Here is a 144,179-nt window from a genome sequence, read left to right as displayed (position 1 = left end):
GTTTCTGTATACTGAACATCCACCTTCAATTCTCTAGCACCCTCGTATTGAACATCCCATGTTCTGAGAACGCCAAACATCCCTCTTTTTCTGTCAATTTGCGCCACTGTTTCATCCATAAACAAGGCGCAACACCTTTTTCCTCCATAACTATGTAAGCTGGAGTACCCTCAGGCGGTGTAGGCTCCCCTTCACTCGCCATAATGTATCCGTCTCCTTTCAGAGCACTCTTAAAAGCTTTGACAAAATTCATCTTTGCGTCTTTTCTTCTTGTTTGTATTTAATCAGAAAGTGACTTGAGTTCCCAGGACACTCTTCACCCACCTTTCTCAACCTATTGCCTCTCACGGATGGCAGCCAATCCATGCGCAACCCCTCTCGACAACTGACCTATCTCAGCGCGGCACCACTGACTTCACACTCACACACTGCAGCTGACAAAGTCTTTCGACTCATCTACCCCTCACTGGATTCACACCAAACTAATGGTTTAACAACACAAATTTGCCGGTTTACTACAGGAAGGGTACACTTTCGCTTCAGAACTTTACAGAGATTTCACTTGAAGCCTTGGCCGCTAATCTCTCCTTCTCAGTTCCCGCACCCGCAAGCAGAATTCGACCCGCAAATCCTACTCTCGACTTGTCAATGGTTAGTTCTAGTGCACTTTAGAACTTGCCAAATCTCCATCGAAGGTTTCACACATACATTTTAACTCAAACTCGACTTGTGAACCATGCCCGATTGACCTAATTAAACCGCACAAATTACAACATAAACCCAAGTGTCTCCTACACTTGTCAATATACTCCAGAGTCTTAGACCACGACGGGTCCGTACATGAACAACCAACCACGTGGATAATTTTGAGCACAAAGTGCCACACTCATATGAAGTGCGCCGACTTCCCTACTCTCATACTGCGGAGTACGCCCACTCCTACTAAAACAACATTTACCTGGCCTAAATGCACACAGACCTCACAAATCACCTGCAAAATGCATAAGCTAAGCAAGCGCAAATCCTACACCACACATGCTAAAATGCCGAGAACATCCCCAACTCACTTAGGCAGGCTCCGAGATCCCGGGAAAGTCATGGTGAATTTAGAAACACATCATACCCCCAATTTGCATTATCTCAGAAAAACAGTTTATTTAATGATTCTCCGTCCTAGGGCCCCAAAGGGCCAAACCGTTGCTCTGCTACCAGAACTGTTAACGCGTCCCTTTATGATAGTTTACTACACATCAGGACTCGTTTTAGGTCAATGAATCTTTTGACCCAGTTGAGAGACACCTTAGGATGAGATAACTAATCAATATGTAAATCAATACATCGATAATGTCATAAATATTTAACACGACAATACACTTCACTTTAGTCAAAGTCATTAATCAATTCAAGACGCTACAATGACCTTCCAGCCATGAATAACCACACCTGTTTAGTAGAAGTTCATAAGTTTTATTCCCTATTAGTTACAATCTAGAAGCATCTGCGTTAATCTCAACACCAAGAAACATAATAACATAGTCACGATATGACAACTGTGATAAGATTTCATTAAGGCGAGAAACACAAACATCAGAACATAACACGGCGTGAACATAGATCAATTTTTAGCAGAGTGTCAATAACGTGTCAGTTCAGCAAAGCATGATCTCGGTCATTTGTCTATTTGCGTCAGTTTGGTGAACACCTATCCTAACCACTGATTTGCATTAGCATGTTGGGCTTCATGCAAAAGGATTTCGAACACCAATTTGGAAAACATCTAACTATGGTCTCAGTCAAAAGTAAGCAGTTGGTACCTAGAAAGGAAAAGCAAGCAGACAAATTACAATTGCATTGTCATAATTACCCTCCAAGGATTAGGTCAGCACACGGGTTCAGTCTTCGTCTTCAGGATATCAGTCAAATCACCATCTGTTAGAACTCAGCTCTCGGGCAAAAGGGCACTTCCCTCATAAGGAGGTAAAGTGTAAAAAATGGACAGTCTAAGGGCGAGGATGGTTTTAAGTAAAGCAATAAGTCACCACACAGAGTGACAGAGTTTCTGGATAAAATCAATAGCATTCCCTACCTAATTCTAAATGACTCCCCGTGACATGGGTTTTTATCCCCTATTCGTTGTACATTCCCCCAAAATTCTATTGGACATTTGTTATACCCCACTATCTTTAACCTATCAGAATACACATTAGGTAACCCAACTCTTCACCCCATATTAATTTACAAGTTTTTGATTGGTCTTCATAATTGACGTCTTCAGAGGTGGCACGTCCGGTATGATTTCATCCTTCTGTAATTCTTTGCACATCTTTTGGTCAGCAGTTCCATTGTCGTCACCGGTTTGAATGAATTGTACATTGCATTAATCTACACTGTTTCAATTTACTTTTAATATTTATTCTGCAAACGAGAAAAAGCGATGGGAACGGATCTAACATGTTAACATTCATCTTCCAATTTGAAGAAAAAGAACATGCAGGGTCATGTCCCCTTGTGAGTCAGCACACTGAAAAATAGAAAAATGCATTTAATATGAGAGCCAAGCAGCTAAGCTTCGGCTCATGCTAACTTAAGGCCTATGAGGTTTTCAGCGCATTTTTAATAACGCAAACGTTAGTGTAAACCTATTTAAACGTAATATAAACATTTTGATTATCATTTTTAGTTCACGTTTACATTGGTGGCCACTCCCCCGTGGTCACAATTCAAGTGCACGTCTAAGCCAAATTACTATTATTATAGTTTCTATACGGCAGTATCACACCTTAATTCCTAAACATTTCATGTTAATATAGATTATGTAAGCTACGCTCTCTCAGTAGCACGGGTATGCCCATGTACCACCCGTGTAACGTCCCCTTGGTGCAAAGGAATGCAAAGCAGCGTTTCATGCTTCTTTGCGTAACTTTGATACAAAAACCATCGCAAATATCAATTTGCGCTGTTTTGTGAATCCCCCAAAAAGTTTCGCGTCAGTTTATCGTTACAAAAGTAACACTACCCCAACTCTCTTCCTTTGAGAATCTGGGCCCTTGACTAATAGCCAGGCCATGTGCCCAGTTATTAGTTTTCTTTATTAATCAAAACATAGAACTTTGAGAATTTCCATGAAAAAACAATCATGGTGCATGACGGCAGTTCTCAATGTAGTCCTACTTTTGTTGTGAAATCTGTGGTTAGAGGGGATGCTCCGAACGTCACTGTTCACGAATGAAGCATTGGTGAGTGTTTTATTGCATATCTCTTTCTCTTCCACCTGTGCCCATTTCCGCTATCGTGGTGCAAACACGTTAGTCTTTTGTTTAGGCCTTGGTCATGTTTGGCGATCATCCATGTCACTTAAAGGCATGTGAGACATTTTGGTATATTACATTTATTTATTATGTATTTATTGATTTAATGAGCTATATAAATGTTGATTGATTTTTTATTCATATATGCATCTAATTGATTGGCTGATTCTGCTAATTCTGAAATGCACTTATATCCAAAGGTGCCCTAGGGCTGGTAAAAGATCGAATGGAGGCAGAATTCTAGTTTGGAAACAGATGATTGTTTGTTTTAGGACACTGAGCTGGTTATCCATGACGTGAACCACAGAGCTGCATAACGTTTTAAGGGTTAATGGAGTGATGTCTAATGGCCATCATGGTAGCATATTGCTTAGTGGCCATCATATCAGAGTGCAAAACATGTTGATCAATCGTATTTTTACTTGCCTGGAGGTATTATGGAAAAGCAGCACTATTGTTGCTTGGGTGCATATTGAATCTGAGCACCTGGCGCTTGTTGCAATCCTCAGACGCAACTTAGTGTACCCAGACTTATTAATAATATGTATCTCAGTGTCAAGGACTAAATGGTGATGGCAGATCCCATTTCCTTAGGAAATGATAGACTTATATATAATATATTAGTAATTAAAATCATAGGTGAGCGGGGTGCTTTTCAGATCTCTCAAGTCTCTTTGATTTAGTTCATTCCTGTTCCAAAGTCAGGGTTGGTCTGGGACAAAAATTAAGCACTGGCACCAAAATAAAAGTGGCTTTTACCGAACCAGATGGCCAAAAAACGAGTCCATATTTGAAAATCAGAACAGTTTTGAACATGTTAAGGCATGCTGCAAAGAATGAGATACTGCGTGCATTTGTGTTTGCTGCATTCGATACTTGTGGTAATATCAGGGAAATAAACAGTAAAGCCATTTGTCCATAAAACAGGCCCACAATCTGCCCAAAATCTGCCCGTACACTTGATTTGTAAGACCAGTCCTCTGGGCACTGCATGATTGCCCAATAAGCCAGTCCAACCGTGTCCTAAGGAAAGAGCTCCATCCACTGACAACGGTCTATCCTTGGATATATTTCTGCACCATGATACTTGTAATGTATATTCTGCTCAAATTCCTTCACAAACTAATGCATTCTTGGTATTTCTACACTCATTTGTATGGAAAAGGCATGGCAGTATGCCACCTCTAGTGCTAGATCATTTTATACTCAATAAAGATAAGTCATGTCCCTGTAGGAAAGTGATGAAACATCTCCCCCAGTACACACTACTCTACGGTCCTCCAGACCAACAGGTGAGTACACAGGGAGCAAGTTGTATGGGCCATGCCAGGGTGGAGAGGGCGGGTTGTAAGAAGGAAGGGGGCACAGTTCTGCATGCATGAAGGACTGTGAATGCATGTGTCACATGGCAAGGGTAGGGATGTGGGCCACTCACTTCGACGGTGCAGTTGGTAATGACTTCTCTTCTTCCCCTGTACATTTCATGTAGGTCAGCGCCCACCAGAAGAAGGACATTTGGCGTGCCATCGCCAAGGACGTCCGGACCCTGGGGGTCCACCAGAGACGGCGCACCCACTGCCGGAAAAGATGGGAGGACATTCGCTGCTGGAGCAAGAAGACGGCAGAGGTTGAGCTGGGGATGGCCTCCAAACGTGGGAGGGGTGCCCGTCCAACCATGACCCCCCTGATGTTCCGGATCCTGGCGGTGGCCTACCCTGAGTTGGATGGGCGCTTGAGGGCATCACAGCAGACACAAGGGGGTGAGTACACTCTCATGCAGCAGACTTTACGCGCAGTGAAGGTGTCTGGATGGGGGAGGAGGGCTGTGGGTTTCCCTGGGGCAGGGCGAGTTCCGTAGGCTAGGCCCCTCCGTAATGCAGGCCAGGTGGCACTCCACCCCACCTCTGTAGAATGCCAAGTACAGGTATACATGCCCCTGTGTCATCTATGTGTGCTGATGTCCACCATAGCCATGTAGGCCATATTCCAGGAACTGCATCAGTAGAGCCCAACAGCGCGGCGTAGTGCAGGGGGCTGCTGTGTCTGTATTGTCCGCCAATGGTAGCGTTAAGCCATGCACTCAACCTGTCTTTCTTCTGTCGCCCCCCTCCCCTCTTTGTGCTCTTCCTGTTCTTTTGTGCATCAGCATCATCAGGCGGAGGTACAGTGGCACCGGAGCATGAGGGAGCTGCATCCCACGTGGCCATGGAGGGCCACACCACGGACTCTGAATACACCAGTGGGACGGAGGGCGAGGGGAGCTTCACGGCGGTCACAGGATCAGCAACCAGTGACACGGACCCGTCTTCTGATGGGAGCTCCCTTGTGGTGTCAGCAAAATCTGTGCCCCCCACTTCTACAGGTACAGCCGCCACCCCCCCTACCAGCACCGCCCTCCCAGCTGCCCCTCAGCCTTCGCACCGTGCCCGCTCACCCAGGAGGGTGGGCATCACCTTCGCCCCAGGCACCTCAGCCCCTGCCCCTGTCACCTCTGCTGCCCTCAGTGAGGAGGCCATTGACCTCCTCAGGTCACTCACTGTTGGGCAGTCTACCATTGTGAATGCCATCCAGGGTGTAGAAAGGGAGTTGCAACACACTAATGCATTCCTGGAGGGCATTCATTCTGGTCAGGCTGCCCATCATCGAACCCTGCAATCTCTGGCCTCAGCACTGATGGCAGCCATTGTCCCTGTCTCTAGCCTCCCGCCTCCAACTTCCTCCACCCAGACCCAATCCCCTGTACCCCAGCCTATCCCAAGCACACCATCAGACCTGCATGCACACACGTCAACACCCAAGGGAAGCTCAGGCAAACATAAGCACCACACATCCCACAGGCACTCACGCAAACATCACCCACATACAGACACAGCAACATCCACTGCCTCCACTGTGTCCGCTCCTCCTCGTCTCCCTCCTCCCTCCCAGTATCGTCTACACTCTCACCTGCATGCACTACCACTACAGCCACTACGTCCCGCACCAGCACACCCACCACCACACCCAGCTCACCTGCACTCACCAACCCCACTACCATTTACACGTCCCATGTGTCCTCTCCCAGTGTGTCTGTGATGCCCCCTCCCAAAGTGCACAAACGCAGGCACACACCCACCCAACATCCATCCACCTCACAACAGCCTCCAGCGCATGCACCTGCACCCAAATCACCAAATGTTACACCTCCTACAACCACCTCCTCTTCCTCCACTCCCAGACCCCCTCAAGCTAGCCGTCCCAGTGTTCATCAGAAACGTTTCCTGAGCAACATTGACCTCTTTCCCACCACCTCCCCCCTCCAATTCATAGGTCCCGTACTAGCACCTCAGCCAAAAAGTCTCCGGTACCAGTGGTGCCTGTTAGAGGTATGTGGAGTGGCCCGGGCACCAGGGCAGCCAGTATGACAAGGAGGCACAGCACAGCCAGCCCCCCCCCCTGTGAAGCACCAGAAGTTGGACAGTGCCCAACGGGATAGGGGGAAGACTCCAGCCAGCAAAGCCGCTCACAAGGGTCCCGGGGGGACTGTCCACTCAGCTGTGACTCCTCCCAAGGGTGAAGGGGCAGAAGACGGCACCAAAGTCTGGGAAGAGAAGCACTCCGGAGAAGCCCGCGCTCATCCCCGCTGCCCAGGAGGCCACCGCCAGCCCCATCGTCAGGGTCCAGGAGGCCACCGCCAGAGTCAGTGCCCAGTAGGGCAGTCCCATCGTCAGTGGCCAGGAGGCCATCGCCAGAGTCAGTGCCCAGTAGGGCCCCGGCAGCCACAGCCCCGCTGGGCAATGAGGGACCGCCATGGCAAACACCGCTGCACAGGTCAGAGACAGCAAAGTCAAGCACCACTGAACAGGGCAAGCACCGCTGAACAGGGCAAAGACCGCCATGGCAAGCACCGCTGAACATGGCAAAGACCGCTGAACAGGGCAAAGACCGCCATGGCAAGCACCGCTGAACACGGCAAGCACTGCTGAACAGGGCAAGTACCGCCAACTCAAGCACTGCTAGCCCATGTGCGGCAGGGGCAGTGACGGAACTGGGACCGTCACGGGGAGAGTGATGCACTCTAGGCACCAGTCCCCCTCCAGAACCAGTGGAGAACAGCATCCACTACCTCAGTCCTTAACAGGATGAAGCACTCTGGGCACCAGTCCCCCTCCTGAACCAGTGGAGAACAGCATCCACTACCTCAGTCCTTGGCAGGATGAAGCACTCTGGGCACCAGTCCCCCTCCAGAACCAGTGGAGAACAGCATCCACTACCTCAGTCCTTAACAGGATGAAGCACTCTGGGCACCAGTCCCCCTCCAGAACCAGTGGAGAACAGCATCCACTACCTCAGTCCTTAACAGGATGAAGCACTCTGGGCACCATTCCCCCTCCAGAACCAGTGGAGAACAGCATCCACTACCTCAATCCTTAACAGGATGAAGCACTCTGGGCACCAGTCCCCCTCCAGAACCAGTGGAGAACAGCATCCACTCTGTCTGCCCTGCACAGGATGAAGCACTCTGGGCACCAGTCCCCCTCCAGAACCAGTGGAGACTGTTATCCACTTGAGAGACTGTGGCTTTGCACTCCCCAGGATATGGCAGTGGGCAACCCACCCACTGTAGAGACTTGAGAGACTGTGGCTTTGCACTCCCCAGGATGGTCCAGTGGGCAACCCACCCACTGTAGAGACTTGAGAGACTGTGGCTTTGCAATCCCCAGGATACATCAATGGGCATCGAGCCCCCTCGTGGATCTGGCGTGGTGCTGTCATCCGGCTGAGGTGCCCCCCCCTTCCCTTCCCCCTGAGGTGCCTGTTGTATTTCTATCTGATGCCCCTGCAGTGTTCTTTCCGTTTTGCTCAGGTATCTGATGTGGGCCTCGCCCATGCATTTTGGGCCCAGTGGTCCACGGACATTGATTGGTGCATACCTGCACTACTAATTGTGATGTATATTTTGTTGGATGTATATATATATATATATATATATATATATATATATATATACATATATATATATATATATATAGTTGCTTACTGTATTTTGATATATTACAATGGTCCCACTCATTTCCTTTTGTCTTTGCATTCTTCCGGGGGGTATTGGGGTTGTTACTGTTATGTTTGGATATGTATTGGTGTGTGTGTTGTAGTGGGTGAGGGTCGGGGTGGGGGTGGGGGTGTTGCGTGTGTGTGTCCCTGACTTTTTCCTCCCCCCTCCCCCATGTCGTAGGTGCAGTACTCACCGTTGTCTTCGGCGCCGGCGTTGCTGATGATCGTACAGGAGCAGGAAGACTATGCAGGGAGTATTTGGAGTTCCGGCTCCATGGTGGCCTCCTTCCTCGTGGAGTGTGTAAAGGTGAGCGGTTTCCCATTGAAATGGCTGTTTCCGCTGTGTTTTTATCCACGGTGAATCCGCCCTGGAAAAGGTGGCGGATTGGTAGGTTGTGATACTGTGGTCGGTACTTTGTCTCCCGCCTGTCTGTTGGCGGTGACCGCCACGCTGTTTGTCTGTACCGCCGTGGCAGTCCGAGTGTTAAAGTGGCTGTCTTTGTTGGCGGTTTCCACCACGGTCATAATTCCCTTTTTTTTCCGCCTGCCTGTTTGCGGTCTTACCGCCGCTTTAGCACCGTCCGCGAGGGTTGTAATGACCCCCTTTGTCTTTTCTTGGCCTATAATTTAGTTAACTCTGCCGCAGAATTTGATTCTACCCGCATCAAGATTCCATAGTTAATACATTATATATTATTCCACCCAGCCGTCCTATCAGCTATGGTAGTCTAACTTTCTTTACACAGCTATCAAAATGTGCATCACTTTATTCTGAATGAGTTTTGTAGGGCAACATGGACTCAAATGCTGTGGTATTTGCTTGAAAAAATAAATGAAACATAGTTCTAAACAAAACGAAACTGTGAATCGTAGCTAATAATACCAATATTATTAATACTACTACTGCTAACAGTCATAGTAATAATAATAATTGTAATAGTAGTTGTGGTAATAAAAATAATAACAATAATAGTATTAATAATAATAGTCAACAATAACAGGGCTATCGTTATGATTTCAATAGTGGAGAATGAATGTTGTACAATTCATATTTGGACACTTAGGGGCAGATGTAAGAGTCCCTTGAGCCACTTTAGCGCAGCCTTAGCATCATTTTTTTTACGCTAAGGTGGCCTTTTCCCCGTGCCATATTTACAAAGTGGTGCAATGCATGCATTGTGCCACTTTGTAACCCTTTGCTCCACATTATGCATGCGCCGTGCATAATGTGTGCAAAGGGGGCATTCCAGAGTAAGGAGGCCCTGCAAAAATGGCACAATAAAATCTACAAGATTTCATTGCTTCATTTTTGGTGTCATTTTTAACGCCTAACGGACTCACCCATTGTAATCAGTGGGCCTCCTTTCACTTTGCTCCAATAGTGTAAACATTTTTGATGCTGGTGGAGCAAAGGGCCACAATAGCACCAACATTTTTTACACTATTGTTCTTATATAGCGCCATGGTATATTGTATTATAAATACGGCGCACACACGGTGGCGTTAGAGGGGGCAAAGGGGAGAGCATGAAAAGTGGCACTGCATTGGATGCCATGCCACTTTTTAAAAATTCAGCCCTTAGTATAGCTGCATAATAGGCGTTCGTAGATTCATAGGCAAATTAAGTCTTATGGCTGATTAGTACTATAGGTGGTATTTATCGCACATGATAAATAACAATACCACGGGATACGTTATGAATCAAAAGCAATAAATACCACCTTTTGTGAGTTATTGAGGAACAACATGCAGATTTTGGTGTTTAACGCACCAAAATCTGCATGATATGGTAAATACTGTATGGTTTTCCCCTGTTAAATTTAACAAACGTTAATTGCTTAATGCATCTGATATGGATGTGTTAAATATCTAACAACTCGTAATTCCAATCCATGCACAAACAGGTGTTCACGCAGGGGACGGAAGCTAACCAGTAACTAGTAATACATCCCATAGTTGGAAAAAAACACTATCATTGCTTTCTCTCCTTTTAGAAAAAGGATAACTGGATTTGTACCTGAGTCTGAATAAGATATACACCCGCACCAAGTGATGGAAGAAAATAAAACTTGTTTGCTGCACACGCCATTTTAGGCTCCTGAAGAGAAAAAAAGCGCAGCAAAACGTTTTGAATTATAAATGCCGTCAATTACCGGATGTCTCTGGTTTTTAGTGAACATTTCCACTTAATCATAGAAACAGCAAGGCATACATACTGTCGACATTAGCCATAAATGTGAAGAAAAAAAAATCTCTATCTATTAAAAGGCATTCACAGTATATTTTTTTCCTCCTGAGAAGCAGACCTCTCTGGCATGAGCCAAAAGTTATGCGTTTTGACCAAAATGTAAATGAAAAACAATTTTTTTAAAAAACTATTTGGCAAAGCCACATTATACCACGTTTACTTACGTTCACAAGTGGAAGCATTACCGCTTAAGTCTGTCCTTTAAATATCTCCTATCTGCTATTTTAAAAAGCATTTTATCTTTCCATGAACTGGAGAAGGGTGCTTGATTTTCAGAAATTAATTTTACAAGATATATTTCTTCCTTGCTGTACCAATTGCTTTCATGAATACTGTATATAGATTTTTAATGACTAGCCTACCTCACTAACATGTGCCCACTTATAGGGGTAATAAAACTAAGTGGACCTACTGGGCCTAATTTACAAAGCCATTTACGCTTATCTTGTAGTCACAAACGGATACCTAGAACATGTAAATGCATTTACTACTACGTAACTGTACGCCACAACTGCGTGCAACTACAAAGGAATAAAGTCAAAGCAAGGGGTGGGGAGCAGGTGTATCTGGGCATGGTTTGCCTAAAGAGTTTGTGAAGGCCTACAAATTCAGGAGTTTGTGGACATTCCCGAGCTCTTCTCGGACTCTGTAGGCAAATCATGCATTGATAAGCCCACTTCCCACCCTTGTGTAGGGTTTAATACTGTGTTACTGTATGCCACTGTGTAAAGCAATTATGTAATGTGTTGCAACTGCTAGGTATCATTTCGTCGCCTCCTGGCAGGCATAAAGCAGCTGTTTTCGACCAAACATCCGATATTCCTCATGTGGGTTCCAGCATATAAATGTTTTGAGAAATCGACCCGGGGCATATTTACAAACAGCTTGTGCCACCAGTGCATCACTTTCTATGATTCACCGGAAGTGCAGACTATAGACCCATATCTAAATGGCCTTGTAGATATAGAATAAGGCAACGCACATCAAGTCACTGTGTTGCCTTACTCTGCATCAAAGAAGTGTTCCATGAGTGTTGCGGTGGGTGTTCCCATGCAAAAACCATGGATTTGGACGCATTCACAGATTTACAAGGATTTGTAAACCTGGGAATGCATCAAAAGCCTATGCCTCCAGAGGGGAGGCGTAACAAGGAGAAATAACTTTATTTCTCCTCGGTTTTTCCTCTTTCTGTGAGTGCTGCCTGTTGAAGCAAACATAAAAGGAGTAAAATGCCTCCATTGATTTTTTTGTGCAGGAATGTGTGCCTTCCTGCACAAAAACAACAATTCCTACAATGCAGGAAGTTCAAGGGTTCCTGCGTTTGGGGCATGGCAGCCAACTGTGCACCAGAGCAGTGGAAAGGGACAGACATTCGCCATATCTCACAGATAAAGTGCATTCCTGCCCCTTTATTTTGATGCTGGGTAGCGCAGCAAGAAGCCCCAACTGTCTTCTAAGATTTACCAGAATGTACACATGTGTCTGGTAACTTGTGGATTTGTGGGGTGCACACCAAGATAATTAATAAAAAATGTGTGCAGTTCTGGTAAAATCTGAATCAATTACCACATGTAAACAGTGAATTGATCACTGTGTGTAATTTTACATTTGAAGTTCATCAAACCTAAGTAGTGTGGGTGAATGGTCTGTTTGGTGTCTGCCTTAAGAATTTATGTAATAGAATGAAATGCACATGTTCAAAAAATATTCCAGAAGTAACCCCTCCAACTGCTGATATGCAGAAATGAATTTGATTTATCAATAATGATGTAATCGTATAGGCTTGAGAATATCTCTGACATGTGATCTTGCCATGACACATGTTCAGTAAGTGAATACGTGACATCTGGCAGTGCAATGTATTAGCAAGCACATTGGCGAAATGAGGTACGAGGTGTCTCCACATCCTGTAAAGAAAGAGGCCACTGTAAGAGAAATGTGCACATTGTATTTGCTTGCTCAAGTAATAAGAAATATAAAAAAAATAAAAAAAACTGAAAAACCCTGAGCTGTGATTGGCCAAATAAAATAAATATATTCCACGCTCTTACTCTGTGTTTAGTAGCCCATTTCAAGTTAGAACATAAAAATAACTTCCTGACCTCAACCAATGTCCAGCCCTCAGTCTGCTGTCATTTCGCAGGAGAGAAATATTTCTATGAAAATAATATAAAAAACGTACTTGAGTTTATTCATAACATCATGTTATACACGTTTTATTGTTTTTCATTTTATATCGTGCACATTATTAAAACTGTTTTTTAATGGAACCGTTTTACCTCGTGTTATAATGTACAATAATTTTGCTTTATTTTTTGTTAAATGTATAGGGGAGTGTGTGTGTGTGTGGACATGTAATGTTACAATATTGTATTACTGACATTTTTTTTTACTTTATACATGCTTTAGCCAAAGAATTCTAAAATAATAAACATTTTTCTAATCTTTAGTATTTCTACGCTTGATTTAGAAATATTTGTACATTAATCACTGAAAGTGAAAAGGCTATGATGCTACCACATGGCCATCACTTAAAATTCTTCAGTAATTACCATATTTCCAACTGTGGGTCAGATTTAAATTGACAACACGTTTTGCCTTGAGATTTAAATGTGTCATACCATATGCTCTTTAACTCTTAGTAGTTTGTCTTCCCACATATATTTATGTTAGTTCTGCTGATTATGCTTTGATTCATAGTTGCAATGAAAATAGGCATTGATTGTGCCTGGCCTCTTCAGCATTCTCTTGCTTCCACTTCTATAATATGGCTACCAACACTGTAGTTTCATTTAGTAGCGAATGGGGAATTAAAAAAAACATCCAATGAGTATCACACAAAAGTAATTAAAATAACTAATTTTCCTATGAAAAATACCGAAATTCAGTTGGATTGAGTTCTGGTTGGTATGTCATAGATGCAAAAAAGTAAACTCCGGGTGACTTAGACCACAGTATTTTCAGATAGGAGGGAGAGTAAAAATGCTGTTTTCCCAATCTCTGCTTGCCTTAATTAGAGAAATAAGATCTTCTCTACGTGGGTGTCTCAAAACTTGGAATAAACCATTTACCTCTTGAAAAAGTGCTCTACCAAATCATGGTTGCTGTATTATAGAGAAAGAATATATTTGATGAACTTTGGACACACAGGGCAGTATTTTAGGTCCTGATACTAACTTGATTGCTGCATCCTGTGCTGGCAACGCTTAGGGCTTCTTACCGAGTATCCCTTCAAGCATCTTAAGTGCACCTATTATGGTCTAGCTTGACCGCACAGCTGTCGCTTTGTTGTGTCAAAGATATTGTTTACAAAAATATTGCTTCCCTATCCTTATAATGATAAGTACACAAATATCAATAACTAAATATTTTTTCACACTAAAATTGTTAAAAACATACAAAAATATAACTTCTTAATATATATAGTTTTAAATAGTAAATCTTAAAGATTTTACCAAACGCCATTAATATAATGTTAATTAAATAAATCTCACTGATAATTAGTACTATATATAAATATATAACTGTATAAATATATATATATATATAAAATGTAACACAATTATTATATATATATATTTATATATATATATATATGTATGTATATATGAAACTCCATATATACTCCAACTATATATGTATACATGAAAAATAAGAATATTAAAATATTAACAGTTACATTCCAAAACATTAAATAAATTACCAAACAAATAAAAAATAAAAAAAACAAGTAATTTACAAAAAAATATTCGAAACCTTTAAAAACAAAAATATACACAATTAATTTAGCATTAAAATTATAAACGAATGTTAATAATACCTATATGTAATCAATATATTAGGAAATGTATTGTAGTCTGGGAAAAATAGATATACAATTCCCACTCCAGTGTATGCAACAGTGGAGAAAGTGTAGGACCTCGGATGGGTCAAATATATTACTCTTACTCCTAACAGCGCAACAGTAGGGAAAGCATTGGATTTCGAAAGAGTTAAATTTACTATTCTTAGTCAGGATGTTCAACAGTAGGGAAAACGTTGGACTTCGGATGGATTCAATTTACTATTACCACTCCAGTCTGTGTGACAATAGGAAAGCTTTTGGACTTTGGAGGGATAATATTCACTATTCCCACTCCTGTCTAAGCAACAGTAAGTAAACTACTTCACTTCAAACACATTAGATATTTCAATAACCTTATAAATTTAGAAAAAATATAAATGTATTAATATAAACATCATTATCTAACGTAAACTATATGTTAAACGTTTAAAAAAAAAAATCGTCAATTTACAAAATTCCCCAAAATTAATAATCGTTTTATGAAAAATAATTGTTATTTCATTACTAATTAATTAACTTGCAGCCCTATACCCCTACAAACCTTGCGAATCACACCAACAATATAACTAAAATAAATAAGAACAACTCAACTTTCAGAATATATAATCAGTCACATAATGAATTAAGAAATAATAATTAATTGTTAATTATCAATTCATTAGCTTCTCACCCTACAACCCAACAAACCCAGAAGCCCATGCCTAAAATATAGTTATATAATTATTGCACAATTTACATAATTATTAATCAATTAAATATTTCCTTTTACATTAATAATGATTATTTTATCATTACTACTTAACTTCCCACCTTATATATCTACAAATCTAATAACCCACAACTAAATTATAACTAAAATAAATCAGTATTACATAACATACATAATTAATAATCAATTCAAAAATTAATACAACATTAATAGTTAATTGCTTTGTTAGTTGTTACTTAATTAACTTCTCATCCTATAAACATACAACCCCAGCAGCCTGCAACTACATATATGATTATTACACAATTTACTTAATTGATATAAAAATAAATATTTATATTTAATGTTATCGTTAAATTAAAAATCAATTGTTAATTAGTTATTACCTAAGTAACTTACCAACATGCCCCTACAAATCTAGCAATTGGTACCTAAAATATATGTAAAATAAATCAGTATTACATAATATACATAATGTCCATCACATACTTACTTAAAAAGTAGTAAACAATTGATAATTTATTATTACATAATTTAACTTCCCACCTTATTTCCCTAGAAACTCAACAACCCACTACATCACTTTTAATTACTATTAATAATTACATTTAAAAAGTTATTACAATAAAAATTCCAAATCACCTAAAAGATCAAACTGTATTAAAACAATATTACCAATCATACACACAATAGCAATACTTAATATGTAGATATATATTATTGAAAGTGATATTATTAACAACAATTATATTCTTAACAGCGATATTACTTACCTGAAAAAAAGTATTCTTGATAATGATATTTCTGCATCACAATAGTTTTGTAACACTCTATATTTTCCAGAAATGTCTGCCTCCCAATATTCACAACTCAATAGTTTGTCCAAATAATCACTAGAGAGGGACTTTGGCTCTGCCCACATGTTAGAAGCCAGTAGTACATATTTTGGCTGGGCCGAAGTTGTGTGCTTTCACAAAAAAAGTGCTTGACCTCCACTCCAGCTGTGACAATTTTATTTATCCAGTTGGCTGAGGACGAACTTTTGGGGGCACACATATGACATTATAATGCTGTAAGATTATCTTAGATAACAAGATAATGTATTGTGTTTGTCCTTCTCTGGTGGCAGTACAAATGGGAGGGCAGTCATTAACCTACATGGGTGTTTTAGGTCTTGCTTGACAGTGAAACAGTCACCTAACTTGTTATACCTAAATCAATATTATTCTACAGTTCTTTACCTCTACACATATTAATTCCCATAATATTTACTCATCATGCTTCACATTACCATTAGGGGTGGGAGAAGAATTCTTCTCCACTGGAGAAGTTCATGGAGTTTTCCAAAAACTCTGTGAAGCGTTGTGGAGCAGTTTTTCTCTAGGTCGGTCGCAGCGGGTCGCTTTGAGAAAGCTAGCACTCGCATTGAGGAAGCTGCCACTGGAGTAGAAAATCTACTCGAGTGGCAGAAAGAAGGTAGTGCCCTCTGACGTTCCAAATGATGCCATTTAGGCTGATTTTACAGCTCAGTAGAAACTCCTGGTGCTGAAAATCTGTGCGTACAGCACGACCTATCCAAACTGCCCGGCGTGGAACTCCGTTTAGCACAGCAGAGTTTGTTCTGCACTTCACTGAGTTTTGCAAGCAGAACTCTGCCCAGGCCTAATTTCAATACAATCTTCCTTAAAAGCCAGAGCTATTAGCATTGTCAGTGCTTCTAGAGTTGAACACATAGACCATATCCAGTCTTAACTGTTTGACTTAGCTGGTTTGGACATCAGCTCACAGCTCAGTCCACCATACTTAAATTATGCTTTAAAGTGAGTGACCCCCTTGCACCGTTAAATTCATCTCATATTTTAATTCTATACTGATATTTGTAATCCTATATGTGTCTAAATCATATGGAACAGATTATCGTGAAGGCTATTCACATTATTATAATCTGTTGATTTATGAAATAGAAATAGTGAAATCTCAACGTAGAATGAAAAGAACCTTTGTATAACTCCTATACTTATCAAGTATGCTTTAAAGTGAGTGACCCCCTTGCATTGCTAAATTCATCTAATATTTTAATTCTTTACTGGTATTCATAATCATACAGGTGTCTACATTACATGGAACAGATTATCGTGAAGGCCATTCACATCAGTGTATTATTTTGATGTATGAAAAGAACCTTTGTGTAACTCTTACATTAACAAAACTTGATACAATGTCCCACTCCCCATACAATGAGTTTCATGCATACAGTGTCAAAACACATGGCTTCTTGTCACCATTCTCTCCCTTCAGAACACATTAAAATACACCCATTTTCTTTCGCCCCTGTTAGTACAATGATTTCATATATACGTTCAATGATTTCCATGTAAGAATTCAGAGTAAGTGACCAAGCATATTCCAATTACATTCAGTACAGTCCCATTTTTTTAATAGAACTAGATCATAGGTGTCAAAATGAACATATCTGCTAGTCTGTGCATCCTTAATAGTTTAATTACAAATGTCTTACCACATTAGAGTTCTGACAAACCTGGGAGTCAGTGTGTGTGTAAAAGTTGGCAAAAACCCTTATAACTCCATGTCACATGGGTCATGTCCCTGACAATCTCTCCAGGTGTCTTTTTTTGCATTTGTATTGAAAAACTATCTTTATTTTAAGATTTTGCCCAACACAAATTCACAACGTTGTAGCCAATCATTTATTTTATACATTTTGTTCTGCGGTCTTATTGTGCATAACCACCAATCAAAGTTTTTTCAACGGTAATACAGCCATTTCCCAGTGTCATAATATTCACATTTTTGCTACTATCAGTGCTGCAGACCACCACCTTTTAGTGTGGAAGTGCAGTGAGGACAGTACTCATTCATCATGTTGAGAAGTGGGTCTGTTAAACGCATGCTCACATCAGTCTCCGTTTTAAGCTCATCCTATATGACTCCCCCATAAAGGGGGGATAATGTCATACATTCCCATGTGCACAATGTCACTACCTTGTGAATCACATTATCAGCATTTAGAGTCTTGTGCCATGTGTGTCTGTGTAGCTTACTCAATGAACAGTGCCACTGGTGTTGTAATATATTTATGTTAACCTGGTCTATATCATAGTTTTATCATGTTCTTTTTATACAGTGGCCACATCATCATCTGGGATCTCTGTGCCCAACCACATTTCTAGCTAAAGTTTTAGGGCTATTGCATTATTTTGTGAAAATATTTTACCAATTAATGTCAGGTAAAGTCTAGACACTGTCCCTCTATATACCGTCCACTTTGTAATTTTTTGTAAGACCAGAGATTTAACAAATGTGTATGAATGAGTCACTAATGCACCTCCAGCATTGTGGGAGTTGCCGGACATATGTTTGCATTAAAGCATGGAACGGTATGCTTTCGCCACACTGAGCAATGGCATCTATTTATTGTATTTCCTTACATCAACATCAAGAACATCATCAATTCATATTGCTCTATTTCTACATAACAGGGTGTTGAAATGAATAGTGGCAGGAATCAATATTAGCTTGTACGCCCTTTGTGCTCTTTTTCATGAATAGTATGAGGCATGGATTATAGGATTGTACTCGAATTCTGTTTGTTTGTGAGTGGTATAAAATATTGTAATTTCACCTTTTCTTCCAACTAAATGCTTTTCTGTATGTAGCCACAGCAGTATTTCCCTTTGTGTGTTTAGAATATATATTGTATGTGTTAGCTAAGATGCTAACCAGTATGCCTTGGCATGTGGGAGGTGCAGTCTTCCTCTGGTCATTGTAGTGTGCTATTTGAGTGTCTATAGCCTCAGCCTGAGCCCTCCCCACACACACATCTTGATGATGCTGTCCATGACCCTCGTTATAGGTAGTGGTATCAAACCAGAAATACAACTAGATCTAGGCATCACCTTCATTTTTATTAGATGCATAGATGTAAATTAGACCAATTAACATATTCTGCTACTGCCTTGTCTAATATTGGAGTAATATTATCTTTCACTATATTGTTAATGTCTGTAATTAAATAGATGCAAAAAGAATTGTTGTTGGACAGAATGCCGAACAATGCAAACATTCACCCCAGTCACAAAGATCTGGGTTTAATCCTTTGTTTTTGTGCCCACCACGCCACCCCAGTTTGGACACAGCCATGCACAAATCAGTCTTGACAGTGCCCTCAAATAATTAGTTAATGAGCATCCTTGTACAGATCCAATTAGGATGGATGGAATATTAATTATATGAAACGTTTGAGCCTATTTTCTAAAATGTTTGCCAATATCTCCATTACAGAGTTAATGGAAGGTGTTGGCCTGCATTAAAGAGATTCCGTCCTTGGTAAACTCCTCTAGGAAGCCTTTATGTGACACTATGAATTCTTGAGTGTTAATACTGCCTACATTGCTTCAGCTTTGGACCATGGAGAAATAATGGGAAAAAAGCATACTTCAAACATCGAGATCTCCATTATTTAGAGATTGCTCAACAAAAAATCTTCCATTTTCACTGTCTGTTCATGGAGGTCAAGTTAAGTGTGACAAATATTTGCTCTATCATCAGTGTAATAAATTAATGTGCTTGTCTGTCATGCACCCATGTAACAGTTTTTTGTACTTTCTGCTTTTATTTTCTTACCCACAGTCACACTCACCACCAAGTATTCGAATGGGACTCGGCACCTAAGCATCCTCTTTTATTACTCATTGATTTTGTGCTTGTCTTGGACCATGTACAGCACTCTGCTGCTTTTTGAATAGGTTTGCACTATGCAAATACCACATACATACATACATACATACATGCATGCATACACACATACATACATACATACATATATACATACATAGGAATAATGATCCAAGGTCCATTCCAATTCTGGCAGTTTCCTCAAGAGTACCCTGCAAGCAACAGTGTCAAAAAGTGAATAAACCTCCACAAATGTTCACTCTCCGGACTCTGCAAACTTCAAGGCTATAATATTTGGGGTGAAGGAGTGAATAATAGCTGATAATCCCCATATCCAATCTGAAAATGAATAAAAATAATATCTTTCTTGATATCCCACTTAGTAATGAAATTATGTAGGTGATGGGCAGACATTTTCCCAGCTGTCTAAAAACTACTGTTTGGCATGGTAGGCACTGTATTAAAAAAACAAACATAAATTAAATAATTGAGGTGACTGAGAGAAGATTTTGTTTTATTTATTTCTACTTCTTTTCTTTTGCTCTGTTTCCACAAACATCAAATTCATGATGTTGGCTTGTCATTGGTGCACAAGTACAAAACAAAAATGGCTGGGAGTCCAATGGATCTGGAGCTCTAACCTGTTTTACTGCATTAATATAATGAATAAGAATGATGACCCTAACTTCAGAAACTACAGAATTATTAGCTATTGTAATGCCATTCAGTTTTAGTTAAAAGAATCCCCTCATACTTCAGGTATTTCCTCCATATGTTATATCTCATGGGCATCAAACATTGGTACATTAGCCACACCCAAGCAAGGTTATCTGGATTTCTACATAGGAAAATATTTGGATGGAATGTGATTATTCTTAAAATCACACAAGGATCAGGCCCTCAAGAACCATTGTTGATACTGTGTTCTTACTAGTGGTTCCAGAGATATAAACTTACGGTTATCTTGTGACATGCACAGTTATTGAAGAAGAAGTAAAGTAGGTTTATTAGTCAATTAAAACCATAAACATTATGAAACTTATAGCTAAGCGATCCAATAATTATCAATAAATAATGCAAGAAATAGTCAATCCTCAAACCTATACAGCGTGTTAATTGTGCTAAAGTGCACGTCTTCATATTTTTTTTATAACTCTATTTTTAGTGAGTTCAGAGAACATAATCAACAAAAAGAAAACAGTACAGTGCTGATCAATGCAAGATATGGCAGTATCATTATATCACATTACTAGAGAACTTCATTAACATAAATCCAACACAAAGGTCAATATCAATCACTGCAGCAGAATTTCCCTCAAACACACCCTCCCCCGGCGAGGATCCTCATGAAACCAGTCATTACACCTATTGTGAAGAACATAGACATAACCTCACCATAGTTGGTCGTCACCTGTTGAATTGATTCAAGGTGTACTCCTACTTCCCTCATCATCCGTGCTTCCTGCAGAACTTAAACCCTCCACTCCAGTGAACCATTCCAATAGCACACCCCAAACAACCACATCTGTCAGTGCCCCCTCATACCTACGTGTCAGCCGCATATGTTGTTCCTCAGCCACACCCCGTTCCATTAAATCTCAAATCCAGCAGGGGATTGAAGGATTAAGGGCACTCATCCAGCCAATAGCCACTCTGCACTTGGAGAACAGCAGAGCCAGCTGTGTGAGCTTATATGGTATACTCTCGACCCGTGGTCTCCGCACTACACCCAAAAGGCATGTCAATGGCGTTGCTTCCAGCCCCACTCCTGTAACCTCCTCATCTCTCTAGTCCACTTCCTGCCAAAAGTTGTGCCCCACCCTGCAGGACCAAGATAAGTACAGGAAGGAAGCACCAAAAGCGCCACACCTGGGACACCCCGTCCCTTGTCCAGGATCATTCTTATTGAGTTGGCTAGGAGTGAGGTATGTCCTATTAACAAAATTGAAGTGTAACAGTTTAAACCTATTGTTGCATGACACCGTGTGCATAGACGACAAACCCATTTCCCAGTCAACTTCCTCTACCTGGTCTCCCAGTTCATGCTCCCATGCCCTACGCTCCACACCTATCGCGCCTGGCTGATCATCCCGGAGGGCTTTTTAGAACCAGGTGATCAAGTGAGTCCCCTCGCCCCAATTAATCAGTCCATTCAGTACCGCCGAGGCCTGCAGGGCCACCGGAAAACAACACCAGATCTCAGAACTGCCCGGGACCCAAACTGAACGAATCCCAAGAATCAGTGAAAGAAATGAACTCACCATTGGGGTATAAGTCTCTTACCATTTCCCATCCTCCCAGCCTCCAACCCTCCATGGAAATCAGACTGTCCATGTCACTGAAAGGTGCTAAGTCCCATATCCTCAGTTCCCTGTCAAATGGGGCCCGTCGTAGCGCAGTCTTAATGACCTGCTCCCATATCCAGGCAATGGTCTTGACCAAACAGAGGACAATTGATTCAGACCGACCACCCAACATCAATAGATGCACCAACATCCGTCTGCCCAGCATTCCTACAAACAATCTCTTTTCCAATTATCTGACTCTGTCATCCACTTTGCAGCGTGTTGTAGATGTGCTGCACAATATTAATGCCTAATACTGGGAATCGCCAGCCCTCCCCCCTCGAGATCCCTTTGCAAAACAATGAATGCCACCCTACTACGTCGCCCCGCCCACACCAATGAAATCAGCAAGCTATCTAGATGGCGGAAGAGCCGAGGGGACAGCAGAAACAGGGAGTTCTGAACCAAGTGAAGACATCACGGCAGGAACACCATCTTTGCTACAGCCGCCCTCCCCATTACGGAAAGAGGTAATCTGTTCCAGAACGAGACCGAATGCTCCAGGCAGGGAACCACTCATTCTACGCTATGTTTTTCGTGCGCCGCCTCAGTGTGAGTGACCCAAATGCCCAGATACCGGAAGTTCTCAATCTCCCACCTGAGTCCCACCTGCTGCAAGCCATCCTGAGGCACACCAAAGGAAACAGGAGTGACTTTTTCCTATTCACCTGAAGACCCGACACAACTCCAAAGGCTCCCAACAGTTGGAGCAACAAAGGCACTGAGTCACTGGGCTCCCGAAGATACACCAACGCATCATCTGCATGTAGGGAGACAATGGCCCTCATTGCAACCCTGGCAGTTGGTGATAAAGTAATCCCACCAACAGGCCAGCGGTAAAAAAAATAGAATTATGACCACGGCGGAAACTACCAACACAGACAGCCACTCTAACCTGTTCTGTGCCTTGGACGAGATGATCTCGTCCAAGGCTACAGTTCCCCTGTGCCTTGGACGAGATCATCTCGTCCATGGCACAGGGGAACTTGGGGGCGCGCTAGCGCGCCCCCCGTGCACCCCCCTTCCCCCCCCAGGCGGGGATGGAAGGGGAAGACCTTCCCCTTCCACCCCCGCCCCCCCCCACGGCAATCCGATGACGTCAGCGCGCGCTCAGCGCGCTGACGTCATCGAGTGTTGCCGGCGCGCTGGAAGCCATTTGCTTCCAGCGCGTCTTCGGAGCAGGAGCTCTAAGGTGAGTCCTCTCCGTTTTTGGGGGGCGGGGGGTTTGAGAAAACAGACATGGGGGGAAAGGAAAGGGTTTTTCCTTTCCCCCTGTGTCTGTTTTCTCAAGATTCCTGCTCCACGATCGCGGGCAGCGCCCGCGATCGTGGAGCAGGAATCTCCACTAGCCACCAGGGATTTTCTGTTTGACTAAATTTGGGGGCGACCCCTTGGGCAAGGGTCGCCCCCCCCGGGGGCAATTTTTATTTGGATTTCGCCCCCCCCCTGGGGGCAGATCGGCCGTTTTTTCGGCGGATCTGCTCCCGGGGGGGGGGCGAAAACCACTAGACACCAGGGATGTATTGTTTTATGTTTGTTTTTGGGGGCGACCCCTTGGGCAAGGGTCGCCCCCCCCGGGGGCAATTTTTATTTGTATTTCGCCCCCCCCTGGGGGCAGATCGGCCGTTTTTTCGGCGGATCTGCCCCCAGGGGGGGGCGAAAACCACTAGACACCAGGGATATCGTTTTTTGTGTGTGTTTTGGGGGGCGACCCCTTGGGCAAGGGTCGCCCCCCCCCCGGGGGCAATTTTTATTTGTATTTCGCCCCCCCCCTGGGGGCAGATTCGCCGATTTTTCGGCGGATCTGCCCCCAGGGGGGGGCGAAAACCACTAGACACCAGGGATATATTTTTTTATGTTTGTTTTTGGGGGCGACCCCTTGGGCAAGGGTCGCCCCCCCCCCCCGGGGCAATTTTTATTTGTATTTCGCCCCCCCCTGGGGGCAGATCGGCCGTTTTTTCGGCGGATCTGCCCCCAGGGGGGGGCGAAAACCACTAGACACCAGGGATATCGTTTTTTGTGTGTGTTTTTGGGGGCGACCCCTTGGGGAAGGGTCGCCCCCTGAAAGGGGGCACAGAGGTGTTGCCCATTTCTGCCCCCCTTGGGGTCCGATTGGCCAATTCTTTTACGCCCATCTACCCCGAGGGGGGCAGGATCCACTTAGGTACCAGGGACAACTTCTAAGTTCTTGGTGGTGGGGTGTTTGTCAACTGGCAAAGTATTTGTATTTGTGATTATAACAATTTATTTCTTCTTTTTCTTCTAGTTCAACGCTTTTGCTTCCTTTGCTGTGGATCTTTGAGGTTTTGGCAGTAGTTGTCCAGTGGTTTGCATAGTTGCATGTTTTAGGTAAGTGAACGCAATTTACTCCAAAGGAGTATTGTTGACATGTTTGTAGGTGGTGTACTAAATGCAGTATTGTGTGTTTGACATTGTCCTTAGATTTGAGCACAGTGGTGTTTGTGTTGTCATATGTCTAAATTGCTTTTTTCTTTTTTCTTTTTAGTGGGATATCATTGGTGATTGCAGAGTAGTTGCTTGGTGAGTAGCTATTTCAGGCAACTGTGTGGTATAGTTTTTTGTAGTACATAACTCTTTGTGATAAAGCTACACTTTGTTCATTACTTATTTTAGTGCTAGTTGTTGTTGGCAATCCATTTGTTGTTAGGATCATGGCTAGCCGCAAAGTGACCGCTCAGCAGGTTGTTCGCATGCTCTTTGAGTCGTCTTCAGACCATGATTACGACACTGACTCTGCATCTGAGGCAGAGGAGGAAGCAGGAGATTCTGGAAGTGAGTTTTCTGTCCAAGAGCATTCTTCTGATGAGGAAGCTACTCTCAGTGCAGATGAAGGGCCTGTGTTAGAGGAGGACATTGATATGCCAAGAGTGCAGCAGCCTGGGGCTGCAGGGTTTCCCATTGGAAGACCTGACACCTGGATTGCCCCAAACATGGAGCAGCCACAGTTACCTGCATTTACTGGTCTCCCAGGGTGTAGAGTTAATACGGAAAACTTTCTGCCTGTCCAATTCTTTCACTTGTTTATGGACGATGTATTTTTGGAAGAGATTGTGGAGCAGACAAATGTGTATGCAGAGCAATATTTGCGGGACAACGCTGCCAGACTTAAGCCTCAGTCTAGAGCTACTCATTGGGTTCCCACATATCTGGAAGAGATGAAAAGGTTTTTAGGTTTGACTTTTTTGATGGGGTTGATCAGGAAGCCGTCACTGGCTTCTTATTGGTCTACTAGTCCCTTGATGGCAACTGCTATATTTCCTGCAACTATGACACGTAATCGGTATTTGCTTCTTCTTCGTATGCTGCATTTTGTAGACAATGCTTTAGCCTTGCCACGAGATCACCCTGATTGTGACCGCCTTTTTAAGATTAGGCCTGTCCTTGATCATTTTGTGGATCGGTTTTCAGAGGTCTATGTTCCAGGCAAAGAGATAAGTGTGGACGAGTCTTTGGTCCTTTTCAAGGGGCGTTTAGTTTTTAAGCAGTACATCCCTAGTAAGAGGGCACGGTATGGGATTAAATTGTATCTGCTGTCAGAAAGCAGTACAGGATATGTTTATAATTTCCGGGTCTACACTGGTAGGGATTCCAGTATTGACCCTCCTGGTTGTCCGGCCACTTTTGGAGTTAGCGGAAAAATTGTGTGGGAACTTGCTAGACGGCTGTTTAACAAAGGTCACCATTTGTACGTAGATAATTTCTACACTGGAGTGCAGTTGTTCAAGGAGTTGTTTAGGGTGGACACTGTTGCTTGTGGCACAATCCGTTCTAACCGCAAAGGCTATCCAAGGGAGCTTGTCTGTAAAAAACTTGAGAGGGGACAGTGCAGTGCCTTGCGGAATAATGAGCTGTTAGCTATGAAATTTTCAGACAGGAGGGATGTGTACATGCTATCGACCATCCACGATGAGAGTACTTCCCCTGTGGCTGTTTGGGGTCAGGTTGCGGAAGTGCGCAAACCTGCGTGCATTTTGGACTACAATAGGCACATGGGTGGTGTTGATAGAGTAGATCAGAGGTTGGAACCTTACACTGCTCTTCGTAAGTCGTATGTGTGGTATAAAAAGTTGGCCCTACATTTATTTCATTTGGCAACTTTTAATGCCTTTATTGTATACAAGGATTGTTCACCTGAGTCAAGGATGACTTTTGTTAAATTTCAGGAGTCGGTGATAGAAAGCCTTATTGTGGTGGAACCGGCAAGAGTTCCTAGAGTAGAAGTGGTGGAGGATGTGGCTAGATTGAAAGATCGGCACTTTCCAGATCACATTCCTCCCACTCCCAAAAAAGACATGCCCACAAAGAAATGTAGAGTATGTGCCCGGAGATCAATCCGGAGGGAGAGCCGGATGTACTGCCCCGAATGCCCTTCAAAGCCTGGGCTGTGTGTGCCCAGCTGTTTTAGAAGTTACCACACAAGGAAAAACTTTTGGGAAATACCGTGAGCGTAAGCTGTCTGTTTTATATTTTCATATGTTTCACGGTTGGCATCTGTCGTGTATTTAGTTTGAGGTTTTGTGTTTGTAGTTTAGTGCCTATTTTATAATTAGTAGTTTATTTGTTGTTTATAAATTAAAAAAAGTGATTGCGGTGTGCGTGGGGTGGCGCTTGGCTGGCGGTGTGCGTGGGGTGGCGCTTGGCTGGCGGTGTGCGTGGGGTGGCGCTTGGCTGGCGGTGCCAGCCAAACGGCAGTCCACACTCCCATCAGCTGGTGTGATTCTTGTATCAGGCATGTGGGCGTATGTAAGTGATGGGCCCTTGAGTGGCGCGGTCTGTCGATGTGAGTGTTGTAATGTGCTGGGCCCGTGGCTGGCGGTGTGAATGGTCTTGTGCGTGTCATGTATGAAAGGTGTGTGAATGGACTGTAAAGCGGTTGGTGCCTTGTCGCGGCTTTACAGCTCACGAGCTGTGAGTCATTGGTTCACTTTTTTGCCTTTCAGTTATTAGCAGTGCATTTCATTTTTGTGAAATCTCTTGTTAATAAAATTTGATCCACTGAACCATCACTCACCCTCGTGCCAAATCCAACCAGTATGTGTTGTAAAAAATGACAAAACCTGCTCCGCTGTAATCAGGCGTCGCAGCACACCTGTGACACGCTAGGTGCCTCGGGTGGGACCCCGATGATGAAGCATGCCACCAACTTGGTTGGTGGGTGAGGGGTCTTCTTCACATAACCTAAGTGTGTTTCTTTTCACTATTTTAGTGTTTGGCACATCACGGACGTATGTGCACACATCAAAATGATATATTGCAAAAATACCTCTCCCTTCTATCTCTTCAGGTTTTGGGCCTTATTCTGTTGCAGGCACCTGGCCCACCCACACAAGTGAGGTATCATTTTTATCGGGAGACTTGGGGGAATGGTGGGTGGAAGGAAATTTGTGGCTCCTCTCAGATTCCAGAACTTTCTGCCACAGAAATGAGAGGAAAAGTGTTTTTTTGGCCAAATTTTGAGGTTTGCAAAGGATTCTGGGTAACAAAACCTGGTCCGAGCCCCGCAAGTCACCCCTCCTTGGATTCCCCTAGGTCTCTAGTTTTCAGAAATGCACAGGTTTGGTAGGTTTCCCTAGGTGCCGGCTGAGCTACAGGCCAAAATCCACAGGTAGGCACTGTTTTCTTCAAAAATTTTGGTTGTGTCCACGTTGCGCTTTGGGGCGTTTCCTGTCGCGGGCGCTAGGCCTACCCACGCAAGTGAGGTATCATTTTTATCGGGAGACGTGGGGGAACGCTGGGTGGAAGGAAATTTGTGGCTCCTCTCAGATTCCAGAACTTTCTGCCACAGAAATGTGAGGAACATGTGTTTTTTTAGCCAATTTTTGAGGTTTGCAAAGGATTCTGGGTAACAGAACCAGGTCCGAGCCCTGCCAGTCACCCCTCCTTGGATTCCCCTAGGTCTCTAGTTTTCAGAAATGTACAGGTTTGGTAGGTTTCCCTAGGTGGCGGCTGAGCTAGAGGCCAAAATCTACAGGTAGTCACTTTGCTAAAAACAGCTCTGTTTTCTGTGATATGTCCACGTTGTGTTTTGGGGCATATCCTGTCGCGGGCGCTAGGCCTACCCACGCAAGTGAGGTATCATTTTTATCGGGAGACGTGGGGGAACGCTGGGTGGAAGGAAATTTGTGGCTCCTCTCAGATTCCAGAACTTTCTGCCACAGAAATGTGAGGAACATGTGTTTTTTTAGCCAATTTTTTAGGTTTGCAAAGGATTCTGGGTAACAGAACCAGGTCCGAGCCCCGCCAGTCACCCCTCCTTGGATTCCCCTAGGTCTCTAGTTTTCAGAAATGTACAGGTTTGGTAGGTTTCCCTAGGTGGCGGCTGAGCTAGAGGCCAAAATCTACAGGTAGTCACTTTGCTAAAAACAGCTCTGTTTTCTGTGATATGTCCACGTTGTGTTTTGGGGCATATCTTGTCGCGGGCGCTAGGCCTACCCACGCAAGTGAGGTATCATTTTTATCGGGAGACGTGGGGGAACGCTGGGTGGAAGGAAATTTGTGGCTCCTCTCAGATTCCAGAACTTTCTGCAACAGAAATGTGAGGAACATGTGTTTTTTTAGCCAATTTTTTAGGTTTGCAAAGGATTCTGGGTAACAGAACCAGGTCCGAGCCCCGCCAGTCACCCCACCTTGGATTCCCCATGGTCTCTAGTTTTCAGAAATGTACAGGTTTGGTAGGTTTCCCTAGGTGGCGGCTGAGCTAGAGGCCAAAATCTACAGGTAGTCACTTTGCTAAAAACAGCTCTGTTTTCTGTGATATGTCCACGTTGTGTTTTGGGGCATATCCTGTCGCGGGCGCTAGGCCTACCCACGCAAGTGAGGTATCATTTTTATCGGGAGACGTGGGGGAACGCTGGGTGGAAGGAAATTTGTGGCTCCTCTCAGATTCCAGAACTTTCTGCCACAGAAATGTGAGGAACATGTGTTTTTTTAGCCAATTTTTTAGGTTTGCAAAGGATTCTGGGTAACAGAACCAGGTCCGAGCCCCGCCAGTCACCCCTCCTTGGATTCCCCTAGGTCTCTAGTTTTCAGAAATGTACAGGTTTGGTAGGTTTCCCTAGGTGGCGGCTGAGCTAGAGGCCAAAATCTACAGGTAGTCACTTTGCTAAAAACAGCTCTGTTTTCTGTGATATGTCCACGTTGTGTTTTGGGGCATATCCTGTCGCGGGCGCTAGGCCTACCCACGCAAGTGAGGTATCATTTTTATCGGGAGACGTGGGGGAACGCTGGGTGGAAGGAAATTTGTGGCTCCTCTCAGATTCCAGAACTTTCTGCCACAGAAATGTGAGGAACATGTGTTTTTTTAGCCAATTTTTTAGGTTTGCAAAGGATTCTGGGTAACAGAACCAGGTCCGAGCCCCGCCAGTCACCCCTCCTTGGATTCCCCTAGGTCTCTAGTTTTCAGAAATGTACAGGTTTGGTAGGTTTCCCTAGGTGGCGGCTGAGCTAGAGGCCAAAATCTACAGGTAGTCACTTTGCTAAAAACAGCTCTGTTTTCTGTGATATGTCCACGTTGTGTTTTGGGGCATATCTTGTCGCGGGCGCTAGGCCTACCCACGCAAGTGAGGTATCATTTTTATCGGGAGACGTGGGGGAATGCTGGGTGGAAGGAAATTTGTGGCTCCTCTCAGATTCCAGAACTTTCTGCAACAGAAATGTGAGGAACATGTGTTTTTTTAGCCAATTTTTTAGGTTTGCAAAGGATTCTGGGTAACAGAACCAGGTCCGAGCCCCGCCAGTCACCCCACCTTGGATTCCCCTAGGTCTCTAGTTTTCAGAAATGTACAGGTTTGGTAGGTTTCCCTAGGTGGCGGCTGAGCTAGAGGCCAAAATCTACAGGTAGTCACTTTGCTAAAAACAGCTCTGTTTTCTGTGATATGTCCACGTTGTGTTTTGGGGCATATCCTGTCGCGGGCGCTAGGCCTACCCACGCAAGTGAGGTATCATTTTTATCGGGAGACGTGGGGGAACGCTGGGTGGAAGGAAATTTGTGGCTCCTCTCAGATTCCAGAACTTTCTGCCACAGAAATGTGAGGAACATGTGTTTTTTTAGCCAATTTTTTAGGTTTGCAAAGGATTCTGGGTAACAGAACCAGGTCCGAGCCCCGCCAGTCACCCCTCCTTGGATTTCCCTAGGTCTCTAGTTTTCAGAAATGTACAGGTTTGGTAGGTTTCCCTAGGTGGCGGCTGAGCTAGAGGCCAAAATCTACAGGTAGTCACTTTGCTAAAAACAGCTCTGTTTTCTGTGATATGTCCACGTTGTGTTTTGGGGCATATCCTGTCGCGGGCGCTAGGCCTACCCACACAAGTGAGGTATTGTTTTTATCGGGAGACGTGGGGGAACGCTGGGTGGAAGGAAATTTGTGGCTCCTCTCAGATTCCAGAACTTTCTGCCACAGAAATGTGTGGAACATGTGTTTTTTTAGCTAAATTTTGAGGTTTGCAAAGGATTCTGGGTAACAGAACCTGGTCCGAGCCACACAAGTCACCCCTCCTTGGATTCCCCTAGGTCTCTAGTTTTCAGAAATGCACAGGTTTGGTAGGTTTCCCTAGGTGGCGGCTGAGCTAGAGGCCAAAATCTACAGGTAGTCACTTTGCTAAAAACAGCTCTGTTTTCTGTGATGTGTCCACGTTGTGTTTTGGGGTATATCCTGTCGCGGGCGCTAGGCCTACCCACACAAGTGAGGTACCATTTTTATCGGGAGACTTGGGGGAACATAGATTAGCAAAACAAGTACTATTGCCCCTTGTCTTTCTCTACATTTTTTCCTTCCAAATATAGGAGTGTGTGTAAAAAAGACATCTATTTGAGAAATTCCCTGTAATTCACGTGCTACTATGGTCACCCCGGAATTCAGAGATGTGCAAATAACCACTGCTCCTCAACACCTTATCTTGTGCCCTTTTTGGAAATGCAAAGGTTTTCTTGATAGCAATTTTTTACTCCTTATATTTCAGCAAATGAATTGCTGTATACCCGGTATAGAATGAAAACGCACTGCAGGGTGCAGCTCATTTATTGGCTCTGGGTTCCTCGGGTTCTTGATGAACCTACAAACCCTATATATCCCCGCAACCAGAGGAGTCCAGCAGACGTAACGGTATATTGCTTTCGATAATCTGACATTGCAGGGAAAAGTTACAGAGTAAAACGTAGAGAAAAATTTATGTTTTTTTCACCTCAATTTCAATATTTTTCTTTTTCAGCTGTTATTTTCTGTAGGAAACCCTTGTAGGATCTACACAATTGACCCCTTGCTGAATTCAGAATTTTGTCTACTTTTCAGAAATGTTTAGGTTTCTGGGATCCAGCATTGGTTTCATGACCATTCCTGTCACTGACTGGAAGGAGGCTGAAAGCACAAAAAATTGCACAAATGGGGTATGCCCCAGTAAAATGCCACAATTGTGTTGAAAAATTGGGTTTTCTGATTCAAGTCTGCCTGTTCCTGAAAGCTGGGAAGCTGCTGAGTTTAGCACCACAAACCCTTTGTTGATGCCATTTTCAGGGGAAAAACCACAAGCCTCCTTCTGCAGCCACTTTTTCCAATTTTTTTGAAAAAAACGAAAATTTCACTGTATTTTGGCCAATTTCTTGGCCTCCTTCAGGGGAACCCACAAAGTCTGGGTACCTTTAGAATCCCTAGGATGTTGGAAAAAAAGGACGCAAATTTGGCTTGGTTAGCTTATGTGGACAAAAAGTTATGAGGGCCTAAGCGCGAACTGCCCCGAATAGGCAAAAAAAGGCCTGGCACAGGAGGGGGAAAAGGCCTGGCAGCGAAGGGGTTAACACACCGACCACCACAGCGGTAGCAACAAGCACCGTGGCGGTGACCGCCAACAGTTAGGCGGAAGACAATGTGCTGCCCACAATATTACCACTGGCCTTTCCGCCACCTTTTCCAGGGTGGTACCAACAACATCAAAAGCACAGTGGAAATAGTACACAGAAGGCAAAGGACTCACCTCTGAAGACTCAAGGAAGAACCACGCCGCCATAGAGCCTGAACTACAGATCTTCCCCGTGCTGGTCTACCTCCTCCTACACCAGGAATACCAATGCCGGCGACGACGACCACAGTGAGTACTGCTGCCTAGCACACAGAGGAGGGGGGAGGAAAAAGAGAGTGACACACACACGCAACATGCAACACCCCCCCCCCCAACACCATACACAGAAACAGATGCAACAACATTACATATCAAGAAGTTACCCTCAGGAATAATGCAAGGACAAAAGAAAGTGGTTAAAGTGAGTGTAATAGGATAAAATACTAGAAATACATCCACAAAAATCAAAACGGTATTTACAGATATACAAATGGAGGGACACTGCCCAGTCCATAATGTCCATGGGCCACAAGGCCGTATCACATAGGCCAAGGCCCCACTTGACTCCTGCCTCAACACGGAAAGAACACTGCTGGGACATCAGGTCAAAAATACACAGGCACCTCAAGGGGAAGGGGAATGGGGGGGCACCTCAGCCGGAAAATGGTACAACGCCACTGGTCCTGGAGGGGGCTACATGCCCTCTGCTTGGTTCTGGGCCGTACAAAGCCACAGTGTCTCAAGTTGGTGATTTGCCCACTGCTTGGTCTTGGGGAGTGCAAAGCCACAGTCTCTCAAGTGGGTGGTTTGCCCACTGCTTGCTCCTGGGGAGTGCAAAGCCAGAGTCTCTCAAGTTGGTGGTTTGCCCACTGCTTGGTCCTGGGGAGTGCAAAGCCACAGTCTCTCAAGTAGATGCCTTCTTCCACTGGTTCTGGAGGGGGCCTTGTGCCCAATGTGCTTCATTCTGGCAAGGAGGGGGTGAGTGGATGCCTTCTTCCACTGGTTCTGGAGCGGGCTTTGTGCCCTTGTGCTTAATCCTGGCAAGGAGGGGGTGAGTGGATGGCTTCTTCCACTGGTTCTGGAGGGAGTATTGTGCCCTGTGATGCAGATCTTTAGGAGTGCAAGGTCACAGTCTCTCACCTGGGTGTCATACCCACAAGGATTACAGTGGTCAGAATGCATAACATCCATGGAGGCAGGACTACAGTCCATCCACCGGCGGTGATGGCTGCACAGTGGTGGCAGTGTCGGTGCTGGTGGCAGTGCTGGTGTCGTGCTGCCATGGTGGGGGGAGGCTTCAGCCCTTCCCCTGCAGCCTCGGATGGCTGCCCACTGGGGCTGCTGCCAGTGGTGCTGGTGGCGGTGCATGTGGCTGGTGGCGGTGCTGCCAGTGGTGGGGGGAGGCTCCAGCCCTTCCCCTGCAGCTTTGGATGGTTGAAGCGCCATGGTTGGTGGTGGGGGCTCAGATCCGGTCACTGCACGAGGTCTCCTGTCCCTCTTGCCTGCAGGGGCAGGTCCTTTGCCCTTGCCGTGTGGTGGTGTCTCCTTGCCCTTGCCGTGTGGTGGGGCCTCCTTGCCCTTCCCCTTTCTGCGTGGTGGTGCCTCCTTGCCCTTCCCCATGGCAGCTGGTGTAGGCACACTGCCAGTGCTGATGGGTGTCACCTTGGAGTCTACAGTGGCCGTGGACTGGGTGGCTGAGGTGTTGGCCTGGGATCTGCCCACTCTGGCCCGAATTGAAGGATGGGGAGGGATAGTGAAGAAGTCAAGGGTGGAGAGGAAAAGCTTCTTAGGGACACTGGGCCGGGAAGAGGGTGAAGGTTTGGGAGTGGAGGAAGAGGGAGTGGTTGTAGGAGGTTTCTGTCTGCTGTGTTTCGGTGCAGGAGCATGGACTGGATGCTTTTGTGAGGTGGATGACTGTTGGGTGTCTGAGTGCTTGCATTTGTGTACTTCGGAGGAGGGGGCACAGACACAGTGGGAGAGGACACAGGGGACGTGTGCATGGAAGTGGGGGTGGGAGTGGTGACTGCCAGTGAGAGGCGTGTAGTGATAGGCATGATGGTGGTAGTGGATGAGGATGTGGTGCATGCATGTGTGACTGTAGATGCTACTGGGAGGGAGGTGGATGACGTGTGGTGCTTGTGTTTGCCTGAGCCACTCCTGTGTGTTGTCGTGGGTGCATGCTGGTCTGAATGTGTGCTTGGGATAGTTTGGGGTTCAGGAGAATGGGACTGGTAGAGGAAGTTGGAGGGGGAGGCTAGAGACAGGGACAATGGCTGCCATCAGGGAGGAGGCCAGAGCCTGGAATGATCTATGTTTGGCCGCCACGCCCGAGTGAATGCCCTCCAGGAATGCATTTGTATGTTGAAAATGCCCTGCCAGTCCCTGGATGGCTTTCACAGTTGTTGACTGCCCAACAGAGATGGATCGCAGGAGGTCAATAGCCTTCTCACTCAGGGCAGCAGGGTTAAGTGGAGCAGGGCCTGAGGCGCATGGGGCGAAGGAGATGCCCACCCTCCTGGGTGAGAGGGCATGGGAAACTCGCTGAGGAGCTGCTGGGAGGGCGGTGCTGGTACAGGTGGTGGTGGCTGTACCTGTAGTTGGGGTGGCCAAAGAGGTGTCCGCCACCACCAGGAAGGTTCCATCGGAGTAGGTATCACTTTCAGAACTGTCCCCTCTTGTCTCCGCCCTGGTGCTCCCCTGGCCCTCTGTCCCACTGGTGCCCTCACCGTCGGTGGATTCGGCCTCCTGGGCCCTGTGGGATGCAGCTCCCTCCATCGCTGGTGCCTCTGCTCCTCCGCCAGATGATGCTAATGCACAGAAGGACAGGACGACAAAACAAAAAAGGGGGGAAGAGACAGAGGACACACTTGGCCAATGCCCGCAACCACGCCACCGTTGGCGTACACAACACACAGGGAACAGCCCCAGGCACTAGGCAATACACTACCAGTCACAATGCTAGTCACCAGGCCATGGACAGTAATGCCTAATGCCATTTGCAGCATACCTGAGACCCACAGATCCCTGCCCAGTAGTGGATGCCCACTAGCTTGTTTGGGGGTGGAGTGCATCAGCCCCGGGCCAACATGGAACTTACCCTGCAATCTCCTGCCTGGCCTAGGGGCACCAACAGGCGCACATCCCCCACCCAGAGACCACCCCTCCACACGCAAGTAGTATATTGGGAACTGTACTCACCCCCTTGTGGCTGCTGTGATGGCCTCAAGCACCCATCCAGCTCCGGATAGGCCACCGCCAGTATGCGGAACATCAGAGGGGTCAGGATCTGACGGGCACCCCTTCCTTGTTGGGAGGCCATCCCCAGCTGGGCCTCCGCCGTCTTCCTTGCCCAGCATCTCATGTCCTCGCACCATTTGCGACTGTGGGTGCTCCGCCTGCCGTAGACCCCCAGGGTCCACACATTCTTGCCGATGGCACACTATATACCCTTTTTCTGATAGGCGCTGACCTGAAGTAAATTAAAAATAGAAAATGGTATCAGTCATACCGTCCGGCCTGTTACACTCATGGCCCAACATATCTCTCCCATCCCCTTACACACATACATTGCCCACCATATATGCAGCACGCTGCCCAGGACCCCTTAGCCACCCCCTCTTACATGAGGCCCTCACACACAGCACTCAATGCATTCATGACCCATGCATCATGCACAAAGTGTACTCACCTGTTGTTCTGGAGGCCATACAGCATTCAGTACTGGGGTAGGACACCATCCACTAGTCTCTCCAACTCTGCAGCGGTGAAGGCAGGGGCCCTTCCCCCGTGACTCAAGCCATGGTAGCTTCCAGACACAGGTCACAGCAGAACTTGCAGTGTAGGTCCTCTCCTGTTGAAGGTCAGGTTGCAAGTGAGTGAACAGTTAGAAAATGGCGGTCACGTCTACGGCAGTGCGTACCGTCACCACCGGTGTACATCACCATTGGCTACAGTAACCCATATGGCCCAATGATAACCAATGAGGAGTTGCACGGCGGTACTCGACCGCCTCCTGCAATGGAGCAAAAATTCAGCGGCATTACCTCATTTCCACCTGTCCCTCCACACAGGACAGGCGTCTGCCATTTTTTAGGGGAGCAGGCCATGACGTCTAACTGTGTCACAGCAGGCATAAGCACATTTTGGGACTAAACATCAACATACTGTTTCTTTCACAACATGCAATGCATTGTACATTGAGGAAATGTTGGAAACTGACCAGTTGCTCATCGTTTTGCCCACTAGATTACAACCACTGAGGATGAATAGGAGATGGAGACATACCCCTGTGTACAGGCCCCTGGTGGACTTGGCAACAATGGAGGGCAGGCACATCATCCTCACCTACAGACTTGATAGGGCCACAATCCAAGAGCTGTGTGCCCAATTGGAGCCACAACTGATCTCAACTATCCGTCAGCCCACTGGGATCCCCCCTCTTGTGCAAGTCCTATCTGTGCTCCATTTCTTGGCAAGTGACAGTGGCCTTGACAGCAGGAATGTCACAGCCAATGTTCTCAAATGTGCTGACCAGAGTGTTGTCTGCCCTGATGAAACACATGCGCAGCTACATCGTATTCCCCCAGGTGGAGGATTTGGCCACAGTGAAAGCTGACTTCTATGCAATGGGATATATCCCCAACATTGTTGGGGCAATTGATGGTACACATATTGCCTTTATCCCCCCCGGAGAAATGAACAGGTCTTCAGAAATCGAAAGAGCTTTTACTCTATGAATGTTCAGATAGTGTGCCTGGCGGACCAGTACATCTCCAGTGTGAATGCAAAGTATCCTGAGTCTGTGCATGATGCCTTTATCCTGAGGAATAGCAGCATCCTATATGTGAACTCGAGAGGCACCGGGTGTGGCTAATAGGTGAGCCCATCGTCACCATCCAGTGTATGTTGGTATATGGGCGTGGGGTTGGCCCTAAGGGTGAGTGTGTGGCTAACAGGTATCTCTCGATATTTGCAGGTGACACAGGTTAGCCAAGGGCAGAGGAATGTTACAATGAGGCACATGGGCAAACAAAAAGAATTATAGAGCAAACATTTGGCCTCCTGAAGGCCAGGTTTCAGTGCCTCCATCTAACAGGTGGTTCCCTGTCTACTCACCCAACAGGGTGTGCCAGATCATCGTGGCATGTAGCATGTTGCACAACCTTGCCTTGAGACGCCAGGTGCCTTTTCTGCAGGAGGATGAGGCTGGAGATGGGTGTGTGGCAGCAGTGGAGCCTGTGGACAGTGACGAAGAGGAGGCAGAGAATGAGGATGTGGAAAACAGAACATCTATCATTCGACAGTACTTCCAGTGACAAACGGGTAAGACACTGTAACTTCACCTTTAATTGCAGTTTTGTTTTGTAACTTTCCACTGGCAAGCTGCTGTTCCCACTACTATGGTCACTTACTGTCCCCTTTGACATTTCTATTCACAGATATCTGTGCCCTACTCTTGCTCCTGGTGTATTGACTGCAGCACAGTACAGGTCATTCCTATGTATACATTACTGTACAGTCTAATTGCAATGTCTACAGATTGTTTAAAGGAATACATACCTAAATAATTTGGACTTGGGTGATGGTGGAGGAGAGTCCAGGATAGAGCCCATTCTCTTTGCATCACTGGTGCATTGTCCAAGGGGGCGTAGGAAGTGAACCAATTGCAGTTCAAGGTGGACAGGGTGACAGAGTGGGACACAAGGGTGACAATCAGTAGTCTTATTTCCTGGCGGAGGTCTTGGCAATGTTCTCTGGTTTCTGCCTGGATCGCAGGGACTGTTTGTGGGGTGGTTCTCCTTCTGCAGGGGGAGGGGAGGTGGTGGCCTGTTTTTCCTGCGGCGGGGCCTCCTGTCGACTAGCATCAGTGGAGGTGGAGGGCTGTTTATCTGTGTGGCTAGTGTCAGGGGCCCATTGGTGTGCCACTGCCTCCCTCATGGTGTTGGCCATGTCTGCCAGCACCACTGCAATGGTGACCAGGGTGGTGTGGATGTCCCTCAGGTCCTCCCTGATCCCCAGGTACTGTCCCTCCTGCAGCCGCTGGGTCTCCTACAACTTGTCCAGTTTCTGGCCCATCGACTCCTGGGAATGGTGGTATGCTCCCAGAATTTTGGTGAGTGCCTCCTGGAGCATCGGTTCCCTCGGCCTGTCCTCCACCTGTTGCACAGCAGTCCTCCCAGCTTCCCTGTTGTCCTGTGCCTCTGTCCCCTGAACCGTGTGCCCACTGCCACTGGTCCCAGGTCCCTGATCGTCCTGTGTTTGTGGGGTTGGCTGGGGTCCGTGTAGTGGTGAACACACTGCTGATTGACGTGTCCTGGGGACAGAGGTATGGGCCCGCTGGCTGGGGGTTGTGGTGGTGTTTCCTGAGGGGGAGGCTCTGTGGTGGTAATGGACTGTGGCTGGGTAACCGACTGTCCGGAAGACCCTGATGGGCCAGATTGGTCATCCTGATCCAGGCGAGCAGAGCTGCTGTCATCACTGTGGACCTCTTCTGGGTGGGACTGTTTGTTGCTGACACCTCCTCTCCGGTGATGTTGGGTGTGGGACCTGTGGGGTTGTAAATGCAGTGTTTATGTTTCCGTGTGTGACATCTTGTGCATCGGTGTGTTGCCCTGTATGGTTGTGAGTGCCCTGTCAGCTTTGCCTTGTGTGAGTAGTTATTTTGGGGGCTAGGTGACTCTCTCTGGTGTGCATGCTGTGGTGATGGGTATTCATGCAGGGCTGTGAGTGATGTCCTTGCATTGGTGGTGCATGCAGTGCTGGGTACTGGGATGGGTGGGTTGTGATGGTGGGGTGTGAATGTGAGGTGGTGGGGTGATGGGGTGATGGGGTGAGGGTGGGAGTGGGGTTATGTGATGGCATGCAGGTAGGGGTGTGATAGTAGTAAAGATTTGACTTACCAGAGTCCAGTCCTCCTGCTACTCCTGCCAGGCCCTCAGGATGCAGTATTGCCAAGTCTTGCTCCTCCTATGTTGTTAGTTGTGGGGGAGGAGGCGGGGGTCCACCGCCAGTCCTCTGTACGCTATCTGGTGTCTTGCAACCACGTAACGCACCTTCCCCCATAGGTCGTTCCACCTCCTCCTGATGTCATTCCTTGTTCTGGGATGCAGTCCCACGGCGTTGACCCTGTCCACGACTCTCCGCAATAGCTCCATCTTCCTTGCAATGGATGTCTGCTGCATCAGTGGTCCAAATTGCTGTGGCTCTACACGGATGATTTCCTCAACCATGACCCTTAGCTCCTCCTCTGACAACCTGGGGTGTCTTTGTGGTGCCGTGGGTGTAGTGTGAGTGGTGTGTGTGAGGGTGTGTGGGGTGATGTGTTAGGGTGTGTGCTGTGAGGTGCGTGGATGGTGTATGGGTGATGGTGTTCTGTAGCTCTGGTTCTGTCTTTGGTCTTGGTGTGTCTCTCTCTCAGTTGTCAATTTCTTTGAGTCGTAAAGGGTTGTGGGTAATGTGTGTGTGTGTGTGTGTCTGTGTTTTATAGTGGTGTGGGTGTATGGGTGTGTGGTGTGGTGTGTGTATGAGTGTCAGGTGTGTGTTGTTTGAATTGTCCAATGTGGTGTTGTTTTTTATGTGTGTGTGTATTTTGAGCAGGGCGGTATGTTCTGCCAATGGTTTACAGCGGTTGAATGTTTGCTGCGGTGATTTGTGGGTCATAATGCTGCAGGCATAGTTCTGTTGCCGTAACGGTGTGGGTTTTGCTACCGCCATTTTATCACTGACGGACTTGTGTTTGTGTCTGTATAGTGAGGGATTGCTATGTGTGTCATAAAATGGGTAGCGGCATACCGCCACGGTTGCAGTATGTTGGCAGCAGTCAATGTGCGTAGTCTGCCCCACCCGGATACCCCACGATCCCAGTTCCTCCCAGAGCCAGATACCCCATGATCCCAGTTCCTACCAGAGCCAGATCGCAAGCGGCTCAACAGCCAAGGCGAGGAGGAGCGGTGAGAGTGGGCATCCCTGCCAAGTTCCCCTGACGATCTCCCAGGAGTCTGATAGCTCTCCCCCACCTGGACTCATGCGGAGGGAGTGGTATACAACACTCTCATCCATGCGCAAAAGCCTGGGCTAAACCCCATGCCCTGGAGCATCTCCAGAAGATAGCCCCACTCCACTGTATCAAAGGCCTTCTCCAGGTCCAATGACACTAAAGCCAATTTGTGCTCCTCACCCTCAGTTTCATGCAGGACATGCGCCAAGTGGTGCAGGTTATAGGTCGTGCTGCGACAAGGGATAAAGCTGCATTGATCTTCGTGCACCAAGCTCCGGATCACCCCACGAAGCTGAGTAGCCAAAATCTTACACAATATCTTTACATCACTGTTCAGCATAGTAAGCGGGCAATAGGAAGAATGATCACTAGGATCCCCTCCAGGCTTAAGCATCAAGCACACAATGCCCTGGCACATGGTTTCTGGCAATATGCCTCGCATTCGGCCCTCCTTAAAACCATCAGCAGCTTCTCCCACAGGATGAGGGAGAACGTTTGGTAAATCTCAACTGGAAAGCCGTCACCCCCGAGACATAGACTTGGTTATTGCACCCACTGCCTCACTCACTTCCTCCACAGTAATAGCAGCCTCCAGAGCATCCCTACTTTCCGGTTCCAACTGCAGGAGCAGCATCTGCAGCAGAAACTCCCCTAAGCCATCCTCTGGGATTGGCGCACCATCTCTTGATACCCTCTGCAAATGTTCCAACAACACCTGAAGGATCTCCTTATGATTAATAGTCATTTCACCACTAGTTTTCCTTATGTGCAAAATGGGGGGGCGCCTCCACCTCCCGTTTTAGCATCCATGCCAATAGTTTGCCAGATTTATCCCCCTCCCTGTGCAGGCGCTGCCTGTATGCTCTGAGTGTTACCCTGCTCAGCGTATCCCAACAACTGTTAACCACCTTGCAGAACCTGAGTTCTTCCCTGTCAGCCACTCTTGTGATTGGTACCCGGTGCTGCAGAACCGCCAACCTCTCCTCCGAGTTTGTGAGTTCTTACTCCATTTGTCTGCATACCCCAAAAGCGGTGCCTATGCAGACCCCCACACTACAGCCTTCAAAGCCTCCCATTCCATACCCCTAGACGTCGTTGTGTTCCAATTCAAGTCCATATAACCTTTAATGGCCTCCCCTACCTTGTCCCGACACCCCCTATCGGTCAGAAAGTCCGCAGGCATACGCCAGCCACGTACTGAGCCCAGTTGTTGCGGCTCCCCACTGCAACTGCATCAACACTGGTGCATGATCAGATAAAAACCTACCCAGCTGCATGACATCCAGGACCTGTGAGCTGTTCAATCCACCCAGGAGAAACCGATCTAGCTGACTATACGTGTTATGTGTCTTTGACTGACAGGAGTACTCCCTGCCCTCCGGGTGCAGTACCCTCCATCCATCCCATAACCCTAAATTACTCATAACTTCCGTGAGAGATTTCACCATCAATGGTTTAGTCCCCAACTTGGGTGAGAGATGATCCTTTTCCCCAGTCAGTGTACAGTTATAATCGCCGGTCCACACAAGAGGCCCATCCACACCATCCGCCAAGATCTCAGGTGTTTTGCAATAGAAGGAGGGATCATCTGTGTTGGGTGCATAGGTGTTAAGGATAGTGATGGGCGACCCATCCAATGTGCCCTCTACAATTACGTATCTGCCCTCAACATCCACTTCACTGTACACGTGGGTAAATGGGACCCCAGGGGCCACCTATATGGTCACATCCCTTGCATAAGAGGTGAAGGAGGAGGAGAACATCTGATCCTGACATTATTTGGATAGTTTTTGTGTTTCCCCCTCAGTCATGTGCGTTTCCTGAAGACAGGCGATTTGAACCTTATGTCTCCTCAGAAAACAGTGCACCCTGTAATGCGTGGTGTACCTCTTCAACCCCCTGACATTCCACGTCAACACATTAATCTGTCGACCCGTACCAAAGTCTAGCCTCCATCCCTCCCTCTGTACCCCTACCCTTCACCTCCCCCCCACCGTGAGAAGACAAGAAGAATACACATTGCCCCCCTTGCATATGCCTACACTTCTAATATGAACTTCAAATATTAATAAACCTCACCAGCCAAACCAATGGTCCCCAACCCCCACCCTGGATGAACAATAGAACAAGCTCAACAAACCATACTGTAGATCCATGCTATTGATCCTGCAAGGACAACAGCCTAGTCCCCAACTACCCAGTTATGAAGTCCTACCACAACCGTGGAGTAACCACCCACCACCCCAGCTTCAACATAATAGTACCTGAATACCAACCCAACCTGACTCAATGTTATCATAGACCCCCCCAGATGTCCAAAACATTCCTGAGTCCAAATAGGACCCCTTCAGGACCTTGATCGCCGCCAAGAAGCACCCCTCCGCACTGTCCAAGTGCTCTCACCCAGACACCCCCCCCCCAATAGAGGGCGCAACATCAGTTTCCAAATATTGGCCACATAGTCAGACCTGCTTGGAGACCCTCTCCGCTCCCTGTTCCAGCTCCCCATTCGATCCATCCGCCGACCCAGAGGTTACCACCGCCTTTGTCCTATCCTGTTGTATCTCGATTCTAGGGGCAGACTGGGTAGCTGTCACTTGAGCCACAGTACCCTCCAGTTGACTGACCGCAGAGGTCCTCCAGTCCAGACTGTCCGCTCCAGAATCCCTATGAGCCACCTCCCCAGTCCTTTCCGATCTGCCCAGAGTGACTTTGTCCCACATCTCCAGCCATCTCCACACCGCCTCCCGATGCTCGAAGAAGTGGGACCTGCCACCGGAGAGCACCTTTAGGCGTGCCGGATACTGCAGCATATATCTGATGTTCATGGCATGGAGCTTTGCTTTGACCTCCAGAAACCCTTTTCGGGAGCTCTGAACCTTGTTCGTGTAATCAGGATAGATGGAAATTTTGCAGTTCTCAAATACCGCCCTGTCAGATTCGCGGGCCACCCGCAGAACACAATCTCTGTCTTTATAGTTCAAGAGACGGGCAATGATAGCCCTCGGTGGTGAGCCGGGCCGGGGAGGTGCGACGAGGGCCCTGTGAAAACGTTCCACCACGAACACCCTGGAGAGCCCGACCGGCTGCAGAACGTCCTTGATCCAATTCTCCATGAAGGTTTCAACCGCGGGAACCCCAGCAGTCGGACATTATTCCGCTGGACCTGCCCTCTGCATCCTCCAGCCTTGCCTCCAGCCTTCCAACCGTGGAATTGGCCTAGACTATCTGTTTACGCAGGGCCCCCACTTCCGTTTGCAGCTCCACAATGGAGCCCTCTTCCACCTTGACCTTGTCAGAAACCTTCCTGAGGTCCCTCCGAAGGAGGTTGACCTCAACTGCCACTGTTTCTATCTTCCCTTCAAGGGCCACCCTAGAACTCTGTATAGTTACAAGGCCATTTCCAATGCCCCCTAATCAGGTCTGCGCTGCAGTAGGGGTGCTGGCGTGGTGTATTGTGATGTTTCCACCCACTGGTGTCACCCCATTCTGCAGGGGACGAGGAACCAAGCAGAATCTCAGTCTCAATTGGCCTGGTGAGGTGGCAAAAGTGCCTGGAGTTCGCAGCACCAGAAGACCAGGCACCGGGGCTCCGCTGCTATCCCAGCCTCAGGACACCTCTGTGTGCCACCTCCCAACAGGCAGCCCCAGACTCGGGGGATCCGAGCACCCCCAGAAGCTCCTCTCAGTGAGCTCAGAGCCCTCCGTCTCAGAGGGCCCACGACCAGGCCCAGGGCTGATCACCAAGACAACATCTCTTCCATGCGTTGACCTGTGGCCGTCCTTGTCACAGTTCGTTCAACCGCTCTCCGACCGCTCCCTCCAGGACCCTCTTGGCCTGTCTGCCGCCTGTCCCCTGTACCCTGGGCTCCTTGATCCTCCGTGCCCCCGGGACGAGCACCAGCCCAACAGGGCCTGCCCGACAGTGCAGGCCCCCGCTTCTCAAATCTTCGCTCGGGCACCCTGCAGGATGCCTCGAGCCCACCACTTCGAGCTGCGCATCAAAGCCAGACACCTCCAGGTGCCGGCTGACCTGAGGTCCTGTGGGGGGAGGACACAACCCCCAGCGGAAAGCGCAAAGCAGGCTATGGGCTGCCGCTGCCCACTGGCGCCTCTTTCCAATGCAGATCAGGCACGTCACATGCGGCCCAGAGGAAGCCCGCCGATGCGGTCCCGAGCTCTGAGGTTGGAGCCTCAAAAACTGTGCTGCGTCTTGCTGACATACTCGGGGCACTGTCCTGTGATGGTGGGGAGCGCAAATCTTCACAGGCACCCCAGGATCGGTGAAAGATTCAGCCGGGATGGCGGGAGCTGACTAGGAGCACATCCCGCCGGCCATCTTGCTTGGCCACGCCCCCTACAGGTCTTCATATTTAAAATAAAAGAGTGGCACCAACCCATGTAATGTGCAAATATACAATGCATGGAACATCCTATAAAATGCTAAAAAAACAGCGGTCCTAATGTCCAAACTAACTAAATATCATAAAAGTAATACATAACGTGCTACAATGTGGATCTTTACTCTCATCTGGTCATCAGCAAACACTTTACATCTAATAGGCCAGGGTTCCATCTAACCCTTTTATATTCACCTGCTGTTGTACTTAACTGAACTCGGTTTGTGCAAGGAGCAAGAATTACACACAAAGTGCAAGTGTGCTCGCAGATCATATACTGGGAGAAACCTATATAATGTGCTAGAAAATGGAAAGAATTCAGCTGATACAGGTATTACCTCATACAAATAGTTAAATAAAACAGGCATTCACACACACACACCCATTCACAACACTTACTCACAAATACACATTCACTCATACATCCACACATGCATGCGTGCCCCACACATTACAAAATATAACTGGCTGCAGCGCTTCTGGGTGAAAGAATCAGTGATTCCTGGCTGGAAGGTTGGGACTGCCACTTTCTTTGTCTGGCCAAGGATCTGACAAAGAGAGGACTCAACATTCCATACCTTGTAACAGAGTGTGATGGGTTCAGTGAGGGTTGCTGACTCCATCCAACTCTGTGATGAAGTGTCAGTGATACACATTCAGTCCTGTGCACTTCAGGGCTTAATGCTGAAGTGCCCAGATCCAAGGCTATCAATGACCCTCCTCCTCGTCATGAGGGAGAAGTCCTCCAAGTGCTTTGCTTAGCTGAATAGGTCACACCCACAGTAGCTGTGACATCTTCAGCCCAGAAAAGTTAAGCACAGGCAACAAAACACCTCTGTATTTAGTGCATGTCTAGTGCCTGGTTGCCTGATCGGCACGTCAAGACGATCTATCAAGTTGGACATTGCCCAGGCTGACAGACACTCTTCATGACCGGAAAAAAAGGTGGTGGGATGAGGCCTTCTGCTTGTAAGGATGAGCCACAGCTGACCATCAGTACACTTGCTGGTTCATTCACCTTTTTCCATGGCATTCCAATTCTTTGGGTGTTAGTCAACATAGCTTAAAGACACATTTACAAGGGTAATCAAAGCTGACCTAATGCACTATTGTAGTGAGTCCCTTCAGTAGTCTTAGCAAACTTATTCACCTACCCAAAGCTGCTTTTTCCTTGTTATGCTAATACCAAGGGCAAGCAACAACAGCTTCCCACTTCAATAACAGAGCTGTTGCAAATGGCTGGTACATATTTCTGTATCAAATCAAAAGTAGATTGCAATGACATTATTTGGCATGACTGTTACCCAATTAACCACTTACAAGGACACTTTATGCATGTCAAACATGAGTGCTACTTAAACCTGAGAAGACATTTGGTGGCATTCAAACAAGCCCCTAGTCCATGCTGCTCCCTGCTGATGATGATGATGGGCTAAACCCAGAAACATGTGTACAGGGATATACAACACTTGCTGCACCTACAGAGGTGAAAGACTCTTTTTACTTTTTGAAAGGACTACGAATCGACTGCATTTAACCTGATGCTTTGTGGTTATACTTTGTTGCTGGAGTGCAGGCAGTGTGGTCCCTCTCTTTGAAACTGTCTTTTGATGACTCCCTTGAGCCACGTCTGACGAGCCTTGGGAGGCACCTGTGCGCCATGAGTGGTACTTAAACCTGAGAAGACATTTGGCAGCATTCCACGCTAGCCACTAGTCCACGCTGCTCCCTGCTTATGACAGGCTAAATCCAGAAACACGTTTACAGGGATATACAGCACTACGGAGGTGAAAGACTCTTTTTACTTTTTGAACGGACTACGAATCAACTGCATTTACCATGATGCTTTGGAGTTATACTTTCTTGCTGGAGTGAAGGCAGTGCATGAGCAGTACTTAAACCGGAGAAGACATTTGGTGGCATTCCAAGCAAGCCAAAGCACTTGCTGCACCTACGGAGGTGGAAGACTCTTTTTACTTTTTGAATGGACTACGAATCAAATGCATTTATCATGATGCTTTTAGGTGATAATTTGTTGCTGGAGTGCAGGCAGTGTGCTCCATCTTCTTGAAAACTGTCTTTTGATGGCTGTTATGCCATTAATTGTGTTTGACCAATGACTTTGTGTTTCACCACTGCGCATATTAGTTGTTCAATGTTCATCAGTAGCACATTACATGTTGTATTCAGTTTAGCTGCCTATTGGCTTTAACATGGCATTAGACATTACATTCTGTATTCAGTTTAAGCTGCATATTGGCTTTAACATGGAGTTCGACATTGCATTTGAGACATTGCAGATGAGCTGTGTTTTTCAACATGGTAGACCAAGCTGTGTTTTTCGTATTGTGTTCACGTCGAACCCTAGCTAGATAAGAGAGCGTATATTTTGTGTTTTCCTCTCTATCCAGCCTGGGGACGAGTGAGGTTTGGAGACTTGGCCACTCTCCAACTCTTGTTCTGTTCCCACTCTGAGCAAGCATGTTTTGACTAAGTGGCCTGTTAGCAGGCTTTTTGCGGTGTCCCTGGGCAGCAGCAAGGGGGAATTTTCCAAGGCTTCAGTCAGGAGCATACGTCAGCTGCCTGACCTCCTGTTTGGGTGGAAAATCTCTTTCTCGCAGTTGTACAGGAGTCATCAACTTGCAGGCATGAGAAAGATGATGAGCAGTGATAGGCCCTACGGTAATGAATTTTTACTTTTATTCTTTGCTTTAAAGTTATGCTATAATATAATCACATGTATTTGCTGTGTACATTACAATCGAGAAGTACTTTTGTGTATTTTGATTTCATTGCTGCGACTACTTTTAAACGTGTGCTTCCAACCTACTAATCTCGTCTCTCAGGAACCTTGTGGTGAAGTAATAATAATAAATGTCTTCTTTAAACTAAGAAGTGCATTCCAGAGAAGTTTTGTCAGCTCGGTCATAAGATAAGGAAAGCAAAACAACGACTCCCTTGAGCCACGGCTAACGAGCCTTGGGAGGCACCTATGTGCCATGAGCGGTACTAAAACCTGGGAAGACATTTGGGGGCATTCCAAGCAAGCCCCTAGTCCACGCTGCTCCCTACTGATGACGGACTAAACCCAGAAACACGTGTACACGGATTAACAGCACTTGCAGCATCTACGGAAGTGAAAGACTCCTTTTACTTTTTGAACAGACTACGATTCGACTGCATTTACCATGATGCTTTGAAGTTATACTTTGTTGCTGGAGTGCAGGCAGTGTGCTCCCTCTCTTTGAAACTGTCTTATGACGGCTCCCTTGAACCACAGCTGACACGCCATTGGAGGCACTGGTGCACCATGAGCGGTACTTCAAGCTGAGAAGACATTTGGCGGCATTCCAAGCAATCCCCTAGTCCACGCTACTTCCTGCTTATGATGGGCTAAACCTAGAAACACATGTACAGGGATATGCAGCATTTGCTTCACCTACAGAGGTGAAAGACTATTTTTACTGTTTGAATGACTAAGAATCGACTGCATTTACCGTGATGCTTTGTGGTTATATGCTGAAGTGCAGGCTGTGTGCTCCATCCTTTTCAAACTGTCTTTTTACGGCTTCCTTGAGCCACGGCTGACGAGCCTTTTGGAGGCACCTGTGCACCATGAGCGGTACTTAAAAGTGAGAAGACATTTGGCGGCATTCCATGCAAACCCCTAGTCTACGCTGCTCCCTGCTGATAGCGGGCTAAAACCCAGAAAAACGTTTACAGGGATGTACAGCACTAGCTGCACCTACAAAGGGTAAAGACTCTTTTTACTTTTTGAATGGACTACGAATCGACTGCATTTACCATGATGCTTTAGGGTTATACTTTGTTGATAGAGTGCAGGCAGTGTGCTCTCTCTCTTTGAAACTGTCTTTTGACGGCTCCCTTGAGCCACGGCGACAAGCCTTTGGAGGCACCTGTCTGCCATGAGCGGTACCTAAACCTGAGAAGACATTTGGCGGCAATCCAAGCAAGCCACCAGTCCACGCTGGCTGCTCCCTGCTGATAACGGGCTAAAACCACAAACACATGTACAGGGATAGACAGCACTTGCGGCACCTCCGGAGGTGAAATACTCTTTTTACTTTCTGAACGGACTACGAATTGACTGCACTTACCATGATGCTTTGGGGTTATACTTTGTTGCTGGAGTGCAGGCTGTTTGCTCCCTCTCTTTGAAACTGTCTCCTGACGGCTCCCTTGAGCCACAGCTAATGAGCCTTGGGAGGCACCTGTGCGCCATGAGCGGTACTTAAACCTGAGAAGACATTTGAGGGCATTCCAAGCAAGTCCCTAGTCCATGCTACTCCCTGCTGATGACGGCATAAACCCAGAAACACATGTACAGGGATATACAGCACTTGCTGCACCTACGGAGGTGAATGACTGTTTTTACTTTCTGAACGGACTACGAATCGACTGCATTTACCATGATGCTTTGGAGTTATACTTTTTTGCTGGAGTGCAGGCAGTGTGCTCCCTGTCCTTGAAACTGTCTTTTAATGGCTCACTTGAGCCACGGCTGACAAGCCTTTGGAGGCACCAGTGCACCATGAGCGGTAGTTAAACCTGAGAAGACATCTGGCGGCATTCCAAGCAAGCCCCTAGGAGATGCTGCTCCCTGCTGATGATGGTCTAAACACAGAAACACGTGTACAGGGATATACTACACTTGCTGCACCTACGGATGTGAAAGACTCTTTTTACTTTCTGAACGGACTACGAATCGACTGCATTTACCATGATGCTTTGGAGTTATACTTTTTTGCTGGAGTGCAGGTAGTGTGCTCCCTGTCCTTGAAACTGTCTTTTGATGGCTCACTTGAGCCACGGCTGACGAGCCTTTGGAGGCACCTGTGCACCATGAGCGGTAGTTAAACCTGAGAAGACATCTGGCGGCATTCCAAGCAAGCCCCTAGTCCACACTGCTTCTTGCTGATAACGGGCCAAACCCAGAAACATGTGTAAAGGGACATACAGCATTTGCTGCACCTAGAGAGGTGAAAGACTCTTTTTACTTTTTGAATGACAAAGAATCAACTGTGTTTACCATGCTGCTTTGGGGTTATACTTTGTTGCTTGAGTGCAGGCAGTGTGCTCCCTCTCCTTGAAACTGTCTTTTGATGGCTCACTTGAGCCACGGCTGACGAGCCTTTGGAGCCACCTGTGCGCCATGAGCGGTACTTAAACTTGAGAAGACATTTGGCGCCATTCCAAGCAAGCCACTAGTCCACGCTGGCTGATCCCTGCTGATGATGGGCTAAACCCAGAAACACGTGTACAGGGATAGACAGCACTTGCTGCACCTACGGAGGTGAAATACTCTTTTTACTTTTTGAACAGACTACGAATCAACTGCATTTATTATGATGCTTTGGGGTTATACTTTCTTGCTTGAGTGCAGGCAGTTTGCGCCCTCTCTTTGAAACTGACTTTTGAAGGCTCCCTTGAGCCACAGCTAATGAGCCGTGGGAGGCACCTGCGTGCCATTAGCAGAACTTAAACCTGAGAAGACCTTTGGGGACATTCCAAGCAAGTCCATAGTCCATGCTACTCCCTGCTGGTGACGGGATCAACCCAGAAACACGTGTACAGGTATATACAGCACTTGCTGCACCTACGTAGGTGAAAGACTCTTTCACTTTTTGAACGGACTACGAATCAACTGCATTTACCATGATGCTTTGGAGTTATACTTTGTTGCTGGAGTGCAGACAGTGTGCTCCCTCGCTTTGAAACTGTCTTTTGACAGCTCCCTTGAGCCACGGCTGACGAGCCCTTGGGGGCACCTGTGCGCCATGAGCAGTACCTAAGCCTGAGAAGACATTTGGCAGCATTCCAACCAAGCCCCTACTCCAGGCTGCTCCTTGCTAATGATGGCATAAACTCAGAAACAGGTTTACAGGGATATACAGCATTTGCTTCACCTACAGAGGTGAAATTCTCTTTTTACTTTTTAAATGACTACGAATTGACTGTATTTACCATGATGCTTTGGAGTTATACTTTGTTGCTGGAGTGCAGGCAGTTTGCTCCCTCTCTTTGAAACTGTCTTTTGACGGCTCCCTTGAGCCACAGCTAATGAGCCGTGGGAGGCACCTGCGTGCCATGAGCGGTATTTAAACCTGAGAAGATATTTGGGCGCATTCCAAGCAAGTCCCTAGTCCATGCTACTCTCTGCTGATGACGGGATAAACCCAGAAACACGTGCACAGGGATATACAGCACTTGCTGCACCTATGGAGGTGAAAGACTCTTTTAATTTTTGAATGAACTACAAATCGACTGCATTTACCATGATGCTTTGGAGTTATACTTTGTTGCTGGAGTGCAGACAGTGTGCTCCCTCGCTTTGAAACTGTCTTTTGACGGCTCCCTTGAGCCACGGCTGATGAGCCTTTCCAGGCACCTGTGCACCATGAGCGGTACTTAAACCTGAGAAGATATTTGGGGGCATTCCAAGCAAGTCCCTAGTCCATGCTACTCCCTGCTGGTGACAGGATAAACCCAGAAACATGTGTACAGGGATATGCAGCACTTGCTGCACCTACAGAGGTGAAAGACTTTTTTTACTTTTTGAACGGACTACGAATCGACTGCATTTACCATGATGCTTTGGGGTTATACTTTGTTGCTAGAGTGCAGATAATGTGCTCCCTCTCTTTGAAACTCTCTTTTGATGACTTCCTTGAGCCACAGCGATGGGCCTTGGTAGGCGCCTGTACGCCATGAGCGGTACTTAAACCTGAGAAGACATTTGGTGGCATTCCAAGCAAGCCACTAGTCCACGCTGCTCCCTGCTGATGACGGACTAAATCTAGAAACACGTTTACAGGGATATACAGCACTTGCTGCACTTACAGAGGTGAACGACTTGTTTTACTTTTTGAACAGACTGCGAATCGACTGCATTTTCCATGATGCTTTGGAGTTATACTTTGTTGCTGGATTGAAGGCAGTGTGCTCCCTCTCTTTGAAACTGTCTTATGACGGCTCCCTTGAGCCACGGCTGACAAGCCTTTGGAGGCACCGGTGCACCATGAGTGGTACTTCAACCTGAGAAGACATTTGGCGGCATTCCAAGCAAGCCCCTAGTCCACGCGACTTCCGGCTGATGATGATGGGCTAAATCCGCAAACACATGTACAGGGATATACAGCACTTGCTGCACCTACAGAGGTGAAAGACCTTTTTTACTTCTTGAACGGACTACGAGTCGACTGCATTTACCATGATGCTTTGGGGGTATACTTTGTTGCTAGAGTGCAGGCAATGTGCTCCTTCTCTTTGAAACTGTCTTTTGATGACTCTCTTGAGCCACGGCTACGAGCCTTGGTAGGCACCTGTACGCCATGAGCGGTACTTAAACCTGAGAAGACATTTGGTGGGATTCCAAGTAAGCCACTAGTCCTCGCTGCTCCCTGCTGAGGTCGGACTAAACCTAGAAACACGTTTACAGGGATATACAGGACTTGCTGCACCTAAAAAGGTGAAAGACTTTTTTTTACTTTTTGAACGGACTACGAATCGACTGCATTTACCATGATGCTTTGGGGTTATACGTTGTTGCTGTACTGCAGGCAGTGTGCACCCTCTCTTTAAAACTGTCTTGTGATGGCTCCCTTGAGCCATAGCTAATGAGCGTTAGGAGGCACCTATGTGCCATGAGCGGTACTTAAACTTGAGATGACATTTGGGGGCATTCCAAGCAAGCCCCTAGTCCACGCTGCTCCCTAATGATGACGGGCTAAACCCAGAAACACGTGTACAGGGATAAATAGCTCTTGCTGCATCTACGGAGGTGAAAGACTCTTTTTACTTTTTGAACGAACTACAAATAGACTGCATTTACCATGATGCTTTGGAGGTATACTTTGTTGCTGGAATGCAGGCAGTGTGCTCCCTCTCTTTGAAACTGTCTTATGACGGCTCCCTTGAGCCACGGGTGACAAGCCTTTGAAGGCACTGGTGCGTCATGAGCGGTACTTTAACCTGAGAAGACTTTTGGTGGCATTCCAAGCAAGCCCCTAGTCCACGCTGCTCCCTGCTGATGACGGGCTAAACCCAGAAACAGATTACAGGGATATACAGCACTTGCTGCACCTAAGAAGGTTAAAGACTCTTTTTCCTTTTTGAATGGACTACGAATCGACTGCATTTACCATGATGATTTGGGGTTTTACTTTGCTGCTAGAGTGCAGGCAGTGTGCTCCCTCTCTTTAAAACTGTCTTTTGACGGCTCCCTTGAGCCGCGGCGACTAGCCTTGGGAGGTACCTGTGCACCATGAGTGGTACCTAAACCTGAGAAGACATTTGGCGGCATTCCAAGCAAGCCACTAGTCCACTCTGGGTGCTCTGTGCTGATGACGTCCTAAACCCACAAACACGTGTACAGGGGTATACAGCCCCTGCTGCACCTATGGAGGTGAAAGACTTTTTACTTTCTCAACGGACAACGAATCGACTGCATCTACCATGGTGCTTTTGGGTTATACTTTGTTGCTAGAGTCCAGGCTGTGTGCTCCCTCTCTTTGAAACTGTCTTTTGACGTCTCCCTTGAGCCACAGCTAATGAGCCTTGGGAGGCACATGTGCGCCATGAGTGGTACTTAAACCTGAGAAGACATTTGGGGGCATTCCAAGCAAGTCCCTAGTCCATGCTACTCCAGCTGATGACAAGATAAACCCAGAAACACGTGTACAGGGATATACAACACTTGCTGCAGCTGCGGAGGTGAGAGACTCTTTTTACTTTCTGAACGGACTACGAATCGACTGCATTCATGATGCTTTGAGGTTATACTTTGTTGCTGCAGTGTAGACACTGTGCTCCCTCTCTTTGAAACTGTCTTTTGACAGCTGCCTTGAGCCACGTCTGACGAGCCTTGGGAGTCACCTGTGCGCCATGAGCGGTACTTAAACCTGAGAAGACATTTGACGGCATCCCAAGCTATCCACTAGTCCACGCTCCTCCCTGCTCATGCCGGACTAAACTCAGAAACACTTTTACAGGGATATACAGCACTTGCTGCACCTACAGAGGTGAAATACTTTTTTTACGTTTTTAATGGACTACGCATCAACTGTATTTACCATGATGTTTGGGGTTATACTTTGTTGCTGGAGTGCAGGCAGTGTGCTCCCGCTCTTTGAAACTGTTTTTGCCGGCTTCCTTGAGCCACGGCTAATAAGCCTTGCGAGGCACCTATGTTCCATGAGCGGTACTGAAACCTGAGAAGACATTTGGGGGCATTCCAAGCAAGCCCCTAGACCACATTACCCTCTGCTGATGACGGGATAAACCCAGAAACAAGTGCACAGGGATATACATTTGCTGCACCTACGGAGGTGAAAAACTCTTTTTACCTTTTGAAAGGAGTACGAATTGACTGCATTTACCATGATTTGTCGTGGTTATTCTTTGATGCTGGATTGCAGACAGTGTGCTCCCTCTCTTTGAAACTGTCTTTTCACGGCTCCCTTGAGCCATGGCTGATGAGCCTTGGGAGGCACCTGTGCGCCATGAGTGGTACATAAATCTGACAAGACATTAGGTGGCATTCCAAGCAAGCCAATAGCCCACGCTACTCCCTGCTGATGACCGGCTAAACCCAGAAACAAACGTACAGGAATATACAGCACTTGCTGCTCGTACCTAGGTGAAAGACTCTTTTTACTTTTTGAATGGACTACGATTCAACTGCATTTACCATGATGCTTTGGGGTTATACTTTGTTGCTAGAGTGCAGGCAGGGTGCTCCCTCTCTTTGAAACTGTCTTTTGACCGCTCCCTTGAGCCACGGCGACGTGCCTTGGGAGATACCTGTGCGCCATGAGCGGTACTTAAAAAGAGAAGACATTTGGCGGCATTCTAAGCAAGCCACTAGTCTACGCTGCTTCCTGCTGATGACGGACTAAACCCAGAAACATGTTTGCAGGAATATACAGCACTTGCTGTACCTACAGAGGCGAAATACTTTTTTTACTTTTTGAACGGACTACAAATCAACAGCATTTACCATGATGCTTTGGGGTTATACATTGTTGTTGGAGTCCAGGCAGTGTGCTCCCTCTCTTTGAAACTGTCTTTTGACGGCTCCCTTGAGGCAGGGCTAACAAGCCTTGGGAGGCACCTATGTGCCCTAAGCGGTACTTAAACCTGAGAAGACATTCGGAGGCATTCCAATCAAGCCCCTAGTCCACTCTGCTCCCTGCTGTTGACGAGCTAAACCCAGAAAACATGTACCGGGTTAAACAGCACTTGCTGCACCTACGGACGTGAAAGACTCTTTTTACTTCTTGAACGGACTACGAATCGACTGCATTTACCATGATGCTTTGGAGTTATACTTTGTTGCTGGAGTGCAGGCAGTGTTGTCCCTCTCTTTGAAACTGTCTTTTGACGGCTACCTTGAGGCACGACTGACGAGCCTTGAGAGGCACCTGTGCACCATCAGCGGTACTTAAACCTGAGAAGGCATTTGGTGGCATTCCAAGCAAGCCCCTAGACCACGTTGCTCCCTGCTGATGATGGGCTAAACCCAGAAACACTTGGACAGGAAAATACAGCACTAGATGCACCTACGGAGGTGAAAGACTGTTTTTGCTTTTTGAACGGACTACGAATCGATTGCATTTACCATGATGCTTTGGGGTTGTACTTTGTTGGTAGAGTGCAGGCAGTCTGCTCCCTCTCTTTGAAACTGTCTTTTGACGTCTCGTTTGAGCCACGACGACAAGCCTTTGGAGGCACCTGTGCACGATGAGGGGTAATTAAACCTGAGAAGACATTTGGCGGCACTTCAAGCAGGCCACTAGTCCACGCTGGCTGCTCCCTGCTGATGACTTGATAAACCCAGAAACACGTGTACAGGGATATACAGTATGTGCTGCACCTACAGAGGTGAAAGACTCTTTTTACTTTGTGAACGGACTACGAATCAACCACATTTAACATGATGCTTTGGGTTTATACTTTGTTGCTGCAGTGCAGACAGTTTGCTCCCTCTCTTTGAAACTGTCTTTTGACAGCTCCCTTGAGCCATGGCTGACGAGCCTGGGGAGGCACCTGTGCGCCATGAGCGGTACTTAAGCCTGAGAAGACATTTGGCGGCATTCCAAACAAGCCACTAGTCCACGCTCCTCCCTGCTGATGACGGACTAAATCCAGAAACACATTTACAGGGATGTATATAGCACTTATTGCACCTACAGAGGTGAAAGATTTGTTTTTACTTTTTGAATGGACTACGCATCAACTGTATTTACCATGATGGTTGGGGTCATACTTTGTTGCTGGAGTGCAGGCAGTGTGCTCCCTCTCTTTGAAACTGTCTTTTGACTTCTCCCTTGAGCAACGGCTAACGAGCCTTGGGAGGCACATATGTGCTATGAGCGGTACTTTAACCTGAGAAGACATTTGGGGACATTCCAAGCAAGCCCCTAGTCCACGCTACTCTGTGCTGATGACGGGATAAACACAGAAACACGTGCACAGGGATATACAACACTTGCAGCTCCCACAGAGGTGAAAGAATCCTTTTACTTTTTTAAAGGACTACGAATCGACTGCATTTACCATGATGTGTTGTGGTTATACATTGTTGCTGGAGTGCAGGCAGTGTCGTCCCTCTCTATGAAACTGTCTTTTGACAACTCCCTTAAGCCACGGCTTATGAGCCTTGGGAGACACCTCTGCAACGTAAGCGGTACTTAAACCTGAGAAGACATTTGGCGGCATTCCAAGCGAGCCACTAGTCCACGCTGGCTGTTCCCTGCTGATGACGACTAAACCCAGAAACCCGTTTACAGGGATAAACAGAACTTGCTGCACCTACGGAGGTAAAAGATTCTTTTTATTTTCTAAACGTAATACGAATCGACTGCATTTACCATGATGCTTTGTGGTTATACCTTTACTGCTGGAGTGCTGGCACTGTGCTCTCTCTCTTTGAAACTGTCTTTTGACGGCTCCCTTGAGCCACGGCTAACGAGCCTTGGGAGGCTCCTATGGGCCATGAGCGGTACCTAAACCTGAGAATACATTTGGGGGCATTCCAAGCAAGCCACTAGTCCACGCTACTCCCTGCTGAAGACGGGATAAACCCAGAAACACGTGCACAGGGATATACAACACTTGCTGCACCTACAGAGGTGAAAGACTCTTTTTACTTTTTGAACGGACTACGAATCGCCTGCTTTTACCATGGTGCTCTGGGGTTATACTTTGTTGCTGGAGTGCAGGCAGTGTGCTCCCTCTCTTTGAAACTGTCTTTTGATGGCTCCCTTGTGCAACAGCTGACGAGCCTTGGGAGGCACCTATGTGCCATAAGTGGTACTAAAACCTGAGAAGATATATGGTGGCATTCAAAGCAAGCCCCTAGTCCACGCTGCTCCCTCCTGATGATGGGCTAAACCCAGAAATACGTGTAAAGGGAGATACATCACTTGCTGCACCTACGGAGGTGAAAGACTCTTTTTACTTTATGAACGGACTACGAATTGACTGCATTTACCATGATGCTTTGAAGTTATACGTTTTTGCTGGAGTGCAGGCAGTGTGCTCCCTCTCCTTGAAACTGTCTTTTGATGGCTCACTTGAGCCACGGCTGACGAGCCTTTGGAGGCACCTGTGTGCCATAAGCAGTACTTAAGCCTAAGAAGACATTTGGCGGCATTCCAAGGATATACAGCACTTGCTGCACCTACAGAGGTGAAGGACTTTTTTTACTTTTTGAACAGACTACGAATTGACAGCATTTACCATGATTTTTGGGGTTATACTTTTTTGCTGGAGTGCAGGCAGTGTAGTCCCTCTCTTTGAAACTGTCTTTTAACGGCTTAATTGAGCCACGGCTGACGCGCCTTTGGAGGCACCTGTGCGCCATGAGCGGTACTTAAACCTAAGAAGACATTTGGCGGCATTCCAAGCAAGCCCCTAGTAGATTGTGCTCCCTGCTGATGACGGGCTAAACCCAGAAACAAGTGTACAGGGATCAACAGCACTTGCTACACCTATGGAGGTGAAAGACTCTTTTTACTTTTTGATCGGACTACGAATCAACTGCATTTCATGATGCTTTGGAGTTATACTTTGTTGCTGGAGTGCAGGCAGTGTGCTCCCTCTCTTTGAAACTGTCTTTTGACGGCTTCCTTGAGCCACGGCTGACAAGCCTTTGGAGGCACCGGTGCGCCATGAGCGGTACTTCAACCTGAGAAGAGTTTTGGAGGCATTCCAAGCAAGCCCCTAGTCCACACTGCTTCTTACTACTGACAGGCTAAACCCAGAAACACGTGTGCAGGGATATACAGCACTTGCTGTGCCTAGAGAGGTGAAAGACTCTTTTTACTTTTCGAATGACTAAGAATCAACTGCATTTACCATGATGCTTTGGGGTTATACTTTGTTGATAGAGTGCAGGCAGTGTGTTCCCTCACTTTGAAACTGTCTTTTGATAGCTCCCTTGAGCCACAGCGACAAGCCTTTGGAGGCACCTGTGCACCATGAGGAGTACATAAACCTGAGAAGACATTTGGCAGCATTCCAAGCAAGCCACTAGTCCACGTTGGCTGCTCCCTCCTGATAATGGTCTTAACCCAGAAACACGTGAACAGGGAGATACAGCACTTGCTGCACCTACGGAGGTGAAGGACTCTTTTTACTTTTTGAATGGACTACGCATTAACTGTATTTACCATGATGCTTTGGGGTTATACATTGTTGCTGGAGTGCAGGTAGTGTGCTCCCTCTCTATGAAACTGTCTTTTGATGGCTCCCTTAAGCCACGGCTAACAAGCCTTGGGAGGCACCTGTGTGCCACGAGTGGTACTTAAACTGAGTAGACATTTGGCAGCATTCCAAGCAAGCCACTTGTCCACGCTGGCTGCTCCCTGCTGATGACGGGCTAAACCCAGAAACACGTGTACAGGGATATATAGCACTTGCTGCACCTACAGAGGTGGAAGACTCTTTTTACGTTTTGAATGACTAAGAATCAACTGCATTTACCATGATGCTTAGGGGTTATACTTTGTTGCTGGAGTGCAGGCAGTGTGCTCCCTCTCTTTAAAAACAATCTTTTCACGGCTCCCTGAGCCACGGCTGACGAGCCTTGGGAAGTACCTGTGCGCCATGAGCGGTACTTAAACCTGAGAAGACATTAGGCGGCATTCCAAGCAAGCCAATAGTCCACGCTACTCCCTGCTGATGACCAGCTAAAGCCTGAAACACGTGTACAGGGATATACAGCACTTACTGCACCTACGGAGGTGAAAGACTCTTTTTACTTTTTGAATGGACTACGAATCAACGGCATTTCATGATGCTTTCGAGTTATACTTTGTTGCTGAAGTGCAGGCAGTGTGTTCCCTCTCTTTGAAACTGTCTTTTGACGGCTTCCTTGAGCCACGGCTGACAAGCCTTTGGAGGCACCGGTGCGCCATGAGCGGTACTTCAACCTGAGAAGAGTTTTGGAGGCATTCCAAGCAAGCCCCTAGTCCACACTGCTTCTTACTAATGACAGGCTAAACCCAGAAACACGTGTGCAGGGATATACAGCACTTGCTGCGCCTAGAGAGGTGAAAGACTCTTTTTACTTTTCGAATGACTAAGAATCAACTGCATTTACCATGATGCTTTGGGGTTATACTTTGTTGATAGTGTGCAGGCAGTGTGTTCCCTCACTTTGAAACTGTCTTTTGATAGCTCCCTTGAGCCACGGCGACGAGCCTTTGGAGGCACCTGTGCACCATGAGGAGTACATAAACCTGAGAAGACATTTGGCAGCATTCCAAGCAAGCCACTAGTCCACGTTGGCTGCTCCCTCCTGATAATGGTCTAAACCCAGAAACACGTGAACAGGGAGATACAGCACTTGCTGCACCTACGGAGGTGAAAGACTCTTTTTACTTTCTGAATGGACTACGCATTAACTGTATTTACCATGATGCTTTGGGGTTATACATTGTTGCTGGAGTGCAGGCAGTGTGCTCCCTCTCTATGAAACTGTTTTTTGACGGCTCCCTTAAGCCACGGCTAACAAGCCTTGGGAGGCACCTGTGTGCCATGAGTGGTACTTAAACTGAGTAGACATTTGGCAGCATTCCAAGCAAGCCACTTGTCCACGCTGGCTGCTCCCTGCTGATGACGGGCTAAACCCAGAAACACGTGTACAGGGATATATAGCACTTGCTGCACCTACAGAGGTGGAAGATTCTTTTTACTTTTTGAATGAATAGAATCAACTGCATTTACCATGATGCTTAGGAGTTATACTTTGTTGCTGGAGTGCAGGCAGTGTGCTCCCTCTCTTTAAAAACAATCTTTTCACGGCTCCCTGAGCCACGGCTGACGAGCCTTGGGAAGTACCTGTGCGCCATGAGCGGTACTTAAACCTGAGAAGACATTAGGCGGCATTCCAAGCAAGCCAATAGTCCACGCTACTCCCTGCTGATGACCAGCTAAAGCCTGAAACACTTGTACAGGGATATACAGCACTTACTGCACCTACGGAGGTGAAAGACTCTTTTTACTTTTTGAATGGACTACGAATCAACGGCATTTCATGATGCTTTCGAGTTATACTTTGTTGCTGAAGTGCAGGCAGTGTGTTCCCTCTCTTTGAAACTGTCTTTTGACGGCTTCCTTGAGCCACGGCTGACAAGCCTTTGGAGGCACCGGTGCGTCATGAGCGGTACTTCAACCTGAGAAGAGTTTTGGAGGCATTCCAAGCAAGCCCCTAGTCCACACTGCTTCTTATTGATGACAGGCTAAACCCAGAAACACGTGTGCAGGGATATACAGCACTTGCTTCGCCTAGAGAGGTGAAAGACTCTTTTTACTTTTCGAATGACTAAGAATCAACTGCATTTACCATGATGCTTTGGGGTTATACTTTGTTGATAGAGTGCAGGCAGTGTGTTCCCTCACTTTGAAATTGTCTTTTGATAGCTCTCTTGAGCTACGGCGACGAGCCTTTGGAGGCACCTGTGCACCATGAGGAGTACATAAACCTGAGAAGACATTTGGCAGCATTCCAAGCAAGCCACTAGTCCACGTTGGCTGCTCCCTCCTGATAATGGTCTAAACCCAGAAACACGTGAACAGGGAGATACAGCACTTGCTGCACCTACGGAGGTGAAAGACTCTTTTTACTTTCTGAATGGACTACGCATTAACTGTATTTACCATGATGCTTTGGGGTTATACATTGTTGCTGGAGTGCAGGCAGTGTGCTCCCTCTCTATGAAACTGTTTTTTGACGGCTCCCTTAAGCCACGCCTAACAAGCCTTGGGAGGCACCTGTGTGCCATGAGTGGTACTTAAACTGAGTAGACATTTGGCAGCATTCCAAGCAAGCCACTTGTCCACGCTGGCTGCTCCCTGCTGATGACTGGTTAAACCCAGAAACACGTGTACAGGGATATATAGCACTTGCTGCACCTACAGAGGTGGAAGATTCTTTTTACTTTTTGAATGAATAGAATCAACTGCATTTACCATGATGCTTAGGGGTTATACTTTGTTGCTGGAGTGCAGGCAGTGTGCTCCCTCTCTTTAAAAACAATCTTTTCACGGCTCCCTGAGCCACGGCTGACGAGCCTTGGGAAGTACCTGTGCGCCATGAGCGGTACTTAAACCTGAGAAGACATTAGGCGGCATTCCAAGCAAGCCAATAGTCCACGCTACTCCCTGCTGATGACCAGCTAAAGCCTGAAACACGTGTACAGGGATATACAGCACTTACTGCACCTACGGAGGTGAAAGACTCTTTTTACTTTTTGAATGGACTACGAATCAACGGCATTTCATGATGCTTTCGAGTTATACTTTGTTGCTGAAGTGCAGGCGGTGTGTTCCCTCTCTTTGAAACTGTCTTTTGACGGCTTCCTTGAGCCACGGCTGACAAGCCTTTGGAGGCACCGGTGCGCCATGAGCGGTACTTCAACCTGAGAAGAGTTTTGGAGGCATTCCAAGCAAGCCCCTAGTCCACACTGCTTCTTACTAATGACAGGCTAAACCCAGAAACACGTGTGCAGGGATATACAGCACTTGCTGCGCCTAGAGAGGTGAAAGACTCTTTTTACTTTTCGAATGACTAAGAATCAACTGCATTTACCATGATGCTTTGGGGTTATACTTTGTTGATAGAGTGCAGGCAGTGTGTTCCCTCACTTTGAAACTGTCTTTTGATAGCTCCCTTGAGCCACGGCGACGAGCCTTTGGAGGCACCTGTACACCATGAGGAGTACATAAACCTGAGAAGACATTTGGCAGCATTCCAAGCAAGCCACTAGTCCACGTTGGCTGCTCCCTCCTGATAATGGGCTAAACCCAGAAACACGTGAACAGGGAGATACAGCACTTGCTGCACCTACGGAGGTGAAAGACTCTTTTTACTTTTTGAATGGACTACGCATTAACTGTATTTACCATGATGCTTTGGGGTTATACATTGTTGCTGGAGTGCAGGCAGTGTGCTCCCTCTCTTTGAAACTGTCTTTTGACGGCTCCCTTAAGCCACGGCTAAACAGCCTTGGGAGGCACCTGTGTGCCATGAGTGGTACTTAAACTGAGTAGACATTTGGCAGCATTCCAAGCAGGCACTTGTCCACGCTGGCTGCTCCCTGCTGATGACGGGCTCAACCCAGAAACATGTGTACAGGGATATGTAGCACTTGCTGCACCTACAGAGGCGGAAGACTCTTTTTACTTTTTGAATGACTAAGAATCAACTGCATTTACCATGATGCTTAGGGGTTATACTTTGTTGCTGGAGTGCAGGCAGTGTGCTCCCTCTCTTTAAAAACAATCTTTTCACGGCTCCCTGAGCCACGGCTGACGAGCCTTGGGAAGTACCTGTGCGCCATGAGCGGTACTTAAACCTGAGAAGACATTAGGCGGCATTCCAAGCAAGCCAATAGTCCACGCTACTCCCTGCTGATGACCAGCTAAAGCCTGAAACACGTGTACAGGGATATACAGCACTTACTGCACCTACGGAGGTGAAAGACTCTTTTTACTTATTGAATGGACTACGAATCAACGGCGTTTCATGATGCTTTCGAGTTATACTTTGTTGCTGAAGTGCAGGCAGTGTGTTCCCTCTCTTTGAAACTGTCTTTTGACGGCTTCCTTGAGCCACGGCTGACAAGCCTTTGGAGGCACCGGTGCGTCATGAGCGGTACTTCAACCTGAGAAGAGTTTTGGAGGCATTCCAAGCAAGCCCTAGTCCACACTGCTTCTTACTGATGACAGGCTAAACCCAGAAACACGTGTGCAGGGATATACAGCACTTGCTGCGCCTAGAGAGGTGAAAGACTCTTTTTACTTTTCGAATGACTAAGAATCAACTGCATTTACCATGATGCTTTGGGGTTATACTTTGTTGATAGAGTGCAGGCAGTGTGTTCCCTCACTTTGAAACTGTCTTTTGATAGCTCCCTTGAGCCACGGCGACGAGCCTTTGGAGGCACCTGTACACCATGAGGAGCACATAAACCTGAGAAGACATTTGGCAGCATTCCAAGCAAGCCACTAGTCCACGTTGGCTGCTCCCTCCTGATAATGGGCTAAACCCAGAAACACGTGAACAGGGAGATACAGCACTTGCTGCACCTACGGAGGTGAAAGACTCTTTTTACTTTCTGAATGGACTACGCATTAACTGTATTTACCATGATGCTTTGGGGTTATACATTGTTGCTGGAGTGCAGGCAGTGTGCTCCCTCTCTTTGAAACTGTCTTTTGACGGCTCCCTTAAGCCACGGCTAAACAGCCTTGGGAGGCACCTGTGTGCCATGAGTGGTACTTAAACTGAGTAGACATTTGGCAGCATTCCAAGCAGGCACTTGTCCACGCTGGCTGCTCCCTGCTGATGACGGGCTCAACCCAGAAACATGTGTACAGGGATATGTAGCACTTGCTGCACCTACAGAGGTGGAAGACTCTTTTTACTTTTTGAATGACTAAGAATCAACTGCATTTACCATGATGCTTAGGGGTTATACTTTGTTGCTGGAGTGCAGGCAGTGTGCTCCCTCTCTTTAAAAACAATCTTTTCACGGCTCCCTGAGCCACGGCTGACGAGCCTTGGGAAGTACCTGTGCGCCATGAGCGGTACTTAAACCTGAGAAGACATTAGGCGGCATTCCAAGCAAGCCAATAGTCCACGCTACTCCCTGCTGATGACCAGCTAAAGCCTGAAACACGTGTACAGGGATATACAGCACTTACTGCACCTACGGAGGTGAAAGACTCTTTTTACTTTTTGAATGGACTACGAATCAACGGCGTTTCATGATGCTTTCGAGTTATACTTTGTTGCTGAAGTGCAGGCAGTGTGTTCCCTCTCTTTGAAACTGTCTTTTGACGATTCCTTTGTGCGACGGGGATGAGCCTTCGGAGGCGCCTGCGCTCCATGAGCGATACTTAAACCTGAGAAGACATTTGGCGGCATTCAAAGCAAGCCCCTAGTCCAGGCTGCTCCCTGCTGATGACGGACTAAACCCAGAAAAACGTTTACAGGGATACACAGCACTTGCTGCACCTACAGAGGTGAAATACTTTTTTTACTTTTTGAACGGACTATGAATCAACAGCATTTACCATGATTTTTGGGGTTATACTTTGTTGATGGAGTGCAGGCAGTGTGTTCCCTCTCTTTGAAACCGTCTTTTGACGGCGACCTGAGCCACGGCTGACGAGCCTTTGGAGGCACCTATGTGCCATGAGCGGTACTTAAACCAGAGAAGACATTTGCGGGCATTCCAAGCAAGCCCCTACTCCACGTTACTCCCTCCTGATGACGGGATAAACCCAGAAACACATGCACAGGGATATACAACACTTGGTGCATCTACGGAGTTGAAAGACTCTTTTTACTTTTTGAATGGACTACGAATCGACTGCATTTACCATGATGCTTTGGGGTTATACTTTGTTGCTGGACTGCAAGCAGTGTGCTCCCTCTCTTTGAAACCGTCTTTTGACAACTCCTTTGTGCCATGGCGACGAGCCTTCGGAGGTGCCTGTGCGCCATGAGCGGTACTTAAACGTGAGAAGACATATGGGGGCATTCAAAGTAAGCCCCTAGTCCACGCTGCTCACAGCTGATGACAGACTAAACCCAGAAAAACGTTTATAGGGATATACAGCACTTGCTGCACCTACAGAGGTGAAAGAATGTTTTTACTTTTTGAACAGACCACAAATTGACTGCATTTACCATGATGCTTTGGAGTTCTACTTTTTTGCTAAAGTGCAGGCAGTGTGCTCACTCTCCTTGAAACTGTCTTTTGACGGCTCACTTCAGCCACGGCTGACGAGCCTTTGGAGACACCTGTGCGCCATGAGCGGTACTTAAACCTAAGAAGATATTTGGCAGCATTCCAAGCAAGCCCCTAGTAGATTGTGCTCCCTGCTGATGACGGGCTAAACCCAGAAACACGTGTACAGGGATCTACAGCACTTGCTACACCTATGGAGGTGAAAGACTCTTTTTACTTTTTGATCGGACTACGAATCAACTGCATTTCATGATGCTTTGTAGTTATACTTTGTTGCTGGAGTGCAGGCAGTGTGCTCCGTCTCTTTGAAACTGTCTTTTGACGGTTTCCTTGAGCCACGGCTGACAAGCCTTTGGAGACACCGGTGCGCCATGAGCGGTACTTCAACCTGAGTAAAGTTTTGAAAGCATTCCAAGCAAGCCCCTAGTCCCCACTTCTTCTTGCTGATGACGGGCTAAACCCCGAAACACGTGTACAGGGATATACAGCATTTGCTGCACCTAGAGAGGTGAAAGACTCTTTTTACTTTTTGAATGACTATGAATCAACTGCATTTACCATGATGCTTTGGGGTTATACTTTGTTACTGGAGTGCAGGCAGTGTGCTCCCTCTCTTTGAAACTGTCTTAGGACGACTCCCTTGAGCCACGACTGACGCGCCTTGGGAGGCACCTCTGCGCCATGAGCGGAAGTTAAACCTGAGTAGACATTTGGTGGCATTCAAACAAGCCCCTAGTCCACACTGCTCCCTGCTGATGAAGGGCTAAACAAAGAAACACATGTACAGGGAAATACAGCACTAGATGCACCTACGGAGGTGAAAAACTCTTTTTACTTTTTGAACGGACTACGAATCAATTGCATTTACCATGGTGCTTTGGGGTTATACTTTGTTGATAGAGTGCAGGCAGTATGTTTCCTCTCTTTGAAACTGTCTTTTGATGGCTCCCTTGAGCCATGGCGACGAGCCTTTTGAGGCACCTGTGCGCCATGAGGAGTACTTAAACCTGAGAAGGCATTTGGTGGCATTCCAAGCAAGCCACTAGTCCATGCTGGCTGACTGGCTAAACCCAGAAACACACGTACAGGGATATACAGCACTTGCTGCACCTACGGAGGTGAAAGACTCTTTTTACTTTCTGAATGAACTACGCATCGACTGTATTTACCATGATGCTTTGGGATTATACATTGTTGCTGGAGTGCAGGCAGTGTGCTCCTTCTCTTTGAAACTGTCTTTTGACGGATCCCTTAAGCCACAGCTAATGAGCCTTGGGAGGCACCTATGTGCCATGAGCGGTACTTAAACCTGAGAAGACATTTGGTGGCATTCCAAGCAAGCCACTTGTCCACGCTGGCTGCTCCCTGCTGATGACGGGCTAATCCCAGAAACACGTGTACAGGGATATACAGCACTTGCTGCACCTACAGAGGTGAAAGACTCTTTTTACTTTTTGAACAGACTACGAATCAACTGCATTTATTATGATGCTTTGGGGTTATACTTTCTTGCTTGAGTGCAGGCAGTTTGCGCCCTCTCTTTGAAACTGACTTTTGAAGGCTCCCTTGAGCCACAGCTAATGAGCCGTGGGAGGCACCTATGCGCCATGAGCGGTACTCAAACCTGAGAAGACATTTGGCAGCATTCCAAGAAAGCCCCTAGTCCACCTGCTCCCTGCTGATAACGGGCTAAACCCAGAAACATGTGTACAGGGATACACAGAATTTGCTGCACCTACGGAGGTGAAAGACTCTTTTTACTTTGACGCTGGATTACAGGCAGTGTGCACCCTCTCTTTGAAACTGTCTTTTCACGGCTCCTTTGAGCCAAGGCTGATGAGCCTTGGGAGGTACCTGTGCGTCATGAGCAGTACTTAAACCTGAGAAGACATTAGGCAGCATTCCAAGCAAGCCAATAATCAACGCTACTCCCTGTTGATGACCGGCGAAAGCCAGAAACACGTGTACAGGGATATGCAGCACTTGCTTCACCTACGGAGGTAAAAGACTCTTTTTACATTTTGAGCTGACTACGATTTGACTGCATTTACCATGATGCTTTGGGGTTATATTTTGTTGCTAGAGTGCAGACAGTGTGCTCCCTCTCTTTGAAACTGTCTTTTGACAGCTCCCTTGAGCCACGGCGACGAGCCTTGGGAGGTGCCTGTGCACCAGGAGCGGTACTTAAACCTGAGAAGACAATTGCGACAATGTAAGCAACCCCCTAGTAGATTCTGCTCCCTGCTGATGACGGGCTAAACCCAGAAACACGTGTACAGGGATATACAGCACTTGCTGCACCTACTGAGGTGAAAGACTCTTTACTTTTTGAACAGACTACGAATTATCTGCATTTCCAGGATGCTTTGGAGCTATATTTTGTTGCTGGAGTGCAGGCAGTGTTCTCCCTCTCTTTGAAGCTGTCTTTTGACAGCTTCCTTGAGCCATGGCTGACAAGCCTTTGGAGGCACCGGTGTTCCATTGGCGGTACTTCAACCTGAGAAGAGATTAGGAGGCATTCCAAGCAATCCTCTATTCCAACAGCTTCTTGCTGATAACGGGCTAAACCCAGAAACACGTGTATAGGAATATACAGCATTTGCTGCACCTGCTAAGGTGAAAAACTTTACTTTACTTTATGGATTAAAAACGAAATTGTACTGCATTTACCGTAATGCACTGGGGCTGACTGCATGCTGGAGTGTAAGAAGGGGGCTCCCGTTCTGTTTTTTCTGTTTAAGAAGGTTCCCTTGGGCCAATGAGCTGACGAACTCCATTTGAAGCACCTGTGTGCCAGTGAGTGGTACACAAACCTGAGAGGGCTTTTTGCAGCACTTCCAGCAACCCCACAGACAAAGCTGCTCTCTGCTGATGAAGGGATTACGCAGAAACACGTGTCCAGAGATTTACAGCACTTGCTGCACTTACTAAGGTGAAAACCTTTAGTTTACTTTCTGGATTAAAAACAAAATTGTACTGCATTTGCCATGATGCACTGGGGATGACTGTATGCTGGAGTGTGAGCAGGGTGCTCCCTTTCTGTTTTTTCTGTTTAAGAAGCCTCGCTTGGGACAACGAGCTGACAAGCTCTGGTTGAAGCACCTGCGTGCCAGTGAGTGGTACACAAACCTGAGAGGACTTCTAGAAGCACTTCCAGCAACCCACAGACAAAGCTGCTCTGTGCTGATGAAGGGTTTACCCAGAAACACGTGTCCAGAGATTTACAGCACTTGCTGTACCTACTAAAGTAAAAAACTTTAGTTTACTTTATGATAAAAAAGGAAATTGTACTGCATTTGCCATGATGCACTGTGGCTGACTGTATGCTGGAGTGTGAGCAGGGTGCTCCCTTTCTGGTTTTTCTGCTTAAAAAGCCTTGCTTGGGCCAACGAGCTGGCGAGCTCTGGTTGAAGCACCTGCTGGCCAATGAGTGGTACACAAACCTGAGTGGACTTTTGGCAGCACTTCCAGCAACCCCAAAGACAAAGCTGCTCTCTGCTGATGAAGGGATTACCCAGAAACACATGTCCAGAGATTTACAGCACTTGCTGCACCTACTAAGGTAAAAAAACTTAAGTTTACTTTATTGATTAAAAATGAAATTGTACTGCTTTTGCCATGATGCACTGGGGCTGATTGTATGCTGGAGTGTGAGCAGGGTGTTCCCTTTCTGGTTTTTCTGTTTTAGAAGGCTCCCTTGGGCCAACGAGCTGACGAGCTCTGGTTGAAGCACCTGCATGCCAGTGAGTGGTACACAAACCTGAGAGGACTTTTGGCAACACTTACATCAACCCCACAGACAAAGCAGCTCTCTGCTGATAAAGGGATTACCCAGAAACACATGTCCAGAGATTTACAGCACTTGCTCCACCTGCTAAGGTGAAAACCTTTAGTTTACTTTATGGATTAAAAACTAAATTGTACTGCATTTACCATGATGCACTGGGGCTGACTGTATGCTGGAGTGTTAGCAGGGTGCTCCCTGTCTGGTTTTTCTGTTTAAGTAGGCTCCCTGGGCCAACGAGCTGGCGAGCTCTGGTTGAAGCACCTGTGTGCCAGTGAGTGGTACACAAACCTGAGAGGACTTTTGGCAGCACTTCCAGCAACCCCCAGACAAAGCTGCTCTCTGCTGATGAAGGGATTACCCAGAAACATCTTTCCAGAGATTTACAGCACTTGCTGCACCTATTAAGGTGAAAAACTTTTGTTTACTTTATGGATTAAAAATGAAATTGTACTGCATTTACCATGATGCACTGGGGCTGACTGCATGCTGGAGTGTGAGCAGGGTGCTCCATTTCTGTTTTTTGTTATATATATATATCCATATCTATATATTTCCCCAAATGGCCCCTTCTAGGCGTTCTCCAATAAGTCGGTGCTTGTATCAGGGATGGGCCAACCCTGTAAGCAATTCTCCATCAAATGACGAGAAGTCAAACACGGCACTCACAGGAATCCTTTAGTTTCTTGAGATCAAGTTTACCCAACACCAACGCGTTTCAAACAAGAATGTTTTGATCACATTAAGTGAGTGATGCATTTACACATAATTTATAGTCTCTCCCATTTCATACCTTAATGAGGCATTATGGGATATGTAGTCCTACCATTTACAAATATAACACCAAATAGTGAATAAAAACCCAATTTTTACACTGAACCCAATATCTACATAAATTAAACAAAAACTATTTAAATACAACCATTATTTGACCTGTTCTTGCTTACAATCACCAATCTTAGATTTCGGGAGAACAAACACCATTAGTTAAGCTGCATAAAAACAAAAACAAAAAAAACAGCAAAGGAACCACTCCTATTACATCACTTTTGGGCTGGTTCTTTCTTCGTGCAGTCCGATGGATACAAGTCTAGTACTTTTAGGAGATTTACGTTTGTGAAACTATCCCCTAGATGTTTATTGGACATCTAATCATGGAAAAGCACGTCAATAAGCAACTGACTTGCTTCCTTGAGGACCATGAACTTTTTGACTCGTCTCAAATGGGATTTAAACCCCAAGATAGTACTGAATCGGCCCTTCTGGCGGTAACTGAGTCCACCCGGCATTTTTTAGACCAGGGAGGTCACATAGCCATCATTCTATTGGATCTCAGGGCTGCCTTTGACACTGTGGATCATAACACCCTTCATCAAAGGCTCTCTAGTATAGGGGTAGAGGGGACAGCATTAGCTTTGTTCTCTTCTTTTCTACCGGTAGAACCTTCCAAGTCCTGGATCGTTCTTTCTTGTCCAATACATATCCCCTGACCTGTGGAGTCCCACAGGGCTCTTCTTTGAGCCCTACTCTTTTTAATATCTGTCTTTCCTCCCTTGCTAAAATTGTTAAACCATATGACCTTTCAGTCATCACATATGCTGACGACACCCAACTAATAGTGTCTTTCCAGTACCAAGGGTTCTCCCTTAACGAATCTCTCCCTCTGCCTAGCAGACATCGGTAAATGGAATAACAGGTCCAAACTGAAATTTTATGAAGGGAAATCAGAGGTAATGATTGTAGGCAATGGGATCCCATCTAATCTTGCGGCGCTGTATCCAGAAGCTCTTAGCAACTTTCATCCTCCCAAAGATCATATAAAGAGCCTTGGCTTCTGGCTTGACTGCTGTCTGACAATGGAACAACATTCCAAAAAGATTTCTTCCTCCTGCTTCTGTCTCCTTAGAACCTTAAGGAAAATCTTTAAGCTGCTACCCCCTCTGGCCAGAAGAATTCTTATTCATGCCATGATACTTTTGCGACTGGACTACTGCAACTCTCTTTTTCTCAGTTCTCCTGACTATGTAGTGAAGAAACTTCAGGTCGTACAGAATGCGGCCGCAAGACTACTGATGAATTTACCTAGACACCATTCAGCCAAGTCAGCCTTAGCTTCGCTTCATTGGCGTATTCACTTTCAAGCCCTATGCATGATGCAGAAAGCTCTGCTCAACAAAGGACCCCATTTTCTTAGACAAAGCATCTCTCTTTATGCCCCTACAAGAACGCTGAGATCCTCCTCCACCCAGCTGGTTCATATATATCACCGTTCAAGAGGGCTTCCTGGGGAGGTAACTCGTTTTCAATCAAGGCAGCTTGCCTCTGGAATTCCCTACCCCTAGAATTCCGGCAAGAACCTTTGGAACTCACATTCTGGAAAAAAATAAAAACTGTTCTTTCCCGACCTAACTTTCTCTTTCTTTGTTTAGTTAATTTTTTGCATCAGAGCTGTTACCGCCTTTCTAGCGCTGGGAAGCCTTTGGGTAGCTATGCACTTTGTAAATCTTTTATACTAAACTAAACTAAACATCTCTCTCATTCTGCATATTATTCTTCATTTCTCTCGAGGTAATGGTATCACACCCTACAATTCTCCAATTAATCAGATAAATGACTCAGAAAGACTCATAGAGATGATGACAGACATATCGGAAACCCAATGCAGGTACTCAAAGAGCAAATAAGGGGCAGTTTTATGTTATAGATGGCAGTACAGTTCTTCATCACCATTGATCCCATACATGGTCATAGTTTTTAATCTGATAATGAACCTAGATTCTAAGCGTCTCAGCTGTTGAACTCTATCCTTCCCTCTTTTCTGTTTTTTAATCATAGCTACACCAAAAAACCTCATATGTAACCAGTCAGCTCCCTCATGATTTTTCAAATGGTTGGTCATTGAGAAGTTCATATCACCATTTTGTACTGCCCTGATGTGTTCTAATATTTGTTTTTTCAATGGACAGATAGTACTACCTACATATCTTAGGCCACGAGACATTCTATAACATATACTACAAATGTGGTATCACATGTGGTCCTTTCTTCAATTAAAATGTCTCTGCCCTGGGAGTCCAATATTTTTTTCCTGTTGCTCCCTATCTTGCATGCTTTGCACTTGTTGCAACAGTAAAAAGCTTTTTGTGAGGCTGTTAACCAGTTCGACATAGTTGGTAGTTCAAAATGGCTTTTTACTAACATATCTTTCAAAGATGGTACCTTCCTATATATTACATAGGTCGTACTCCCACTTTGGGACCAACATCCATATCTTTTTTGATCAGGTGCCAGTGTCTGTTCAAGATATTCAAAATTTGTGAATTTTCATTACTGTTATTCAAAATCAATCATATCTTATCATTGTTCCCCACTGGTCCTTGTTCTACCACTTTGACCAAGGTCTGTGTTCTAGTTTTTTGTCTTGCCTTTTGTTTTCCCCGTTTTACATCTGTTATGCTATTAATTGTGTTTGACCAATGACTTTGTGTCTCACCACTGCCCATATTAGTTGCTCAATGTTCACCAGTAGCACATTGCATGCTGTATTCAGTTTAGCTGCCTATTGGCTTTAACATGGCATTAGACATTACATTTGGTATTTAGGTTAGCTGCCTATTGGCTTTAACGTCAAGTTAGACATTACATTTGGTATTTAGGTTAGCTGCCTATTGGCTTTAACGTGGAGTTAGACATTGCAGTTGAGACATTGCAGATGAGCTGCGTTTTTCCAAGCTGTGTTATTCCACATGATAGACCAAGCTGTGTTTTTCACACCAAACCCTAGCTGATAAGAGAGCGTAGATTTTGTGTTTACCTCTCAATCCAGTCTGAGAACGAGTGAAGTTTGGAGAATTGGCCACTCTCCAAGTTTATTCGGTTCTCACACTGAGTTTGCTTTTGACGATGGCCCTGGGCAACAGGGAGGGGAGAAAGATTTTGACTTCAGACAGGAACGGACGTCAGTTGCCTGTCTCCCGTTTGGGTAGAAAATCTCTTTCTCGCAGTTGAACCGGAGTCATCAACTTGCAGACCTCAGAAAGATGAAGCGGAGTGATAGGCCCTACTGTGATGCAATTTTGACTTTTATGCTTTGCTTTGAAGTTATACTATAATATAATCACATGTATTTGCTGTGTACATTGCAACTTAGAAGTACTTTGATATATTTTGCTTTCTTTGCTGCGACTACTTTTAAACGTGTGCTTTCAGCCTACTAATTTCGTCTTTCAGGAACCTCGTGGTGAAGTAATAATAACAATAAATGTCTTCTTTAAACTAAGAAGTGTATTCCAGAGAAATTTTGTAAGCTCGGTCATAAGATAAGAGAAGGAAAGCAAAACAACATCTCTAGCTTATATCCTCTTGCCAAAAACCTTAGTTCCATCTCTTAAAATTTCTTATCCATATCATCTTCATTTGAACAATTTCTCTTAATCCTAATGAATTCCCCTCATGGGATGCTTTTTATGAGTGATTTCGGATGGATACTTGATCCATGTAAGATACTGCTAGTGGCTGTTGGTTTACGATTTAATCCCGTTTGTAGTGTGTTATCCTCTATGTACACCATCACATCTAAAAATTCTTTAGAGACCTTACTCATTTTGTATGTGAATTGAAGTCCTATATTATTACTATTTAGTTTGTTAAAAAAAACTCCACAAACATATTCTCAGTGCCATTCAAGATTATGAATAGATCGTCTATGTATCTTAATCAGACCATAACTTTCTCCATAAGGTATTCATTTTCTTCCCCCCCAAGCTATGTGCTTCTCCCACCAACCCATGGTCAGATTCATTTAGCTTGGAGAAAATGAAACTCCCATGGCAGTCCCACAAATTTGTTGGTAAATGTCATGATTGAAAATAAATACATTGTTACGCAAACATAATTCTACCATTTCTGCCAACATTTCAGAATGTTTAAGAAAGTGAATACTTCTCTGCTGTAAAAAATATTTTACCGCTTTCATTCCCAATTCATGAGAGATTGATGTATAAAGGGAAACAACATCTATGATGATCAAAACATAGGTGGTCATTCTGACCCTGGCGGTCTTTGACCGCCAGGGCGGAGGACCGCGGGAGCACCGCCGACAGGCCGGCGGTGCTCCAATGGGGATTCCGACCGCGGCGGTAAAGCCGCGGTCGGACCGGCACCACTGGCGGGGTCCCGCCAGTGTACCGCGGCCCCATTGAATCCTCCGCGGCGGCGCAGCTTGCTGCACCGCCGCGGGGATTCCGACCCCCCCTACCGCCATCCAGATCCTGGCGGTCGGACCGCCGAGATCCGGATGGCGGTAGGGGGGGGTCGCGGGGCCCCTGGGGGCCCCTGCAGTGCCCATGCCACTGGCATGGGCATTGCAGGGGCCCCCGTAAGAGGGCCCCTACATGTATTTCACTGTCTGCTGCGCAGACAGTGAAATACGCGACGGGTGCAACTGCACCCGTCGCACAGCTTCCACTCCGCCGGCTCGATTCCGAGCCGGCTTCATCGTGGAAGCCTCTTTCCCGCTGGGCTGGCTGGCGGTCTGAAGGCGACCGCCCGCCAGCCCAGCGGGAAAGTCAGAATTACCGCCGCGGTCTTTCGACCGCGGAACGGTAACCTGACGGCGGGACTTTGGCGGGCGGCCTCCGCCGCCCGCCAAGGTCAGAATGAGGGCCATAGTCTGCCTGCCATGTTACTCCTTTCAATAGTCTCAAAAAATCCCCTGTATTTTTTATATATGAATTAAGATCTGTAACCATTGGTGCCAAAAAATAATCCACATATTCAGATACTTTTACTGGAAATTATGGGTCTCCCCGTTTTTTTTTTTAGCGTCTTATGAATTTTTGGTAAAAAATACAAAGTGGGCAAAGTTGGATTGTCACTCCTCATGAACTTCAGTTCATCCATAATAATCAAACCATCCGAAAACCACTTCTCTAGTTTCTGATTTAAATCCAATACCAAATCATTCATCGGATTTTTGCTCAGTTTGCAATAGTTTGTCTTCACTCGCAATTGTTTGTAGGCCTCTTCCAGATAATCATTTTTCTCCCAGATCACAATATTTCCTCCTTTGTCCGCCAGTTTTATCTCTATATTATGATTATCCATTAACTCCATCAATGCCTTAGGTTGTTATTTCGTCAAATTTTCTTTTCCTTTGTTATCTCTATTAGGCTGTATTTTTTCCATCTCCATGGGGGTCATTACAACCCTGGTGGACGGTGTTAAAGCGGTGGTAAGACCGCCAACAGGTTGGCGGTCTTTTTTTGGGAATTATGACCATGGCGGTTACCGCCATGGTCATCCGCCGCTTCTCCGTACTGCCCGCCATGGCGAAGACGACCGCTGGGCTGGAGACCTGGGTCTCCAGCCCGGCGGCCGCGACAATACCGCCGCTGGTATTTTGACCCGGCTTACCGCCGTGGATTTCCGGCGGTAGGAACCGCCATGAAATCTATGGCGGTAAGCACTATCAGTGCCAGGGAATTCCTTCCCTGGCACTGACAGGGGTGTCCCCCACACCCCACCCCCACCCCGACTCCCTCTCCTACACCCCCCACCAACCCTGCCACCCCCCAAGGGTGGCAGGGCCCCCCCTCCCCACCCCGACCCCTGACATTACCTGACACATACACACCCGACACGCACGCAGGCACCACCAACACACATACACGCACACACCGACATACATGCCAACATCCACACACACATTCAAACATACACGTGCACATCCATACAGACATACCTACAGACATACACGCACTCATTCCCAAAACAGGCACCACCCCGCAAGCATACACGCACTCACACACCCCCTCTATATACACCCACGCACACCCCCATGCACGCACACAACACACAACACCCCCCCACCACCCTCCCCTAACGGACGATTGACTTACCTGTTCCGTCGATCCTCCGGGAGGGGACGGGAGCCATGGGGCAGCTCCGCCGACACCACACCGCCAACAGAACACCGCCGCGCAGAATCACAGGACGTGATTTGCTGGGCGGTGTTCTGTTGGCGTGGCAGTGGAGGTGGAGCAACCTCCACTTCCCCGCCGGCCGTCACTATGGCTGTTGGCGGCTCTCCGTCGGAAAAACAACGTAGAGCTCCCTACAGTCATAATACGCTGAGGGGAAAACCGCCACCACTGGCGGTCTTCAGCACGGCGGTCCCTCGGCGGTCTTGTGAAAAGACCGCCGAGGTCGTAATGACCCCCCATAACAACTAAATCATGGAATATGTCAATCTTATTCCCTGGTGCTAGTACTGGGTAGAACTTGGATTTAGGTTTAAACTTTATATCAATCCCTAATGTAGATAATACTTGTGTTTCCGTCAGAGTCTCATCTTCTAAATCATGCATTAAATCATATGCCGTTTTTAGCTCCAATTTTTGTTCTATTGTCCTATCTGACTTCCAACTGATTTCCATTTCCCTTGTGCTAATTTTTTCTGCTTTTGATAAATATTTTGCCAATTTTAGCTCCTGCACAAATTTGTATAAGTCAATTCTCGTTTGTACAAAATCTTGATGTTTTTCTGGGCAAAAGCTTGGGCCTTTCTGCAGAACACTTGCTTCTATATTCATTAATTGATGACTTGACAGATTCACAGTCAAATTTTCTACCTTTTCAGGATTGATTACTATGTCCTTAATTTTTTCCTGCTGCGTAACATGTAGTCCTTTCCTCTTTCTGGTCCCCCTTCTCATTTTCCTATATCCCTTGTTTCCTTCGTGCTTTCCCATCCTCGACCTCTGCCCCTTCCTCTGTCCCTTGTTGTATTTTGATCCAAGTACACTAGCTTCATTTCGTCTAAAAAAAGTAGTCTTCTTCCCACTGGTACTTGACCCTTCACCTTCGCTCTGATCTGTCTCTGAACCGCTATTTTCCATGACTTCAATTTCTTCCAAATGTATTGCTCCTGTATGTAGTTGTTGTTTAAGAATATCAAACCTTTTAGCAAAAGTCAGAATACGGCCTGTTTCATAATCCTTCTCATCTCTTAGGAATGTATTTCTCTTGCGATTTTCTATTTGATTCTCATACTTATCCAAGGTCGCATTCATCGCTTTCTTATATTTTTCTTGTTCCTGTACCTGATCCAGTGCCTGTATTCTCATCTCTAACTCCTTAATACTTTCTCTTAACTTCAAGATATCCTTTTTGGCATGCTTGATGATGATTTCCATCATGTGTTTAGAACATTGCATGCTATTGGCTCCCCTTTCTTCTAGTATTTCAGCACATGTATCTGGATGGTTCAGAATGGTAAAGATTCGTAACCCCCTTGGTACCCTTTCCATTTGTACATATTTCTCCAAGGTAATAATTTTCCAGCTTTTCGAAATGTCTTTTATCATCAACTGTTCCAATTGTATATATAGTTGTTCAATATTATCTTTTGGTAATGTTGTTCCATCCCCTTGGGACACACTGATATTTTGTGATCCATTTGTCTTACAGAAAGTCAATTCTGCTCATTGTATTCTTCTTGCAGCCCTTTCTTTCATGTTCAAAAACTAATTTATCCTCAAATTTGGGTGTTTAGTAAACAAGGTCTTGATAGCAAGTCAAAGAAAAAACCAATCCTAAATTACAAAATTACTTAAAAAGTCACTCTTATTGGGTATTCTTGATCAGATATTGTTTTACATCTATATACCCAAAACGTTAAGAAACCCGGGTTCTTAATAAGTAACACAATTCTGTTACCTCTTGAACCACTGTCAAATGTATACTTTCATTTTATAAAAAAGTCATGCCATTTACCTGAAAAGCAGTCCAAACGTCCTTGATGGCGTCCTCCGACCCCACAAGTTTGATACTTCAATTCAAGTAACAGCTCGACCCTTTTTCCGTTTTTATTTCTGGGGCATACTCCAAATTATATCATTGAGAGTTTGTTGCAGAATGCTTTCTTTCTTTTATCTTTTTTCCCTTTGCCAAAACACGATACATTCACTGTTCTGGGAAATGCAGTAGAAAGACAACGCCGTTTATGATCTGCACGCTTTATATCATCCTATTTAGACAATTATGTATTACAGGCAAGGTTGCCAAATGTCAATGCCGCACTACATTCTTCTGTTATCAAAGCATTTTTTTTTTCTAAGAGCAAAACCAATGAGTTTTGACTCATGCGAGTCTTCGAACGTGACCAAGACTATATATATATATATATATATATAGATGTACATATATATATATATATATATATATATATATATATATATATATATATATATAGTCTTGGTCTATAGATTGAATTTACCATAATGCAATAGGGCAAACTGCATGCTAGAGCATGAGGCAGTGTGCTCCCACCTGTTTCCTGTTTAAAAGGGTCCTTTAAGCCAGCAAGCTGACAAGCTCTGGTTGATGCACCTGAGTGTCAGTGAGTGGTACTTAGACCTGAGAGAGCTTTGGCAACATTTCCAGCAGGCCCAGAAAAAAGTCTGCTGCTAAACCCCAAAACAGTGTGAAAGGCAGTGTACATCTATATATATATACATGCTACCTACTGGTACTAGGAAACAGGTGGGAGCACACTGCCTTTCACACTGTTTTGGGGTTTAGCAGCAGAAAGGTAGTTTTCAGTACGCAGATTATGCTTTTCATTATTTTGTGTAAATCCATTCAGTAGCTATCAATACATTCAAGGAAATCCTCATTTGTAGATCTCTGACAGTGATGACTTTGCAAATAATTATGATCTTGTGCAGGGAAATGCAGAGCTCTGATTGACTGCCAACACTTCAACTGGGAAGAGTTGGCACCCAACTTGGGACTCGGCTTCAGTCGAGTCCCTAAAACAAAAGTGACAAAAAAGAAAAGGGGCCAGGGTAGGGACACCCTAACCCTTTAGCTCTGCTGCAGGGGTCCAAGAGGGACCCCGCCAGGGCACAAAAAAGCACTTTTTAAACATTTTAGCACAACTTTGAGACGAGGTTATGAATTTGCTGTAAAATTGTTTTTAAAAACATGCGTGGTCTCCAACACATGTTTCATTAAAATCACCGGGTGGGCCAGTGTAAAGTTCCTATCCCAGATATGAATGCAAGAAACATGTTCAAATCATGTAAGTATGATCTTTTATTAGAAGACAGCACAGTATCTCCTCTGGTCCAGGAGCCAGGCTAACAGTACTCTACATAAAGATTAGAGATCTCTCAATACAATACAAATGACATGTATGCTATTCAAAGATACACATGAAACTTAAAGGAACAAAACCACAACTTAACAGCCAGGTCCCGGGGGTAGGTTTAAAATAAAGAAGGGGGTGCACAGGGCCATCCTACTAGTATTAATCCTGGTCCAGAGAATGACACCTCCCCAGGACAAAATGTATTAATTGTACTGGGGGGCCTTTGGCCCCCCTCTCTGAGCCACAGGGACTGCCATCTCCCTGGGGCTAACATAGATTTATGTGGAGGGGCAGTTCGGCCCCTCTGCAGCCCCAGGGGCAGCCACCAACCTCGGACAAATAGTAAAAGAAATGTGGGGGGCCATGTGACACCCCGCAGCCCCAGGGACAGCCACCTCCCTGGGGCATAAGTATTGAAAGCACGGGAACCAAATGGCCCACCCCCCACAGCCCCAGGGACCAGCACCTCCTTAAATTATAGGGGGCTATGTGCCCCACCGCAGCCCCGGGTACCGTCACCTCCCCAGGGCTGAATTTAGAAATATTAAAAAAACAAATAGGGTCCATCACAGACTCCCAGGGACCCCCACCTCCCCAGGGCTATTTACATGGTGGAAGGGGGTTGTGGGGCCCTCCCTCAAGGAGCCATTAATAGCCCTGGACACCAGCGTGCCCCAGAGCCAGCTCTTGCTTTGTCGCAGGGTCCCACACCTGGGACATAGTTGTTTGCTGTGACTTGGAGGAAACTTGGTCAGTTCCTGCCAAGTCACAGTAAACAGTCCGCTTGCAGCAAGTGACAGCTGTCAAACAGCTCTCACGTTCTGCGAGCAGAGGTTGACAGAGGCACACAGAAAGTACAGTCTGTTCGTCTTTCGTATTTTTTTTCTCATGCATTGGCTAAATAACCGGAACAGAGTCTATTAACCTATTTGTGTTATCCTTTCATCCACTGGCTGTTTACTAGATCGCACCTTTTTCTTGTCATCTCTTAAATGGCTTGTAGGCGGATTTCCAAGTAGTTCTCATTACTATTTTGTAACCCCATATAAAAAGAGTGACTATATTCTATGAACGTAATGTGCTCCTTCATGGTCCAGAATGATCATATTTATAGATGTTTATTGAGGAATAGTTTGCTTCAGGTTAATGCTGATATTCATCCTTGCGCGAATTTAGATTATGCTTGCTGTATGGACAATCTGCATTTCAGGTAAATTATTGAGGTTTTAAACATGTCCGACTGCTCTACTCAGGCACTTGCGAAGGGCTGACTAGTGGCAACTCCATCTGCCTTGCAGAACTTTCAGAATCTGCTCTAAAAGAGACGAAAGCTAAGAAAGAGGTAAGAGACAGGAAAGAGGAAATGGCAAAGGAGGTTATATATAGGAAAACGGAGAGATGGTGGGTAGAAAGGATAAAGGTGAAAAGACGGAAGCAAGAGTAGAAAAGAGGGAGTATAAAAGGATGGTGTAAAAGGGACTAATAGAGCAGAGCAGAGAGGATATGGATGCAAAAATAGAAAGGGGGAGAAGAGTGGATGGAGAAAATTACAGACAATATGAAATCGAAGATGGGATATTCTGAAAGGGTGGTATTGAGAGAAAACAATTAGAAAAAAGTATGAAGAACGCCCCTCCCCCGTGCAGCCTCCACTCTTTGTAAAGTGTTAGACTGTAAAAATGGGACTAGTTTTGCACATTCTCACACAGCACCCAACAGTACTCCCACTGCATCTCACAACATTCATAATTACCTCCATAGCATCCTCACTGCCCTACAGAGCAAACATATTGTACTCAAACTTCACTTTATAGTTTTCATGGTTCACCAACAACACTCAATCACACACAGCATCCACAATGCGCCACACTACATCCATACTAAACTACTGCACTCAAAACTACACTACATAGTGTTCACATTTTATCCTGTGCACTTTCACTGTACCCCGCAGTACTGTAGAACGTACATTTTACCCCATTACAGGGTACAAGCTGCTTGTCGCCATGACTCTACCCCTAGCCCTATGCTTTACTGAAGTCCACAATGAGATGCTACACTGGTTTGGACACTGTTTCCATTTTACGGACAGTTGCTTTATTGGTGTTGTCAATTAAGGTTGCGTGAAGCATCTTGTGAGTGCTGAAGAGCACAGAGATGGACTTCATTCTTCGATTCCAGTTGAGGTTTGTGCTCCAAATTAGTTTTCCACCAGCTGAGGGGGATTTGGCTTTGCCGATTGTAGCACTAATATTGAAATTGTAAATTGCAAGCCTTTGCACTAATACTTGAGAGTGATGAAATAAATATTGAAACCTTGTGTACTATATTAATGTGTTTTCTTTTCTTTCCATGAGGTCTCTGTAAGCCTAACACTGTGTTTCCTATGAGGGCACTTTGGCCAAATACTGATTGCCCGAAGGCACGTGTCCTAGTGGCCATTCAATTTCAGAGCCCCCTCTACTCACCGTCCTGATCCCTTCATTTTTCCCAACCACCAACCATTTTTTCTTTGTGCTAAAGGAAAGAGAGATGGAGCCTCATGCTTAACCAATAGGCGTGCACTGCGCCCTAATTCAGCCCTCCTTCTGAAAATAAAAATTGGTTTTGCTGAGCACATCATTAACTTTTTTTAAATGTCGATTCTTTATTAATTTTTTCAACAATATCATTAATAGAGTGCAAATAGTAGGTGCACAGCGTCAACTCTCTTTCAAACAATAACAGGGACATGCAACAACACATATCAGTAAGGTTAATCCCTTATGTATAAATGCCGAGTGTGGAGACGCAACTCAAGGGTCAATCACCAAAGCAAACATCTCGTATTAGTATTCCACCTCTATCTCCTCCATTTCCTCCCCATTCTCTGATCAGTGCTAAGTGTACCAATTCAACATTTCTTTATTCAGTTGCATTTTGAAACCGTAAAAGACACAACACGTACAACAATTGCACATAAATACAATAATAAAAATATCATAATACTTAAAAATAATAAATACACAGTGCTTATTCCAAAGTTTTCCGAATAATCATAGCAGAATTTGAAAAATTTCACAGGTTAATAATTACCCAATGCCCTGATAGCATTTTCACATATAAAAATGCTGATCTAGCTTGTCTAAAGTAAAGGTCTTTCAACAATGGAACTATAATAAGAGTCATGGGGGCTTGATAAAATGTACAAAACACCATAAAGTGCATGGTGTCCTGGAGTGACGTATTGTCACATCCACAAAGACCCAACAGGTTAGGATCATAACATTTTCGAGGTGATTATAAGGCTAAGTGCAATAAATTTAACCTGAAGCGAGTCAAAAACACTCTATCCTTGATTTTTCACAATCAATAAATAGGGTTCAGTCTCCCATGTTGAAGTTATCATGACATGTTGGCGAACTGAGGGCTTAACCAACTCCACATCCTCTCAGTTTATGGTCAGTTGTTCTCTAATGGTCTTTGATCCACTTCAGGTCCCCCTTTACAATACTCTCTGGCTTGAGATAAATCTCTATCCTGCCTAAACCTGTGAGGGTATCTTTCACGATTCCTAGCCAAGGGATTTTTAGAGCATGAGCCATCTGCAAGCAGTCTCTCATAATAAAACGATTTAAAGACAGTTCCTTTCTCTACCATATCCTGATCCAGGACATTAACAAGTGCATTGCTATAAGGTCACTCAAATAAATAACCCCCAGCTCCTCATGTTCGACATAGGTTGATGTATTCTGAGAGACGCAAAGCACCCACCTTAAAAATCTGTTCTCCTCGATCTATAGCTCCCTCGTAGGAAGATACCCCCAAATATCACTCCCATAAATTACCTTTAAGATGCATTCAGCTTCATAGATTTTCATTAAGACTTTTAGTGGCCTACATCCCAACCCTGCCGCAAAGCTAGAAACAGCCCCTATGGACTTTCTAAACTCCATTTTCCTAGACTCCATCAAAGGCTTCCAACTTAAGCTATAAACAAACTGCACCCCAAAATATGGGAAACTCCCTACTTTAATCAGGTGTTGGTGGCCTAGTGTAAAGGACTTAGACATTAATGGTGTTGCCACCTGGACCATAATGTATGATTTAGACAAGTTAACTGCAAGATTCAGATGTTTCAGAAAATGGTCAAAAGCATTCAGTAACTTTTTGAAGTCCATTGGCGGTTCTTCCCATCAAAACTGCATCATCCGTGTATAACAGCACTGGCAAGGAGCGGGAACCTATTAAAGGGCAATCATCCTTGAAGTCCGCTAGAGCCTTCTCAAACCCATTCAAATATAAGGTGAACAGAAAGAGGATGAGAATGCAACCCTGTCTCACACCACGCCTCGTAGTAAAGCTCTCTGAACAAACTAAATCTGCTGAGTGCCTAACCACTGCCTTGATATTTAGGTGAAGATCCCTGAGAAAATAAACAATGTTTGGGTCAACTACCATGTCTAACAAAATGTGCCACAGTTTATCCCGGTTAACCCAGTCAAATGTGGATGTTAAATCCTTAAATACAAGATGCATGGCTTCTGAACGAGCAATGGTATATTTACTACCGATCATACAAGGATTAAGACACTGGTCAATTGTCGACCTGCCCTGTTGAAGCCCATACATTATTATCATCCGCCCATAAGCGCAGTCTGTCCAATATCACCCTGCCCAATACTTTTACTACAGAATCGAGCAGGCAAATAGGCCTATAACACTCAGGCTTACTCTTGTCACCTTTTTAAATGCTGGGACAATTATTGAACTAGACCAGAATGGCGGAGAACCCACCCTTACCGCAGTGTTCAGAGCCAACGTTAGCGTAGGGGCCCAAATCTCCATAAATTGTAAGAATAAATCTGGTGGGATGCCATCCAGTCCCGAGGCCTAATTCCTGGTGAGACCCAGGATTCCCTGTTTAACGTCTTCTAGGATAAAGACCGCATTAGGCTTTCCACACACCTCCTGGGACTCCATGCTCATAGTGATCTGTACAGGACAGCTGTATATCTTATCAAATGATCCACCCAATCCTTGGCTGGTAAGTGATGATTTATGCTGGGAATATTCTCCTGGGCAAAGCTGGGCTGATTAACAACACACTTGTTAAAAATAGTTTATACGGGCTGCTTTACTCAAAAAAGGAATGATGAAGATGCACAAATAATGCCATACACATATATGTCCAAAATAATTTTTGAATGAACAGGGTACCTACACAAGAGGTTGATAATCCTCAGGCCCTTGTGGTTGCAACATGTAGACTGTAATTAGTATAGTGAAATGTATAATATAGAAGTTATATTTAAATTGAATATGGGTATGATGTAGAGATAGAGCATTATCTTTATGAAGGGCAATGCCTATTGTTTTAATAAGTGGGTCTAAGGGGATTTTTTGAGTAAAGCAGCCCCTGTAAATGTTTTTAACAAGTGAGTTCAAAAGGGAATCTTTATTTAGTTTTATATATCGACCATTCCCCTTTTGGCTAAGAAGGGCATCTCTCTTCCTGTTGTGGTTGCTGATTAATAACACCCCAAAACTTTGCACTATCTTTGATGGTACTAGCATATAGGAAATCCTTCCAAATCCTTCCTCTTAAATAACCATTCCTTCTCTTAAGATCTTCTTTGTAAGGCGCCTACACATGCTCACCAGTTCCTTGTCTCTGGGGAAGGATTTAAGCGCACTCTTTAGTTTATGCAAGGCCCTCGAGCAGCCTGAATCAAACCATTTCAGGGTGTGTTTAGGGGACCTGCTACAAGCTATGGAAAGAAGCATTTTAACCTTTGCTGAAACAGCTGTAAAAGCAGCTAGAAGATCCTCGTCCGAGGAAGACGGCTCTAGGCAAATTGCCCATTCTAACTGGCAACTTTGAAAAAGTGCAGTTGCAAAGGTATCAGGCTCCACTAGAGATCATTTTAAACATCTCCCCTATCTCTGAATCTGAATCTGGGAAGCATTTTGCTGACAGGCAACTTTCCTTACAGATAGTCTAGGACACCTTAGGCTCAATACCAGGGGATTATGATCACTAAGAGGGTGGCAAATTACTTCAGATTTGGTGATAAATAAAGTATAGTAACAGAGACAAAGATGTAATCGATAATCGAGGCACAGCCTCTTCCTTGGTAAGGTGGAACAAATATCCCATCCTCTGGAACTGCAATCATACCCCAAGTATGCACAAGATTGAAGTCACTAAACAACAGTATCAGTTCATTACTTTCTCGGGAATGTTCCAAGTGGGGCTACCGGTTCAAACAACATTTACCCGAGATACTAGAGGACAGGATCTGCAAATCGTGTACCAGGCCTCCCACATTTTCCAGAGGTGCGTGTTAAAATCCCCAACCAATATTGAGTTTGTCATCCTCTCACCCTGCTGCCTCCCTCACAACTCCATATCCAGATTCCAGGTTTTGGCATTGTAAACATTTTGTAGCACCATGCTCAAAGTGCTGGCAAGCATAATCCTTAAGGTGTGAATAGTATTGGCAGTAGATGCTATCTCTCTTACCTGCCTGTCAATCCTAATGGAGACAAACATTGTTATGTCCCCTCTAACTCGGCCAGTAGCTGATTGGATGGCTGGCTTAAATATGTTTTATAACCCTTGAAATGGGATACAGTTTTACACTCCCACATTTCTTGAAGACAGATCAGATAGAAACCTTTCACAAAAAGTATCCATTCCACCTCCTTGAATTTAGGGGACAGCCCTGTTATATTCCCACTAAGTAGACGTATGTCATCCCTATTTCCTAAAGTTGTAGCATCCACACTGTGAGCAGAAATACCCTCACATGCAGAAGCCTCACCCCCAATTAAAGATGCTGCTGCTGTAGGTTCGCATCACTCACAGGCATCCAATTGTGTCAAAGGGGTAAACCTATTATGACATGTCATTTTGGGGTGAGTAGACTGCCACAGTGTATGAGACATAATACAAGATCTCCCCTGGAGTCCTGTAAATAAATGCCCATGGGTCGGTCTATAGAAAAAGCCCACTGGCAAAACATGGATGGCACAAGATAAACAACTTCTGCTGAGATCTGCCCTAGCAAATACATGTTCAGCCATATTTGCCCTCTTAAAATTAACAACAATACAGTCTCCCTCCAGGGTCTTTGGTCCCTTATCCAGCCAATTTACTCTCCTCACCATATTGCTACAATCAGAGCTCAAATGGGAGCCTACTACCAATATGCTACTTTATACTTCAGCTCCCTATATGACTCCGTTTGATTAGTACCCAGAGGAGGAAAATTACTCAAAACCACTGCATCGGGGGTAGCATCGGGAGAGAGATCAATTATTGCCAGATTTGGGGTGCTAGATATTTTGTCATGTTCCCTTTTGGATGCTGTAGGCCTAAAACTCAGAGAATTTTCCATTACAGGATGCATACCTGGATCGCTAATACTATTACCACCCCAATAAACTCATTTCCTAGAAATCCACACAAAATAGATTCAAGTCCAGGTGGGAGCCTTCCCTACTAACCAGTATAGACTTATCCATATGGGCAGCCACCAATCGTTTCCGCAGCGGTCTCTGGGAAGACCATGTTAATTGCCCACCATTCGTTCATAGGATGACAGGCTCAATATTTTTACATCATGTCATCAGAGGCTCCACTAACCCTTTTATCAGAATTCAAGTCTAGAATATAGGGAATCCAAGCAGGATTGTAGCTTGCTTTCAATCAGATCCTCTATCAAATTATTCCCTAGTTTAACCTTTGATCTAGGGGGCGAGCCACCGTCTGTTCTCGGATCCCGTCTCTCTCTTTTCTTCTGTTTCCGAAAGAGATTGAGAGTCTTTCCCTTGTTCTGAACCTGAAATGCACAGGATAGGAACTTTGGCTGGGACCACGGCTCCACAATGAACCCGACTACAGCCTTTATTGGGTTCAGATCTGGCCCACTTGTTAGTGACCGAGAACCATCAGTGACAGCAAATAATGCTGCATCCCCTAAGTGCTGTGCCAGTTCGTCCTTCTTATGAGTAATTTATTTTTCCAGAACCCCCACTGCTGAAGATACTAATTTTCTCTGAGTGAGTTTTTGTGGTGGCAAAATCCGGGCTCCCTCGTGGCTCTACCCATTGCCTTGCGTTTCCCCTTTGGCATGCTGAACAACAATTGGGGTAGCTCTAACAGGTCCTTCGTACTAAAAAACAAAAAACCTTTGTCTAGAGGTCCCTTGTCAATTAGATTTATGAACAATCACTAGTTCACCAGCTTCTGCGACACGAGGCCTTACAGATATAACTTGGTTCCTTCTCTTCAGGTGTGTAAAGCGGCCTCATTCTACTAAAAGGTTCCAGCTCTTACTGGTAACACACTCTGTTCCCCAAAAGTCAAAGTCAACACTGCCTATAATCGCTGAGCGTGTCTTATAGAAAGACCAGGCAACCAAGGGGGGTGACCCAGCCCAGCTTTGGTCAGGTGCAGATGGCTGCAGATGGGCCACCCCTTGGCCCGGTCGAGGCCCGGCCATATCCCACACAGCAGGTCATCTCACAGGCTTATAAGCACTCCCTAGTGCATACAGATCTGCGTTTGCAGCCCCAGTCAGAAAGAGTGATGGCAGGTGTAGATGGATATCCCCCCTGCTCGACAACTGTCTCCCACGCAGCGGGTCACCTCACCGACTTATAAGCCCCTACTGGTGCATTCAGGTCCACATTGGATGCTCCAGCTCCAAAGAGTGATGGGTGTTGTAGTTGGACATCCCCCTTGCTCCACAACCAGTGCTGAGGAAATGTTTTGCTCATAATAACCATGTTTGTTCTCAACGTCTGTACTCTCCCTGCACCCTACCCATCGCCATCCCCACCCCTAAAGGTCACAAAAGCTATAAACACCATAGAGATAAGACCACTGCCTAAAAAGGTTCACCCCATGTGGCATTGAACTCCAGAGGGTTACGCTGACCAGTTACACTGACTGGTAAGTGATAGCATTGTGTGCTGCATCTTTGTGTGTTTGTTTCACCTCCTGCTTCTCCACACTGTTTTCTTTAAATTCCCCTATTTTCCAACCTTAGTGCCTAGGGCTAAAACTCCTGGTTGTTTCACCCTCAGGTCAATCCTTGAAACTCACTCTTTACTCCTCCTTCTCTTTTTTAACCTAAATGCATTTTTTCCACAGAAACACTGATTTATGTTCCCTCTCCTTAGTTCCTTTCTTGTCCCCCCACCAAAAGACTGTCACCACTTTTGGATGAATACTTCAGACCCATATCTGTGTGGCTTCTCTTGACTCCTTTCTGCCTATCCCTTACTTGACATGCATCTCTGTTCATAATATAACTGGGTAAATGACACCCACTCCCTTTTCTAACACACCGGGTGGACTCCAAAGATTATATATTATGGCTGGTAACACAATTTTATTCTATTGCCCTTTATGGATCAAAACCCAGAGCATAAAGTATACGAGGCCACGTAATGGTTTCCCTATCACAGCACTTGGGGACACTTCAAAACATATTTGGCTACTCAGACAATTCTTATTCATGTGGATTGTTCCTTGCCATGCATGAAAGGACTTCAGATATATACTACGGTGGGTCCATGATGTGGTTTGCTGTTCTCTCAGGCATGGTGTCCCCCATAAGACCATCTGATGGCTGGTTTAATAATATCCATCCCTATTGGTGCTCCATGCGCACTTGAACTTACTCCTTCCCATTACGTATATCACTGGAACTATCAGAATATAGGGCTGTTTGTGTAATTCCCATTTTTCATGGTTCCCCTTAGCTGCTCCTGTGTGGACTGCAAAATGTATAATATATTTAATACACGTTTTCCGCTCCAAACGTAACTCCTTCCCCTCTGATTACTTCCTATTCTCATTCACAATGGCTTTTGAGTGCTTGATATACACCACTCTAAAGATGGGAAGTACCCCCATGAATATCACATCTTTTCACACAGTTTGCTTCCACATCCAAGAATTAGCCATAGACATTTGAAGGCATACGCATGGTGGGCAATTGCCCACAGCGCCCACCTTCCAAGGAGCCCTTGGGAAAGTAATCTTTTTTTTATCACACTTCTGTGTATTTATCTAGCTCAGTCTTTAATGAATACACTAATTTGTTTAGCATCATATGGCTTGAATTCGTAGAAAATGGCGACTAAAATTCTAACTTGTTCCGAATTGGGGTCGTAACATACTTCTTGCATGGGACCCCCAAAATCCTTCAGATGGCACTGGCCTTGGTACAGGTGCATTCCAACTGAGACCGGGTTTGGGCCGCCTCTGGCTTACACGCTTGACAGTAAAACACTTCTCGCATAGGCCACACTGCACAAAGACACACTTTTCCATACATCCATCTCTAGCATCTGATGCTTAAGGGTCCTATTTCTCAATGGTTTTAGCTTCATATTCACATTTAGGCAAGGAGAAAAACACAAGAACACAGCATTGGTCCTACTGTACAACATCAAAACACGTTTCAAATAGGCTACATGACAGACACACACTCTGCCTCGGCATTCCAAGTGTACTGCCAGTCTCAAATGCACATAAATGCCTCGACACTGGTATGATGAATTGTATAAGTTAAACTACAATTCAATGCACTGCACTACATTTTCAAGTTCATAATGAAATGACAGCAAAGTGTGATTTGACTTACTAACCGCTTGCATGGTGCTTATTTAGTCATTTTATTCTACCATGCTCAAAACCTATTAGGTTATAACATATCAGTGATAATTAAAGAATACATAATAATCATAATAATAATAATAATCATAATAATAATAATAATAATAATAATAAGAAGAAGAAGACGAAGAAGAAGAAGAAGTAGAAGAAGAAGAAAAAGAAGAAGATATTTGTTACAACAAATTGTTCTGAACGATGACTGTGACTGAGGCAGGGGGCTTGGTTGGTCTGTGACCCCTACGTTTTTTTTTTTTTTGCTTGGCCGTCGTGTGAGGTTTTGAGAACCTTGGGGGGAGAAAGGTTCTGTGCAGCAATTATTTCATGTTTGTGTTTGAAAAACAGGATGCCATTTCCCCACTGTACCTTTTTTCGCTGTATTCTGTCAGCGCCCTAGTTATCCTAATAGTGACACAAATGTCTGCGATGTGAAAGTCACCCGTTCTTGCTCTCCTTAAACAGGAGGATGTTACTTTTAGAAAGATTAAACCAGTTTCATAAATTCCTTTGAACAGCTAGAATAAGATTCACCAAATGAGAAAATAGCAATGATCTTCAATCATTAGACTTTGAAATGATGTTAGTCTTAAATAATTATTGGGACACGAACAAAAACCCCTAAAGTTCTGAGAAAATGATTAGCATAACATGCCTGTAACTCAAGCTGTGCTTAATGAGAGGTGCTGTTTTCTTGCCGTGGGGGGTATCGTCCAATGAGTGATAGCTCTGAAAGAGGTCACATGCATATTCATCACATTCGACACGCACATGTACTCTGGCTTTAATAGGCCATGACAGGAAAAGTTGTGTCAGGCAAATAGCCGCACATGTGCTCACTCCCCCGACTGGCATATTCAGCCATTAATTCTCTGGTATCCATGGATGAAATATTAGCTTGTTAAGTTAAAGGCAATCAGTTGTGGCTGATTTCAGTGATAAAGGAGCGCGCATGTGCAGCATGCACGCTCGGAAAGGAGTTCATAGATCTATCTGGTGCTAGTGCATTTTCATGAGCTCTCCTCCTTTTCTAAGACGTCTTTTAAAGCGAGTCACCGAAAAGTGAATAGATCACCAGTGGCTCTGAAGCTCCTCCGGCCAGTTGCGCCCAGCTTCAGGTACCGTGCTTAGTACAGAATGCACACTAACAAAAGAAGCTCAGGTATGTGTTGGAAATAACCAAGGGCCTGATGTACAAAACCCTGGTCGCAAACTGTGGCAAATATGTTTGTGACCAGAGTACATTTTTGCAAACCAACTTATGGTATTAATTGGTCAGTTTGCAAAATTATCACTTAGAGGGAGATGGTATACAACCTACCTCATGAATATTAATGAGGTAAGTCACAATTGCAATATACTCTGATTGGATTGGATGTTATCCGGAGATGGTGGCTTGTTGGCATCAGCAGACCACCATATCTGTGAACACATTTAAATAAAATACAATTTGTCTGCCTTCTCCCCAACAATTTTTTTTTTTAAATTCACAAAGAGGAAGTGGTCCCCTGGAGAACCTTTCCCTTTGTGCGCATAGTTTACCACACCAACAGGGAAGCCAGTGAACTTAATACTACCTAGATTTTAGTTGCAACACAATGATACATCTTCTAAAGAATCCATATTTGGAAGGGACACCTACAACACCCCCTTTCAAAATAGCAATTCCTTGTGGAGTCACAAACCCATCTTAGGAGTTGGTAATAATTTACCTACATATAAACTAGGGTTTGTACATGTTCAAAGACATATTTGTGTTCTTTTTTTACAGTTATAAACAGTCTACATTGGTGTTTGTAACCATTGAAACATTTTTGTACATCGGGCCATAAGTTACCTTCACACATCAGATTTCGCCAGTACAGCTCTACAGTAAAAAGAGGAAGTCTGCCATCAACAACCATCTTCCATTAAAAGGGAAATGACAACTTTGTTTCATCAACACAGAGCACCTTAATTTCTCCCACAAGTATAGCTTGTTAGCATCTATCACTACTGAAAAGTCTGTATTTCCATGATACATTTTCATGATACTTTTCATCATACTTTGCATGCCAAATATTAGTGACTTTGCTTATAGACTTTTGCTATTTGAGCTAGCGAGCTATACTGCTATCTATTCAAGCCACTCTTTGTCACAGAGTAATCACCCTAGGTCCCGGACAACCCCCAGAAGGATTCCCACTGCCACTCCTTCGCCCCCTGACCACCCACAACTTTCAGTTTCCTCTTGTTGCTTTTACCTGGAAGCTTGACTCTAGCATCATTCCCCTCTCCACTGTAAATCTCTGCTCTTCATACTATATCCAAATTCATGTTCCCTCACTCCCCTTCTTTTGCAGCACCTACAGTTCACAGTTGCTTTGTAGCCTAGTTTGCACTACTTAATTCACATATATACATATGCAAAGATGCACTGCATTTTCCTATTGTGCTGTCTCTGGGTGGGTCTTACATTGACTAATACTATTTCACATTTTTATAGCTCTTAGGTACTAGGTGTAGAAGAAGTATTGCATAGCTCTCACGATGGGGCTTCCTCTATAAGATTGATATTTTTTAATATACATTCTCGTTTGATTTCATTTAGATTTTGAAGTCTTTCGTGCAAGTTCTGATGCTGTAATCCTCAAATTGTAGTTATGCTAACCTCCTCAAGCTGAGCGTGTCACTACACCTCAGGAAGAAATACATTAGGTAGGCAATCACACATGATACATTAACAGAACTTATTTGATATTTTGTCTCTTCAGCATCCCCAGCCTTGTCTCTTAAATGGTGAGTGTCCAGGCGAGTTAATTTGGAGCACCTAAATATATCTGGGTATTTTACAATAGCTAAACAGACATGTTTGCCAGACTTTAATAGGTGTCCTGGACAGTGAATATTTATATGTGCCAATCAAAACCAAATCCTTGGAACACCTCTCTTTTACGTCTGTAGGCTCAATCATGCATGTAATCACTGAATGGAACAAAAGCACTCTAGCGGCAGTCATATTTTGCTGCATAAAGTCTTATGGAGTAATCACAGAAGGGCTGCAGTAAAGAGAGAACTGTTCAATAATAAACACTGTTTTCATTTTGTTTTAAAAGTTAATGTAGCATTTTACTTCTGAGGAAAGCTGAGAGCAGCTTAGGGAAAGGCATTTTGGGATGGTGAATCGAAGGCTCATATTTCAAAGGAACAAATATATTTGTTTAAACTAAGCAACCGTGCCTTGAGCAGAAATTAAACTTTAGAAAATAAGAGGTAGGACACCAGGAACACTCAGGAGAGGCCTTCTTAAAAGGGAAGAATTTGCAGTGGCATAGCAAGAATGTCATATGCTTCAACACAAAAAAAGGAAAAGAGCAACAGAATGCGGTTTCAGTATGCTCCTCCTATGCTTGGGCATAGGTACCACTGTACATGTTGCATGATTGATAGTTTTGCTCATCTGCAAAGTTTCCAGGCATTGGAGTTTGTGGAACTCAATAGACCTAAAATTCTATCCATTACACGTGTATCTTATGTTATTCAAACTAGCTGATATTTTCAGAGAATTACCCCATGCATATTTGACACTTAGGTGGTCACTCTGTGTTTGGTGGGCAGCTGAGGCCGCCCGCTGGTGCCCTCAGGACACCGCTGGCCCCTTGTTTCCACCTGCCGGCCCTGCGGTGAAGAGAGCCTTAACATTGACGCTGGCTCGGAATCGAACCGGTGCAAATGTGGCGGTACAGCGGGTGCAGCAGCACCCGTCGCGCATTTCACAGCCCATAATTCAGGCAGTGAAATGCGTGACGGAGTTGTGCATGGGCCCCCAGCACCCCTATTTCACCAGCTTTCCCACAGCGGTGTAAACCGCCATGGAAAGGCTGACAGAATGCAACTTGTTATCTGGCAGGCAGCGCTGCTTGCAGCGCTGCCCTGGTGGTTTACAACCACCGGGACCGCCAGACTGGAGACAGCCTCCAGCCTGGTGGTGTCAGCAGTATTACAGCGGCAATTCAGCCGTGGTCGGAATTTGGCAGATTGGACCACCACTACTGCAGCGGTCTGATGGCCACCCCGAGTCTCAAGACCGCCAGACTCGGAATGACCCCCCTTAGTGTCTCATTATGAGCCAGGGTAGCATATTGCGACCGTGGCAGTAGTGCCATGGTCGGACCACTAGGACCACCAGATTACGACTTAACATCAGCCTGGTGGTGCTGGCGGTCCTAATCCGCCAGGGCAGCACTGCAAGCAGCGCTGCCCTAGGGATAACTACCCCCTTCTCCGCCAGCAATTTCATGGCAGTAACACCGCCATGAAACGTCTGGCAGAGACAGGGTGCAGGGGGCCCCTGGGAGGTCCATGCACTTGGCAAGGGCAGTGCAGGGGGCCCCCTGACCAGCCCCATCACAATGTTCACCTTGCTAGTGCACCCTATGCATTACAGCATTGCTACTGGCTCTATTATGAGCTGGAGACAATGCTGTAGGCCATTTCCCGCATCTGAGTTTCTGCCCGCTGGGCTAGCAGGAAACTCATAATGGGCCTCACGGGGAGGCTACCACACTGGGGGCAACCGACCTGTTGGTACTCCAGTGGATGAGTTTTTCCGTCTGCCGAAGTGATAACAAGGCCCATAGGCCCTGATTACGACCTTGGCGGAGGGGATTCCTCCATCCCAAAAGTGACAGATATCCCGGCTGCCATTTCACAAGTTCCATAGGATATAATTGAATTTGCAATACGGCAGGCAGGATATCCGTCACGTTTGAGTCGTAATGAGGTCCTTAGTTTTAGCAGTACAGTATGTACTAAAGTGTCTTTCTATACAACAATACAAACCAAACAAAATCTATTAATCACAAATGCTCCCTGGACTGCAGATGGTGGGACAGTCACTCAGTGAGCTGAATATTTAGTGACAAATGTGATACTGCTGAATTGCATTCCCAAGGCAGATTTCCTGAATTTTCTAGATTGAGTTTAAATGAGTTTCACGTATTGGGAAATTGCACCATTTGCTATTTAAACTTCCTAGAGACAGCAGTTTCTAGTGGTGTCTAGAAACGTATAAAAAAAGAGATTGTTATTATTAAATAATTTGATTAACAGAAAAGTGGTTTGTTTTTTGCAATGCAACCACTTACAACAACTGATGCCACTGAACATCAAATTAATTATTAGGAACAGGGAAGCCACAAAAGAGTGTGGAGAAGCCTATACCCACTATAACTCATAAGTTAGATACTCAAATATTAGACATAATGTACATCTCCTTCCAATGTGCTGTAGCACAATATAATATAAACTGTTCCTTACTAACCACAGTGGTCTGTCACTTTCTGTGATTCAATGGCATATTTATGGCTTTCGTTCTCAAGGTAGCCCTATTTCTGGAATTCTCCATTCATTGATAATATTGAGAGTTTCACATGTGGTTAGAAAGTCACAGGATTGAACATATGTCAGTCATCATGGAGAATATGTTACCTTACGGCAGCAACCAAGCTGTTACTAGTCCAATCCACTCAGTGGGTCAAAGGAAGGTACAAAATTAAGACATTAATTGCCTTCAAACCCCATGATGAAGACAAACATCCACATTTATGCTGAGATAGCATCCGCCTCATTATTAAGGTTCTGGACGCTCCATTAAACTTCCTTGGCTTTATGTGCTGTGCTTTCATTGTTATTGATCTGCTGTGTTTTATTTCTCAATTTGCACTTTTTTACTGTTTGTCCAGTAACTAGAAACTGGATCTCTGACAATTTGTGCTTTATAAATGTAGTACACTAAGCTAAACTAGACTCATACTAGAGTTAATGTTCTCTTTCAACGTGGTAACAGCTACATTAATGGTATAGCCTGAAAACTGGTCTGACCTCATCGTAATATACTTTCAGCTGGCAAACATGACATACCTTCCTTACTGTTGAAGTATGTTGGGCCCAAACACATCTCAACAAAGACAACAAAAACATATGTGTGGAATACTTCAATAATATCCACAAATTGGTCAGAAAGAACACAAATAAAATTGCTCATCACTCAAACCCCAAATTCAATTTTCTACAAAACATTTCCAAATCAATGAACAGGCGAGTTATTCTGAAATCAGCCCAACCTAAATCTGAGAATAAACTAACCATTAAATAGCTCAACCAAGAAGTGGTCAAACAAACTAGAGAATGTTGCTAATTGTAAAAAAAGTCATAATAGATTAAATGAATTGAAGAGACACCAAACAAATCTGGAGCGATTCTTATAATTTCCTAAGAACTGACAAATCAGGAGGTCTTATAAAACACCCAAATAATTGTTTGAAATTCAAATTTCAAATATTCGAGATGATATTAGAGCTACCCTCGTCCTATATCTTTAGTCTCCTGTTCTCCGGCCTTATATGTAGTTCTACCTTGTGATATTCAAACCAATGGGAGAGGATGTAGTATTAATCCTAGTGTTAAAGACGACTTCCAACATGTCTCTAGAACCATTTTTGGTGGCCCGAATGAAGCAATTCATTACAACTCTCATGTTGAACCTCACTTGTGTAATTAGTGCATCACTCATAGAAAATTCAGTTCCTTAACCTCTGAAACAAGCTATTGTTATGCACCTCTTAAAGACATAATTTATAGATCCAAACAATATGGCAAAAAGCTGCACAATCTCCATCCTGCCATACCAGAGCAAACATCTAGAAGAAGAAACTGTGAAACAAATACAAAATGATGTGAAGTAAAACCAACTTCAACATGATCATCAGTCATGGTTCTAACCCTCAAGGGGCATCTGAAACCACCCAACCATGAGATCACAAACGGAGGGGAAACTCTTACTTCAAAGGATGAAGATTAGCATTTGTCTATGATAATGTTTTATATCTCTGCTGCCCATGGCACAAATAACCATACAATAATATTCAAAAGACTTTGACTGGGTAGGCATCACCATGAAGGCTCCATATTGTACCTGCATCTTTCTCCAAGAATGCAGGCAACAATTAAGTTTTGTTTTCACATTGTGTACTTGGAACGTAGAAAATATCTTATACAATAACAAAGCCTCACCAATCTCACCATTAGTCTTTCATTTAAACATGTGCCTCTAAGCCCACATCCCAAAACAATGTGAGTTTACACTATCAAATATGTACCAGCAACACCTATAATCAATTTGTGTTGAAAGAGGCTCAAGAAGGACAGAATAAATCATTAATTTCCCCAACCATATATATCGTTGGATGCAAAAAATGTCCTTTGTTAGAATAAATCAAAGACTTAGAAACTCCTCTTTGGCAAAACAGAACACAAATCATCCCACCTATGAATGACCATAGACTCTACTTCTATCCACAAAAGTAAAAAAAAAACTGTGAGCTATATTTGACAGCAAACATCTTTCTCAACCCAAACAAATGCTGTTTCCAAAGGCATCTATTTGCATCTCTTCTTACTTTGAAAGATCACAACCTTACTTCACCTCACCGACTGTATAAAGTTGGCAAGGTATTTGTTAATCACATAGCTAGATTACTGGAATAGGGCATATAAAGGACATGTGAAAAACCAATGGTAAAAAGGCACCACTTAAAGAATCATTCAACTAGACTATGCCTAAATAATCAAAAGTTTGCTGGCATAAAAGCAGTACTGAAAACTTTCCACTGCCTTCCGGTAGAAGAAAGGATTACTTTTAAAGTTTTCAGTGCATGGCAAGAACTACTTGAAGAAATGCACTGGGTACATGCAAAAACAATCTCCATTACATCACATCCATGAATCTATTGCTAACTACATTACACCCACTAACTAGGCAGACTTTAAAGAAACTAAAGCAAGGTGGAAAGTCTCTGGAAGTTCTCGGAAGGTGTGAAATATTTTGAACTTGACATTAAGGGCAGAACCCAACTGCTTCAGGAAATTCATAAAAATGGAACTATAAAGCTAGCCTGACATTCAAGCTACTTTTTCACAATACTGATTGTAGTAAGTGTGGAATATAGGGTGGAGGTTCCTTTCCCAAAGAGGATTGTACTTCTTCTAAACCTCTATCATATACTCCCACTTTCTAACTGTAAAGAACTCGAACTAAATTACAAGGGGAAGAAATAAACTTTAAAAAACTATAAAAACAATTAGAAATATAGACCTGATTTGTTTGGGTTCTGTGTGAAAGTTTTAGAGCCACAAAATGAACCCAGTGACATAACTCCTGCATTTATATTTATATTTACATTTGAAAAACACCAAAACCATTACTTGTGCACTTAACATTGCAAAACTCTGGTTAGTACCCATGCATCATTTTAAGGATTTAAAAAAAAAAATATTTTTAATCATCACAGTTTCGCTCTCCTCAATTCCAAAGGCATACTTCTCAGACGAGGTCCATAAAAATTGAAGCAACGCTCAACTCACCGCTGCCCTGGAAACCTCCGACTCCCTCGACTCCACTCAGTTCGGATTCAGGGCCAACCACAGCACCGAAACCGCCCTCATCGCAGCCACGGACGACATCCGAGCCCTGACCGACAAGGGTGAAACCGTGGCCCTCATTCTCCTGGATCTCTCTGCAGCCTTCGACACGGTCTGCCACCGCACCCTGATAGACCGCCTCTGCAGCGCCGGCATCAGAGGCAAGGCCCTGGAATGGGTCATCTCCTTCCTCTCCGGAAGGACCCAGAGAGTCCGCCTCCCCCCCTTCAGATCCGCAGCCACGGAGATCATCTGTGGCGTACCCCAAGGATCCTCCCTCAGCCCCACCCTATTCAACGTCTACATGACCCCCCTGGCAAACATCCACGCAAACACGGACTCGACATCATATCCTACACCGACGACACCCAGCTCATCTTATCCCTCACCAACAACCCCACATCAGCAAGGACCAGACTGCACGACGGCATGAAGGAAGTAGCGACCTGGATGACAGACAGCCGACTGAAACTGAACACAGATAAAACGGAGGTCCTCATCCTCGGCCCTACCCCCTCCGCATGGGACGACTCCTGGTGGCCCCCCGCCCTAGGCAGCACTCCCCAACCGACCAACCACGCACGCAACCTCGGCTTCATCCTGGACTCCTCCCTCTCGATGACCAGACAGGTCAACTCGGTGACCTCAGCGTGCTTCAACACCCTCCGCATGCTCCGCAAGATCTTCCGCTGGATCCCCATCGACACCAGGAAGACCGTCACCCACGCCCTCGTCACCAGCCGCCTGGACTACGGGAACACTCTGTACGCCGGCATCACCACCAAGCTGCAGAGGAAACTTCAACGGATCCAGAACGCCGCAGCACGACTCATCCTGGACATACCTCGCCACCACCACATCTCCGGACACCTGAGAAAACTCCATTGGCTCCCGGTCAACAAGAGGATCACCTTCAGACTCCTCACCCACGCACACAAAGCCCTCTACAACCTCGGACCCAAACTCATCAACTCCCGCGTCTCCTTCTACACTTCTCCGCGCACTCTGCGCTCCACCGGTCAGGCCTTGGCAGCCGTTCCCCGCATCCGCAAAACCACCGCCGGAGGAAAATCCTTCTCTTTTCTGGCAGCGAAGACCTGGAACTCCCTGCCCAGTCACCTTCGCGCCATACCCGAACACCTCCCCTTCAGAAGGCAGCTCAAGACCTGGCTCTTCGAGCACTGACCCCCTCCCCCCCAGCGCCTTGAGACCCTTATGGGTGAGTAGCGCGCTTTATAAATGTGATTGATTGATTGATTGATATTGTGAAGGTTATATTGTAGTGGAATTTATTGTGTTTCCATTTATACATCTTATTTTTATACGTCAACTTTAGAGTGTAATTTCTTACAGGTGTGTGCTTCATGTGGGGTGCGGTACCAGATTAACGCAGTGAGTACTTTGTCTGACATTAATATTATGCCCTAGACAGCATTTTCAAAAATATTGCAAAATTGGATTTGCTACTAGAAAATCTACATCTAGCTGGATAATATTTTTGTAAATACAAATTAGGACTTGATAGTAATATCAGGAGATATTTCTGACTTTGATATTCAGATGTGCAGAACCTCAAGTGGAATCAGGTGGTGCCAGGTTTCCACAATTCTCCCCCATTGTTGTGTTGTAGGTGCTTTTTTCAATTGCTGGCAATACACAAATAATTTAATATTTCTAAGGCTATTCATTCACATTGTCAAAGATCATTAACTATTATTATTTGGAAATACATGAGTGTAATTGTATGTATGTCCTCCACCAACCATTCATAATGTATTGTGGTCTTTCTAGTAAAGTGCTAACGATTGTCATGAAAAGAAGGATGCTAAAACAGGCCTTCCGGGAATTGTATACTCCTAAATGTAGTCTTTGGGAATGAACGTTTTTGGAACTGCATATAGCGCAATATATTTTCAAAGCCATTACGGCTTTACTACACGTCACACACTTATGTATGTAACTAAAGTTAAGCTACTGTTGCTCAGTGCTGGTACTCAATCCTGTTTGCATTCAGTCATGTTGGTTTTCAGAGTTATCTTAATTCACGCCAGAGGAGGAACGTTCCTTTTATAGTGTAATGTTTAATTTGAATCATATTGGGTTTGAGAGTCCTTTAGAATTACGCTAGAAGAGAAAGGTTCCTGGTGCAATAGGACCAGGTACCAGTGAATTAAATATATTGAAATGGCTATTTCTGCTATATTAGAGAGTACCTCTAACATCAGGGCCACAGTCACTTCTTACCACCTTATTTTGTACATAAGGAAATACACCTATGAGTTGGTGCATGCAAAGAATGTAATGAGTGTATTCACATTTCACTGCACAATTGGTATTGACCCATTGCAACACATCCAGCTTAGGGGCTAGCCAGGGTCGGAAATGTAAACAACCATCTTCACATAGGAATATGCAACAATGCATATATATCACTCACTTCTCCTTCCGAAATGGGAATCCAGAAATGGATTATGAGTCCCAAGGGGAAGGCATAATGCAGGTAGCGTACAAATATGTCATCATCTTGTATTCTAGGGGACTTTGTACAACCTTCATGTAGACGAAGAACTCTGCTCCATAGAACTGCTTTCGTATCCCTAATTGAAGTGGAAAATGTATTCATGTTCATTGCCTTGCAAGGACCTCTTGACGCCTCGTTAGGCACATGCATGAAAATGCATCCTTAGATTCTTTTAGCGGAGGAGTACGGGGCATGACGACCTCAGCTGGTATCAAACCACTTATTGGGCTATAAGTATGAAAAAGAGGTGGTCCACACGTGGGCCTTACTATTTATCGATAACATTGTGTGTAGCACTTTCACTTCCATCCTTGCTCTCTCCTTCTCATTTATCCATGTCCAGATGAAAGTACAAACACACATTTGTGCATACTTATCATCCTTTAAGGGGAAAAATGGACATACACATTTTAAATACAAAAATACTAACCACAGACATAATATAATTTAGATACATGGCTTAACAAAAGTGCAGGGCACCCATTTGCACATATGTCAAATCAAATAGTGTGCCAATATTAAACGTTTTTGCAACTGGATTATTTAACACAATAAACCCTTATTTATCTGAGATTCGAGCACTTAGGCCCGTATTTATACTCCGTTTGCGCCGAATTAGCGTCGTTTTTTTCGACGCAAATTCGGCGCAAAACTAACGCCATATTTATACTTTGGCGTTAGACGCGTCTAGCGCCAAAGTATGGGCAAAGAGCGTCATTTTTTAGCGTGAACGCCTTCCTTGCGTTAATGAGATGCAAGGAAGGCGTTCCCGTCTTAAAAAATGACGGCGACGCAAATGTGTCGTATTTATACTCCCGGGCAAAAATCACGCCCGGGAGGTGGCGGGTCAAAAAACCCTGCATGTGCGCCACTTTATAACGCCTGGGTCAGGGTAGGCGTTAAGGGGCCTGTGGGCTCAAAATGAGCCCACAGGTGCCCTCCCCTGCCCCCAGGGACCCCCCCTGCCACCCCTGCCCACCCCAGGAGGACACCCAAGGATGGAGGGACCCACCCCAGGGACATTCAGGTAAGTTCACGTAAGTATAATTTTTTATATTTTTCAAATTTTTTTGGGTGGCATAGGGGGGCCTTATTTGTGCCCCCCTACATGCCACTATGCCCAATGACCATGCCCAGGGGACATAAGTCCCCTGGGCATGGCCATTGGGCAAGGGGGCATGACTCCTGTCTTTACTAAGACAGGAGTAATTTAAATGGCGTCTGGGCGTCGAAAAAATGGCGCAAATCGGGTTAAGATGATTTTTTAGCGTCAACCCGACTTGCGCCATTTTAAGACGCCCTAGCGCCATTTTCCCCCTACGCCGGCGCTGCCTGGTCTACGTGGTTTTTTTCCACGCACACCAGGCAGCGCCGGTCTGCTTGCGCCGGCTAACGCCATTCCATAAATACGGCGCCCGCATGGCGCTTCAGAATGGCGTTAGACGGCGCTAAATTTTTTGACGCTAAACTGCGTTAGCGCAGTTTAGCGTCAAAAAGTATAAATATGGGCCTTAGGCCCGTATTTATACTCCGTTTGCGCGAATTAGCGTCGTTTTTTTCGACGAAAATTCGGCGCAAAACTAACGCCATATTTATACTTTGGCGTTAGACGCGTCTAGCGCCAAAGTATGGGCAAAGAGCGTCATTTTTTAGCGTGAACGCCTTCCTTGCGTTAATGAGATGCAAGGAAGGTGTTCCCGTCTTAAAAAATGACGGCGACGCAAATTCGTCGTATTTATACTCCCGGGCAAAAATCACGCCGGGAGGTGGCGGGTCAAAAAACCCCGCATTTGCGCCACTTTTTAACGCCTGGGTCAGGGTAGGCGTTAAGGGGCCTGTGGGCTCAAAATGAGCCCACAGGTGCCCTCCCCTGCCCCCAGGGACCCCCCCTGCCACCCCTGCCCACCCCAGGAGGACACCCAAGGATGGAGGGACCCACCCCAGGGACATTCAGGTAAGTTCACGTAAGTATAATTTTTTATATTTTTCAAATTTTTTTGGGTGGCATAGGGGGGCCTTATTTGTGCCCCCCTACATGCCACTATGCCCAATGACCATGCCCAGGGGACATAAGTCCCCTGGGCATGGCCATTGGGCAAGGGGGCATGACTCCTGTCTTTACTAAGACAGGAGTCATTTAAATGGCGTCTGGGCGTCGAAAAAATGGCGCAAATCGGGTTAAGCCCTAGCGTCATTTTCCCCCTACGCCGGCGCTGCCTGGTCTACGTGTTTTTTTTCCACGCACACCAGGCAACGCCGGTCTGCTTGCGCCGGCTAACGCCATTCCATAAATACGGCGCCCGCATGGCGCTTCAGAATGGCGTTAGACGGCGCAAAATTTTTTGACGCTAAACTGCGTTAGCGCAGTTTAGCGTCAAAAAGTATAAATATGGGCCTTAGTACTACAAGTTAACGTTATCTTTAAGGAAAGAATGCGCTAATTGGTGTAAACACATTTGAAGCACAAAATGAGAAGATAAAACAGTCTGGGTGTCCTATATTAACTGACTGGAACTTGTCCGAGACCAATCAGATGAGTTCATAATTCCCCTATAAACTTCGGAAAACGTATCTTTGACAAATATTCATTTATCTCATATGTACAAGTATGTTGCTTTGATTTATCTTTCCAGGGCTGGTTAGGATAGCAATATAACCAATGCAGGAAGAGTAAATAGAGAACTGTTTCCCAGGCCCTCAACTGCAAAGTTGTTTGCCACCAAAATAGAGATGCTGACTTTTTAATGCAATCTTATTTCCCTTTCCTATGTGGTAGAAGCAAATTTGCATTCTCAGGAGCAGAGACGTGGTGAAAGATCACGTGGTAGTTCCAAAGGTCTGAGCGAATTAGGTCCTACATTTGCAGAGCAATCAGCAGTTACAATGGATTATGTGATTATGCTGCAATAAAAGTAAAGATGTTATCTGAGCTAACCATAAGGTTGTGAAACCTTTGTGTGTGTGTGTGTGTGTGTGTGTGTGTGTATAATCACTTAGGTGATAAGGTTGTAAAATATTCTACTGGTGGTCACCACGCACTAGTTTTTGAGATATTAAAGGGAAATGAAATTTGTATATCTAGGACCACAGATCCAGGGAGATCTCCTGCTGAGATCTGACTAGCTGCCAACACTTCAAACAAAAGTGTTGGCAGTCATTTTGGGACTCAACTTCAGCTGAGTCTCAAAATAAAAGGGGAAAAAAAGGAAAAGGGCAGAGTATGTTTATCCTAAGTCTCTAGACCTTGGTCCATGGGTCCCCCTGGAGCCCCACCGAGGCTAAAAAGCCTGTTTTTTAAAGTCTCAGTGAAATCCAAGTCTGGATCTGCAGATCCATTAAGATTTTTTTTTTAAAGAGTGAGAGCCTCCGCACTTATAGTTGAATTAGCCCCCAGGTGGGCTTGGTCTTGGCTGCACTTGGTTTATTAAAAGTGATATGGAAGGGGCACATGATGCCCCCCTCCTAAGGCTTATTGAAGCCCCAAGACCACCACCCCCAGGACAACAACATAACAAATATCCCCGGGGCTAAAACAAATTATGGACAGGGTGCACGGACTGTCCTGGACATCAGAGACCCCCACCTTCCCAGGGCCATTATAAGTAAATAAAGCAGGGGGTTGGGCCCCCCAGCCCTCTTGGAGCACCACCTCCCTGGAGATGAAATTAAAATATGATGGAGGCTGAGCGGACCCCCCCAAGTCCCAGGGACCACCACCTACCTGGGGCCAATGACTTTATTGAAAGGGGGAGTGCAGCCCCCCTATTGGGGCATATACGGCCCTGGGGAACACCACCTCCATCATGCAATAAGGTGACTATAACTCATGCCCTTGCCATGCACTGCTAATTACCCCAGATATTACACCATTCTATGTCATCATTGATATCACTGTAACATTTGCAGTAAAAAACATTACGAGAATCATGAGCGATGTAATATCTAGGGTGATTAGCAGTGTATGACAAGGGTGCAGAGATAGTGACATATTGCATGACTTATAGCTACTTTAAATAACTCTAACAATAACAGCTGGGTTTCTATGGTCTTGTGTGTTTACAATCCAAAGCTAGCTATAACGCCCCTGCAATAGTTGGCTTTTTAATGAATTGCTAAGTTTTTTTATTCTATTTCCTACCCATAACCTTTTTTTTTTCGGTGAATTTCTAGACTTTTTAACATTAAGTAAGATGCCCATTAGAATGCAGTGTAGGGGTAAACGCAGGGTCTGACCTATGATTGTGTTGCCCCCACCCAAGCTTGCTGCTCCTGCCCCCCCATCCTCCTTGCCATCTATTGTCCAAGTCCAGGCCCCTGCTCCCTTATTACAGCCATATGTGGACATTGTTCTGCCACTGCCCTTCCTGCCCGCCCTGAATAGTTAGCTTGCTACCACATCAACATTCTCCCTCCCCTCTGTTGTCTGAATCCATGCACCAGCCCCATGCCTACTGCCGTACATGGTCTGATTTGCTGCCACTACCCCATCCCTCCTACCCTTCATGGACTTTTATGCTGCAACTTTCCCTCCTGTCTGTCCCTCATGGTCAGCTTGTTGACCTTGCCTCTTTGCCATCTGCTCACCTTCCTATTGCTTTACATCAGAGGTCTCCAAACTTTTTAATGCCGCGCCCCCCCAGTTGAAAAATAAAAATCATTGGGCCCCCCTTAGAATTTTTCACAATTGTTTTATAAAAATCGCAATGTTTAAATATGTCTAAACCTATTTAAACATTGCAGTTAAGTGCTGTTACCTTTTTAAAAATGCAATAAGCACAATAAAAATAAAAATGCACAAGCTTCTGCTGAAAACAAAGGCATGTTATCTGCATAATGTGTTTTTTTGCCAGTGTCTGGCGCCCCCCCTGGGGTCACTTGAGGCCCCCCTCGGGGGGCCCGCCTGCCAGTTTGAAGACCTCTGCTTTACATGGTTCTTTGTGATGCACTGCCGCTTGCCCTGTGTAGTATATTGTGTTGCTGCAACCCCTGATGCTTGCCCCATTAGGTCAGTTTGGTGCCCCTGCCCATATCCCTCCTGCCATCTACTATCTGACTCCACGTCCCTACCCCATGCCTCCTGTCCTCCATGATTCAATGTACCACACTTGCCAACACTTTAAACTTGGTAGGAGGGAGATTTTGAAAAAAAAACCTGGGGACTGATTTTCCCCATTGGCTTGCATTGAAAAAGAGGATATTTGAGGCAGAAGGCAGATAAACTAAAGTCCTTTTGGGCTTGAAACCATCTGGAGTCTCCTGCCTGAACTGGGTCTGTTGCATGTAGGGTTGTACTGCCACTGCCTTTCCTTCTGCCATCATTGGTCTGTTATATTGCCACAGCCTCTCTTGCTTGTCCTGCATGGTTGGTTTGTTGCCCTGCCACCTTTTCCCCTACCCTTCATGGTCCATTGTGCTGCCACTGCCACTCCCGGCTGCCCAGCATGGTCAACCTGTTGCCACTGCACCCTCCTCCCAGCCCTCAATTAGGTGACTGTGTGCCCCTGACCTATGCCCCCCACAGTATTCTAATGAAAAACTAGATTGCTAACATTCTATTTTTAGTACAAAAGTGTGGCATGACCGATGACATTTTGATGTCACCAAAACTGTAGTAACTAAACCATTTCCTTTAGATATTATAAAAATGAGAGGGTATTATGCTCTAAAAAACTAAAATGAGGACATATTTTCTCGGTTCTCAAATAGCGACATAGCACTTTTACATTATTTTCTATCTTTATGTTTTTTTATCAAGTTGATCACTTGATTATTTGTTACACTTACAGGAGTTGATGTAGCGTTACAGCCAGAGCTGCAGACTTTGTAACTGAGGAACCATGTTTGAGTTCCAGTGTCAGCTAGCCATCTTATGATTGAGGGCCTCACTTTCTCTCACAATGCCTAAAACCAGAATTAATGTGTCCTTGTTTAACGAAACTGATTGTCATGGAAAGCACTCCAATACCTTTGGTTCAAGTCTGTTCTATTTACAACTGCAAAAAAACAAAAAACAATAAATTAGTGTTTGCACACTTCTGTCATTGGGCTGCACTTGGGCTACAATTAGGTGATAATTGTGCTACTTTTGGGCTCTTTTTTCTCTGGTGGCCATCTTGGGAGATTAATTTGTAATGACGCTGCCTAATTTCCTACATTTATTACAGTATCCTCAGTAGAAAATGCTTTCAGTTTTCCACTTCGATTCCATCAAGATGGCATTCAGATGTGCTCCACTTTTGGAATAAGTTCAGAATGTTGGCACTCTAGTTGCACATTAGAACTCTGTAGAGAAGCTGTTGATCACTAAGGAGTTAACTGGCAGTCTTTTGCTGCTGTTAAAAGGTCATGTTTCAGTCTGCATGTCAAAACATTTTTATGAAATAGAAGAGGAAGCTATTGGAGAACTCACTTAAAACATGCCTTAATTTTAATTTCTACAGCACTATAATTTAATTGACAAAATGAACCCATTCATTTTTTCCTTTCTAAATAAAATGTTTTAAGTTTTACCAGTTTGAATCAATCAGAATGGTACGAGTGCCACACTTTTATCATAAGTAAGACTGTTAGTGTTCTAGGTGTTACTTAGAGCACTTTGGGAGGCTGCAGTAGAACACAAAGGAACCAACTGACAGACTGTTCCTGTTGGATGTAAATGTTTTACTGAGAGTGTCAGAATTCATTCTTAGTCCTGGTCTCTTGATATATCTCTGTAAAAAAATTGTTGTCCAGACATTTTCATTTATTGATTTGTCTTTTTGTATTATTAGAGAAGTAATTGAGCTTTGAGATACATTGCGAATCCGGGCCGTTTTTTCTGGTCAACATTTTTAAAAATGGCGGATGTGTTGAGGTGATGATGTAATATTTCAGGAACCATGAGACCTATATTCATCATTTTAGTGTCAAAATATAGGTGTTGGGAGTCAAGTAGTCTGACAGAGACAGAAAATAACTCCTCAAAGCTACCCTTCTGCCATTTTCTAAAATGGCAGCTGTATAATGATGTGTTTTAGCCATCATATTTGTAATTTATTTTTATATTGTTTCAGGTTTTCTGTTGATTCAAATTCATAAACATAAAATCTGAAGACTCCTTCAACAAATTAAAATGTGTCACATGACAAACTAATCCAAAAGAAACACTAACATCAACTGCGGCTGGACAGTCTCACAAAAGATTGAAACTGATGGATCACGAGGATCAAAGATTTTACCATTGTAACAACAAGTGCTACAAGTCGTATACAATGGAAGAAAGCCTGGGAAAAAAATGTCAAAAAAATAGCAGAGACCAGTGAATTACAACAAGAATCTGAGTGTTCTGAGAAAGTGATGACAACCAAACCCAATGCCCATCCACTTAGAAGTTAGATGCCTACCCCTAGCCCAACTCCAACATCTGATCAGAAAGCAGAGGATCTTCGATGTGTTAGCTGCGATTTAGCTAGAACAAGGGTCAAAGGGACTGATGAAAGAACAAAGTACAGAGTATGTGAGTCTCAAAGGGCAAACATTTTTTTATCTGCAGCTAGTTTGTCCCAAGATAAAGTTTACAGATGAATAGCAGATCTAAACAGTGAGGTGAATGTATTTGCAGTGGATTTGTATGCCCACCTGAACTGCATGCATGCATACATTTGAGAATATTAATTACAATGAACTCCCAGGAGCAAAGTAACCACCAAACTTCAGTTAAGTATGCACTCTTTGAAAAAGCAAATTATGTTTTAAAGCTACGCTTGAGTGCTGGCTACAGGTTCACACTGAGTTCAGAGAAATAATGGTCAACATTGATGTAACTATTGATCCACCATAATGACATTAAGATTTTTCTGGTGAGAATGTACAATGACAGAATTTGATTTTGTCAGTCCAACAAAATGAATGGTGTTCTCAACTGATTTAACTCCTGACGTGCTTGCTGCCAGAATAAGATCACAGGATGCAGTAAATTCAGCAGGAGCCATTTTAAGAAATGTCCTGAAATAATTAGAATTTGGACTTAGTGACAAAGTTTGTGATGCCCTAGATCTCCGCCAATCATGGGAAACAACAAGAATGCCTGATGTTGTCTTAACATTTTTTACATCATTGTTTAATATTAGCAGAGCACAACTATTACAAACTAAAGTTCTTCAGTTCAGAACAGAAGATGACAACATTGATGATGGCTTTGAAGATATCCGTGAAGAAGTGGAATTCCATGAATCAACAGGCTTATGCTGTGCAAATATACTGTCTTTTCCAAATCAAGTTTTAAGAATTACATCATGGGAAAAAGAAAACTCTGCTACACATGATGACTGCCCATGTAATCTGTGAAAAGTAGACAGCTACCCACTTCAATGAATAGGATTGGTGTATCAGCAAGTTATACTGACATAGTACAGAGCAGGAACTTGTTAGAAGCTCATGCTGTAAACTCTTGTGAATCTGACAGCACACTACTTCCAAGCCACTTTACCAGGAAAGGATTTACAATTGCTGCTCTTGATAATTTTATTTTTGAAGACAGGTCTTCCTTGTCTGGAACATCCAGCATACATGATACTGCCATGGTGGTTGTTCAAGACTGTACTAATGAAGTAGCTGCTGGAAAACAAGATGTGCCTGCTGTAGACATAAACAAACAAAGCTGCAAACTTATAACCCAACTGCCCTGTCAACGTGTACAAAATCACTACAAGCCATCAACACGTCCAAGTCTACCAGAAAGTTTCAAAGTGGCTGAGGACATGCATCTTCTTCTACCTGATGCTGTGGTTTGCAAAGCGGATTTAACAGAAGTTATCATATCGCTTATTCGGTGCGGACTGAAGGATGAAGAGAGGTCAGTTTCTCTGTGAGCTGGAATTCATGCAATGATCTCCCAGAATATAGTCCCACTGAAGATGGTTTTATTTTTAACAGTAATTCTATCTCCAGTAACAAACTATGCAGCAGTATAAACAGCTCTAATTTGATGATCTTTATCCAATGATGGGTGTTTCCACATGACAAAAGTTGCATTGTGGTGGGCAGGAAGTTGTCTCAGTGGATGTGGCATAGGCAATACAAGTACTGAGGCTAAAATCTTTGGACGCAAAACAGTCCAGTCAGTATTGAGTGGAACTCATTCTGCTTGTTCAGTACAAGGTATGCTTATCATATCCTAAGCTGTAGAAACATTGTGTTGGAATGCTTTCTGGAGAAAGAATCACAAATTAGGTTTTGCATATCTTATCTCAGAAGTGAACAAGGCACATGGCACACTTCATTGAAAAGACATCATGCAAATCCAGGAAATGTTCAATACACTCAGTTTAAAATCAGAAAACCTAAAAACCAAGTTTGTAAGGTTTGTCAAAGAATGAAGAAAAATCAGAACTTTTCAAGTACTAGAGAAATGTTTTACACATGATAGCTCTAGTGAAAAACGTGGTAGATGCTGATCAGGAAGGTGCTTGGGAGCTGCATGTTAAGACTGTGGAGTCACTGATTACTGTGTTTAGCAAATTGGATTAGAAAAGCCATATCTCTACAGAAAACTAATCTGAAGAAATTTTGTGGTGAAAGACAGAGAGGAAAGGTTCAATGCTGTGGCTCCAGATATGAAACTAGAACAGACGATCCAGAAATATTACAGAAAGGCTCCAAGGGAATAGTTGGTCAGACATGCAAAAGTGAATATGTTGCTCAATGGCAGTTAGTTTTCCATGAAGTCATTTGTATCTGCAATGTTTTCAGAGAGATGATAAATTCAAAATTAATTGACCATTGTGAAACTATTCCTCACCACAAACTTGTGGGCACGAGAGGGGAATGTTTTAATAAACATGTTCACAGCCTTCTTCATTTCATGCAGCAGCAAGGAAACATCTTTGTATTGTCTTAGCCTTTGCGATTACACAACTTTGTGACCAAACAATATGTAGATAAGGATTCAAAAACAGATCTAATATAAGTCCTGGAACAAGGATTGAAACAATACACAAAACTGAAGCAGGAGAAATATCTTTGAAAGAGAAAAAGAAGTTTGACATAATCACTAAAGCTAAACTTCCAAGCTTTAATTGCCAAAGTAAGAGTTTTGTCCAACCAGCCACTACAGAACAGGTTACAAAAAACAACTTTCGCAAGCACGAAGCAGAGAGCTGAATGTAGCAAAAGAAAGGGTTGAATTAATCAAGGATGTTACATCGCTTGATATTCTTCCAAGAAATGCATTATTTGATGAAGAAGCACAAACATGTACAAGAGCTCTAAAATAAATATCACCTAAAGAATTTATATTTGAAAAGGAGTCTTAATTGAAAACTGCTGTTGTTGTGTACTATATGTCACAATTGCGTATGATCAAGAATTAATCCATGCAAAATTTCAGAGAGGTCCTTCAGGCTGTTCTACAGATATCAAAGTCAGCAGCACATTGCAGGAACTGCACTTTGTCTTTGACAGTTATCTTGCACTATCTGTAAAATAATGTGAGAGAATCAGACGAATGTCTAAAGTGGAACAATTGACCTTCCTGCATCATAAATTCGACATCTCTACCAGTGCAGCTTGATAAATTCTGGTCATTGAACAAGATGAACTTGGACATGTTAACTCACCAAAACATTGTTGACATTTAAGTGAACACTCAATTTCTAATTATTGTGAGTGGAATGACTGTCAATGAAGGGTTGGTACCTGCAGGGATATATTCAAAAGGTACGGGCCATATTGTTCAAGAACTTAACAGCAAATTGGAGGAAGCTGACCTTCATGTTGTGCCATATGTTGAGTGGACTGTTCGAAATGGTTTCAATTTAGTCATTGTACGGTCAATTGACACAAATGTTAAAATTGTGCTACTTAGATTTGTTGCAATGCTCATACATCAAGGAATGTCAGAGTTATGGGTATGCTATAGAGCAGGCAAGAAAAGGCACTTAATCCTGTTTCATAATCTGTACAAGAAACTTTGTCTAGAGATGCCCAGAGTTCTTATCAAGGCACATATTTTTACGCAGAATTACATTAACCACTGGACCTGTAAAGTTTCTGAAAGGACTTAATGAGACAGAAGAATAATGTAACTTTAAAGACATAGAATAATACCTTGTGCATATGTAGAAAATGAAATGAGTTCTCACTGTCACACATTTGAGGATCTTTGGTAAAGAGAGTGCGAAAGATCAATTCCGTTAAGTGACCTTCCACCATTGTCATATTCTGTGAGTGGACACACTAAAGAAACATTCTACTTGATCAGAAGATGTGTAAATGTTTTGGATCATGCACATGTAGAGAAAGATCCATGTGATTTTGGTTGGGAAGATATTGATGGGCTGCTAAAACCTACAAAATGCCTAAAGCCTCTACCCACAGAACTTACACGTATATGTACTTGCAAACCCTGAGCTACACAAAAGATGTTCCTGTCAATATGCTCTTCTCAAATGTTCAACATTCTGCAAATGTACCAAAAGTGATTGCCGAAACAAATAAATAAATAAAGTGAACTATGAAAACAAGAGCGATAAACATTACTTTTTTCATGTTCAGATCATAAATATTGTTTGGTGTAAAAGGATTAAAAAACATTATTATTTGATTCATTTCTATATATGTCTCTGCTTCCTCTTTAATAGCCACCATTTTGGAAAATGGCAGAAAGGTTGCCCTGAGGAGTTATTTTCTGTCTCTATATGAGTACTTGACTCCGAAAACCTATGTTTTGAACCCAAAATGAAGTATATAGTTCTCATGGTTCCTGAAATATTACATCACCACTGCAACACATCTGCCATTTTAAAAAATGATATCCAGAAAAATTTGGCCCGGATCAGCAAGATCGACCCAAGCTAAATTACTTATCTAATGATCCTAAAACACAAATAAAAAATGAAAATCTCTGGACAACATTTATTTACAGAGGTATATCAGGGGGATGGCATTATCCGATGTGGCTGAGGAAAATAGTGTTCATTTACAGAAAAAATGCTCTCATTTTAGTTTCTGGAGCACCTTCCATAACATCTATGGGAAGATCATGAGAAAACAGTTTTCTATCAACCATGATTTGTGAAATTCCAGCAGAAGGCTTTTTCCCAGGGTAAAATCACCTTAGAACACACCACAAACCTAGTATGGCACCATTAACAAATGATTATAATGTAACTAAAATCTGTTATCAGCCTTTTTACATTCTCCTTTTTGTGACCCTCAAAACCTGCTATTTACTAGAATGCATTTCAAGAGGGTGCTATCATGTATATTGGTCTCAAGATGGCTGCCAGCATTTCTTGTCTGAAGTGCTGACAGCCAATCAGATCTCACAGTGAGATCTGTGCTTAGGCTCCACCCAGATATCTATATTTGTTTTCCCTTTAATAACTCTAAAAATACTGGACTGATTTACACCAGATAACAAATGACACGATCAGCGCACCAAGATCTAGCTTCCTGCCAAATCTGGTGTAATTCCGTTCAACCTTTAAGGCTGTAGTCATGTCTAAAGATCCTGCGGGAAAATGCTTTTAGAAAATGTATTTTGGGAACTTTGAGAAGATTCATTAAACGGTGTCAAAGTTATTGGCAAAATAAAAAATGCTTTTCCTATGGAAACTAGATCCGAACTATAACTAACCACTGGCGACCACCAGTAGGCAAAATAAAAAAACAGTTATAGGGACGTTATAGTTAGACTCACATATTAAACGTACAAAACAACAGAAATTCACTAGTTATAGTTAAAGACACCTCAACTCATTATAACTCATGCCCTAAGGCAGAGGTCTTCAAACTGGGGGGCGAGCCCTCCTTGGGGGGCCTCAAGTGATCCCAGGGGGGGCGCCAAACTCTGGCCAAAAGAAATATTATGCAGATAACATGCCTTTGTTTGAAGCAGAAGCATGTTATTGCAGTTTTAAAAAGGTAACAGTACTTAACTGCAATGTTTAAATAGGTCTAGACCTATTTAAACATTGCCATCCTTCTAAAATAATTGTTAAAATTTATGAGGGGGGGGGCCTAATGATTTTTATTTTTCAACTGGGGGGCGCGGCATTAAAAAGTTTGAAAACCACTGCCCTAAGGTAACTATAACTCACGCTCTCGCTATGCAAAGTTTTTCCATCAAAACGTTCACTGCAAATATTACATTGATGTTATCAATGATGTTATCAAAGATGTTATGATTGCCTTAATTTGTGGGTTAATTAGCAGTGCATGGCGATGGCCATGGCAGCCCTTTATGGGCTATCTGGGGCTGCGAGGGAGCCCTCAAGGTTTCCCCGCAGTCCATATATACATATATATTTTTTATTAGTATATTTTAACAAAATGCCCTTTTGCTATCTGGCTATGTGGGGGAAGCCTTAAGGCCATTGCTTCAGCAAGCTTCCTTCTTGCTGAAGCATTTTATCTCCATCCCCTGCAGAGAACAGAGATGAAAAGCTCCACTGTTTGGCTGCAGCTTGTTGTATCTTGGCACAGCAAACAGCTATGTCCTGAGGGTGGGTACCCTGGGACAGTGCAGGAGGCAGCCTTGGGGGGTGGCGGTCCCCACGGCCGTCAGTGGCTCTTCGAGGGGGGCCACGTAGCCCCCTCTAACAAATCATAGCCCCAGGGAGGTGGTGATCCCTGGGGCTTTAAGGGGTCCAAAACAGACCCCCTTTTTTTTTATTTAGTATGTGTCCCATGAGGTGGAGATCCCCAGGGTGTGGGGGGCTGCACGGCCCCCTTCTCATAATTCATAGTAGCCCTGGGGAGGTGGTGGTCCCTGGGGCTGTGGGGGAGGCCATTGGGCCTCCCTGACATATAAAAATCATTTTTGCCCCGAGGGATGGTGGTCCCCAGGACAGCGGGGGCCTGCATTATTCTAAAAATGCCCCCAGGACTTAGTCCATCTGGGAGCTTTATAGTAACGAAGCAGAGGAGACCACAATTCATTTTTTTAAACATTTTACAGTGGATCTGTGGATCCACTGTGACTGCGGCCGTATAATTGTAAAAAAATGCTTTTTAGCCCATGAGGAGGGGGGTGGTCCCTTTGGGACCTCTGCATCAGAGCTAAGGGGTCAGGGTGTTCATACCCTGGCCCCTTTTGTATTTTTTATTATTGTTTCCTGAGACTGGGCCCCTGGTCATGAAGACCCGCATATCGATTTAAGGGAGCTGGGGTTGGAGGTTGATCTGTCATGTCCGGGTCCTTTCAAGCCTAGATCTATGTTTATGCCAGCAATACAGAGTAATGCTCTTGATGTTTTTGAAAAGATTGCTACCAAAGAATTAATGAAACTGTGGTATAAAAAAATGGGTTGGAGGAGTAGGGATTTGTCTGAGGTACACATTGAAAGGTTAAACAATTTGAGGAAAAACCAATCCATTGTCATTCAACAATCAGATAAAGGTGGGAATGTAGTGATTTTAGATAAATCAGATTACATCAAGTAGGGTTTATGACAATTGAACGACCAGGTATGTTATAGAATGATTAATATACAGGAGGTCACAATTGTCAATTTGAATTATGAACACAATTGTGTGATTGGAGGGATCAAGGACTCCTTGTATGGGAGGAATATCAGTTCCTAAGATGTCAGCATCCACGCATTCCTGTACTTTATTTACTACTGAAACTACACAAAAATGCGGAACAACCACCAGGCAGACCTATTGTGTCAGCTTTTGGTTCCTTATTGGAGAATACATCCAAATATGTTGACTATTACCTCAGACCATTTGTTACAGCACTACCGGCCTATGTGAAGGACACTACACATTTTTTAACTTTGATAGAGGAGGTGCATTAGGAGGAAGATTACTTACTGATGACTTTGGGTGTGTGTAACTTATATACTAATATAAAACACGACTTAGGCATTGTAGCAATAAGGCACTTTTCAAGAGCACGCTCACTCTCATTGCTATTACATACTGAAATGATTGTGACATGGTCACACAGTGCCTTAAGAACAATTTTGTTTCTACTTGACAATCAAATGTACTGCCAGTTGCAGGGAACTATGATGGGCACTTGCTTCAACTCCCAGTTATGCAAACTTGTTCATAGGCTGGTGGGAGGAGCGAGTGTCCACGCAGTTGCCATCGTTTAAACAACATGTAATGATGTGGCTGCTTTTTATTGATGACATTTTTGTGATCTAGAAGGACAGTCAAACATCGGCTAGACAATTTGTGGCAGAATTGAATATGAATCCCTATAATATCCAACTGACAGAACAGATTAGTGGGACCAGTATAGAATTCTTAGATGTGCAAGTTGAGGTGGAGAAGGATAAGATGAAGACTAAGCTCTATAGGAATCCAACTGCGGGTACTAGTGTATTGAGTGCCTCCAGCTCACACCCTTCTAAGCTAATACAAAGCATCCCTTATGGTGAAATGTTACGAGCAAAACGCAACTGTAGCATGGAAGAGTCATTTCAGGAGGAAATCAGAATACTGACTAAGATATTTATTGATAGAAGTTATGGACAAAGGTTAATTGATCAGGCTATCAAAAAAGTAGCGACATGTGTAAGAACTAACCTTTTATGTGCAGGATGGAGTAAGAAAGAGACTGAACAGGAAATAGACTGCATTAGGTTTATTACTACATTTTCAAGCCAAGCTTATGATGTGAGGAAGATACTCAGTACGGATTGGCCAATTCTGAAAGCAGATGACATTTTAGAGAAATACATTCCAGAAATTCCTCAGGCCACTTTTCATAGGAGTAGATCCTTAAAAGAAAATTTATGTCATAATATGATAACAACTGAAGCAGTGAGAAAAGAACAATGTGTGGGTTTTTACTGTTGCATGTAGTGCAAAGCATGCTTGGACAGTCAAAACTGCATAAAACTGAAAATCCCAAAGAGCATAAGGACCTTTAAAATTAGAAGCTATATAACTGCAACACCCCTTTTTGCGTATATGCCCTGATCTGACCATGTGAGAAAATATACAGAGGCAACACAATCCACAAAGCTAAAAAGCAGATTTTGGAACAGTAGCTAGGCACTTTGCCGAAGCACACTTTCATAATGATAGTTTGCTACAGTTCCTGATTCTTGATTCAATTGTTCCTGATATCAGGGGGAGAAAGAGAGAACATAAACTGAGAATTTTAGAATCCAGGGACATTTTGGACTTCAATACACTATACCTGGGGGGGTTTGAATTTGAGTGAAGAACTAAGTGTACATGTTGTATAAAGGTTACAATGGATAATGTTTTCTTGCTTCCTGTATGGAAAAGTTACAACAAATAATTTTTATATATCTACTTTTATATTTTTCATTTCTAGGTTGTCACGTGGTGATTGGCACTTAAACACATATGGGCACTGCAGATTTGATGTAATTTTTTAAGACCATACACTTCTATCCATTTGTATCATCGGAGGAAGTATCTGGATTTGTTTGGACAATAGATATATGGTCATATGAATCATGTCCATTTGGGGTTGATTGAATATTATCATGTTCTCCTTGGATTATTTATGTTGCACAGAAGTATTGGGACTTGTGAATATACACCTAGGTACTTGATATGATAACTGGAGGTGCATTATAATTAGGATAGCAGCATGCATTATGCCCACTTGGGCTAGATGTAATAGTGTTAATCTCTCCAGGGATAGTAATATATGCACATATACAATGTTGATGGAATTAGACCTAACAATGAATGTTTTGATATTTGTTTTGGATGATACATGTATGCTAAACACTCCACTTATATAATATTATAAGATGGTGATCGCTGTTATTTTTTGCAGCATGTCAGGAATGGTTTTGCCCGTCCCCTGTTTTTACATTTTATCCTTGTGTATCGTGGTGGTATATCTAAAATGGAGGGAATTGTGTGTATTTCTTTGAACGGATAGCCCTTTGACCAATGGAATATATTATCCACCCATGTTCTTTGGATACATGAACTTCTTGACATTGTATTGTGATATTGCCCACATGTTTCGATATGAATCTTGCAAATTAGTTAATGTTATGAAACAATATACTAATGTCGCAATGGGTCATAAAACGCATTATTTAATGTTTAACTAAAATGATGCAGGGAGAGCAGGCGTTGCAATAATATTGGTTTTACTTTCTAAGATGGCAACCGTCTTTGTAAACATTGCACAGGGCTAGTAAATGGTGTATCCATTCTCTGTTTCCACTTTTCACAATGTCGGTAGTAATGATAAAAATGAAGAGACTGTTCGGTGCCCCATATCCTGATCAAAGTTATGGCCAAAATGCATATTGAGTTTACCGCCTGCAGTATTAAATTCGACTTCAAATGCATCCATGACTGTCTGTGACTTCTTTGTGATTCGAGAAGGTGTGATGTAGTAATTATTGGGGCTACCGGGGCCCACCGCAGACCGCCGTAATGTAGAGCCTCCATAACTCCGGGTGAAAGCTCAGGATATATATATATATATATATATACATCAACAACATTCATGAGATACTTCACGAACGACCGAACTCCGGGATTTCTTGTTTCACAAATTTCATTTATTCAGGCTCAGTTAACTTCGTCTACAGCTCAACAATCACCTGCCCTACGCGTTTCGGTCTGAGAGACCTTGATCACAGGCATTTCCGGTAGGGGGTTTCTGTTTCCACATTTATATCTACAGATAACAATTCATTAAGACTCAACATATTTCTAAATGCACTTAGAAAATACTTCTCTCTGCTTGTTAAGTTTAATAACTGCGGTGTACACAACTAAAACTCTCCCATAATTTCCACATAAATCCAATTATTAACTGGTGCATTATAAACTTATAATGCTGCATTCTGGGAGTTGTAGTTACCGCAAAACAAAACCAATTTAACCAATCTGTTGATACACCTCATAAATGTGCATATGTGACATACTGTCCATGTCTCCCCCCATAACAAAAAAACTAAAATATTAACCAAACTGAATATTAGCTGCAAGTGCTGCAGAATAGAAAATAGAAAATAGAAAAAACTGTGTTTTATGATTATTTGCAATAGCTGCCATGTAAAATTACAAATGTACACATAACTCCTCATCCTGATTCATCCCCATAGGGGTCAAGGTTCGAATCTCCAAGATGTGTTTAGACTCCAATTGTCGTAGTCTCTTTTCTCTGTCCCCTCCTCGTTCACTTATGGGGACATGGTCAATCGCATAAAAAGTCATTGTTTCCCATTGGCTATCATGTGCCAACTCCATATGCTTAGCCGTGGCGTAACTTCTGTCTGTGTTGACGATGGCACGAATATGTTCAAGGATCCTTTTCTTTGTTTCACATATGGTGCTCCCAACATACTTTCAATCAATCAATCAATCAATCAATCAATCACATTTATAAAGCGCGCTACTCACCCATAAGGGTCTCAAGGCGCTGGGGGGGAGGGGGTCAGTGCTCGAAGAGCCAGGTCTTGAGCTGCCTTCTGAAGGGGAGGTGTTCGGGTATGGCGCGAAGGTGACTGGGCAGGGAGTTCCAGGTCTTCGCTGCCAGAAAAGAGAAGGATTTTCCTCCGGCGGTGGTTTTGCGGATGCGGGGAACGGCTGCCAAGGCCTGACCGGTGGAGCGCAGAGTGCGCGGAGGAGTGTAGAAGGAGACGCGGGAGTTGATGAGTTTGGGTCCGAGGTTGTAGAGGGCTTTGTGTGCGTGGGTGAGGAGTCTGAAGGTGATCCTCTTGTTGACCGGGAGCCAATGGAGTTTTCTCAGGTGTCCGGAGATGTGGTGGTGGCGAGGTATGTCCAGGATGAGTCGTGCTGCGGCGTTCTGGATCCGTTGAAGTTTCCTCTGCAGCTTGGTGGTGATGCCGGCGTACAGAGTGTTCCCGTAGTCCAGGCGGCTGGTGACGAGGGCGTGGGTGACGGTCTTCCTGGTGTCGATGGGGATCCAGCGGAAGATCTTGCGGAGCATGCGGAGGGTGTTGAAGCACGCTGAGGTCACCGAGTTGACCTGTCTGGTCATCGAGAGGGAGGAGTCCAGGATGAAGCCGAGGTTGCGTGCGTGGTTGGTCGGTTGGGGAGTGCTGCCTAGGGCGGGGGGCCACCAGGAGTCGTCCCATGCGGAGGGGGTAGGGCCGAGGATGAGGACCTCCGTTTTATCTGTGTTCAGTTTCAGTCGGCTGTCTGTCATCCAGGTCGCTACTTCCTTCATGCCGTCGTGCAGTCTGGTCCTTGCTGATGTGGGGTTGTTGGTGAGGGATAAGATGAGCTGGGTGTCGTCGGCGTAGGATATGATGTCGAGTCCGTGTTTGCGTGCGATGTTTGCCAGGGGGGTCATGTAGACGTTGAATAGGGTGGGGCTGAGGGAGGATCCTTGGGGTACGCCGCAGATGATCTCCGTGGCTGCGGATCTGAAGGGGGGGAGGCGGACTCTCTGGGTCCTTCCGGAGAGGAAGGAGATGACCCATTCCAGGGCCTTGCCTCTGATGCCGGCGCTGCAGAGGCGGTCTATCAGGGTGCGGTGGCAGACCGTGTCGAAGGCTGCAGAGAGATCCAGGAGAATGAGGGCCACGGTTTCACCCTTGTCGGTCAGGGCTCGGATGTCGTCCGTGGCTGCGATGAGGGCGGTTTCGGTGCTGTGGTTGGCCCTGAATCCGAACTGAGTGGAGTCGAGGGAGTCGGAGGTTTCCAGGGCGGCGGTGAGTTGAGCGTTGACGATTTTCTCAATCACTTTGGCGGGGAACGGTAGGAGGGAGATAGGCCGGAAGTTTTTGAGTTCGGTGGGGTCTGCTGTAGGTTTCTTTAAGAGGGCGTTGAGTTCTGCGTGTTTCCAGCTTTCAGGGAAGGTAGCAGTGGTGAGGGAGGCGTTGATGACGTCTCGGAGGTGGGGTGCGATGATGTTGTCGGCCTTGTTGTAAATGTGGTGAGGACAGGGGTCGGAGGGTGATCCCGAGTGGATCGAGTTCATGACGCGGGTGGTTTCCTCGGTGGTGGTAGGGTTCCAGGCGAGGATGGTGGAGATGTCGTTTGCGGCTTCCGGGGCGGGTTCATGTTGGTGGTCGTGAAGCTGTTGTAGATGTCGGCGATCTTACGGTGGAAGAAGGTCGCGAGGGAGTCGCAGAGGTCCTGTGAGGGAGGGATGGGGTTGGTTTCTGCGTCCGGGTTGGAGAGCTCTTTGACGATGCCAAATAGTTCCTTGCTGTTGTGGGCGTTGTTGTCAAGTCTGTTCTGGTAGGCTGTTTTTCGTGTGGTGCGGAGGCGTTGGTGGTGTTGGCGGGTGGTGTCCTTGAGAGCTGTCAGGTTTTCCTCTGTCGGGTTGAGGCGCCATGTCTTCTCGCGGAGGCGGCATTCTTTCTTGGAGTTTTTGAGTTCGGTGGTGAACCAGGAGTTTTTCTTGTGGTTGTTGGTGTTGGTTTGGGTCTTCAGAGGGGCCAGGAGGTTGGCGCAGTCGGAGATCCAGTTGGTGAGGTTGTTGGCGGCCTCTTTGGGGTTGCTGGTGCTGGTGGGTTGGTTCAGGGAGAGCGTTGCTGCGAGTTGTTCTGTGGTGATTCGGTTCCAGTGTCTTTTTGGTGGTTGCCGGGTGTGGTGATGCACAGTGGTTTTCTTGAAGCTGAAGTGGACGCAGCTGTGGTCCGACCATGTGAGTTCGGTGGTGTGGCTGAAGGTGATGTGTTTGCTTGAGGAGAAGATGGGGTCGAGCGAGTGTCCGGCGTAGTGGGTGGGGGTGTTGACCAGTTGTTTCAGTCCCAGGTTGGCGAGGTTGTCTAGAACAGCGGTGGTGTTGTTGTCGGTGTGGTTCTCCAGGTGAAAGTTGAGGTCTCCTAGGAGGATGTAGTCGGTGGATGAGAGTGCGTGGGGGTTGACGAAGTCTGCGATGTCTTCGCTGAACTTGGTGCGGGGTCCTGGTGGTCTGTACATGAGGGTGCCTCTTAGGGTTGTCTTGGGGTCGATGTGGATCGCGAAGTGGAGCTGTTCGGCGTCGGGAAGTGAGTTGTCGGTGTGGGTCGAGATGCTGATGGAGCTTTTGTGTGCGATGGCGATGCCTCCTCCGGTGTGGTTGAAGCGGTCTCTCCGGATGATTTTGTAGCCGTCGGGGATGGCTATGGCGATGTCGGGTGCCGAGGAGGGGTTCATCCAGGTCTCGGTGAGGAAGGCGATGTCTGGGTTCGTTAAGTTGATGAGGTTCCACAGTTCGATGGCGTGCCTGTGGACGGAGCGGGTGTCGTTCTTGGTGGTGGCGGTGTGGGTCCGTAGGCAGGTGAAGCGGCAGTTGCTGCAGGTGAAGGGTCCGTGGGTTCGTTCGGGGGTGGCGCGGTAGCAGCCCGGCGTGCGGCCGGGGTTGAGGTTGGCGAGGGTGGCGGAGTCATAGGTCAAGCGGGGGCGCGGGGGCCAGGGGTTTGGGCGCTGGGCGCGGTCCAGGCGCGGACGGGCGCAGACGGGCTTGCCTTAGGCGCGCCCGCTGCGCGCGGCCGCCATTTAAGGGGTAGGTGGGGAGGCGGGGTCAGCTGGGAGGCGGGAGGTGGGTGGGCAGGGGAGCTGGAAGCGGGAAAAAAGAGCGGCAAAAAAGAGCGGCAAAAAACGGCGGGAAAAGCGCGGTAGGAGCGGCGGGAAAAAGCGGCAAGACGGCGAAAAGGGAACAAGAGCCTACTAAAATCTACTAAAAAGGAGGGGCTGAGAGGGGAGGACGGCGCACAGCACTCGGGGGCACACGCACGGGATACAAGGAGAGAAAAGGGAATTTCAGTCACTCGGGGCACACGCACGGGATACAAGGAGAGAAAAGGGATTTTTAGTCAGCACCAGCACAAGCACAAGCACTCGGGGTACACGGGCAAGAAGGGGGGAGCACACTCACAGGAGAGGAAGGCAGTCAGGGACTGGAGGCGCTGCGTGAGCAGGGGAGCGACCTACCCGAGGGTCAGTGGTCGCTACCTCTGCCTCGCAGCGGCTGCCATTTAAGGGGTAGGTGGGGAGGCGGGGTCAGCTGGGAGGCGGGAGGTGGGCGGGCAGGGGAGCTGGAAGCTGGAAAAAAGAGCGGCAAAAAAGAGCGGCAAAAAACGGCGGGAAAAGCGCGGTAGGAGCGGCGGGAAAAAGCGGCAAGACGGCGAAAAGGGAACAAGAGCCTACTAAAATCTACTAAATAGGAGGGGCTGAGAGGGGAGGACGGCGCACGGCACTCGGGGGCACACTCACGGGATACAAGGAGAGAAAAGGGAATTTCAGTCACTCGGGGGCACACGCACGGGATACAAGGAGAGAAAAGGGATTTTTAGTCAGCACCAGCACAAGCACAAGCACTCGGGGTACACGGGCAAGAAGGGGGGAGCACACTCACAGGAGAGGAAGGCAGTCAGGGACTGGAGGCGCTGCGTGAGCAGGGGAGCGACCTACCCGAGGGTCAGTGGTCGCTACCTCTGCCTCGCAGCGGCCGCCATTTAAGGGGTAGGTGGGGAGGCGGGGTCAGCTGGGAGGCGGGAGGTGGGCGGGCAGGGGAGCTGGAAGCGGGAAAAAAGAGCGGCAAAAAAGAGCGGCAAAAAACGGCGGGAAAAGCGCGGTAGGAGCGGCGGGAAAAAGCGGCAAGACGGCGAAAAGGGAACAAGAGCCTACTAAAATCTACTAAAAAGGAGGGGCTGAGAGGGGAGGACGGCGCACGGCACTCGGGGGCACACGCACGGGATACAAGGAGAGAAAAGGGAATTTCAGTCACTCGGGGGCACACGCACGGGATACAAGGAGAGAAAAGGGATTTTTAGTCAGCACCAGCACAAGCACAAGCACTCGGGGTACACGGGCAAGAAGGGGGAGCACACTCACAGGAGAGGAAGGCAGTCAGGGACTGGAGGCGCTGCGTGAGCAGGGGAGCGACCTACCCGAGGGTCAGTGGTCGCTACCTCTGCCTCGCAGCGGCCGCCATTTAAGGGGTAGGTGGGGAGGCGGGGTCAGCTGGGAGGCGGGAGGTGGGCGGGCAGGGGAGCTGGAAGCGGGAAAAAAGAGCGGCAAAAAAGAGCGGCAAAAAACGGCGGGAAAAGCGCGGTAGGAGCGGCGGGAAAAAGCGGCAAGACGGCGAAAAGGGAACAAGAGCCTACTAAAATCTACTAAAAAGGAGGGGCTGAGAGGGGAGGACGGCGCACGGCACTCGGGGGCACACGCACGGGATACAAGGAGAGAAAAGGGAGTTTCAGTCACTCGGGGGCACACGCACGGGATACAAGGAGAGAAAAGGGATTTTTAGTCAGCACCAGCACAAGCACAAGCACTCGGGGTACACGGGCAAGAAGGGGGGAGCACACTCACAGGAGAGGAAGGCAGTCAGGGACTGGAGGCGCTGCGTAAACCGCAGGGGCATTCAATAACATATACTGTGAACCGGCTCTTACAAGTGATATGTTGTTTAATGCTTTTTGTAACACCATTACCAATGGTGTATTCCTTGGTGTTTTTCGCAATTTTGCAAGCCTTGCAATTGCCACATTTCCAAAAACCTGGTTTTTTGAGCCAGTTGCCCCTTTTCTGAGAGCTAAAGTGACTTTTTGTGATTCTGTCCCACAAATTTGGTGCTCTTCTAAAAGTCATTCGAGGAAAGTCTCCCATAATCTCCTTTACTATAGGATCCAACTGGAGAATAGACCAGTGTTTGGTTAGAATCTTTCGTAACTGGGAGACATTATTGGAGTATGTTGTGATGAAACGTATAGGATCCTCCGATTGACCTTCCAACACAGAATTTTTTTTTTGGAACTAATTCTGTTCTATATATAGAGAGAGAGAGAGAAATATATTTCAATATTTCTCCATTTATAGCTAAGCTCTTCTGCTGACTTTCCTAGTAGTTTCCCTGCTTCACATTATCAAATCTTGCAATTCAATTCACAAGTCAATTTTTTTTTGTTACACTTTTTAAAAAAAATGTTACACCAATACATACTTTTCAACCCAACAATGACAAAAGATTTGATTTAAAATAAAATACTAACATGCATTGGTAGCAAACCATAGAATTCCATTGCTCAAGAATACCGGTATAAATCTCCACGTGAAATCAAAGCCCACAACATTAATACCCTGTAGTACCCAATGTGAATGTCTGTCTTTGATGTAGGTGACATAATCACTAGAATTGGATGTATGAAAGCTTGCTTTAGAATGTTGGAGTTCAAAGTTACATGCAGAAGAATAAAGATGTGTGATTTACAGCTCTGTGTGTGGCCTAGTCATTCTGCGGGCACCAGGCAGACGCTACAACTGGCGTTGAGATAGGAGATAGGTAACTCAAAGACAAAAGTGCTCTCCTGGAGACTTTTGCCTTGGTCCAAGCAAACTGTCTCTGTGTGCCATGTGTGCCTTCATTGAAGTGTTGAGTCGATGGTTGTTGTATGTGGAGTCAAAGCACAACTCCAGCTGTTGTGGAACATGTGAACAGAAAGAAAACTTCAAGGAAAAGTCTGTGCATCGTTGGTCAACAAACTATGATTAAGATCCTATGAAAAGGTACAGCACTGCCACACAAAATAAAGTTATACAATATACGAAGTGATATCGCTAAAGGTGGATTCAACCAGGTTTGCAAAGTGAAGTTAAAGACAATTATTAGATACCAAATAACGCTGAAGGCAGAACAACCAAATGTAAGACAATGCCACTTGAAGTATAAAAAGGATAAAAATAAATGACATACTGAGCCTGCTAAAGAGAGTTGTTGCTTTATGAGTGACTGTGGCCCCTAGAAAATTGTTTGGGGTTGTACTAAAGAGCAGTCCATATTTCCAGCAGCCAGGAATGTGGCAGAAGGCCGCTCTGCTGATGGAGTCTATCAAGGGTGACCATGAGGCTGGCACATTGCAAGGTCAGGGCTGTGATATGAATTGAACCCCTCCTGATTTCCAGTCAGAAAGGGCCGCGAAAGCTCCATTCTCGTCATCAGTATTTTCCACACTAGTCTAAAATTATGTCACCTTCCTCAAGCCACCACCACCATTTGAAACTGCCAAAAAACAAAAACATGGCGATAGATGGACTGTCTAGATAGAGACATTTAAAGATTTCATAGATGCTCTTGAAGAGATTTATAGCAGGAAGATTATCAAATATCTAAAAAATCTTGCTGGTGATGGTGTGAAAGAAGTTATAAAGAAAATGTTAAGAACTGATGAAGTCACATACCCTCAGATTAAAAATACATTGAATCACAAATTAATCCTGTACCAGATGTCAACTAAAACAATACGTTTTCAGTCAAGAACATAAAGAGTTTTAAAAGTGACAAATTTGTGGAAAGATTTGGCACATTCATCAAACACTGTAAGTTACGAATGCTGAGAAAAACTCTTAGGGCCATATTTAAACTTTTTGATGCACAACTGCCATTGAGTGACAATGTGCAGGGGGAAGACAAAAGTAAGTGTGTCACGGTGTGAAGACAAAATGGCTGCTGATCCATGTACTTCAAGGTATAGCGGCAAGTGCCTGCTTGCTCAGTTTGTTCACGGTTGTTGACATGGGACTCATTTTTCAGTGAATTGCAACTTGAAAACTTGGCAGGAAATAGTAAGTCAATTCCCTTCATTGTTTCATGGTTTGGGAAAAGCCTGTGAAAGTATTACTGCATTTAAATGAGGACGTCCGTCCTGTGGTTCCGAGACATAGATGAATGGCTTTTCATTTACAAGAAGCTGTTGAAAGAAAACTTGAATCATTAATAAAGCATGACATAATTTAACGTTTCACTGGTCCCAATGCAATTGGTTTCTGCCATAGTAGTAGTGCCTACAAAGGACCTTGAAGGAGCTGTGTGCATATACATGGACATGCATGAGGCAAACAAAGAGATTGAATAAGAGTGACATTCCGGGTTGCACATTGCTGACATGATCACACAACTGAATGGTGCCAAAGTCTTCTCTAGACTTGATTTGAATAAGGGTTATCATCAGTTAGAACTAGATGAAGACTGCAGATATATTACAAGCTTAGTTACTCATATTGGCTTGTTTAGATACTAGAGACTTAATTCTGGTGTGTCATCGGCTGCAGAACTTTACCAAGGCATCATATTATGCATCATACAATCTGTTGCATTTATCTATAGCGGTGACATACTAGTTTTTGGAGCTACACAGAAGGAGCACGATAGAGCCCTCCCACAAGTATGTCAATTACTTTAGGATGCACGGTTGACTTTAAATGCACACAAGTGTGAGTTCAATAAGACAAAATTGAATTTCTTTGGCCATAGCTTTTCCAATGGGGGGATGACACCTGATTTTGCACAAGTGCAAGCTTTGACAAATGCCCAACCCCTCACAAGATGTTTCGATGATACGTTCTTTTCTTGGAATGGCCAGCTACTGTTCAAGATACATAAAGAATTTTGCCTCTGTTAATGCTTCGTTACGAGAGTTAACAAAGAACAATGTTTCTTTTAAATAGTCAGGAGAATGTGAAAAGAGTTTCAAGACAATCAAAAATGCCATAGAAAATGCTACAGAAATGGTGTACTTCAATCCAAAGCTCCATAGTGAGATTGTAGTGGACTCTAGCCCAATTGGGGTAGGTGCTATACTTTCACAGCATAGTAGGCGCCCAAATGCAAAACTACCTATTGTGGCCTATGCTACTAGAAGTTTATCTCAAACAGAACATGCTTACTCACAGCCTGAGAAGGAAAGTTTGGCTGTATTATGGGCTTGTGAACCTTTCCATGTATTCCTGTACCAAAAACGTTTTACACTATTGACTAATCATCAAGTCTTACTGACTGGATCCGGCAATACTAAAGCAAAGATGCCTCCTTGAATTTCAGAATAGGGACTACAATTGCAAGAGTACCATTATATAGTTGTGGATTGCCCAGGAGATACTCAAACTGACTATTTTTCTAGAGAGCACATTGAAGGCCTTGGCACTCCATCTAAACAGGCTACATCAATTTTGTTGTCAAGTCAAGTACACCAGCTTCATTATCATTGGCCCAGATTGTAACTGCTATGTGTCATGATAATAACTTGCTCAAGTTAAAGGACATAATTAGACATTAGTCATGGAACAATCACATTCGACCTAGCTCAGGAAGGAGTTATCCTGTGAGGATCGAGAATCCTGATTCTGGAGAGTCTACAATAAAAGGGGACAGAAGTGGCTCACGAAGGGCTTTGTGGCATTGCTGCTACCAGTAGAGCTCCCTGAGACTGAGTTTGTTTTTTATACCTTGATGAAATAGCTGAAAAGGAACTCAAAGCCTGTCCTATATGCAACTGCCTGCCAACCAAAGTCACTCAACATACTCTGAACATATCAGAACTCCCTAAACATGCCTGAGAGAGAATAGCTATCAATTTATTTGGTCTGCTTGACAATGGAAATCATTTCATGATTAGATGAATATTCACATTTTCCTTTGGTTGAAGATCTCTCATTCATGACACATGAACAAGTAATCAAAAAACTTGAAGGCATATTTGCGAAATGGGGTTTGCCAGCCGTTGTTAAGACTGACAATGGTCGTCCCTTCAACAGCAAAGAGTTTAAAGAACATTTGAACATAAAGCATCAAAAGATCACACCATTGTGTCCACAGGCCAATAGACTTGTTGAGCGTTTACGTGCACGCTAAAGAAAGCAGTGCAGGGTGCAACTCTTGAGAAGATCAGTCTAAAAACAGCACTGAACTCTACTCTACAAGCTTATCGTTTGACAACCCACTCGACCACAGGTGAAAGTCTTGTGATGTTAATGTTCAGGAGAGCAATGAAAATCAAGATACCCCGATAGACCACAGATAGAAATATGAAGGAAAATCTGATTTGTCTGTTCAAAAACAGAAAATGAATTCAAACAAGAGTTGACATGAGAAAACCCTCTCATTCTGAAAAGAAGATTTGGTGATCGCTTGATAGTTATGGAAAAGAAAATCTGATGCTCTTTACGATGGCAAACCTTTTCAAGAAGTGTCTAGTTAAGGGCACATGGTGACTGCCCAATGACCTGGGAAGTCCCTAACCAGAGACTTCAGGCCTGTGTTTCATCTGTCTTCAACTCGAAATGGTGAAAGAAAGACTGAGGCCCATATTTATGTAAAATGATGCACAACTGTGCTAGCGCTGTTGTGCGGCAAAACAATTACCGCCGCATAACAACATTTCTCAGCGGCATGGGCGTGCCATATTTATTAAATGGCGCACTGTGGCACTGAGAAAAGGCTAGTGTCATAGAAAATTATGCTAGCTGGTGACGGACGGCGATGCAAAACATGGCATTAGTGGCCCAAAAATGATGGTAGACTGATTAGCGTGCAAAAATTCTGCCGTTAGTCAGCCTAACATCATTTTTTGGTCACACAAGCAGCCAAAAAATTATGCATGTCCAAGAATATACAGGAGACAGTACAACAATCATAATGTCCAGCACGTGGGACCAGTGTCCCCAGGGCAACCCCAACAGCACCAGGCCAGCCAGGGGGCCTCATGTAAGAGGTCCTCCCAGTGGCACACTACAGTTGAGGATGTATACTTATGGAGGATGGGCTCCCTCCACTTGCAGTGTCCCTGTGATGTGGGTGGTGGTGATCCAGGGGGTTGGGGTGGGCCTCTCGGTGCCCAAAATAGTGACACCATGGAGGACTCCAAGGTGTTTGCAATGTGTTTCCCTATGTGACTGTGCCTAACATCACTTTAATGCCTGGTCTGATCAGGCATTACATTTTTGGCACAAGCCAGTGTTAGTGCCATTTTACCTAGGCACTCATATTTTTTCTCCTGGCTCATAAATATGGCACTAGCGACCGATCATCATTTTTTAGGAGGGAAGGTTAACAGGTACACACAAAGGAATAAAGATGTGTGATTTACAGCTCTGTGTGTGGGCTAGTCATTCAGCAGGTACCAGGCTGGGGAAGACACTACACAGAATGGGCAGAGAGCCCATTTCCTTCTTTGCAATAGGGCCCATGACACACTGGCTACTCTACTGTCAAGGCCTATATTAACTTTCAGCCAAATGCCCTTGGTGAAAGAGTATAACAATAACTATTATGAACATTTGAAAGTTGTTGAACTTAGCTGACAGGGGCCATATTATGCAAAAGGTGTATCTATAAGAATTGACAACAGGGTCATTTGTGTCCCTGCAGGTATATTTTGGTATCACAGAAGAGGCCAAAAGTTCTCTTCTGTAATACAAAATTCACTGAGACCACTATTGCAAGTGGCTTGTAATGGTGGGTAAATACTGCTCCATGTCATTCTTCAGGCCCATCAATATCCATTCTACAAACTAAAAGTACCCTCCCACACACACATGCACATTTACCACCTGAAGTAAATTTTTGCAGATATTGGTATTGTATAGCCCCCAAATGTGACAAACACATGAAATTGGACATGGATGTCCAGGTCTGCATATTATTCCCCGTTCCAGGGACATCATTTGTAATCCCTGGATTTAGGTGGGAGGGACACTAGCCAGAATCAGTGATTCAAGCCCTCTGGTATGCCTGCAATATGGGCAGAGAGAGCAGAGAGAATGTTGACCCATGTTAAGCGCCTTTCCAGAGGGGACACAGAGTATTCAGAGGATGAGCGGGTCCAGTCAAAAGATTGTAACCCCACCCCTTCACCTTCTAAGATGCCTCAGCATCTATGAAATAGAGGATTCGTCTGTGCAGTTGCACACATTAACAATGCTTACGGGTCCTTGCAATCTGTATATATGCATTGGTGAAGAGTGCATTTCATTCATTAGGAAGGGTACTGGAGGATACCAGGGTGATAGAGTGTTGGACCTGGCCCTTTTTACAGGGTTACCCCAAACGTTTTGCCTTCCTCTTCCTATTTTTCTGACCTTCATTTTGTTGGCTTTAAGACTCTGGGCACTTTACCACTGCTAATTAGTGCTAAGGTGCATGTGCTCTCTCCCCTTTGCAGTGAACTCTGCTCTGCTGGTAGAGTTCACAGAGTTTTTTGCACTCTGTGCTTCAAGGGGAGCATGAATTTTGAAACAAAATCTGCCACGCAGTGGCAGAACAGAGTTCACTGGCTCGCCAGTGGTGCCAACTGGTCTGTACTCTATACTACTAGTGCATCACCATTGACTCTGCCCCACCCTCCTTCCTTCTGTTAGTACTGCAACTCCCACTCCAGGGCTGTCAGGCAGATGTGCTGCAACTACTACTAGCTGGTGAGTGATCCAAGGGGATTAGGGAAACCCGAGCTAAGGCTTTGTTTTCTGTCGGCCAGCATTGAGCTGCTGCAAGCTGCTGCTGAAGGGCTAGCACTGGCTCCGGTTGCAGGCCTCCCTCTTTCACTGTCCTCAGCAGTACGGGAGCAGGGGGGGCAGAGGGAAGCAGGGGGAAGCAGAGAGTCAGGTCGCTGCAATGGGGACCCTGGACCTAGACAGCATTAAGACTCTGGTGTTGCTTTCTCTTCTATGTGCACACAAGTGTGGGCACTGGGCATAGACAGTGTTTGCATATGAGTGGGGACAGGGGGGTCTGTGCTGGGGAAAAAGAGAAACTTGCAGTTAGAGCTCCACTTGAAAAGAAGCTGTTTCCCCAGAGTTCCTGAGTAAAAAAGTGGTTACACTGCTGAGGCCAACAGGGAGAGCTGGAGACCGGGTGAGCATCAGCTGCTGCTGAGTGGAAGTCCAGAAGCTCTGCCACATAGAAATGTGTGTGGACTGAGAGAGTGCCTTAGAGCCCAGTGGGAAGCAAGGCTAGGCAATTTACACTCGGCCCAAAATGAAGAAAACATTTGCCCTATGACAGGCAAGGGGAACCCTAGCTGAGGCTTTGCTTTCTGCCTGTCAGAGTTGAGCGGCTGCAAGCTGCTGCTGAGGGCCTGCACCGGCGCCAGTTGCAGCTCCCCTTCTTTTCACTGTCCTCTGCAGCTCAGGAGCAGGGAGAGCAGAGGGAGGCCAAGCCAGGTCACTGGCAATGGGGACCCTGGACCCAGATAGCATTCAGACCCTGAAGTCACTTTCTCTTCTATGTGCACATGGGGACGTGCACTGGGCATGGGCATTATTTGCATATGAGGGGTTGGGTGGGGTCTGTGCTTGGAAAAAAGGGAAACTTGCAGTCAGAGCTCCACTTGAAAATAACCTGTATCCCCAGAGTCCCTGAGAAAGGAAGTGGTGTTATGGGGTACACTGCTAACAAACAGCCTATTTAGTTTTTCACTACTGTGAAGCCTGCTCCTCTCATAGGTTAGCATTGGGAATTCCCTTACACCCTTTTAAGTGGTAAGTCCTTTCAGAAAGAAGTAGCTTTGTCATGTTTTGTATGTTTAGAATGGGAATGGTAAATCCTCCTTACTGGTGAAGTTGGATTTCACATTAGTCAGTTAGAAATGCCACTTTTAGAATGTCAGCATTAATCTGTGCATATAACTCTGTGTGCTTTGCAGCCTGTCTCTAATTCACACCTGGCCTGGGTGACAGATACACTTTGTGCACACTTTCCAGACAGCCACAACACAGGAAGGGCTGGGTGTGACAGGGGTTACATCTGCATTCATCTTCATCTTCCTGGGATGAAAGAGGGAGAGGTGGGTCACACTTACATGCCAATAGATTGTGGTCTTCCCTCACATGAAGGGCTGATTTACCCCTTACTGACCATCTGGAGTCAGGGCTGGGCTGAAAGGAGTTGTTGTGCACTCCTAAGGGTTTCTTTGAAGTCACCCATTCACCAAAGACAGTTTTGAGTATAAGTACTGGGTGTCTGACCCCATGATTTTAGACACTGTGTGGGACTTGTAGCCAGATCCTGCTGGCTCTGCAAACTGCAAATTACCAGAGGACTGCTTTTCAGCCAGGAGGAAAACACCATTTGGACTACCGCCTTTGTTTTACTGGCCCGCTGGCCTGCTGGATGGATTGCTACTCTGCAATCTGCCTTATTTGCCGTCCTCCCTGCCGTCTGTTTCCTTTGTGCCCCCCAAGTGTCCTCCAAGGGCTTGCTGGCTTGTCACCTGTTTCACAATCTCAGGGCCATCAAATATTGCACCTACACACTTGCTGCAGGACTCTGGTGTCACCCTGCTTGATTTATTTTAAGAAGTACTAAACTCAGCACAGAGTGCCTGCAGCCAAGTATTAGTTCCCTCTTCTCCGCCCCCGCTGTGGGACTCTACTCCTTGTGAGTCCAGCAGTAGGGTTCTGACTGCAATCCATGCAGGACTGATTGGCTGTTGATGTGGGGCCTTCCTGCTTTTCTAAGGATTGAGAGTTTTTTAAATGGTAGCGTGTTCAGGCGCGGGCTCAGACTTGGCAGCTGTTCTTACACAGTCTGCATCGAGGAGAGAGACCAAACCAATGCACCACACCAGACATATTGCTGGGGCAACGAAGAAGCCACCAGCAACGTCACCACCACCTTGCCGCAACAAGAGCATTGCCAGGGAGACAGTTGTACATTCCCCACTCGGCCAGAGGAAGTGATAAGTGACCGCATGCATCCGCATCAGCTGCTCTTTGCCGTCGATCACTGCTCTCCTACCAGTCAAGTCAGTGGACAGGATCATCCTCCTGGCTGGTGCACCCGCCGAATCACCCCATCACACCAATGTTGCCCCTGTATTCGGGGGAAGATCGCTGCAGTTGGGTGCTGGATCTCCTCAGACCACCGAGACCAAATGAGTGCAGCGCCTGGGTCATAAAGGTATTTAGAGCTTGTGGCTGGACTGTGAGTTTGTGGGCAGTGTAAATTGTAGCCTCACTGTGGTTCCTCACATGCCCCCACCCTCTTTCTCTGGGGGGTGACTTTGAGAGGCATTGCTCTCTCTTACACCTGGTGGGGGTTACACCTCTGTTGAGGACCCAGAGAATAGCACTGCTGGTGGAGACCGAAGCGCTGTGAGGTTTCAAGCCCACATTAGAGAAAATACTGTATAAAGTATAGATGGTGCGCAGGTGCTCCTGTGCCCTACGTTTGGTTTGCTAAAAACAATCATCAGGCTTTTCCTGCAATATAGGTGGCTGTTCTAAAGATATGGGGGGTCATTCTGACCCTGGCGGTCGGTGATAAAGCGGCGGCCAACCCGCCAACAGGCCGGCAGTCAAAAAAATGCAATTCTGACCCTGGCGGGAACCGCCAACACAGCCCGCCGCATTAACACTCCGACCGCCACGGCGGAACAAACAAACAGCGCGGCGGTCACCGCCAACAGCCAGGCGGCAGACAATGTACCGCCCACCCTATCACGACCCACCAATCCGCCACCTTTTCCGGGGCGAGAGCCCCGCCGATAAAAACACGGCGGAAACAGACATTTCCAATGGAAAACGCTCACCTCGAGACACTCCACGCGGAATCCGGACAGCATGGAACCCGAATTGAACATCATACCTGCTCTCGTCTACCTGCTCATCTACCACGAGTACGAACTCCGGTGCAGACGTCAACGGTGAGTACTGCACCTACGACACACGGGAGGGGGGAGGAAGAAAGGTTACGGGCATACACATATGCGACCCCCCCAATATGTACACACCAATGCAGAGCAGGAAGTCACAGTGACACCACACAAAGACCCTTTAAAAATACAATGACACAACCAAATTTGGAATAAATTTTCATGTACAAAAAAAGCACCTGGAAATAATTGAGCAACCGTGAAAAATATTTACAAAAACCAAAAAGATATACACATCAGTGTATCACTGAAGTAACAAGTCCTGCACATCCTACGAATCTAACATGTCCGTGGGCCAAGGTTCTGCGAAACAAGGGCAAAGCCCACACACGAGACCTGAGTCCTTTGGAGAGAACACTGCAGGGGCATCTGATGTCAAAACTACAGGCACCGCAGGGGGAAGGGAAGGGGGGGCCACCACAGCCACATGAGTCCACGACGCCAGATCCACGAGGAGCCACCATGCCCACTGTACCATCCTGGGGAGTGCAAAGCCACAGTCTCTCAAGTCTCTGCAGTGGGTGGGTTGCCCACTGGACCATCCTGGGGAGCGCAAAGCCACAGTCTCTCAATGTCTCTACAGTGGGTGGGGTGCCCACTGGACCATCCTGGGGAGTGCAAAGCCACAGTCTCTCAAGTCTCTGCAGTGGGTGGGTTGCCCACTGGACCATCCTGGGGAGTGCAAAGCCACAGTCTCTCAAGTCTCTGCAGTGGGTGGGTTGCCCACTGGACCATCCTGGGGAGTGCAAAGCCACAGTCTCTCAATGTCTCTACAGTGGGTGGGTTGCCCACTGGACCATCCTGGGGAGTGCAAAGCCACAGTCTCTCAAGTCTCTGCAGTGGGTGGGTTGCCCACTGGACCATCCTGGGGAGTGCAAAGCCACAGTCTCTCAATGTCTCTACAGTGGGTGGGTTGCCCACTGTACCATCCTGGGGAGTGCAAAGCCACAGTCTCTCAATGTCTCTACAGTGGGTGGATTGCCCACTGGACCATCCTGGGGAGTGCAAAGCCACAGTCTCTCAGGTGGATTACAGAGTCCACTGGTCAAGGAGGAGGCATGGTGGGCACAGTGAACCATAAACAGTGCCTGAGACGGCGGGACCCAGCGCAGCGGTGCATGACATGGCGATGTCCAGCGGAGCGGTGCTTGAGAGGAAGGGCCCAGCGGAGCGGTGCTTGACAGGAAGGGCCCAGCGGAGCGGTGCTTGACATGAAGGGCCCAGCGGAGCGGTGCTTGAGACGGCGGGGCCCTGTTCAGCGGTACCTGTCTTCACGGCGGGGCCCTGTTCAGCGGTGCTCTTCTGCACGGCGGGGCCCTGTTCAGCGGTACCTGTCTTCACGGCGGGGCCCTGTTCAGCGGTGCTCTTCTGCACGGCGGGGCCCTGTTCAGCGGTACCTGTCTTCACGGCGGGGCCCTGTTCAGCGGTGCTCTTCTTCACGGCGGGGCCCTGTTCAGCGGTACCTGTCTTCACGGCGGGGCCCTGTTCAGCGGTATCTGTCTTCACAGCGGGGCCCTGTTCAGCGGTGCTCTTCTGCACGGCGGGGCCCTGTTCAGCGGTACCTGTCTTCACGGCGGGGCCCTGTTCAGCGGTGCTCTTCTGCACGGCGGGGCCCTGTTCAGCGGTACCTGTCTTCACGGCGGGGCCCTGTTCAGCGGTGCTCTTCTTCACGGCGGGGCCCTGTTCAGCGGTACCTGTCTTCACGGCGGGGCCCTGTTCAGCGGTGCTCTTCTTCACGGCGGGGCCCTGTTCAGCGGTACCTGTCTTCACGGCGGGGCCCTGTTCAGCGGTACCTGTCTTCACGGCGGGGCCCTGTTCAGCGGTGCTCTTCTGCACGGCGGGGCCCTGTTCAGCGGTACCTGTCTTCACAGCGGGGCCCTGTTCAGCGGTGCTCTTCTGCACGGCGGGGCCCTGTTCAGCGGTACCTGTCTTCACGGCGGGACCCTGTTCAGCGGTGCTCTTCTTCACGGCGGGGCCCTGTTCAGCAGTACCTGTCTTCACGGCGGGGCCCTGTTCAGCGGTGCTCTTCTTCACGGCGGGGCCCTGTTCAGCGGTACCTGTCTTCACGGCGGGGCCCTGTTCAGCGGTACCTGTCTTCACGGCGGGGCCCTGTTCAGCAGTGCTCTTCTGCACGGCGGGGCCCTGTTCAGCGGTACCTGTCTTCACGGCGGGGCCCTGTTCAGCGGTACCTGTCTTCACGGCGGGGCCCTGTTCAGCGGTACCTGTCTTCACGGCGGGCCCTGTTCAGCGGTACCTGTCTTCACGGCGGGGCCCTGTTCAGCAGTACCTGTCTTCACGGCGGGGCCCTGTTCAGCGGTGCTCTTGCAGTATGTCAAGGGAGTCATACCTGTCCTGGACACCCTGCTCACTCGCCCTCCGACCGTGCTGTGTCAGGCCCCTTCGGGGAGTGAGTCCTGGGCCCTTTGGTGTCGTCCCTTGCAGCCGGGATGGGGCTTGTGGGGCCCTCCTGCTCCGCGCTCCTGGTGGTTGTCCTCTCCGCCCTGCTGTCCTTCCGCTCCTTAGATGGGGCTCTCTGGCCCTTGCCTCCCCTGGCTGCTGTGGCCGGTGAAGTGGCCGGAGTCACCTCCTTGGGGGCAGCCGTCTCTGTCCGCTCACGGCGGCCCTTCAATTTCCGGGTCCTCTTGCCTGGGGGGGGGGCTGGCTGTCCCCTTGCTGCTCACCGAAGTGTTACTGCCGCCAAAGGGTGGACTCCACATGCCATGCACCACTTGCACTGTAGAAGTTGGGCTGGTGGTGGCTGAGGTGCCCTTGGGACTTTTCCCAGTTGGAGGGGGTGGGTCGGGGGAGGGAAAGAGGTCAAAACTGGAGAGGTAATTTTTCTAGGGACCAAAGTAAGGGGTAGGAGTAGTGGTGAGAGAAGTGGAGGAAGAGGATGTGGTTGTATGAGAGCCAGGTGTGCTGTCCTTGGGTGCAGGTGACTGGGACGTAGGCTGTGGTGAGGTGGTTGGCTGTTGTTTGGGTGTCTGCCTGCGTTTATGTGTCTTGGAAGAGGGGGTGACAGACACAGTGGGAGAGGACACAGGGGACGTGGAAATGCCAGTGGGGGTGGTGACTGCAGGTGTGCGGACTGTAGTGGAGGGTTTGCTGGTGGTGGAAGAACTGGCTGATGTTGGGGTGCATGCAGGTGTGAGTGTAGACGTCACAGGGAGGGAGGAGGGAGACGAGGAGGACGGGGACACAGAGGTGGTAGTGACTGTTGATATGTCTGCATCTGTGTGTTGCTTGGGTGAATGCTTGTGTTTTCTGTGGTGCTTATGTTTGGATGAGCTGGCCTTGGGTGTTGAGGTGTGTGCAGGCTGGTCTGATGGTGTGGATGGGATAGGTTGAGGTACAGGAGACAGAGAAAGGGTGGAGGCAGATAGAAGAGGGAGACTGGAGACAGGGACAATGGCTGCCGTCAGTGCTGAGGCCAGAGCAGTGAACGCTCGTTGATGGGCAGCCTGACCCGAATGAATGCCCTCCAGGTAGGCATTGCTCCGATGCACCTCCCTTTCCACCCCCTGGATGGCATTCAGAAGGGTAGTCTGCCCAACAATGACCGTCCTCACCAGGTCAATGAGCTCCGCACTGAGGGCAGCAGGGGTAACAGAGGCAGGGGCTGAGGTGCCTGGGGCGAAGGAGACGCGCGCCTTCCTGGCCGAGCGGCCACGGAGCGAAGACTGAGGGGCTGCTGGGAGGGCGGTGCTGGTGCGCTGGGTGGCGGCTGTACCTGTTGTTGCGGGGGGCACAGATGGTGCCGCCACCGCTAGGGAGCTCCCAAACGAGGACGTGTCCGTGTCGCTGGTGTCTCCACCGGCCCCCGTTGTGGTGCTCCCCTCGCCCTCCGGATCACTGGTGCCCTCGGTGTCTGTGTCAGTGCCCACCGGGGCCTGGTGACCTGCAGCTCCCTCCTGCTCCGATGCCAAATCTCCTCCGCCGGATGATGCTATAACACATGAAGACAAAGATTTAGGGTGGGGGGAGAAATGAAACAAAGTTGAGTGCATGCCTTAGCAATACCCTTTGCGGAGAGGACAGACACAGGTGCCTCGTGCACTAAGTCGCGAACTTGGGGTACACTACTCAGTACTTCTGACTAGGCAAACAGGTCTAGGGACAACACACGCGCACATGTGTGATGCTGGAGCATGGGTAGCTGCACTTGGCACCCTACAGAGGTGGGGGGCGGGGGCACAGGGCCATGCCTAAGGGAGCAGACTACACTACAGAGAGCGCCCTGGCCTAATGTCACCCACAGCCCTCCTCCCCCACCCAGACGCCTCCAATGCGCATACAGATAGGAGAATGTGCGGATACTCACCCCCTTGTGTCTGCTGTGCTGTCCTCAAGCGCCCATCCAAATTAGGGTAGGCCACCGCCAGGATCCGGGACATCAGGGGGGTCATGGTGCGACTGGCACCCCTCCTAGGTCGGGAGGCCATCCCCAGCAGTGTTTCTGCGGTCTTCCTCGTTCCGCGGCGGATGTCCTCCCACCTCTTGCGGCAGTGGGTGCCCCGTCTGTTGTAGACCCCCAAGTTCCGGACTTCCTTGGCGATGGCACGCCAAATATCGATTTTCTGGTGGGCGCTCACCTGTTTGACATGTACAGGGTGGGAAAGAGAAACCGTCACATATCTGCATGTTTGGAGTACATGCCCCCCCCTCCCCAACCTTGTCATGGTTCCCATTCTCTCATCTGTCGTGCGTTGCACTCCTCATTCCCTCCACACCCCACCAACTTACATCCCCCCCCCTCCACACAGGCATAACCCATTCAATGTGCACTGAGTGTACTCACCTGTTGGTCTGGAGGACCGTAGAGTAGCGCATACTGGGGGAGGACCCCGTCCACGAGCTTCTCCAACTCTTCTGAACTGAAGGCGGGGGCCCTTTCACCAGTAGCAGCAGCCATTGTCACTTCCAGACCGAGTTCACAGCAGCACTTGCAGTATAGGTCCTTTCCTGTGGATGATCAGGTCTCGAATGATTGAGCAGATAGAAAATGGCGGTCACGCCCGCGGCGGTGCGTACCGCGGCGGTGCGTCCCGCGAACGGCGACGCACATCGTCATTGGCTCCTGAAACCCATAGGCTTCAATGTTAACCAATGCGTCTTCGCACAGCGGTCTTCGACCGCCTACCGCCACGGTGTGCCCCGCCAGCGCAGTGACCTCACATCCCATTGTCCCACTTCACAGGTCAGGCATCGGCCATTTCAAGGGCCCACATGGCTTAATTTCTAATGCGTCACACAGGCCTAGGCCTTGCAATGGCACACATACAAACATATCAAACCATACATTTACCTGTACTGTGCAAGCTGTGTTGTACGTACCTGTGAGTGGATTGACTCTGTACTCCATATTCTCCTTCCTAGGCACCGTCCGCTGGGACTAGCGATGAGAAGGAGGAATCCTCGCGTGTACCGGCCGCTGGTGGACCTGTCCACAATGGAAGAACGCAACATAATACTACGATACCGACTTGACCGAGCCTCCATCCATGAACTGTGTGCCCAGCTGGAGCCAGCCCTGATGTCCCCCATCCGCCAACCCACAGGAATTCCCCCTCTAGTGCAGGTTCTGTCTGTCCTCCATTTCTTTGCAACTGGCTCATTCCAGACAACTTTGCGATGCCAGGTGCCTTTCCTGCAGGAGGATGGTCCAGATGGTGGTGTTGTAGAAGCCGTGGAGCCTGTGGAGAGTGAAGAGGAGGAAGACTCTGAGGACGACACAGACAATAGGGACAGAGTGATACAACAGTATTTCCAGTAACACACAGGTAAGAATCACCCACGCCATTTCACAATTGCTTATAGCCTCCTGCATCTGTACTTTCTGTAGTTCCCCACAGATGTTTTTCATTAATTTTTGCCTTTCCCTTCCCTTCTCAGTGCTGTCTGACTCAGTACCTGACTTCTGCTTGGTTCGCCCATGAAATACAGCATATTGACATTGGTATGTTGTCATGACTAATTGACAGAACAGAAATTGAACAGTAATATGTAATACATTTGTTAATAATACAGCATGACTCAAAACAGATTTGTGTGCAAAATGTGATTTATTTACAGTGCTAGATATCGGTACATGTGATTCTAAGGGTGATGGGTGGGGGTGGAGGAATATCCATGGCAGAGTCCAGTTCTCAGTCTCACAGGTGCATTGTCCTTTTGCCTGTGGAAGGATGGAGCATAGGCAGTTCATGGTTGGACAGGGTGGCAATGTGGGACAGTGGGAAGACTTGAGGGGGTATGTCCTGCTGGCGGGGGTCTTGACATCCTACTCTGTCTTTTTTTTTGGTCTCAGGCTCCTCTTACGGGGTGGTTGTTCTTCAGCAGGAGGTGGGGTTCTGGGGGGCTGTCGAGGTGTTGGGACCTCCTGTCCACTAGCGCCGGCGGAGGTGGTAGGCTGTTCCTGGTCCGGGCTAGTGACAGGGGCCCTGTGTGGTGCACCATGGTCCCGCAACGCGTCCTCTATCCTGTGGAGGGCCAGGACGATGGTCCCCATTGCGGTCCCGATGATTCTCAGCTCCTCCCTGAACCCCATGTAGCGTTCCTCCTGCTGTGCCTGGATCTCAGTGAACCTGGCCAGTACCGTCGCCATCGTTTCTTGGGAGTGGTGGTATGCCCCCATGAGGGTGGTGAGGGCCTCTTGGAGAGTGGGTTCCCTGGGCCTCTCCTCCCCCCCCTGTCGCACAGCAGCCCTCCGAGCTGCCCGGTTTCCCCCGGCCTCTGTCCCCTGGACGGTGTGCCCGCTCCCACTGCCCCCAGGTCCCTGTTGTTGTTGGGGTGTTGGGTTAGCCTGGGTGCCCTGTAGTGGCAGACACACCGCTGATTGAGCTGTCCTAGAGACAGAGGCATGGGCCCGCTGGGTGGGAGCTGTGCTGGTGTTGGCAGAGGGGGTCGGGTCTGGTGTGGCCTGTGGCTGCCTGAGGGGAACCGACTGCCCAGAGGTCCCCGATGGTCCGGGCTGGTCATCAGGTTCACTGTCGACAGAGCTGCTATCCTCAGTGTGGGCCTGTTCCGGTGGTGGGATGGACACTTCTGGACCCTCCTGGCTGGTGTGTTGTCGTTCGGGTCCTGCATGGGGTAAGAGAGTTTGGTTATTGTTTCTGTGTGTGCAATAGCGTGCGTGTTATGGGTGCCCTTGTCCCCCAGTGCAGGCATTCCCTTGAGGGAGGTGTTGTGAGGGTAGTTAGTGGGGGGGGGGTTAGTGCAGTGGTCATGCTTAGGTGATGGGTGCCCATGATTTGTGTTGGCATGCAGGAGTTGGTGTTGGGATGGGTGGGTTGTGCTGGTGAGACATTGTCAGGGAGGATGTGTGCTGGGGGGTTGGGGGTGAGGGTGGGGGTGTGGGTTGGCATGCTGGTGGGGTGGGGGGGATATAGTAGTTGAGATTGGACTTACCAGAGTCCATTCCTCCGGCTACTCCTGCGAGGCCCTGAGGATGCAGGATGTTCAAGACCTCTTGCTCCCACGATGTGAATTCGGGAGGGGTGGGTGGGGGTCCGCCGCCAGTCTTCTGGACCGCGATGTTGTGCCTGGAGACCATCGATCGGACCTTCCCCCGTAGGTCGTTCCATCTTTTGCGGATGTCCTCCCTATTCCTGGGATGCTGTCCCACCGCGTTGACCCTGTCCACGATCCGCTGCCATAGCTCCGCCTTCCTAGCTATACTGCTGTGCTGCACCTGCGAGCCGAAGAGCTGGGGTTCCACTCTTAGGATTTCCTCCACCATGACCCGGAGTTCCTGGTCCGAAAAGCGTGGGTGCCTTTGGGGTGCCATGGGGTGGTGTGGGTGAGGTGTGGGGTGGTGTATGTGATGATAAGTGTGTTGGTGAGTGGTGCTTTGTGCTACTATGTGGTGTGTGTGATGGTGTAGTGTGCCTCAGTGTGTCTTGCTATGGATTGTCTGCTGTGTCTCTCTCTCCTTCTCTCAGTAATTATGGTCGCAGGGGTTTGTGGGTGATGTGGGTGTGTGTTTTATAGTTGGTTGATTGTGTGGGAGTGGTGTGTGTATGTGTATCAGGTGTGTGTATTTCAAATTGTCCAATGTGGCTGTGTTTTGGTGCTGTGTGTGTATTCTGACCGCGGCGGTGTGTAGCGCCAATGGAATACCGCGTTTGAATGACCGCCGTGTGGATTCGTGGGTCGTAATGGCATGGGCGTATTTCTGTTGGCGTGACGGTGGAGGTTTGGTCATCTCCAGTTTCTCGCTGCCCGCTGATGTGGCGGGCTGCAGTGGAGGACGGATTTTTGGAGGTTTGGCCGTTGTGGGTCAGAATGACCGTGGCGGTTAACCGCGGCCGCAGCGGTGTTATGGCGGTCTTCTGACCGGCGGTAAGGGCCTTTTACCGCCGAGGTCAGAATGACCCCCATGATGTTACTTTGGAAGGTACATGTCACATGTATGTAAAGTAAGGTTTAAGTAATGTTTACTCACTGCATCTAAGGTGATGTTTTATTACTGCCTCCATGCCAAATGTGTTACTGATGTGTCATTTTGATTCTTGCATTGTCCAGGATAGGGTGTACTATCTGAGTAATTGCACTGGAGGCATAGTATTTATGGTTCTAGTTGTTTTGGTCTTGTTTTATGTATAATATACTATTTATATTCTTTTATAATCCTATGTGGAGTCACTGTTGTGGTGCATTCATTGTGTTGCTGTGTGAGTGTGTTGCACTAAAGCTTTACAAGTTGCCTCTGAGGATAAGCCTGACAGCTCTGCGTCAAGCTACCAGAGGGTGAGTACAGGTTATCTTTGGTGGGTAACTTACTTGCCCTGACTAGATTGGTGGGTTCTGCCTGGCTTAGGTGCATACCCTAGCCAACCAGAAACTACATTTCTAACATGGAGGCACTTTGAGACTGCAACAACCCATGTGGGTCCTCCAGCTTGCTTACTAACTGCCTGCATAGTGTGCTTCAAGGTAGGATTAAAGAGCTTCTCCAAGACTGCAGGGTGCTCACTCCTCTGTCCATGAAGTCACAGTTACTGCATTCAAAAAGGTCTGCACAGTTGAAGCTTCCATCCCTAATTTACACATTTCACTCCATTTTAGTATATGGGCCTGGTGCCTAATAGTAGATAGTATTGCATTATTGGAAACACATTCAAATCTTGCAGTATACTTACTGAAAAAATATCTGATGCATTCAGCAGTTGCCACTCACTGACTATTATGTAAGAATTCTGCCCATTAGCTCTGAGTTTTTTCTGAGTGTGGAGCCAAAGGAGTGACTGAAATACCCGCACATTGGTCCAGTACACACTGTATCAGAGAACACAATCTATATTGATAGTGGTAAACCAAAACTGGTCTGTAGTTGCTTGTGTCCTGTTCAAAGAGGATGTAACATGGCAGTTTGAGCTGAACTGTTCCTATTGGAGCCTAAGGCTGATTTGCATTAGGTTTATGTCAATCTGAAGTGGCATACGGGACAAAAACAATTAGGATACAACCAGCATATTACTACTGCGCCCAACAGGGCTGAAATCATTTTGGGATTTGTTTTTCCATTCATATGGAAAGTAGCTAGCAGTCCCCACTGGCCTCTCCTATTGGAGCAGCGCCAAGGCTAATTTGCATATGATTTCTCCCGTCTGGATTGGTAGAGCAGAATTAAAATGGAATGGAATAGAGTCCGGGCCAATTGCCTAAGTTGGTTAAGACTTGTCGAAGAACTTCATGCATCACCTTTAAGTGTATTACTGCTCATTTTAGGTATCTCAGAGTTATTGTGCAGCTCTACTGCCCCAGAAAATACCTGTACAAAACAGAGTATTTTCCCAGGCTGAAACTTCTGCCTGAGTTTCTGGGATGAGAGTTACCACATGAGATTTGGGCACATATTTCCTCTTTCTTTTCCCATGCAATTTTCACCAGGTATTACTTGAGAAATTTGCACAGGGACATAACCAGACTTTGCAAATTTAATACAGAACTCGGAATGCCAGAATTAAGTGCAAACACTGTGCCAAATCCCAGTATTCTCAGGATTTCGGAATGCGGGCTCACGTAGAGATATGTAATTGGCAAGGAATGTGCATGCCAGTCCTTTAAATACAGACTAGATAGATTAAGCCATTACTTACCCTAACTTCCTTTGGAAGGGGGAACACTGGAAGATGAGTGGAAACAGCAGCAGCAATTCTACCCTGGACATGGAGTCACAAGTGAAAAAAAATGTGTTCACACGAGGAATTTTGAAATTGATATCCCTCTGATTAAGGCATCTACTGCTCATATCAGCAAAAATGGCTTGAACAAAACTGGTGTTACTATGTTTGTAAACATCAGATTGCTAATACTGTGAGGTGCTTAGCAAGTAATATAAAGAATGGACAACCCATACAAGCGTTAAGTATTATTTGCATTTAACTCGAGATTTGTGAACTTTTGTGTGCTATAGTAGATCAAAATATTTGTCATATATGAATTATTGGCTTTTTCCTGCGTATCAATAGCGTACCCATATTTGCTGTGTGCAAAGTGATATTTTGATCTAGCTAAGAAGGATTTTGGAATATATTGAACTTATT

The sequence above is a fragment of the Pleurodeles waltl genome, chromosome 5 (genome assembly GCF_031143425.1).
Source record: "Pleurodeles waltl isolate 20211129_DDA chromosome 5, aPleWal1.hap1.20221129, whole genome shotgun sequence".
NCBI lineage: Eukaryota > Metazoa > Chordata > Amphibia > Caudata > Salamandridae > Pleurodeles > Pleurodeles waltl.
The sequence above is the reverse complement of the archived record's forward strand: the minus strand, read 5'-3'. Positions refer to the sequence as shown.